This window comes from Marmota monax, unplaced genomic scaffold, assembly GCF_021218885.2.
Source record: "Marmota monax isolate L192 unplaced genomic scaffold, Marmota_monax_Labrador192_F-V1.1 WCK01_AAM20220418_F8-fsc00126, whole genome shotgun sequence".
In the NCBI taxonomy this organism is placed as follows: domain Eukaryota; kingdom Metazoa; phylum Chordata; class Mammalia; order Rodentia; family Sciuridae; genus Marmota; species Marmota monax.
The window spans coordinates 4098566-4220461 of NW_026695245.1; the positions used below are offsets into that span (position 1 = coordinate 4098566).

At 41.3% G+C, this 121896-nt stretch overlaps 1 protein-coding gene across 1 annotated transcript; it reads left to right on the top strand.

Moving 5' to 3' along the window:
* The first annotated feature begins 973 nt into the window (after window positions 1–973).
* On the top strand, window positions 974–121669 carry Tmem241 (transmembrane protein 241). Its single transcript, XM_046433747.2, has 15 exons — window positions 974–1123; window positions 5292–5338; window positions 10159–10236; window positions 28584–28665; window positions 41665–41742; window positions 46531–46556; window positions 50332–50383; window positions 51861–51909; window positions 53138–53183; window positions 54428–54463; window positions 58888–58922; window positions 67979–68048; window positions 72301–72394; window positions 111225–111289; window positions 119402–121669. The coding sequence occupies exons 1-15, from the start codon at window positions 1052–1054 to the stop codon at window positions 119460–119462; spliced, it is 891 nt and encodes a 296-aa protein (XP_046289703.1). The 5' UTR covers window positions 974–1051; the 3' UTR covers window positions 119463–121669.
* Window positions 121670–121896: the final 227 nt, after the last annotated feature.

The following is a 121896-nucleotide window of genomic DNA, read 5'->3' on the forward strand; positions in this document are numbered from 1 at the left end:
CAGAGAAAAATATTAACAGAGAGACAATCCTGATCCTGTCATGTGACTTCAAGGGGATAAGCCAAGTTCAGCCCTCTATCAGTGTTAGAGAGAGCAGGGAGGAATGGGGCATGCCTCAGAAAAACATAAAGGTTACCCAAGACTTGGCTCGACCTTTCCCAGCCACTGCTCCAATGTAAATTTGTGCTATGCCTTAAGAGTAAAGATTTCCCTGTTCATGAAATGTTTCTAAAAATCTGTTTTTACATTTGAAGAACATTAGCATTGCTTGCTATCCACCAAGTTCACCAACACGTTTTCTTGCATGTTTACTACTATAAGTCAGAACCTGGTTAAGTTAATCTTTGTCCTAGAATTACGAACTGTGCTTGAAATTTACTTTGGGAAATATTTCTTGTTTTAGAGAAATTTCAATATAATGGAATGACTTCTCATAAAGGAAAACAAAATTACGACTATTCTAGTTTTTTTTTTAATCAACTTTCCTTCTGGTTTTTATTTATTTTTTGGTCTTTTTTTGGAAATAGGGGTTGAACCCAGGGCTTTGGGAATGTGAGACAGACGTTTTGCCACTGAGCTACATCCCAACCCGGCCTTCCTGCTTTTAACATTTCTTGTTAGTCTTTCTTGTGCCATTTGCCAAGATAAACGGACTCGATGTCAAAAAATAAAAATTTGGGAAAATTCAGTAAAGCATAAATAGTTTTCTTAAAACGGTAATCAGGTGTTGGGAATTGTTGTAAACTGCCTTATTTTACTTTTCCCCACTCCCAAAGACTGTCATCAGACCTTTTCGTAGCTAGCGCGGCCAAGAAGGACTTTGGTTCCCCTCCCTTTCATTCACGTCGACGCCCCGCCCACCGCGACGCCGCCGGGACTCTGGCTGGCGCGGCCCCTTTAAGGAGGCAGGCGCCACGGGGCGGTCCCCGCGCTGATTGGCGGAGCTCAGAGCCACGTGGCCGTGCCGGGTGGAGTCTCCCTGGCACTGATTGGGGGCTCTGGAGGGCGGCTGGGCACTGCCTCTCCCCCCGAAAAGGGAGCGAGTTGACAGATGAGCTCGCGGGGGTCCCTAATCGGGCTCACCTTTTGTACCTGCTACCTGGCTTCTTACCTAATGAACAAGGTGAGGGGGCGGCGCGGGAGGCGTGATCGAACGTGGGATTTGAGCCGGATCCCCGTCCGTGGGAGGAGTGCAGCCTCCGGCTTGTCATCTTTTTGATGAAACCCAGTCTGTGTGGGATCCTCTTCTGGAAGTAGGATTTCTTGGGATCCCAGGGTCCTCCTGTTCTGAAACATCCGGATCTCCTGGGAAACAGGATTTTTTTGACTGTCCATTTCCCGGGAACTTAATTTTGGGTTGCAAGCACTACTTTTAAGCGAAAGAAAGCAATTACTTCAGTTCCCTCGGGGAAGGAAAAGTTGGAGAAGAAGTCAGACGCATCCTGTTTCCCACCCCAGAGGCGTTCTTTTCCCCAGAAACCCAGAGTTCGATAAGCCTTTTAAATGGAAGAGATTAATCCATCTCCCTCTAGCCCCTCTGATCCTCAGACCTATTTTTTTTTTTCTGTAGCCCAAAGCACTTCCAGTATATTCAAAGGATTTTTGTGGGATTTTTTTATATAAAACTTACGTTTAAAATAATATCATAAATCCGTTTGATGAGGCAGAGAAGCACTGTTATCTTGTTCTGGTTTTTGTTTGGGTAGGAGGGGAAAGCTAAGTTGGGTTTGGTACCATGCAGGGAAATGCTGGACCTATGGGCACGGCTAGGGCATCTGGCCTGGACTCTGGGTGGCCTGAGCCAAAGTGCCCATGAAGGTGAGGACCGCTGTGCCTTTTGTGGCATCTCTACTGCTCTCTCCCTGCATATCCCTTACTCCAATAGCTTTGCTTTCTGGAAAAGAACCATCAAAAAACATTTCCTTATGCTTTGTCTTTTAGCTGCCTTCAATATATTCAATATAGGATAACCCTAACCCCTTTCCCTCTCCAGCTGATTTTTAGTTATGGAGCTAAGCTTTTGAAGATTCATAATGGAGCTTGGCAGGAGGTGGATGTATATCCTGATTTTTCTCTTACCTGGTTTCTTTGTAAAGCTAAGTTTTGTTGTTGTTGTTGTTGTTTTGTTTGTTTTTAGTGGTTCTGGAGATAGAGCATGGCCTTGAGCATGTTAGACAAGTGCTCAATCAACTGAGCTATACCCCCATCCCCTACCATAAGTTGTTTTGGTTTTTTTTTTTTTTAATTGAGATGGGATAGAGTCCTCTGGAGAGGGTTATTGTGAGAATTATTGAAAATGATGTTTGTGCTGGGCATAATGGCACATGCTTGTAATCCTAGTGGCTTGGGAGGTCAAGGCAGGTGTATTGCAAGTTCAAAGCTAGCCTCAGCAACTTAGTAAGGTCTAAGCAACTTACTGAGATCCTGTTTCAAAAAGGCGGGGTTGGGGGTGGGGGAGTGGCTGGGGGGTGGCTCAGGATTAAACCCCTTTAGGTTCAATCCTCAGTACCAAGAATAAAAAAAAAATGATGTTTGTTTGTAAGGTGTTTGGTCTAGTGACCACCCTCATGATAAATGCTCCATAAGACAAGTGGAAGTTACTCTTGAGGAAAAGAAAGGGAGGAAGGAAAGACTATCTTTTGTTTATGGTGTGACACTGTAATTATTAGATTTTGACAGACTTATTTGATCCTCATGGGGCAAGTAGCTAAAGTTTTTTTTTTCTTTTCTTTTAGTAGTACCTCCTCAGGCATATGTGAATTTGTAGCCTCCCTGGTGGCATATGCCTATAATCCCAGAAACTGAGGCAGGTGGATTGCAAGTTCAAGGCCAGCCTCCTCAGCAACATAGCCAGACTCCTAGCAACTTAGTGAGACCCTGTCTCAAAATGAAAAATTAGGGGCCTGGGGTTGTGACTCAGTGGTAGAGTGCTTGCCTCACATGTGTGAGGCACTGGGTTCAATTCTTAGCACCACATATAAATAAATGAATAAAATAAAGGTCCATCAACAACTAAAATAAATAAATAAATAAATAAAAATAAAAAATTAGAAAGGGCTGGCAATGTGGCTCAGTGGTAAAAGTGCTTCTGAGTTCAATCCCTGTACACAAGAAAAAGGAATATGTGACCTTTTATTTGAACTCTTCTAATTTGTCTAGCTAACATGATGGATATATTGATAATATTTTACTTTAAAACAAAATGACCTTCTTTCTATTTCCCATAATTACCAGAAGGGGCAGAGTATGTCCTTCATGAAAGCCCACAGCTATAGCATTGATTGGGAGTAAGGGGATTATTTACCTTAGCATCCCCACTCCAAGCTCAGTGGACAAATAGTTTTTAGTTCATAGAAATTAATACCCCTGAATGTACATTTGCATTTGAGGTATTATTTTTTTACTTATTGGAGTACCATACCATTTAATAATATAAGGAAGACTGAATATACCTTCCATGTGCATAAGGTATTAGGTAAAATTAAACCAAGTCTCATGTCTCCATGAATAATAATCTGAGTAATAGAAATCATAGATTCCCAAGGGCCCTCAGAATTTATTTTTTATTTTAATTTTTGGTACTGGGGAGTGAATACAAGTACACTTAACCACTGAGCCACATTCCAGCCCTTTTTTCTTTTTTCTTTAGAGATAGGGACTAAGTTATTAGGGCCTTGCTAAGTTGCTGAGGCTGGCTTTGAACTCAAGATCCTCCTGCCTCAGCCTCCTGAGCTGCTGGGATTACAGGTGTGTACCACCATACCCAGCTGGCCCTCAAAATTTAAGAATGCTCTGGCTTGGGGATGTTGGAAAGTGTCAGAGATAAGAAGGAGAAATTAGGACAATAACAATAGAAGACAAGAAAGAAGGGAAGACAGGATTTTAAGAACGGCGGAGGAGGTGTGCTCTAGAGTGAATGGCCAGGGTTGACGTTGTTCAGAACGGAACTCTGGGAAGAAACTTTATGAATCTTAGAAGCCAGATTGGACTCCCTTCCTGCTACCCAGACTGAGTGGATTGGCTTGGACCAAGTGCTATGTCCTTGTCTATCCATGATTTCATTTTCTGCAGCGTCTGTTATCCACAAACACAGTCAGAAAACATTACTTGGAAAATCTCAGAAATAAATGGTTTATAAGTTTTAACTTTTATTACAGCATAACACTGTTATAATATTTCTATTTCATTATTAGTTATGATTGTTTATGGGTTTGGTGGCCTGGGCTGGCTGACCTTATGACATGTTCCTCTTCCGGTGGGAGGTCCCAGCAGTATCCTGGGCTCTGGAAGCCACCTGTCACAGCTATTGAGCCTTCAGCCTGAAGGCAAAGTCCACTTCTGTTTTTTCCCAGAACATCATTATAAGGAGTTGCTCTTCTGCCTAATGGCATTTTGCTCTGAGTGACATGAGGAATCACTGAAAGGAGACCTTTTTAGGACTAATATTGCATTAGTCGTAGATTTGTTTTAGCAAGGTGAGGCAAGGGCTTCAGCATTTTATTTTAGTTCTTTATTTTGCAATGCTGGGGCTCAAACCCAGGCAAGTGCACCACCTCTGAGGTATACCAGCCCTGGGCTTCAATATTTTAGATCTCCCCTAACTAAGCACACAATATTGAGTAAACATTTGATATCATAATGAAGGTCAAGGGTGTTACAGGACATGACCAGGTGCTCCCTTAAAGCTTCCCCTTTCTCCATTTTAGGAAAAAAAAAATCAGATCAAAGTAATATCAGGTCAAAGTAATATCGAATTATTGTAAATAACAAAGAATTGTAAAAGAAGACTACAACACAGACAGCCATAGTTGTGGCATTTAGGAGCTCAAAAAAGGGGAACTTGATGGGGACTGATCCCTGGGAAAAATATATATGCAAACTTGCCCAGTCCCAACTTACTCCATGTTTTTGATCATGTGAAGAATTAGTAGACGTTAAGTGGTTTTAGGCCTTTAGAAAATTCTTAATATGTTCATAATAGAAAAAAGAATAGAAAAAGATATCCAGATGGACAAAACAATTCTTCTATTCTTCCATCATAAACTACTATAAATCTAGTTAAAATACATAATAGAAAAACAAATAGACCTGAGTGGTTTTTAAAAAATTCATTCTCTTTAATATGACTTGGAAGACCATTTGTTTGCCCAGTATAGGATTTTTTTGGGAAATAAATGTCTTTTTGAAACTTGAGTGTACTTATATTTCTTCAGTAGGAATTTCTTTGATTATTTGCTCTATCACTTCTCTATCATTTAAAATGTTGATTAATCTGGTATTTGTTTTTTCAGTATGTCCTGTCTGTCCTGAAATTTACTTACCCTACATTATTCCAAGGGTGAGTATCTTTTTTGCTATTTATACACATTTATAAGAAAAGTTCAATCAACATCATTAAACGTTCTTTGAAGTAGTTTTAATGACTACCTAGGTTCATCATCAAGTAGACACATAGTAATTTACTTAGATACTTTATTAGTGGGCATTTAAATTGTGTCCCATTTGGGGTACCTAAAAATAACTTTGTCAGATTTTAAAAATTCAAATCTGCCAAATTTCCAACTATTTCTTGGGGCTAGATTTCTATGTAAGAAATTTGATTTCTGAAAGAACTCATGATCTTTCATGTTATTTTCATGTTATGAATTCTTTTAGTATTCTTTTTGAATATTGATTAATTATTTTCCAAAAATGCTTTACTAGTTTATCTTGCAACCAGGCCTGTGTAAATTTTATAATTTCTTAATTATTAATAAAGTTGGACAGTTTTATTTTGTTTACTATCTACATTTTTTTTCAGTGAATTGTCTACTTGTGTCTTTTTTTAACAGCCCCCTGTTTTGTTTTTTTTTTTTAAGAATGGGTTTTACAATTTTTAAAAAATATTTATTTTTTAGTTGTAATTGGACCCAATACCTTTATTTTATTTGTTTATTTTTATGTGGTGCTGAGGATTGAACCCAGGGCCTCACACGTGCTAGGCAAGTGCACCACCACTGAGCCACAACCCCAGCCCCTATTTGTGTCTTCTACTCACTTATTTTCACTGAGGTTTGTTAATTTAATGCATTTATTGTATTTTAAGGATGCTATCACTTGTCCATCATGTTTATTGGAAATATTTTTTTTTGCAATTTGTTCTGTCCTTTACTTATAAATTATTTAGATTACTTGAAAGTTTTATGTGTGCAAATATATTAATTATTTCTTTTGTGATTACTTCCATTGCTTTTGTGTTTATTCTTCCTTATCACAACATCATAGATATTCATCTATATTTCATTAAAGCTTTATCCAATTTTTAGTCATCATCAGTTTTTTAAAAATATTTTTATTAGTTGTTGATGGACCTTTATTTTATTTATTTATATGGTGCTGAGAATTGATCCCAGTGCCTCACCCATGCCAGGCAAGCGCTCTGCCACTGAGCTACAACCCCAGCCCCAGTTTTTTTTTTTAAATATATGGTACAATATGAGGAAATCATCCCTCCTCCAGTAGTAAATTATACTATCCTCATTTATTGTGTGATTCTTCTTTTTATCTTTGAGTTGTTAACATCATACAGAAAGTTGTTCTTCTAGGATCTCTTTTCAGGTACTTACTTTTCAATTTTTTATGGAAAGGACTAGTGCTGAATTATTTAAATTATTATTTAAATTATTATTACCACTTAACTACACAGTAGAGCAAGTCATCCTCATTCTGCCCTTTTAAAGATGTTCTTTGTATTATCACTAATATGTTGTTTCAGGTGAACTTTTGAATTCCTTTGTCAAATTCTTCCCTAATATTTTAAGAGCAAAGTTTTAAAATACTTGTGATTATGCATGTTTCAATCAAGAAAGCTGAGATACTGTTCTCTCTGAGTGAATAGGAAGCATTTCCTGCCCCTGATTGTCCTTTCTTGTCTCTCCTGGGAGGGAGAACTCAAGGACAATGTTTTCACCTAGATTGCTTTCCCCCCTGGTCTGACTGAGTGCACTTCCCTGACAGAATGTCAGCTCTGCAAATCTTGGGGTTGTGTTTTACCCCTTGTCTTTGGAGTATCCCTAGTTCTGGGACATGTTTGGTGCAGAGAAGGAGCATCATAGGGCAGCTTATTCTACAGATATTTCTTGGTGAATACTCTGTGCCAGGCACTGTCCTAAACACCTGAGGTAGATTAGTGAAGAAAACAAAGATCCCTGCCTTTGTGGAACTTCTCGTCTCTCCTTTCTGTTCCTTAAATTTACCTGCAGTGAATGGTACGTACCTTCTGTCTGGCTATCCAGCTCAGAAACCTGGGAGTTCATTTTCATTCCTTTGTTTCCTCTATCCTTAATATCTAGTTAATCACCAGGACCTCTTAAATAGCTTTAGAATCTGTCTACCTTCTTCATCCATATTGTCCCTTCCTAGGCCACTGTCATCTCTCAAATTGCTATAACATCTCCTAACTTGGTTCCTTGCCCCTAGCCTTTCTTCTCTCAAAAACATACTCTTCTCGTAAAGAGTTGGAACTTTCCAAAATATAAATATGACATTGACCTTCCCATGTTTAAAATCCTTCCTTGGGACCGAGCTTGAAGTCCTAACTCCTTGTGGCAGCCGACATGGCCCTTCAGGAGCAGCCCCTTCTCTCAAGCGTTTTCCCCTCCCCAATTGCTCAAATGCTAAGGTCCAGACCAGTTGAACTTCTCCCAGAAGCTTTGAAGGATCCATTATCTTTCTTCCCTTTGGGCTTTTGTCTCTTGTGGGTCTTCTGCTTTGAATGTGTGTCACGTTTTTGCTTAAACTTGCTGCTTCTTCTAGGAAGTCTTTCCTAGTTCACCAGACTAGATAAGTTGTCCTTGCTGGGATGGCTTGTGATACCTGGTCCTCTTCCTGTTAGGGTTTCACCACAGTTTTTTGTAATTATTGGTTAATTGCCTTCCTTCCTGCTAGCCTGACCTCAGGATGACATTCCAGAATCGACATTTTGAGTTGGGAAATTCTTTGCTGTGGGCTGCCCTGCACATTGTAGGTAGGATGTTTAGCAACATCACTGACTTCTACCTACTAAATGCTGGTAGCAAACCTACTCTCTCCCACCCCCAGCTGTGACAACTAAAAATGTATCTCCAGATACTGCCAGATGTCCTCTGAAGGAAGAAATCACCTGGTTAAGACCACTGCTTTATCCCAAACTCCTTCAGGGCATGACACATGTTCTGCTTGGCTGGGCCAGTGAAGCATCACAAAGGAGTTGTGTAGACTGGTTGTTGTCACTGAGCAGGGGTTCATCAGTACACAAGAAAAGGACAAGAGCATCATGGGCAAATGGACAGTCCTGCAGACTCCTAGATATCCTGAGGCTGCAGGCCATTCAGTATGATTGGAATGTGGCATCCCAGGGTCTTCAGACAGAGCTGATCCTGCAGGGAGTGGACACCAGTCCAGAGGATTTTTGTGTCACACATAAGTGATTTTGTCCTCCTGTAATCCCAGAGTGTGGAAGGATGAGGCAGGAGGATCGCAAGTTCAAAACCAGCCTCAGCAACTTAGCAAGGCTCTAAGCAACTTAGTGAGACCCTGTCTCTAAATAAAATATAAAAATATTTTTAAAGGGGGTGCTGGGTATGTGGCTCAGTGGTTAAGCATCCCTGGGTTCAATTGCTGGTACCAAGAAAACAATTTTTTTCCTCCAGCTAATTATCTCAACAAAATTAAGAGGAAATTAAACTATTTTTCCCACTTTAAGATGAGAGAACTGGGGCTGGGGTTGTGGGGTTGTGGTTGTGGTTAGGTGCCCCTCAGTTCAATACCCAGTACCAAAAAAATAGTGACTGTCATGTAGACCAACATAGCCACATCAATGTTTATAGCAGCTGAATTCATGATAGCAAAACTGTGGAACCAACCTAGATGCTCATCAATAGATAGATGGATAAAGAAACTGTGGTATATACACAATGGAATATTACTCAGCATTCAAAGAGAATAAAATTATGGCATCTGCAGGTAAATGGATGGAATTGGAGAATATTATGCTGAGCTTTAGTGGAATCATATCTTGAGGTGAGGTGTCTCAGGGCATTTATAACTAAAAACAGTTTAAAAATGTACAGATGAGGGGCTGAGGTTGTGGCTCAATGGTAGAGCGCTTGCCTTGCACTTGTGAAGCACTGGGTTTGATTCTCAGCACCACATAAAAATAAACAAAATGAAGGTATTGTGTCCATCTGCAACTAAATTAAAAAAAAATGTACAGTTGAACTACCTAAAATAAAAAAGTGACTTGAGTAAGACAGAACAGTTTTGCCTATAGAATTTTTCTCACTTACCATTTTGATGTTCTTTCTACAGTAAGAGAGAGAAGGGTGTTTTTAACCTGTGCTGTCCTATACCTTTGCTGTTGAGGGCAGTGTGTTTCATATGAGCTTCATGACCTCAAGCATGCCACGGCAGCAAAACTGGGCTGAGTCAACCATTTTTAAAATGACCCAAGAGTCACAATTAAATTTCAGTTTAGAATAAATGCTTTGGCTGCAAGCTAAAGAATGCATGGTAGAGAAGGCTTTGGAGGACAGCCCTGAGGACAAGGGGACCCAGTAGGGGACTAGTGCTATGGGCCACCTGTGAGATGGTGAGATCTGAATTGAAACAGAGGTGGGGAGCCAGCTGTGAGGCATCTCATGTGAACGCTGTCATGGGGACAAATAAAATCAATGGGATTTTGCCAAGTAGATGAGGGAGGTAAGGGCTGGGATGACATCCAGGTTGGCTGTGTAGGGACAGTAAGAGGATGATTGGGGTAGGGAGGGAAAGTCCAAGGTGATGTTTTAGGCATGGTCTAACTGGGAGTTTGTGGGATTTTTAGGGTGGCAGTATCTGGGTGAGAACTGGGATTTGGGAGTCATCTGTACTGAGGCAGTGGCAATGGGTGAGATAGTTCAGGAAAAATTTAGAATAAGAAGAGAAAAAGCATGCATGCAATACTTATGTACAGTTGCACCCAAGGGCATAGCAGAGATGGAGATCGAAAGGTCTGAGTGATGGAGAGTGGCTGGGAGAGTGGGAGAAGAGTTATAAGAGGAGTTGAATTGTGTCTCTCTGTGTCTGTCAACAGATCTGCCAGGGTTGGATTGTTCGAGGCCAGAGCCTGTATTAATTCACATCTGCACTTATCCTTTGCAGGTGGCAGACATTCATTGGTGGACTTCTGCTCCATGTGTCATGGAAACTGGGCTGGGTGGAGATCAACAGCAGTTTAAGGTATAATGTCCTCTCTGAACTTGATTCATGATTCATACACTGCTTACTTTAAGTATGATTTAATTTCTGATAATGTCATACCAGGAAACACAAATGTGTGTTTGAGTTGTTTGGTCTCTTAGTTCCCTTCTAACCTAACTCAGTGATTTTATAATCAGATAAAACTCAAATAGTGTTTTCCTGGTTACTAATGCCACCAGTATTGAAATTAATAGAGAATTGCAAGTTCTAATGCCATTTTAATTTGGTTTTGTTTTAGATTATAGGCTCACTTCAAGTAACTTATTATATCAGCACTTTTTTTAGTAATAAAAAAATTTTAGTTGTAGATGTACACAATACCTTTATTTTGTTTATTTAGTGCTATGGGCCACCTGTGAGATGGTGAGATCTGAATTGAAACAGAGGCAGGGAGCTAGCTGTGAGGCATCTCATATGAATGCTGTCATGGGGACAAATAAAATCAATAGGATTTTGCTAAGTAGATGAGGGAGGTTTTTTTTTTTTTTTTTAATGTAGTGCTGGAGGTCGAACCCAAGGCCTCACGTGTACTAGGCAAGTGCTCTACCAGCCCATGATAAATTTTTGCTGTGCAATTATTTCCTACTTTACAGAAAAGTTAGTATAGTCCAAATAACTACCATATCCATTAGTAATATTCCCTAATTGAATTATTTTGCTGTACTTTAATATTTTCTTGTGATGCATATATATGCACACACACGTCTGTATGCAAATATATTTATACAAATATATATACACATATATATTTCTGAACTATTTGAGAGTAAGTTACTGATTTGAAAGAAAGATGTGTCTCTTGTTTTTTTACTCAAATTCTTTAGTGTGTATGTTCTAAGAGTAAGGACAGCCACTTATATGACTAGAGTATAATTGTCAAAATCAGGATATTAACATTGGTGCAACACTCTTATCTATATACCATATTTTGTCAGTCTCAGTAATATCTTTTATAGTTTTCCTTGCCAAAACTCTGGTCCAGGGTCCAGTCCAGACTAGATATTACATTAGTTGTTATGATTCTATTAAAACAGACTTTAAAACACATTTAAAAGAAATCTCCAAGGCCATGACATTTTTCAGATATAAATATAATTTAGGGTATCTGGTCCTACCTTACCTAAATAAGTCCTCCTGATTCTTTGGGAATATCCTGCCTAACCTGAAATGGTGTACAAAATGAAAAAAATAAATCAAGTCAAGGTGTGTGTGTGTGTGTGTGTATTATTTATATATATATATATATATATATATATATATATATATATATATAATTTATATATATATTATATTATTTATATATTATATATATTATTTATATATATATGTTACATATATATTATATATATAATCTCCATCCCAACTGAATGATCAGGCCACGTCATTCATTTTTGTAGTCCAAATTATTCTGCTTTACTTCTCCATTAACCAGGTGAACTGCATACTTGCTAAGCTACCCTTTTGTTCGTCACTTTGAAGGTTTGAGAATATGTCAAGTGTAATAGTAATTATTTTGACTTCTCCTGAAGTCAAAGTAATTTGTTATTTTTGTTCTCTAGCTTTATAGTCTCTTGAGACTATAAAGCTAGAGAACAAAAAACTTAATTAAGAGGTTTAATGGAAGGGCTGGGGATATAGCTCATTTGGTAGAATGCTTGCCTCACGTGCACAAAGCCCTGGTTCAACCCCCAGCACCATACACACAAAAAAGTGGTTTAATGGAGAAGAAGCCCTGGGAAGATAGGTGTACATTAACTTACCTGACCCTATTAAATCATAGTCCATATTTTGAAAATATATATAAGATATAAATATATGTAAGTCATAATTTTGCATTTTCATAGTATGGCATCCTTAGCTTGTTGAAATAAAGATACTTTTGGGGTTTTGTATATTATATTATACACAAGACTTACTTAATAACTCTATGGTTATGGTGGATAGTTCAGTGAGAACTGGCCTTCACTTAAACAAATAGGAATCCTGAATTTGTAAGGTCTGTGATAGTTGTAAAATTTAGTTAAATAATGAAGCATACTGGTTCCAAAAAGTTTAATTTTTTCCTCCACAGGAGTAGAAGGTTGTACTACAATTAGGGAATTGGAGATCAAAATTTTAGACTGTGGGGGATGGTCACTGGTTTTAGTCCACATGGGTCTTCTAATTTCTGATTTGAGTGACTTACTTTTACTTTTAATAATAATATTTTTAAAATTACTCACATTTCCTGAAAAGTAATGATATTTTTCGTATTTAAATTTTTTTCACTTACTGTGTTAAATATACATAACATTCATTTATCATTTTTTTTTGGTACCAGGGATTGAATAGCAATAAAAGAGAATAAAATCATGGCATTTGCAGGTAAATGAATGGAGTTAGAGAAGATAAGTGAAGTTAGCCCATCCTCCAAAAGCAAATGCCAAATGTTTTCTCTGATATAGGAGACTGATTCATAGTGTACCCCATGGGAAGAATAGATGAATTCTAGATAAGGAAGAGAGGAGGGAGGGATAGGGAGGAGGCAGGGGGTTAGCAAGGATGGTGGAATGTGATGGACATCATTATCCAAAATACATGTATGAAGACATGAATTGGGTGTCAACCTACTTTATATACAAACATAGATATGAAAAATTGTGGTAAATATGTGTAATAAGAATTATAATGCAAAAAAACCAAAGTACATATATAAAGATATGAATTGGCTTGAACATACTTTATATACAAAGATATGAAAAATTGTGCTCTATCTGTGTAATAAGAATTGTAGTGCATTCCACTGTTGTGTATTTAAAAAAATAAAATCAGTTAAAAAAAAAGAAAGGGGTGTTATCAGATGGCCAGCAGAAAGAGATAGCAATAGGTTCCCTCATGGTGTCCATCTGGGTTCATGTTTGCAGTGGCCGCTGTTTCCTTCCGGGCTGGCTTTTCTGATTAGGTCATTGAGGAACTGGAGCCCCGCTTTACTGGGTAGCTGTGTACTTGTGCAGATATAGCAGAGGGTTGGTTCTACTAAAAATGGAAACCACAACAGAGTCCCGGAGGTCATTGTGGAGCAGGGATTATAGTGATGGGGCTGGAGGGTAGGTCCCAAATTGGTACTGAATAGCATATGCTACAGACAATGCAGTTAGACTGCCCTTATAAACTGGAGAACAGAGAGACCCAGATTCCCTCTTGAATGAGCCTCAAAACCTGACAACACATTTTTTTTGTAAGTATAGGGATTGCATTTTATGACATACATGAAGCTCAGTACCTGGCATCAAATAAATAGGGATGTGAAGATGAAATGAGAAACGGTCTGCAAGGACCTGACACTTATCACAGTGCTTAGCAAGCATCAAGTATTGTAAAATGGTTTTCATCAGTGTGTCTGTATCAGTTATCACTTCATATCAATCGCCCAAAGACTCAGTGATTTTATTAGTCTTTATTATTTTTACAGTGATTTTATCCCTGTAAACATTTTTATATATATATTATTATTATTATTATTATTATTATTATTTGTCTTTCCACATTTTTTATTGGTATATTATACAGGGATTGGATTTGTTGTTACATATTTGTACATACACATGATATAACAATATAAATGTTTGAGCTGAGGCTTAAATATGGCCCATGAGTCTACAGTTCAACTGTGGGCTGGGAGTTTTGATTCAGGATGGCTTTGGTTTCAATGGTTTGTCTCTGCCCTACCATATTTCTTATGTTGCCAAGAGGCCATGTCCAGCCATCTTCGCCGCACCAGGTACTGGTTCCTTAGAGGGATCTTATGGGGTTATTGTCTTCCCAGGATGTCTGCCTGGGGACCAGTTATAACCATCAGGTCTTGGATGATGCCCATGAACCTTCTGTCTTAGAACAGATAGCATTGCTTTACAACCACACACTTGCCATTATATGGAAGCTACTGCTATTGCCAAGCCATGGCAAAACACTGAAGTGATTTTTCCAGCTGATGATGAAGTCCTTTGCTGTAGGCTTCCTTTATTTCCAAAATGCAATCCTAAAAGAACCTTGTGACCTGTGTCATCTGACTGGACATCTGGTAGCACCTTGAGATCATGATGTTTTTGGATTCTTAAGTCATTGCTGAGGATGGCTCCAGGTGCGATTTCACTGCAGACTGCAGGCACCATCTTAGAGTTAATGTAAGTTGTCTACATGTTTAAATAAAAACACTTGAAATAATTTTTAACATACTTGACATTTTTTGTCCATCTCAAGTAAGCAAATTTTTTGGATTCTCTTGTGTTCTTTCTTTCCTTTTAAGTCCTGGGGACTGGATCCAGGGCTTTGTGCATGCAAGGCAAATGCTCTACTGCTGAACTGCATTACCGGCCATTTTATTTTTATTATTTTTTTTATTTTAGAGTTTCACTCAATTGCCCAATCTGGACTCAGACTTTAGATCCTGCTGCCTCAGCATCCCAAGAAGCTGGGACTTCACTATGGCTGGCTCAAGTTTTCTTTTAATTTGAAAAGTTCTAAGTTGAAAATAATATGCTACATTAACTTTTTTTAATTTTTTAGTTGTAGTTGAATACAATACCTTTGTTTTATTTATTTATTTTTATGTGGTGCTGAAGATCGAACTCAGGGCCTTGCACATGCTAGGCAAGTACTCTATTGCTGAGCCACAACCCCAGTCCCATATATTACCTTTTGATCAGAGATTTCTAAGATGAAATAGAATTCACCACCCATTTATTTTTCTATGCAGAATCCTTGTTGGAGAGCCACAACAAATATCCCTGCTACTCCAGAGGCTGAGGTAGGAGAGTTACAAGTTTGAGGCTTGCTTGAGCAATTTAGGCAGTCCCTGTCTCAAAATAAAAACAAAAGATCTTGGGGTGTAGTTCAGTGGTAGAGTACTTGCCTAGCATGTGTGAGGCTCTGGGTTCAATACCTAATACTATAAAATAACAGATATCTTTAATAAAACCTCCAAATTAACTCAGTACAATTTGTAAAGAAATGAGTAGTTAACCAATCAATTATGGTCCCCATGGTATTTTTCATTATTGATCATTTTTAAGTGAGATAGCCCACCTTTGTCAGAGCTGATAGTGGTTGGACCTCTCCAAGTATTTCTTGCTATGCTGGTATTTCTTTTTAAATGTCTCTTGTAGTTCTAAAAAGTTATCTTTGCTCACAAGAGGAAAGTTAGCATTCAAATTCATGTGTACTTTTCTCTGTTGTTTTCTCTCCAAAAAGAATTAAGTGTGTGTGTGTGTTATTTATATGTGTGCATATATATGTATAATATTTTGGGAGGATAATGAAACAAACTTTCACAAGTTCCTCAGAAAACTTACTGAGAGCCCCAGAGAGGACATACTGCTGAATGACATCGGGTGTTGGCATGGTGATTGTGGGAAGAGTTCATGAGCCCAAGGTGGGTGAAAGGATGGGGTTTTTGACTCTGGTGTATATTAGGGTCTGCAGGTTGAGCCTACAGAGCACAGTATTTTGAATTCCTGTTTTATCGTAGATCATCCCTCATGTAGCTGTTGCTCTGTTCATGAAGCCCCTCTTTGGTCTCTTCTTGAGGTCAAGGCAGCAGTATTCAACGTGAAACCCCCATTCCTGAGCTCATAGGCATTGCAGCATGCACGTAGCTTATATTTTCATTCATTCATTGACTGTCTACTGGCAAGTCTCTCTCCTATTTCTTTGGATAAGAGATTTTCATTGCTTATTATTAAGGGTCCTGGGAGACCTATGTTTTATTTTGAATTTTTTGTCAACTGCATTTCTTAGCACTGGCACCTCCTGTGTTCATTTACACTGCACTTGCAGTTCGTGTCCTGAGGCTCACTCAACACCACAGCTGACTTTGCCTTTCCAACAGGCATGAGGAGCATGAGGCGGCTTGGGAGGGGCAACCTTTCTCGTCAGTGGGGCCTGCAGGGTGGCAGATCTGGTGACTGCACCAGGGTCAAAGCCTAAACTTGAAGGGGGTTAGTGAAGCCTGGCAATGTGGGACCTGAGAGCTGGCTTCTTGAGGCTCTTGTTGAACTTCGGGGATTGTCGGGACTATGCTTTAGGTGACAAACTTTCCATTTCTGCATGAACTGGGGTTACATTTTGAGACTCTTGGGCCAGTGAATAAAACTGAAGTGGGAAGAAATGATGATTCCTCATATGTAGAGAGGTAAGAAGAGCCAGTTATGAAAGTGCCCTGAAAAAATGGAATTTTCTAGAAACTCAATGGTAACAATGCCCTTTGTGTCTAATCAGGGCCACTGCCTCATGTGTGAAACCTTGGGTACTGCAGGTAATAAGTTTCAGAGGTTGGGACTCCCATTGCTGTATTCCAAGTCAATTTGGCCAACAAGCTAGAGAGTAGATATAGAAGGCTTTGTAGGGAATGCTATCCCTGTTGCAACTACTCTGCTCTGCTATCATAGCACAAAAGCAGCAACAGAAAATCCCCGAATGTGTGGGTGTGGCTATTTTCAGAAGAGGGCGCATGCCTGTAATCTCAGCTACTTGGGAGGCTGAGGCAGGAGGATCACAAGTTAGAGGCCCTCATCCACAACTTAGAGTGAGACTGTGTCTCAAAATAAAAAAAAAAAAAAAAAATTAAAAAATTGGGCTGGGGTATAGCAAAAGAAATAAAGGTGGAAAGGAAGAAAGAAAGAGGCAGTGGGCAGGATTTGTCCTATAGTTGTTGTCCTATAGCCCATAGTTGTTGCTGACTCCTCCAACTTCTATTCTGAGGACAGTATCATCACAGGACTCTTTTTGAGGTCAAGTAAAATCAGGACTGGAATTTTGTCAAGGGCATGTTTGTGATTCTCTCTTGAGTCAGAGGGAAGAGTGAAGAGTAAAGGAGAAGGAACTAAGGAATAGGAAGAGAGAAAATGGGGTGCAAGACCCTCAGGAACATAGTCATCAGGCCCTACCTGATGGATCAAAATAATGAAATCTAGGGCTCTTCTGTAATTAGAAGTCCTCTTCAACTGTAAAGCAATTATTGACTTTAGAGTTGTAAGGTTAGTTTCTATTTTAGACAATGTCAGTAGTCAGTATATGAACTCTGGCACGTTGCTCTTATTTTCATATTTAAAAACTGTTCTTAGGTCCACTAGGTGTCAGTAGAACACAAAATTTTCAAGAATTCAGTAGGAGGAGCCCTTCCGGCACCCAGGCATAGAACACTGCAGGGTGTTTTCAGCTAGCAGATGTTCTCTCAATAATGCACGCTCTATTTGAAAAACAAGTGATTTAATTTAATTAGTCTTCCTCTCAATAACAACAGTTCTATAATTCGTGCCAACAGACTTTTGTTAACTTCATGTAAAATGCTTTATTCATCAGGGTTCTTAAGGAGGGTAGTGTGCATGCAAATGAAAAATAAACCCCTGATTCACAAGATGCATATTTGTGCCTGTAAATCAGTTAAGGAAAATTTCACATCACCACAATTTCCAAATCAGACCCCTTGGCAAACCATCCTTCAGCATGGTAGGATCTGCAAGCCATCCAGCTAGGAGCTGCTGGGAAGCCTCCCTCCCTACACACACACACAAATAAATGCACACACAGTCATGCACACACACATGTTCACTGGCTCAGCAGCTCCCCAGAGGCCCCCACACCACAGGGACCTGAAATTCTGCCTGGGCCACCTCAGGATCTAATTCCATCTTCCCTCCTTTGTGGGCAAACTGGGCAATGAAAGAAAGAACCAGCCCAGGAGGCCCAGCTGGCTCCCACTGATGAATTCGAGGTGGAGAAAGGGGCCCTAATATCTTCCTCATGTTCAGACCTTTGCCTCTTAGGATCAGATAGTTGGAGCTGTAAAGCAGGGCAGGTCAGTGGGACCTTCCTATAAGGTGATTCTGTGATCACTTATAAACTTCAGTGCATGTATCTTGAAATAGTAATCGCACTTTTGGGGGATTTATCCTGAATATCGGGAAAACATCATGAATCGAGAATAGAATATATTCAAAGATAATGGTACAGCATTAGAGTAGTAAGAAGATAGGATCAAATTAAATGTCCAGCAGTATGTGGGTATTCAGTTATTAATAAATTCAGGGTGACATTTTTGACATGGGAAGATTTTAAGTTAAGCAGGTTATAAAACACTATGGACAATAGGCTTCCTTTTTTTTTTTTTTTTGGTACTGGGGATTGAACTCAGGGGCATTCAACCACTGAGCCACATCCCCAGCCCTATTTTGTATTTTATTTAGAGACAGGGTCTCACTGAGTTGCTCAGCACCTACTTTTGCTGAGGCTGGCTTTGAACCCACAGTCCTCCTGCCTCAGCCTCCCAGGCCACTGGGATTACAGGCATGTGTCACTGCTCTAGGCTTAGGCTTCCATTTTTCTGAAATGTTTATATGTGCACTATTTGGAAGGACACTGTGTCAGTTTTTTATTGCTGTGACTAAAATTTCTGATATAAACAACTTGCAGGAGGAAGGATTTATTTTGGCTCACATTTTCAGTCCGTGGTAGCCTGGCTGCATTGCTCTGGGTCTGAGATAAGGCAGAACATCATGCAGAAGGGCGTGGCAGAGAAAAGCTGCTCAGCTCATGCAGACAGAAAGTATGTATGGGGGTAGGGCAGGGACAATGTAGAGTCCCCAGGGGTTTTCCCCAGTGCCCTTTTCCCACCAATCATACTCTACCTGCCTCCAGTTTCCACCACCTCCAGTAAGTCCATTCAACTATCAGTGGATTAATCCACTGATGAGGTCAGAGCCCTCATGATATGATCACTTCCCCTGTGCCCCACTTCTGGACATTGCTATAGACATCCAAGATCCAAACCATAAGAGACACAGCAAGGTATTAACAGTGGTTATCTGTAGGTAAGAGATTATAATTCAATATTTTTCTTGATTATCTGTTTTTTTCAACTTTTCTAGTATGGATAGTTACTACTTTTTTTTTCTTTTTTGTACCAGGGATTGAACCCAGGGGTGCTTAACCACCGAGCCACGTCCCAAGTTTTTCTTTATGTTTTATTTAGAGACAGGGTCTTGCTGAGTTGCTTAGGGCCTGGCTAAGTTGCTAAGGCTGCCCTTGATCACCATCCTCCTGCCTCAGCCTTCTGAGCCACCAGGATTACAGGTGTGCACCATCACACCCAGCAGGTACTAATTTTTAATAGGCAAAAGAGAGATTCAGTTATTATAGAAAACAAAATAACTCTCTACTCTATGATTCTAAGTTCATATCTATTGAGGGAAAAAAGTATGCTTGTTTTTTTTAATGCAGTTCATCTTTTTGTTGTCATGGTTATAGGTTACAACATGATTGCTAATAAGTGTTTATTGAATTTGAAATTATAGAATTCCCCATTAGGGCCATTTCAAAGAGACAGATGAAGGAGATAGAGATTTTTTGCAGTTATCTCTGCCCTTTAAAACTGAATAGCTAGCTAGGCACCACAGTGCATGCCTGTAATCCCAGTGGCTTGGGAGGCTGAGGCAGAAGGATCACAAGTTCAAGGGCATCCTGAGCAATTTAGTGAGGCCCTAAGCAACTTGGCGAGACCTTGTCTCTAAATAAAAATAAAACAAGGGGGAGAATGGGAGAAATGGAGGAACATTGATTGGGCAAAGGGGAGGGAGGGGAGGGAGGGTGCATGGGGGAGGAAAGATGGTGGAATGAGATGGACATCATTACCCTAGGTACATGTGTGACTGAACATATGGTGTGACACTACATCGTGTACAACCATAGAATTGTAAAGTTGTGCTGCAGTTGTGTACAATGAATCAAAATGCATTCTGCTGTCATATAAACCTAAATAAAATTTTAAAAATTTAATTAATTTTAAAAAAGGGCTGAGGATGTGGCACAGTGGGTAAGTGCCCCTAAGTATGACAGCATTAGCACTTCTGATCAGAGCAGAGTCTCTGAAGGTCTTGAAAACATCAGAGGAAGAATGCTAGTGATGATCAAGACTGGATTTTGTTGCTATTGTCTTTCCTTGTATTAATCTAGAGAAAGAAAGGAATTTTTATTACAAAAGGAATACATGGTGATTCTTTTTTTTTAATTTTAATTTTTTTATTTGTTTTAATTAGTTACAAATGACAGTACAATGATCTTGACATCATACATTTGAATCAGATGGGGTATAATTTCTCATTTTTCTGAGTGTACAGGTTGCAGAATCACATTGGTCATACAGTCACGTATATACCCACAATAATAATGTCTATTTTATTCTGCTTCTTTAGCAAATATGGATGCTTGCTGTATTCCAGACATTGTTCTAGGTGCTGGGGACATACAGTGCATAAACAGAATCCTTGATTCATAGAGCTGACATTCTAGCTGAAGGAGGCAGGCACCACACAGATGAAAATGTAACTGTACAATGTCTCTTTGCCATTCAGGACAGAGAAGAGTAAGGCTGGGCAAGGAAATGGGTGTTATGTGGATGCACCAGTGGGTGGCGGGAGGTTGTTATTTTACAGAAAGTGGATGAGAAGACTGATAAGGTGACATTTGAACAGAGATCTGAATTCATGCAAGTGGGCCATGCACTTGGTATCTGTGGTGAGAGGGTTCCTGAAGACACACCAGCAAGCCCTGAAGTGCCGGCATTTTTTATGACCAGCAGTTAGGCCAGAATACATTTTTAATTCCATTTGTAAATGAAAACATTATCTTGTGTGCCTTTGCCCATGTCCAAGATTGTTTTCCAAGAAGAAAGTCATAAAGTTAATTTTTTTTCCATCAGAATATAGGTACTTTTAAGGCTTTTGTTAAGTAGTACATATGTATCTTTCAGAGAGATACTAGTTTATATCTCACAGATGTACACAAGGGGTCAGTTTCATGACACATTATATTAGGCAGTACATTTTTTAAAAAATGCTCGTTTTGGGGCTGGGGATGTGGCTCAAGCGGTAGCACACTCACCTGGCATGCGTGCGGCCCGGGTTCGATCCTCAGCACCACATACAAACAAAGATGTTGTGTCCACCGATAACTAAAAAATAAATATTAAAATTCTCTCTCTCTCTCTCTCTCTCTCAAAAAAAAATGCTAGTTTCTTGGGGAAAATTTGCTATATCTTTAGTTTAAGCTAATCAAATGCTCTTTTATTATTAGGGGACTTGAATAATCTTTTTTATATGTATTAGTCATTTGTGTGTGTGTGTGTGTGTGTGTGAGTGAGTGAGAGAGAGAGAGAGAGAGAGAGAGAGAGAGAGAGAGCGAGAGAGAGCGCCCACACAAAAAAATTACTGCTTGGTCTACTGTTTTTCTTTGGGGAGTTGACTTTTGCGTCAATTCGTAAAGAGTCATTATACAGAAAAATACTAACCTTCAGTCTGTTTTTCTGTTATCAGTATTTTTTTCTTGATTTGTTAATTAGCTGTCAATCTACATTATGGTGTTTTTGGCCCTTACATTTTATGTGGGTAGATGGATCAGTCTTTAATGACTTCTGTCCTTGGAATAATGTGTTTAAAAAAAAAGTCAGAGGCGGGGCATTTATTGAGTGTTGCTTTGTTGACTGTGCTATGCACTGTCCCCAACACCATACATTCATTTTCTTGTCTAGTTTTCTCATTAGCCCCTTCTAAGCTTCATCATTCCTATTTTATATATGAAACAAGTGAGTTCTTGCAACCTAGCTTTAGAGTTGGGACCTGGATCCAGGTTTGCCTGTGATGACTGTTAAAAACTTTAGATCAAGTAAATTTAGCAGAGCTTATTTGAGCAACGAACAATTCATGAGCTGGACAACACTTAGAACAACCAGAAGAGATTCTGCATAGCCGACAGCAAGCTCTGAATGCAAAAGTAAAGAAACAACTTGATTGGCTATAGCAAGGCATCTGCCTTATTTCGGTGTAGTTCAGTGGGAGGTTCCTGCTGTTATAACCAATGGGCTGGTGGCTGCTTGTGATTGGCTGAGGTTTAATTTTTTTTTTTTAAACTTTTCAATCAGTTTCAATAAATGTCTCCAAGTTAAGAGGTTTGCTTACGTAAGAGCTCTGGGTACAGAGACAACCCCAGGCTATGGCCTCCTTCTTATTTGCTTTAAACTGCAAAGGCCACATTCTTTCCACTACATGCAACCCCCTGCACTGTACTTGTGCATCTTTTCTGTCCCCATGCTTAGATGACCTGCCTTCTGACAGAAGAAGGGACTCAGTCCAGGGACATGCTGAAACTTTGTCCATCTGTTAGAGCTAGCGGTTAAAGTCACTCAGCTAATTGCTGGAATGTTCTTGGGAGCAAGAAAATGAATCATACTTTCAAAAGATACTTTTCAAAATATTTACATAGCTTTGTGAATATTACAAGATTATACTCTCCTGCATGGGAGGCTGAGGCAGGAGAAACGCAAATTCAAGGCCAGTTTGAACGACTTAGTGAGACCCTATTTCAAAATAATAAAAAAGGCTGGGGATGTAGCTGAGTGGTTGGGCACTTGTCTAACATGCACAAGACCCTGGGCTTAATATCCGGTACCAAACAGAAAAAAGAAAGTTGTTTGGTGGATCTCCCTGGAGAATAGTACTCAGTTTTAGCAGAGCTAGCTAAGATGTTAAGTAATAGTTTCATTGCTTCCTGAAGAAAAAATTGTTTAAAAAAATATTTATGGGATGACAGAAGCACAAAGGAACACCAAACTGGTAGCTCTTGTCCTTAGCTCATCTCCACACTGGAGAAGCAGGGGAGACCCAGTTGTTATGAATTTTATCTGCACCAAGCCTGAGCCCTTAGAGTTGGGATAGTGCTTTAGCAGTCATGGAAACCCTTTAAGCCAGAGGTCCAAATTCTTATTCTTGAAACAACAACTGTCAGTAGTTCTTCAAATTATGTAAATACAGCTGTGGGCCAGCTCTCTCTTGTAGCAGATTTTGTCTCTACGCATAATACACCCACCTTCTGTCTCTTTTTTTGGTACCAGGGATTGAAATCAGGGGCACTCAACTACTGAGCCACAGTCCCCAGCCCTATTTTGTATTTTAGAGACAGGGTCTCACTGAATTGCTTAGTCTCGCTTTTGCTGAGGCTGGCTTTGAACTCGAGATCCTCCTGCCTCAGCCTCCAGAGCTGCTGGGATTACAGGCGGGCACCACCATGCCCAGCTCCTTTCTCTCTTACCATGGCTGCTACAGTCTGTTTATTGCCTGACTTTCCCACTTGCTTGTAAATTTCATAAAAATAAGGCCTTGGACTGTCTAAAGAGCTGTACCTTTAATGACTAGAATACTGGAATATACCATGTGCTTAATAAATAGTTAATGAATATCTTAGTCTGTTCGGGCTGCTATAAAAAAATACCATGGACTAAATGGCTTATAAACAACAGAAATTTATTACTCACAGTTCTAGAGACTGGGAAGTCTAAGATCAAGGTGGCGGCAGAGTTGGTATCTGGGGCTGACCCACTCCCTGGTTCATTGATGACGACTTCCCGCTGTGTCACCAGGTAGTGGGAGGGGCAAGGGAGCTAGCTTTATGAAGTCTCTTTTATAAGGGCACTAATCCTGTTCATCAGGGCCCTGCCCTTATGACCTAATCACTTTCTGGAGACCCCACCGTTTAATGACACCACTTCAGGGGTTAGGATTTCAACATATGGATTTGGAGGGGGTCAAGATATTCTTACACAGCAATGAAGAATAAGCTTGTGACAGAGCCTTTCCAAACCACAGGAAACTCTTACTGCTGTTACTAATGAACAAAAGGGAGAAACTATATTGAAGAAAATATATTTGAATTTTAGTCTCAAAATTGAAGACTAGGGACTATAGAAAACATCAACTCTAAGACAAATTTAATAGTATATTTTGGATTATTAGAGAACAAGGGAGGCTCCCCAGAACCTTATAGCAATTGTCTACTTTACATCTTTGTATCCCCAAAGTGAGATGATCATAATTTTCAAGACAACTCATGATTTCCCCCAGTCAAACCTGTTTTGTTTTCCCCTGTCTTAGCATACTACCCCAATGTCATTCCAGTTGATTCTCTATACTGTAGCCAGAGCAACCTTTTCAAAACTCAAGTCGAATCCTCTCCACCCCTGGGTTTATCCCTTCTTCTACTCAAGCTAAGCTTGTCTTCCTCTAATTTTTCTCGTTACAGGGCCTTTGCACATGCCATTTTTATGTCTAGAATGCTGGGTCCCCTGCGCTGCTCTAGCCCCCAACCCCTGTACCCAATTTAACTTTGGCTTTCATTTCAAACATCACTGGAAATGACTTTAAGAGGTCAGAATGTCATTAGCATAGTCTTTTAGTCTCTTTTGTAACAGTTATCAATGTAGTATTTTAGTTATTTTATATAAGCAAGACATACAGTTTCCATCCTTGGGAGGCTTACATTGTAGTTGGGAGCTGGGGGAGACATTAATAATATATGCAGAAGCTCCTTTATCTGACTATTGGATAGACAATTAGTGGGTTAATTAAAAGTCAAATACATCAGGAAATTATTTTTGATAGAACAATCTATTCATTTTGACTTAAAACATAAATATGCATGTATGGATTGCTAATTGGTATTCTCTCAGGTCTTTTGTTGTTTATACTATACCTAACTTATACTCTGTTGTTTTCATTTGGAATATATTCTTAAAAAGTTGAACAAGAGCCTGCGCGTGGCGCACGCCTGTGGCTTGGGAGTCTGAGGCAGGAGGATGGAGAGTGCAGAGCCAGCTTCAGCAAAAGCCAGGTGCTAAGCAACTCAGTGAGACCCTGACTCTAAATAAAATACAAAACAGGGCTGGGATGTGGCTCAGTGGTGAGTGCCCCTGAGTTCAATCCCCAGTACAAAAAAAAAAAAAAAAAAAAAAAAGTTGAGAACTTTGAAACCATACAAATATAGGATCTTTGATTTTTAGTTATTTTTTCCTTTTTTCCTACCCTCTCACACTTGCCTTACCCACACCTGTTCTGGCAGCCATTTTCCCAGACACACCCATATTTATTATTCTTAATGGCGGCTGTGGGGTTATGTTGGCGTGTGTTGGAATAAGGCAGCTTCACACTGGTGAGCACCCAGGAGGGCCAAGGAAGGGCCCCACAGCCAATGGCTTCTTCCACAGTTGTCCCCAGTGCTCCCATGAGTGCATGCTGCTTTGCCCTGTTGGCCATGAGTGAGGTGATTGTGGTCAACACAAGCCCCAGTGCCCTGTGCCTGGTCCCACATTTCCCAGAAGTTCTGTGTGTTTGTTCTGGTGGAAGTTATTTCCTTGTGTTTCAGGGCAGAGGGGTTAAACTACAAGATGTTCCCTAGTTGCTTTCTTTTCCTCACGTCCACAGCCCCTCAGATTCTCTGGTATCTCTTGGAGTATTTGACTCAGCAGGCGTTTTCTTTGTTTATTTTAAGGGGGACTGGAGTACAAATGTCAGGGGCTCTACTGACCTTACATTCCACAGTGCTGGGCGTGCTGCAGCCAGACCAGCTGCTGTTTCACGTGGTGCACCCCAGACTTCCTCATCAACACTCTGCTTGCACCATAGCCCGGGGCTCCTTCCAAGGACAGCAGGTCACAGGCCTCTGTCCCTTCTCCTGTGATCCATGCAAGCTTAATGTCAAGTGGGAAACCTTTTCCTAGAGGAGGAGCAATTAGCTGCTGTTACTCCTGGCCCCTTAGGGGGGAAGACTGCATCCTTCTTTCTCTGACCTCCTTTTAGTTGGGGGTGCCACACCTCTTATTGCATCAGGGATGGTGATAACAGAGAACATTCCTTGATTAATTAGCTGCTTTATCTGCTACTAAATTTCTGTTGTGTTTGCAGCTTATCTGTTTATATGTCTGTGTTTCTCCATAACCTATGAGCCTCCAGAAGGCAGTGTGTAAAAGGGGCTTTAGAGCCAGATGGACCTTGATTCAGATTCTGGCTTTGCCATTTACCAGCTGTTCTAACCATAGGCAAATACCTTTAAAGTTTTTGTGCCTCTGTTTCCTTCTGGGCACAATAGGGTAATAATACAGATGCACCTTCACTTACAACCCAGTTATATCCTTGATAACACCATGGTAAATCGGAAATACTGTAAAAAATGCACTGAATACATCTAACCAGCTCAACATTATAGTTTAGCCTCGTCTATCTTAAACGTGCCCAGAACACTTAACTTAGCCTCCAGTTGGGCAGAATCAGTGGAGACAAAACTTATTAATAATAAAGTGTTAAATATACATGTAATTTATTGAATACCACATTAAAAACAAAAACCAGAAAAGATGTATGAGCTTGCTGTTAGAAATACTGGGGTGCCACCGGGACTCAAAAATGTGCTTGGAGTAGCTCAGCCAGGCCAGCTTTACATCTGCAGAAGGGTGTGTGCCTCAAGCAAGCACGTTGCCACCCCCCCCCCCCCAGTCCGGTTTTTATCCCTAATGCTGCACTGCCTCTTGCTCTGATAGGAGGAGCTTGGGGTTATAATCTATGCAATTGGCTATTTTAAAAGTTGGGGCGGGCACAGGAGAGGGCGATAGTTAAAATGGTTACAACTGAATCTCCAAATGGCTAGGATTAGATCTCATATCCCAATTTAGATCTCATTTCCCAATTAAGACTCAACACTATATTCTGAAAATGGACCACTAGACTTTCTATTTCTCACAATGCTTTGACATCATCATAAATTGAAAGTTTTTAAGTCAGGGACCATCTGGAACAACTTCCTTATAGGAATTTTGTGCATATTTTTAAAAGATATAGCATAGAAGTGATTTATCACAGTGCCTGGTTTGTCACAAGCAGTCACTAAAGGTTGACTGTGAGGCTGCTGCTCATATTCAAGTCCCAGCACTGTGTTAGTTTCTGTAAGTATTGTTGAATGAATTGATGTAGTGAGTAAGGTCTGAAGTACTTGTTAGCCCCTGGAAGCATTGAAATGCTAGATCTAGATCTGGTCTTGGATGGGGTGCCTGCCCCTGCCCATAAAATGAAGCCCATCTCTGGAGCAGATACCCTTCCAGAAGAGCAGTTCACTGAGTTGGGGTTATTGTGGGATTATTGTGTTATACTATATGGTAATAGCATCACTTATTTTATTCATTGTTTATTCATTATTAATGAAGAAGATAGGGGAATGGGCCCCCAAAGAGGCTTCTCTAAATGAATAGGTTGTTCCTTGAAATTAACCTGTAGAAACATTCCAAATTTATCTGCAAACTCCTTGTCCTGGGGCAGCAGAAAAAGGGAGGTGGGACAGATATGAGTGAAGGCTACAGACTCAGGACTAACCAATTAGAATGTTTCAGGCTGGTCCAATAGCTGTAACACTTTCCCCATACCTGATCAGCATAGACATTGACCAATTAACCTTGGTACTTTTTCAATACCTGATAGCATAGATATTGACCAATAGCTTTGGTACTTTTCCAATACCCAATTAACACAGTATTGATTAGTGCCCTTACCTAGTAAATCCCTAGACTAGCACACTTAACTACAGTCCCTGTTGGGCTTTGTTTCACCCTGGGGAAGCTCTATTTTCTTCTCACTTTGATGAGTCCTACTCTTTTATACTCATGTGTCCTTGTCTGTGGTTTTTCATTCTTCCAGTTGACAAGACAACCTGGAGAGAAGTCACTGGAAGGCAGCGGGGGTCTGCTGTAATACTACAGCAGCAGAGGCTGAAAATGCGGTTTCTTTTGGGAACCTGAATTAGTGCATCAGACGCATTTCTAACAGATGGGGGAAGCAGTTTGCAACCTTAAGTGATATGCATTGTATGTAAAATGAGGATTTTGCTTTTCTTGAGGAGAACGAGATTCCACACTGTAATGAAAAAGCAGTTCCTGGTGTGTCCACAATTGAATCAAAGAAATGCGCCCTTCAGAAGTCCTTGAAGATTCCCTGAAACAGAATTCCGGCAATGCCAGGTTAAGGGTTGAAGTCAACATATGACCACCCTGCTGAAGTTCTAGAATTTATTTTTAAAAATTCATTATTTTTATTTTAGTAGTTCTTTTTGTTGTGAATCCATGGAACTGTTTGATATATCCTAGGTAAAGAGTCTTTTTATAATTTTACTGACCAAATTAAAATCACCAGCCTTGAAAAAAAAAAAATTAGATTTGTTTTCTTTCCTGGCCTGCAGCAAGCCCTCTCCCATTTCCAACTGTGGGGTCAATAGTGCTAGATAGCTGGCACAATGACAGGGCTGTAGAAAGGACATCTGCCTCTGTGGCTCTCACAATGAATGAAGACCACATCTCACTTAAGGAGTCCATCAGGGATATTCAGACAATCCCGGTGTTAGGTGCCTCTGACACCAACTGCCTTTGTTTTTTTTTTTTAAACATAAAGCAGCAAAGATATTATTGTGGTTTTTCCTCCTCTTTTCAGATCTGATGTTTTGACTTGGCTTCCTGCTTCAATTCTGTTTGTGGGGAAAATCTATGCTGGGTCCAGGGCTTTGTCCAGACTGGTAAGTATTAGAGATTGGGGTGGGGAGGGATGACCCCTCTCTCTCCCCTTCCTCTTTGCCTTTTAACATATTGCATGTGGCATCTGTCTCATCCATGGGTTGGAGGCAAAGCATCAGCTTTAGTAATGGTAAAGCTGGATTGGAGGACAAGTCTTGGGTCTGAGCCAACATGGGACATTACCCCTGCTTTCACCGAATTGAAAATAACCTGAAAATCAGAAAGGGCCAGCTTATCTTGCAAGGATGGAGCCATTCAAGGGAAAAGCAGAAGAGAAGCAACAGGCTTTGCTTCAGCAGCCTTCAGTGGAGGCCAGCTCTCCACTTGCTTAAGTCAGGCTGTCTACGGGGGCAGGAGGGTGGGGTGGGGGCTCAGTCTGCTCCCTACTTCTGAGGAACTCAAACCCTGCCTACTGGTAACATGGTGCAGAGGATGCTGGCCTCAGTCATGGACACAAATGCCTGGTGCAGAGTTGATACCCAGTACATGGGGATGTTAGTAAAATAAATGATCTGTTCTGTTTTCCCACCCTCTCCACCCAGTACTGAGCTCCCCAAATGTAGGAACTATGAAAACCAGAGCTGCTTCCAGATCCCTCAAAATATTTAGTTGTGATAAAGAGAAACCATCATTGATGGAAGGTGGCATAAAAATCAGGAGTGGCATTAATGTCTGCCCCCACCCCCAGGGCTGGGATTGGAATTCATGGCCTTGTGCTTGCCTGGCAAGTGCTCTGCCACTGAGCCATACCCCCAGTCTTCCTGCTCCCTTTTAATATCCTGCTATTTTTGTTTGTTTTGTGGTACTGAGGATTAAACTCAGGCTTGTTCTTCCAGTAAGCTGCACCCCCAACCCTTTTAAAAACATTTTTGATTCAGTCTCTACATTGCCCAGGTTGGCCTCAATCTTGCAATCCTCCTGCCTCAGCCTCTCAGGTGGTTGGGATTAAAGTCATATGCCACTCCTGGCTTGCCGTTTTTCTCAGAAAATGTCTGTGTTCTGACTTTCAGAAAAATGTGACTTTGCAAAAGAATTCTGTCTTTTTATATTGTTTGTTATATTAGTCCCTGAGATTTCAGATAGAACAGTAAAAACAAACAAGTAAACAAAATCCACTTAACTGCATAACAATGTTGTAAAATAGCAGTGGAGAATGTAATTTCTAAATTAAATCATCGTTTTTCTTTCCTGATTCATAAGCTTGAGAAGATGGAATGATACATACAGTGGGAGAAACTTCCTGGGTGGGCCTAAGAACTGACCTGCAGTGCATGTTGGTGCTCAGCCCAGAACATGCAGCTTGAGCTGGTTTTCTGTCTTGGTTCCATCAGGCCTGTGGGCTCCTATGAACCTGCTGCCTCACTTTACATCCTTTGTCCAGCAGAGGGCGCGTATCTTCTCCTACAACAGGATTTGGTGGGGGAAAAAAATTGTTGCTCAAAGGCTTTTACAACTTTTTCCTAGGCTCCAGATAATTATGGGTGCCAGAATTTTGAAGGTTGAATGAAAAACGCATTGTGCTCATAATACTTTCTGTTCGAAGAGTGCTTTTGTATGGGTTTCCAGAGTATTTCCTTTGTATCTTTTTCTGTGATTCTCATAATCACCAAACAATTGGTGGGTGAGGCAGATGCCAGTTAGCTGACACAGGAAGAGATGTTGGTGTGGAAAGTCTTGCTAACCTGCCTCTAGTCCCAGGTAGTGGCAGCTCTTCTGGATCCCCACCTTTTGTCGTTCCAGATTTGTGTCTTTAGGACCAATGCATAGGATTTTCCCTCTTCTGCACTAGGGATTGAACCCAGGGGTGCTTGCTCTACCACTGAATTATATCTCTGGCCCATTAATTTTTTTTTTTTAATTTTGAGACAAGGTCTTGCTAAGTTGCCCAGGCTGGCCTCGAACTTGCAGTCCTCCTGAGTAGCTGGGTTTACAGGTGTGTGCCACTGCACCCAGCTTGGATTTTTGAATGAGCCCAAGGTAAAAATAGTCATGCATAACTTAAGACCCTTTTGACTGCATGTGTTAGAAAGCTTACAAACTAGTCTAAACAAAAGGAAATTTACTGGTATAAATAAAAATTGTAGGGTAGAGACCTACCTGAAGTGTGCCTTGATTCAGGTTCAATGACAGCTTCTTTCAATGTTTTTCTGTTCTCTTCTCTGTCTTAGCCCCATTTCACAGCCAGGCCATCCTCTCTTAGGTGTTATCTCCAGGCTTACTTTCTTATAACTGAACTGGAGACAGTCTTACTAGTAGTTCCTGTATGAGTTCCAGGTTTCCCTTAGATTCAATCAGTCAGGGCCATTGCCTATCCCTAATCTTAAAACTAGTCGGGAGGATGGAATTACGTTGATTGGCTGGCCCTGGATCTTGCTTCCTGAAACAACTGCTGTGGATGGAGAGGTTGGGAACACTGATTTACTATCCCTGGCCATAGAGGGTCCCCACCTGGATCCCATAGACGAAGAAGAGGGTGTGGCAGATTCTCAATAGAGAAACCATAACAACAACCAAAAAAGGGACAGGGATATGAGGTGGGCTAAAGTCCATTGTAAATATCACTCTTGCGTAGCTTTAGGCAGATGGGGAGTCCTGTAACCTAGAACATTGTTTCTCGAAGTGTGATCCACAGGTGCACTGATCTTTGAGTTCCTTGTTACCTGTGAGAAGATCGCGCCAGGACATACATCAGCTTCAGCACTAAACATACTTGTTTCATTGAGTGTCTGTGGCTGCTGCTTTTTAACAGCAGAAGAAGGAAATAGTGCATTGATTTACATGTTGTGTGAGCTCCTTCTCTTCTCCTGTACCAGCAGTGGAGTGACTTTGACCTAAGAACAGCCTTCTTTAACCAGCAAAGAGAAGCCACTCAATTTAAACTCTTTGAACCAAGGGAAACAACCCAATTCCAAATATGCCCAATTAGAGTAAGAGGAAGATGGGTGGGAGACACTTACTATTGTTTTTTTAACAAAAGGACTCAATCCAGCATCTTTTCTTTGTTTTTACACAGTTGCTTCCTAGGGTGGGTAAACATGAGGCATTGGTACAGTTTGTGTTGGATAGAAAACAGACATCAATATGCTGCTGCCAAGCTGTCAGTTTAATGAATCCATAAGGAATTAGGGGGAAAATACTTAGTTAAAATCTGTGGGTGTGTTGTTATGCAAAACACTTTCAAGGTAGCTCTCCCATGAAGACTCCGTGATGTGGCAAGGCTGTGAAGTTCAGTTCTGATGTGCAGTGCCCAGGAGGAAGCCAGGCAACCTCTGCAAGGGCCCTGTGGAAAGAGTTCTTTGTGGATTTTTCTCCACCTCGAACTCACAAACAAATGATACGTAGAGTTAAATATTATTTTTGTGGTTATCCATTAAGAAAATATTTATTTGGGACCTACTGTGTGCTGGGGCTTAAAGACAAAGAAGACCTGGTTCCTGACTTTGAGGAACCGGAAGGGATGAGAGGCAATGAGAGATACATGGCTCCCCACAGGGGCAGCCACCATGAATACTCAGTGTCAAGCATGTGCTGGGTGCTTCCTGTGTTGCCAGTTTGGGTGTCATATGATGTTGAACTTACTCTCCCTTCGACACAGCTGATTCTGACCTGCCTGCCCATACACTGCATGACGTCACAGCGGTGATGGCTCTGATGGTATGAGTGCCAATCTTTGGACAGCATAACTTTGACGTTTCATTGTCACTCTCATTATAATTTTCTGCCTTAAGTCTTCTCCCCTACTCTGGGTTGCCTCAAAGCCTGTGCTGGAGAGTGTTTAGGACAGATGTACAAATTCCTACATGAGTGAGCCTGCTGGGGAGAGGCCATGGTGCTGGTGATTCACCTGCTGCTCAAACCATGTCATTCTCTTGCTTAGGGAAGGCCAGGGTCAGCAGTTGGAGAGACTGTGCAAATCTTGGTTAAGGCACCTTGACAAGGCTGGAATTGGTTTTCTTGCTGACCTCTTTGAACTTGATTTTTCCTAACTGCTTGTCATGGTTTGTCTCTTGCATGAGCTCAGCAGCCACTCAACACATTGTGGGTGGAGATGAGATGGAGGGAGGTGTTGATGAAGGACATGCATCAATAATTAAATCCATTTGGAGTGAATTACTCAGTTAAGCAAGATGGAACTTGTGAGTCTCCTCTGCCTTTGGTTCCAGTATCACATAAAGGGACTTGGATCCATAAATGAAAGAATCTAAGTGTTGATGTTTAAAGGAGAAGCTGTCCTCCTCTTACTGCTGAGTAGGGGTTGCTTTTCTTTTTTCATATTGTTTTCTCATCAAGGCTGTTGCAGTTCAGTCAATCTACAAGGATTACTTTGTTCAATCTACACTGATTACTTTTTAAAACATGGGCTTGGCAGCAATTCAGTAAACCCCTCCCAAGATTTTCATTATCTTCTTGCTACATCTAAAAGTGTTTCCCATAATCTTATAAAAGATTATGGACTCTGGGGAAAATATTTATGACATTGGATTTGACAGTAATCTCTTGGCTATGGTACCAAAGGCATAGGCAACAAAAGGAAAAAAATAGACTAACTGGACTTCATTAAAACTATAAACTTGGGTGCATGAAAGGATACTATCAACAAAGTAAAAAGGCCACCTAAAGAATGAGAGAAAATGTTTGCAAACTACTTCTCTGATAAAGAAACATTATAGAGACTATAAGGAGAACTCTTAAAAATCAACAGCAAAACCCAAACAATCTGTAATCCCAGTGGCTCTGGAGCCTGGGGCAGGAGGATTGTGAGTTCAAAGCCAGCCTCAGCAATGGCGAGGCACTAAGCAACTCAGTGAGACCCTATCTCTAAATAAAATACAAAATAGGGCTGGGGATGAGGCTTAGTGGTTGAGTGCCCCTGGAGTTCAACCCCTGGTACCAAAACAAACAAACAGAAAACATAACAAACCCAAACAACTTGATTAAAAAATCTACAAAGGACTTGAATAGACATTTCTCCAAAGATGATTGATTTATAAATGGTCATGGAGAGATGATCAACATCATTAATCATTAGGAAAATGCCAATCAAAACTATGAGATATTTGTGTGCATGTATGAATATGTAACAGTGAATCCCATCATTATGTACAATTAAAATGCACCAATAAAAATATTGAAATTAAATAAATTTTACAAGGAAACAAACAAAAACCTATGAGATACTACTTCATACTCATTATGGTGGTAAGTATAAAAAGAAACAGAAAATAACAGCCATCGACACCATTCATTTCTAAAACTCTTTTCATCTTGTAAAACTCCAAAACTCTGGACCATAAAGCACTAACCCCCGATTGACCCCTCTAGCCCTTGGTTAAGTATCACTTTATTTTCTGTCTCCATAAATGTAACTGCTCATATAACTGGAATTATTGTCTTTTGTTAGGATGTGGAGAAATTGGAATCCTTGGGCACTGCTGTCAGAGATGTAGTCATATAGCTGCATTGGAAAATGGTATGGTAGTGCCTGAAAATTTTTAAAATAGAATTATCATATGATTCATCAATTCCACTTTTGGATATATACCCAAAAGAATTGAAAGCTAGAATATGAAGAGATATTTGTGCATCCATGTTCATCTGTTATTCACAATCCAGAAGATAGAAGCAACTCAAGTGTCCACCAGTGTCTAAATAAACAAAATGTAGTAACACATACAATGATGTTATTCAGCCTTTAAAAGGAAGGAAATCCTGTCACATGCTTCAACATGGATGAACCTCGAGGACTTTACACTAAAGGAATAAGCCCGACACAAAAAGACAAACACTGAATAATCCCAATTTATAAGGAATACTTAGAGTAGTTACATTTATGGCGACAGAAAATAGAGTGATACTTAAACGGGCTGGAGAAGACAAGGGAGGGCGGGTGTTTAGTGTTTTATGGGTTCAGAGTTTGAGATTTACAAGATGAAAAGAGTTTTGGAAATGAAGGGTGTCCAACAATGTGAGTGTATTTAATGCCTCTGAACTCCACATTTAAAAATGGTTAAAGTGTTAAACTTTGTATTCTGCACATTTTACCACAATTTTAAAAAATAAAAATATTTAAAATCCCCAGAAGAACTTTTTTTGGGGGATTATATGAAAAGGAGCTGATAACGTGTTCTTATTGGTCTCACTAGCACTCTTTCGGGTGCTGTGGGATATGCATATTTAGTTTAACTGAATTCGGGTAGAAGTGCAAGAAAAATAGCAGTACATCGAAACCAGGCAAAGCTGCCTATCACTCCAGTGTAGGCTTTTGTGCCAACTGGAGGGTTGTTGCCTCCGGAGGCCTTTTCTTATACCCACGAATATCTCTTGGGATTTGAATTTTATCAAACTGGAGGAATTCCTGGTATATTCAGATGCCTATTTTTCATACAACAAGGTCCCTAATCTGTCAGCTACTTTATGTGATACATGAAGAAAGAACAGAAATGGTCTCTGAGCTTGTGCTGGAGGTACATTAGGGCAGAAGGCAGTCAGCTCCTCTTATGTAAATAAAATATTTATGTAAACAAATACTTAAATTATATCATGCAAATCAATTTATAAATGTTCATTTATTTGTACACCTGTGCATATTCAAATACTTCATAGCTTCCAGAAAGGATGTACGGTAGCTGTTGTAGTTTTGACATGAGGTGTCCTCCTAAAGCTCCTGTGTTAATGCAGTAATTAATATTCAGAAAAGTGAAATGATTAGATTATGAGAGCTGTAATATATAATTGGCAAATTAATCTCTTTCGTAGATTAGTAATTTGAAAGGACTACTGTGCCAGGTGGTAACTGTGGACTGGTGGGGTGTGGCTGGAGGAGGTGGGTCACTGAGGGCTTGCCCCTGGGAATTGTGTCTTGTCCCCCTGCACCCTTGTACCCTACTCCCAGCCGGTCCTTTTTGCCACAGTGCTCTGCTGGATCTCGGGCTGAGAGCAACGGAGTTGGCCGCCCATGGACTGAATGTCTGAAACCTTGAGCCCAAAATAAACTTTTCCTCTTTTAATTTGTTCTTGTTGGGTATTTTAGTCACAGTGATGAAAAGCTGGCTAACATAGTAGTTTATAAAAATACTTATAATGAAAACAAGATAAATATTTTCATGCAGAGGATTTTAGAAGAAATACAGATGAGACCTCAGAGACTTAATGCATATTTATGCCATATTATTTTATGACATAAATGCAACTGGGGTTTGAATCTAGCTCTCAACTTTCTGTAGCCAAATAAAAAGTCCCAGGACTCTTAGTGCTTATTAGAGCAGAGCCATTGCTGAAGAAAAGCAGTGCTATGCCTTGTTGTCAGGTCTGAAGGGAAGTTTCCCCAGGTCCTCATAGAGGATTGGCTGGGAGACTTCATGGGGCAATTCTCCCATACCGTCCTTATAATAAAACCCTCAATAACCTAGTGTCTAGGGTTCTTTGGAGACACATGACAGAAGAAAAAAATTGCTGGGGCTAAAAACCATGGCTCTCTAGTTATCTGGCTCCATACTAGTGTAGGCAGATAGCCTCAGACAATTCCTCAGGAACATTATTTCTTGCATACACAATTCTGATAAATATTGGACTGTCAACAGTTACTAGCATGACTTTAAGCAGGGGTCTAGAGTGCAGTTATTCCATATTCAATATTAAGGACATACCTACATATTTAAAAATCACCCAAGGAGAAGAAAATAGGATTGACATTTTTTTTGATTGTTTTTGCTTTCTTTCTTTGGTACTGAGTATTGAATACAGGGGCACCTTACCATTGAACTACATCCCCATCCTTTTTTATTTTTTATTTTCTTTTAATATTTTAATTTTGAGACAAGGTCTCACTAAATTGCTAAGGCTGTCCTTGAACTTACTATCCTTCTGCCTTGGCCTCCCAAGTTGCTACAGGCACCATACCTGGCTGGACTGGCATTCTATAGAAATTAAAAAACTAGCCCAGGTCTTGCTTGACTAAGGGTCATCCACATCCCTGCAGAGTGACCAAGGCCATTTCTGCAGATGAGGCCAGAGTTTCCCCTAGAACGCTGCTCTAGGTTAGTTCCAACACCTGAACAAATAATTAAGGCTTCAAAATTCCATCTGAGAAGCATGAGAATAATGAAATATTTCTAAGGAATAGTTACCACTTTCTTCTCATATCCGAAAAAAATTCATTAGCACATAGATGAAATGTTAAATTTTAAGCTAATGCACTCTAAAGAATAAATTAGTTGTTAATTGTGCCCCTAAGTAATTCAATGAATTGACCTGCAATATAGTCAAATATGGCCAATTACATTTTGGCAGACTTATGTCAAAAATGATGATTTGAGCTTGACAGTGGTTGATGTTGGGTCATTTTTTTTCCTGATGAAGGATGACTGTACCTTTTGTTGTTGAGGGCATTCCAAGATTCTTGATATTGTGGAAGCACATACTTATTTTTCCGTTCTCTTTAGCAGCAAGTAGACATTTAGGTTAGAAAGGGGAACCAGAATGGATGCCTCAGTTTTCTCATTTGTATGATGGGATGTTAATAGTAGCTAATTTGTGGAGTCACTATGCATTTTAAATATGTGAAAGCAGGTAGATCAGTGTCTAGTATGTTCTAAACATTCAATGTGTCTCACCTGCTACTACTGCTGTTATCATTTTTCAGGATTTTTGTTTGGTTTAACAGAAGTCCCTGCTGAAGTGAACTCTACAGAGATAATGGCAGGTATCCTAAAGAATCAGTTACTAAAGGGTCTTCTGAACTAATGTAACACACTTCAGACAAGGACCTATGCAATTAGAAGCCAAGAAAGCTTGGTGAAGTTGCCTGCTTTCTTTGATACTGTTGTTTTGCCTTTTCATTTTTTGATATGGGGTTCTTGGAATGTTGCCCAGGCTGGTCCCAAACGCCTGGGCTTAAGTGATCCTTCTGCATGCATAAGACTTTTTTGTTTTGGTGGGGTGGGGGTCGGGGGGAGGCGTTATCAGGGATTGAACTCAGGAGCACTCGACCACTGAGCCTCATCCCCAGCCCTATTTTGTATTTTATTTAGAGACAGGGTCTCACTAAGTTGCTTAGTGCCTCACTTTTCCTGAGGCTGGCTTTGAACTCACGATCCTTCTGCCTCAGGCTCCCAAGCCACTGGGATTACAGGTGTGCACCACCTTGCTTGGCCTGCATCAGCTTCATGAGTGGCTGGGACCACAGGTTTATGCCAGCATCCCTGGCTTAATACTGTTTTTGGTAGCCCCTTGTACAGGCAGAGAGTGTAACTGGTCAATTGTAGGCTATCTCTAATGCCTGCTAGCTTCTCAGTTGGAAAAATGGATTAAGAAATTCAGATTTAAAATTTAAACAGGAGTTGAAGGTATCCCTTTTAAAAATGGCATATATTTTACTTGATTCATCCATTTTATATTGTACCAGTTTTACTGGAATAAGCAGACTGCCAGGATTTGGAACACACCAATCAGATTGAACTTTAGACAGTTGGAGAGTTGGGAAGCTTTCACTAGGGACTTGACATAATTTAAGAGACATAACATAAAGGCTAGGAGCCTCGGCTTGCAATCAAGAGTCATAGCTCTCCCAGAACCAGTTGTGAGAATTTAAGCAAGAGGCCTAGTCTTTACACCTCAGTTTTCCTGTCTTTAAAAATCAGAGTAATAGCATCTACTAGTGGAGTTATTGGGAGGAGTTTTAAATAAGAGAATGCAAATAAATCATTGGCACCGTATGCTTAACACATTGTTGGCAGCTACTATTAGTGTGCTTTAAAATCAATTCTACACATAGGGATGGATCGTTTTCCAGAATCTGATCCGAGTAGAGCCTAGAAAAATTGAATAGTCTACAGTTCATAAAATTGAAAAAATTAAGCCTCTTTGAAGTCCAGAGTAGGTGTAGTGTTAGGGTCTCAGTTATAAATCTGATCTCAGTACTGATTTTTAAAAAATACCTTTTTTTAGTTGCAGATGGACACACTGTCTTTATCTTATTTATTTATTTTCATGTGGTATTGCGGCTTAAACCCAGTGCCTCACATGTGCTAGGCAAGCAGTCTACCACTGAGCCACAACTGCAGCCATTCATTACTGATTTTATAGCCAGGGAGTAAAAGCTATTTCAAATAAGGTCTTCACTTGATAAGCTTACTCACTTTCATGTGCCACATGATTAACCTAAGACTTTCTTTGCCATCTTCTCAAGAACTGGAATGCCTGGGGCCCACCTTGCCAAACATGGGCCTAATGGATAAAGCCACCTTTTAAAAAAAATACCCTTTAATAATTTTTTTCCCTTTTTTTGTGGGACTGGAATTGAACCCAGGGCCTTGCACATGCAAGAGGAATTATTAAAAGCACAAAAGATAAATGCAAAACAGAAAAGATTGAAATAAACTCTGATTTTGAAAAGAAAAAATCAAAATGAGTTGAGCTTTTTTAAAAAACAAATTAAGTTGAACATGGACACAATACCTTTGTTTTACTTATTTATTTTATGCAGTGCTGAGGATTGAACCCAGTGCCTCATGTGTGCAAGGCAAGCACTCTACCACTGGACCACAACCCCAGCCCCATGAGTTGAACTTTTAAAAATATATATTTTTTAGTTGTAGATGAACACAATACCTTTATTTTATTTATTTTTATGTGGTGCTGAGGATTGAACCCAGTGCCTCACACATGCTAGGTGAGTACTCTATCATGAGCAACAACCCCAGCCCTGAGTTGATCTTTTAATGAAAAATAAAGACATTTTTTTTAAAAGGCAAGAAAAAATGCAAATAAAGAATTAAAAAAGAAAAACAAATAATGCAAAGTAGAATAGAATACTGAAATAGAGCAGAAGCTAAATGATCATAAAAATTTTAAAAACAAGGTAAATATATATCCTCTCTAAAGATAAAGCAAGGAGGTGAGCTGCATAATCTTGAAGCAGATCCTCTGAGCTGAAACAATGGGATGAGCTGCCCATTAGTGATTACCATCTTCTGAACAGTGCTGAGCCCTGATCATGGTCCTTCTCCAAAGTGATTTCGTGATTTCGGTGGTTCCTTCTAGCATCCCCAGCTGTTATCCCCACATTACCAGGGAACTGCAGCCTGGATGCTTGCCTTTCTCCACAAGAGAAAGATGCCAAAACAGTGCTCTTATTCTTGGTGTTTTTCTGCCTTCCTTGAAACATCATTATGTCATCAGTAATGAAGACAATAACAGAACCCCTGCCCTTACTCCTTCCCCCTCACCTTGTCAAGATAACCTGTCAAGTTAGGAGAGTCTGTCATTCTTAGCGAATGTGCAATGGATCCTTGCATGTCCTAATAGCCCACTGTTATATTTTTTATATCTTTGCCTCCTTTTTTTTAAACTTTGTGCAGATTTGGTCCCATTTATCCATATATTTCCTCAGTTCCATATTCTAAGTATTTCCTTGATGTGGCCACTTTTCTCCAACTGCATTGCCACCACCGAGTTTAGACTACCATCTAGTCACTGTATCAGTTTCCTGTGGCTTCTGTAAAAAATTACCACATATTTGGGTGGCTAAAAACAACAGAATCATATGGCCATAAGTCCAAAATCAGTTTCACTGAGTTGAAATTAAGGCATTGGAGGATCATACTCCCTGCAGAGGCTCTAGGGCAGAAACTTCCTCAACTCCTCCAGCTCTGGTGTCCGTCAACATTCCTTGGCTTGTGGCCACATCACTTGAGTGGCTCTGGGTTCCAGTGCTTCTTGACTGTGTGTATCAGACTCTCCTTTCTTTATGTTAGGATACTTATGCCTGCATCTAGGGCCACCAGCTAATCCAGAACAATCTCCTGTTTACTTAAATTCACAAAGACCCCCTCCCCTCTTTTGCCATATAAAGTAACATTCCCAAGTTCCATGGATTAGGATATGAATATATTGGGGGTGGAGGCTCAGTCTATGGTATCCCTAGACTTTTGCAGCCATCTCTGTCTCCTTTCCCCGAGTTCCTTTAAATATGCAGATCAATTCATATCTGAGTCTACCTTAAAATTCTTCAGTGATTCTTGTGGCCCATGGATGCTCCTACTTCCTTGATGTGGCCTGTCATTGCTCTCTGCCTTTTCTCCTCCTGCTTTTCTTTTATTGTATGTTCCATTCATGCTCAATTTCCTCTAGTTCCATGGAGGAGCTGGGTTTGTTTCTCTGGGCCTCTGCTCTGTTCTCTCTGAGACCCTTGCCCGCCTCTGTGTGAGTCCAGTTCTCACTTGGACTTGGGTCTTCATCTCCTCAAGAAGACTTGCTGTCCCTGCCTGGGTCAGCTGTGCCTTTCTGTGTGTTCCTTTTGAGCTCTCACATACTTGGGACAGGATCCCTTGCAATGTCTACCTTGTTCATGTGATGTGTCCCCTGCACCTGGCACACGGGAGGTGCTTAATAACTGTTTCTTTCTTTCTTTCTTTTCTTTTCTTTTTTTTTTTTTTGGTACCAGGGATTGGACTCAGGGGCACTTGAACACTGAGCCACATCCATAGCCCTATTTCGTATTTTATTTAGAGACAGGGTCTCACTGAGTTGCTTAGTGCCTTGCTTTTTGCTGAGGCTGATTTTGAACTCTTGTTTTTTTAAATTTTGTTTTCTTAGTTGTTGATGGACCTTTATTTTATTGTATGTGGTGCTGAGAATCGAACCCAGTGCCTCATGCATGCTAGGCAGTTGCAGTACCGCTGAGCCACAGCCCCTGATTTTGAACTCTTGATCCTCCTGTCCCAGCCTCCTGAGCCCCTCTGGGATCACAGGTGTGCATCACTGCACCTGGCAATAACTGTTTCTTGATGAGAAAACCTACAGGAGGGGAGCCTTTCCAACCACCCTACCAAGAATAATGCCCCCCAAAGAGCGCCAATGTATGCAGAAGAGTTTGCTGGAGATATGCTCTATGGGAATGCCAGACATTCCCACAGATCTTTATTTTTAAACAAAAATCAAGAATCATGTAACTATGAGATCGGAGAAAATATTTTCATGCTTATTATTCTGTTTTCTTTCAGGCCGTTCCTGTGTTTCTCATTTTGCATAATGCAGCTGAAGTTATCATCTGTGGCTACCAGAAGTGTTTTTGGAAAGAGGTAAGTGATCATGCAGAACGTTAGTTTCACATCCCTAGCCTTAAATTTCTAAGAAACACTCTTCTTTTCAGCGCCCTCAATGAGTGTCCATTCCTGCCACCAATTTCCAGTCAAGATTGCCTGACAGTGGTCACTGATTGCAGGGAACCTGCTTTTAACATTGCTCAGTGGATCAGATGTTTGTGGGAATGTTTGTTAGTGTGAATGCAGCTCGACTCCAGACCAGGGCTGAACCAGAACCTCAGGAGACAAAGAGGAATTTGCCCAGGCCTGGTTGGTAGCAGTCCCACCCCTAGCTTGTCCAGGTACCACAAGAAAATGCCCGCAGGGCTTTACACAGAGCATTTGCTCAGCCAGGGAAGCTTTTCTTTCCAGTCCTAGCTGTATCTCATACTCGCCAGAGCAAGCCCTTCACCTTTGGGGTCTCCATCTGTAAAAAACAACAGCTACGCATGTGTAAGTGCCTCCCACAGTTTCTAGCACATCGTGGGTGCTCTGTTTGCCAGCTGTGATGATCAGTGTTATTATGGGTGGTTTAATTTGGTCCCATGGCTTGTTTTCCTCCGGGTCTCCCCAGGCATCTGTAATGCAAAGGGATCCAATGGAACGGATCTGCTTTTCCCATCATGCTTCTCAGGTGGGAATTCCAGTTCTGGCCATCTTCACCCAACTCAGAAACCTAGGGGTACCTTCCACTCCTTAGTCTCCTTTCCCCCCTACCTTCAGTCTGTTACTGAGTCTGTCTCTTCTTCTCCATTCCCACTGCCGCAGTCACCCTAGTTCAAGTCCTCTGTCTTTGGGTGGCCTAGCTGAAGGACTGAGGGATGAGAACTTGGTCCCCTGAGCACTTGTGGCAGTCAGGTAGGGCCTGTGTCCTTTCCTCTGCAGCTGTTCCAGCAAAGGTGGGAGCTACAGTCCACTTGGCACCTTTCCCAGCAACCTGAAGCAGCCCCTGAAACACTTCCATGGGGAACTCTCTAATTCAACTCAAACATTTTAACTGTTGAAGAAACATAAGCAGAGGAGTTATTTGCCTTTTTCTAGGTCACAGAAAATTGCATAGATCATTAGAACCATGTGTCTAGGACTAGAATTATATTCTTTTGTCTCCCATCTTTCTCTCTGATATTTTACTTACCACACCATCGTGCAGTTTCCCCATCTCACCAGTTCTGTGCTGTGCTTTTTTTTTTTTTGCTTTCATCAATCTAAAATCAGGAGACTCTTACAATCAATCATGTGGTGTAATTGTTTTCCTTCTGACATTTATAATCAGTGTTGTCTTAGGTTCAGTGAGATAAGGAAATATTTTCCCTGTGTCTCCAGGAGGCTTCCTTTGAGCCCTCCCAAGGTCAGGGATCATGGGACAGGTGTCTTTATAGAAGTGGTGCTAAGCTGAGCTATCACCGAGTAGGCACTGAGGATCAGGTTCACCATCGCCCTGATAGCTGCTCAGCTCTAGGAGGCTGACTCATGACACTCGGATTCCAAAAAGCCCAATTAGTCCTGAGAGTGGTACTTTTTTACGAATTTAGAAATGAAGATTTACCTGGTCTGGGGGTGGGATTGAGGTACCTCTTCAGGGTTTTGTTTCCTGATGGACAAGTCGAGTCCTGTAGATGAAGGTGAGTAGGACTTGGGGTTAGAGAGTCCCCTTGGGATATTGCCATTCAGCAGGAGACCCTCTTCTTCCCTGCAGGCCAGGGGCCAAGATTCTGTCTGAGAGAACCTGTCCTTGGAATTAATTAACTCCATTTCATTAGTAAGGCAAATCAACCTCATTTCTTGTCTGGGAAAATTAGAAAACAATTGTGTGGGTAACATTTTTTTTAGTTATTTTTTTAAAAAAAGCTTTTGTTTCTTGTATAAATACAAGATGGAATCAGCTATAGAAAAGCAGAAGAAAAAATTCTGGAAATCAACTGTTTCTGCTTCCCCAAGGAACCCGTGTATTTTTAGCAGACTTTTTTTTTCTATGTACATGTAGAGATGTATTTACACAAAGGGTAAAACCCACCCTGGTGTTTCCGTTTAACACTTTGTCAGGAATCCATATTCCTGTCAGCATTCCATGTTGGATGAAGCATACTTTTGGCCAGTCCCTCCTTGCAGACCCGCAGGTGGTTTCTGGCTACTCAGCATTAAAATATGCTTTGTGATGAAGATGGCTGGGATGTAGGCTTGGTGTGACTTACGTTCCTCACCCTGTGACTGGGAGCCCTGATGTATGTAGGATCCCATTTCATAAGGAACACATTGCTCCCCACCTCACAGACTGTCAAATGGTACGATGTTATTCTGTCCCTTATGTGTGTAGATTTGAATAGAATCCATTTTGGAAAGTCAAGTTGACCTCCTCATGACCTTGTTCCCAGATTATGAGAATAAACTCAATCTGGAACCTGTAGCTCATTTTCACGATCGACAATTTGTTCTTTGTGTAGGCACATATACGTGCACACACAATTTGACTGTAAGGTACTGTGTGGCTCATGGAATTCAGCATCTACCTTGCAGATACATTAGAATAATGCTTTTTGTTTGTTTCGCATTTATTAGGTATACACTAAATAGCAAACATTTTGCTAGGCCTAAAACTGGAGATGTGTAGGAGGTATTGATTATCCTTATAGAACTCAGCATTGAGCGGACATGTAATTGTGAGTTGTGATGCCCATACAGACTGGGATGAGGTGTGGGTGGACCAGGAGGTGACCACCAGCAAGTCCTCTGGGAGTGAGCAGGGAAGGCCTCCCCAGGGCTAGATTTGAGCCAAGACACACAAGATACATAGGGATTTTCTAGTTAGACAAGAAGAAAGGGTGCTCCAGGCTGGCACAGGAAGCAGCAAATGAAGGGTGGTGACTTAAGAGGACCAGCAGTTGTGTCCTGGCAAGCAGACTGGAAGAAAAAAGTCAGATTTTTGAAACCAGAACGCCTGGGTTCAAACCCCATGTCCTTGGATGACTTCCCTAACTTCTCCAGTGAGTCAGGTGCCCTTATCTAGAACAAATAACCCACAACTATTAATTATCTCATAATTAAATAAGTCAATGCATACAGAGCCCTTAGGAGTAGTGCTGGGCACAGAATAAGTTAGCTAACCCTGAGTGATGTTAGCCACTTATTGTTAATTTTGGCAGTGTGACTTTTGAGGAGTTGTGTTGGCCCATTCAGAAACTGAGCTATTGTTGGGACTCATTACTGGGTTATTTCTAAACAAAGGTAACATTAAGTCCTCAGGTGTTTTCAGAGCCCTGGGAGAAGAGAGCTAAGTAACGAATCCATTGCTTGTTTTCATTGTCTGGGCTCTTTTAATCTGAAGGAGTTTAAAATTTTAAAAAGAATCTGTCCCCTGTGGGAGGGGGAACTCTTTCAGGCTCTGGATGGATTTGTTGCCTTGCAACGGACACCCCACAATAGTTACTGGGCAAACATGTTTTTCATGAAAAAGTTGGGACTTCCCTTTAATCTCTGTCCTTCCTGACCTATTGTTCCACCAGACTGTGGAGATTTTGGTTACATTTGGCTCAGAATCTTTTAGAAATATGTTTTATCTGTAGTGGGGACAATTATGCAGGAACCGTGAGCCCTTCGGTGGTTATCCTCTCTGCATAAACGAAAGGCTAGATAAATGAAAGCTGTTCCCACCAGGGGGCAGAGTAGCCATGCCTGGCTCTGCTTCCTGTACTCAGATGCCAGACTGGATAAAAATCAGAGATTAAAAATCCCAAGGATGCAAGCCACTGCTTTGCACACAAATAGAATCTGTTTATTAAAATAACAAAAACTTGGTTATTTAGTAAAAATTGCACACTTAAGATAGCTTGGTAGCAAACCGCTTATGTTTCTCTTGTCAAAGCCTCACTTCTAAACAATATTTATACTTCACACTTTATCTGAACTAGTGTCGAAATTGTAATTTGTCCCCAACTCGCAAAACGATCCTTCTGAAATCTCCAGAATAAATCTGTCATCCTACCTGTCTGTTTCTTCTATAAAACACAAGAATCTGTGCTACTCCCTCCTTCGTCTGTTCAAAGAATACAGTGAAATTGATTAATTGGCAGGAGTTTATAAAGGTTGAGTCCAAATTAGAATTTATTCATTGTAGGAAATCCTAAATGAAAAGTTTCCATTCCTCAGTCTGCCATTTGTTCTCTCTCTCTCTTCACCTTTTTTTCTGTTTATTAATTTTCACGTTATCACAGGTCATTTTATAGGACTGCTCAGAGGCAGAGGTGGATAAATGAAAGAGTTATTTGAAGAGACAGACCTGTGGCTCAGGGTGCATACATGCACCTCTAGTCCCAGCTACCTGGGAGGCTGAGGCAGGAGGAACACTTGAGTCCAGGAGTTTGAGGCCAGGTTGGGCAACGTAGTGAGACCTCATCTCAAAAATAAGTAAATACAAATAAAGAGACAGACCTAGAAGAGAAGTTGGATTAGAGCTTAATTTATTTTCCTACATGGATATGGATGGCGTCGATCTCTCTCTCTCTTGTTTCCCTCTGCTTGGTATGGAAGATTCTTGAAGGTTGCCCTGACATCATTTTGCTTTTCACGGGTAAACATTCTAATGGTGAAAGTGCTTTGCCGAGGTGACTCAGCTCTGGAACTGAGTCATCCTTCATTTGGTCCAAGCAGAAAAAGCTTTAAAAAAGAGTGAAGTGTAGCAAGCTTGCAAAACCTCTAATAAATTCGCTCATAATTTATTTGCCTCTTAATTGAAATGTTTTTTGGGGGAATATTTTTGAAGACTAATTATGTGTCTTTACTTTCATACAGAAAACATCTCCTGTAAAGATCTGTAGGTAAGTTTTTAAAAAATCAAAACATCTCTTTAAAACATAAGATTGAACCTCATTTTAACTTGGTTGATAGACTTTTGAAGATTCTGAGAGCTGACAGAGGAATTTATTATAAACAGTTATATATCCCTATTTTATGTCTTATTTTAAAACATATTCTCTCCTCCTCTCTCTCTCTCTCTCTCTCTCTCTCCCCCAAATTTTATTCCTAAGGGGAAAACAAAACTAACTCGTGTTAGATTTCAGCTCTTGATGCCCCAAAACTTCGTAATAAGTTGTGCAATATTGGTGGAGAACTGAAAAACATGGAGATGACTTAAATTTTTAAGAAATAATGCAGTTTATTGAGGCTCTAAGATGTTCCACTGTGGGAAAAGCATTAGCCTGTGAGTCCCAGGATCTAAATTGCAGTCCTGGGTACAGCACAGTGATGGTGGGCAAGTTTCTTCCCCCTGTGAACCTTGGTTTCCTTGGCAGAGCATGATTGGACTCTCATACAGGTCTCTCCAAATCTGAATTCTCGTTCTAACTCCTTACCTTGTTCTCCCACCCCTTCCTCCTTCCTCTGCTGTAACTGAGATGCTCAGTCCCATGATAGAAAACCAACAGCGATGCTTTGATACACAGATTTAGGATTTTTGTTTCAGATTTTTCTGGGCTTCCATCCAGCCGCACCCCCCTCTTTTTTTTTTTTTTTTTTTTTTGCCTTTATTACAGGTTACAGCTGGAAAGGAAAATGTAAAACAAAATTTCAGGTCTCACCACTTGTTTAAAAGGAGATTCTCAAAGTGTTAAAGAGAGGCATCAAAGCCCCTAATATTGTGAGGTGGCCGGCACCCTGACAGGGTAGATTCCTGCTCAGGAGGTGTGAGCTGCCTGAGGAATAGAAAGTCTGAATTAATTAGTAAGAAATAGAGCCAGAGCCAAAAATTAGATGAAAGAAAAGTGGAGCGCCTGGTAGGTCTCCAGTCCTGATAGGAGCTGGAACTGAACAACTGAACGTGGATTCAGTTCTTTATTCAAGGGGGAGGGCTTCAAAGGCAAGGATAAGGTTTCAGGGGCAGGGGTCTTGCAGCAAATGGGTTGATTGTCATCTTGGCAAGCTACCCCCATCTCTGAGAGGCTGTGTGGCTTCAGCGGGTCACTCCATCTCCAGTGCAGTGCTAAACTTAAGACATAGCTAGGTACGAAGTTACATGAATTGGGCATTCTCAACAGCAGGGTTGCCACTGGGAGTTCCCGAGACCAGACCTTCCTGTCTAATGGCTTCCATGTTGTTTGGGTTCACACACAGTTCACAAATGCTCCCAGCACCCTAATACCTGATACATAATTGCTCAAGTACCATAGGAACCAGGCCCCCGTCTCACCCCCTGGGTATCCCCCCATCTCCTTCATCCTCAAGGGATTCTCTGCATGAGGGGATCTCTAAATGTGCATTCCCTGGGTGGGAAGGAGCCTATATTCCAGAAAGCCCTCTACTCCAATAGACACCAAACCTATTAGGATTCTTCTCTTCTCCCACCTAAAGCCTATTGCCTATTGCTGAGCAGCCTCAGCAGCCCCCTGACAATCTCTCTTCCACTCACCCCAATCTTTGCCTTGCATTCTTCTCTAGGTCACTTTTGTGTGTGCATTGAAAGCAGGGAGGCTGAAGGAGGAGGGTAGACTGGGTTGGAGAACCTTCTGGGCCTCATGCTGTTCTATATTCTCCTGTCTTGACCTTCCCAAGTCTTGGACCCAAGTCTGAGGGTTCCTCTGTGCCAGTCTCCTGCTCTGGTGCAGCCATCTGGTGTCATTACAGCAGTAAGCACTTGGAATTGGTTAGCATCAGTTTCCAGGACATTGAGATTGTTATTATCTGCTTGTTGAATGTTGTATAGGTATGATATAATATATTACGTGTACAAATGTCTATATCATGTAATATATATGTGTGTATAATCTATGATCTATAGAAAAATATAGATTAATCTATGTTCTATATTTAGATTATGTATTAATATGTGATCTATATAAAGAGCATAGAATTTTGTATGTATGGGATATGTGTCAGTATGAGATGCCAATGACAGAATCCCCTGAAAGTGAAAATTCTGTATCCAGTGCTTCTTTTCATGCCTTGATCCTCTGCTGTTTGTCTCCTGATGGAATAGGTCAGTAGTGAGGGCCTAACATTATATATGTTGTTGCGCTCATAAAATGAAAAGAGAAGAGAGACCAAGACTTAATTTGGGTTTTGGGCTTTCTGATGCCTTCTTTTAGGAGAACAGAATGATTGGGGAAAGCTACAGGCAAAGCCATTTTGTATATGAAAACCAGAAGACAGATGCTAAAAACCAATGATTACTGAGCCAGCTCCAAATGAACTTTGTGATGAATGAGGATAGTTTTCTGAAAATATCTGATTGGCAACATTATTTTTTGTGCAAGAATTTTTGAAAAACATTATATTGTGGAAATCTCTAAACCTATAAAAAAAAAAAAGTAGACAGTAATATAAGGAAGTCCATCTACCCATCTTCCAGCTTCAATAATTTTTAATTTATGGACCTACCCACTGCTTCACTTCAGTATGACTTTGAAGCACATCCTAGCACCATAGCATTTCATCTGTAAATATTTCAGTATGTAAAAGAGATTTTTCTATTTATATAAGAAATAAAGTGTAAACCTACAGAGAGGTTGCAAGAATATTACAATGAACGCCCATGCATTATTCACTTACATTCACCCAGTGATAACATTTTTCCATTCTCTCTCTCCCCCCTTCTCTATCCTCCCTTTTCTCCCACATATATAATGCATGTCTACACATACCTAACATTACCCAAAACACAGAAAGATATTCTTATTTTTCTGAACCATTTGAGTGTAAATTGCAGAGACCATGACCCTACTCCTAAATACTTCAAAGCATATCTCCTAAAAAAAGCAATCCTTTTTATATAACTGAAGGGCACTTACTAAATTTAGGAAATTGATATCTGATACAATACTGTTATCTAATATCTCAGCCCAAGTTCGTGTTTTTCCAGGATCCCAGTATTATCTTTTGTAGCAATTTCCCCTTCAAGAATGTCATGTCTCTCTTGTGTCCTTTAATCTAAGACAGTCCCTCAGCCTTTCATTGCCTTCACATTTTTGAAGCATATAGGCCTGTTGTGTTTGTGGACTGTAAGTTTGGTTTTGTCTCAGCCTTTTCTCCTAATTCAATTCAGCTTTCACCTGTTTGACAGAGCCTCAAGTGTGATGTTGTACCTTAGTGTGTCCTAACAGGAGGCACAGGGCATTGATCTATCCAGTTATTGGAGATTATTGAGTCTGAACATTAGATTAAAGTTGTGTACAAAGGATTTTAATAAGCTTTTTTTTTTTTTTTTTTTTGTTCATGGTGTTTCTGTCATGATGGTGATCTGGTTGCCTAACTAGACACCCATGTTTTCTGGGGATCTATAGTCAAAAACCTCCTTTTATTAGCTATTTGACAGACACACTGTTTCATGAGTGAGCCAGCTCTGGTTTTCATGTGTCCTGTAAGTGCCCGACTCTGGGCAATGGCTAGCTGAGCTGCAGAGAAGATGTCTGGCTGTCAGCAGAGAATGTAATTGAAAACCACACAGGAGTCAGGGTTCTCAAAGGATGAAGGGGGAACTGGGTTGGTCTCAGGCTCTTTGCCTCCTCCAAACTCCAAGGGATCTGGTCCAACCTCCACACTCTCTGGGAAGGGCTTTGATGTTGAAAGGTGAAGCTGCCTGTTTTATCTGCCTGTCCACAGCGCCCTCTTCCTCTTGGCAGCTGCAGGGTGCCTTCCCTTCAACGACTCCCAGGTAAGTCTAGGTAAACTCCTTTTGCCTTCAAAGAGTCTTTTACTCTCTGAAGTCTCGCATGTGTGCAGACTTTCCTAGTCCTTGCTTTTAGAATGAAGATAACCTGGCCTATGTGGAGGCATTCAGAAGCTCCCAGGCTGGGGCCTTTTGGCCCAGCAGCACCGTTTCCCCCAGGCCTTAGAGGTCTGGCCCTGGGTTGCATGCATTTCATTCTTGTGCAAGTCTGTGAACCTGCACTCCCATGCCTGGGTCGCCCCAGCCTCAGGCATTGAGGCAAAGTTGATTTTCCTGCTCATTGCCAGGGCCTCTGCTGGATGTGAGTTTTACTTGATCACCCTGTGCCAAATTGGAGATTTCCTTATGAGGCACTAAGGACCCATCGCATCCCCAGTAGCCATCTCCTTGCTAGGTTTTTCTTTCTTTTCTGCCTCCCTTTCTCCCCCAGCATTCTTAAGTGCCCCCCGCCCCATGCCACCCTAGTGTCAGGCTCTGAGACTTTATTGTGGCAGAAATCAGAGTCTATTCAGAGCAAAGGGGGAGGGAGATGGACAAGTGAGCAGTCAACTAATTATGACAAGGAGACCAGGACTCAGTCCAGAGAGGTAGGGAGGCTATGAAGTACCTAAGAAGACTCAGGGACTTGGAAAATGGGAACAGCTAACAATGATAGGATCCTGCTGTGTGCCGTCCCTGCACCAATTCTTTTTATGCCCTATTTTACTTAAAATTTCACAACAATTCTGTAGGACAGGGACTATTATTATCTCCATGAATAGCTAAAGAATAGTGAGACCCAAAAGGTCACCTGCTAATGAATAAGAGGGGATTTTAGAATGTAACCTAGATCGCTCTGGTGCTAGAGCCAGGCACTGCTTACTGAAATCTGAAAGAATGAGGAAAGTGCCAAAGGGGCCATGGGTATGCTGGGATTTGACTTTAATAAACACCTACTATGTGGTCACCCCATTCTAACTCCTGCCTTCCTGGGACTTCCATCTAGTGGAGGGTGGGCGGAGATGGAGACAGACTGAGAATAAGGAAACTGTAGAGTGTGTCAACTACATGAGGGCTGTGGAGAATAATAGAAAGGGAGAAAAAGAAAGAGTCTGCTTGGCTAGTAAGCAGAGAGCATTTGTTTTGGAAAATGCAAACCATCCTTGTTCTTTGAGGGTGGGGGGCTGTAGTCATGACTGGAGGGTTTGTGGGGGCTTGTCATTGAGGTCCTTGAGTGCCATGAGTTTGGATTTGCACATAGTGTGGTGGCAGTGTGGGTGAGGGGGGATGAAGGCCAAGCTGCATCAGGAAGTTGTTGTAGGCTACTGGGTGACATATGAGGGAGAATGGACCTAGACACTAAGAGTGCTGGTTTGAAACCTTGCCCTGCACTGTGCTTTGATGACTCAGGTTTCTGCCTGCTGTGCGGATGCTGTTTGTACTCAGAGCTATTTTTTTTTTCTTTCTTTATCCTGTATTACAGTTTGATCCAGATGGATATTTTTGGGCTGTAATTCACTTATTCTGTGTAGGTAAGTTTTAACTAAATGCTTACTTAAATATTTGAGGTATGTTTTTTTAATTGGTACATTATAATTTTACTTAAGAGTGGGATTCATTATGCCATATTTGTGTAAGCACATAATTTGATCATTATCATTCCCATTGCTTTCCTTTTCTCTCTTCCCCTAATTTTCTAGCTGTATTCACTGATAGTGACTCTGGACAATAGGAAAATTAAATCCAAGGTTAAGGGCTGGGGTTCTAGTTCAGTGGTAGAGCACTTGCCTAGGATGGGTAAGGCACTGGGTTTGATCTTCAGCACCACATAAAAACAAACAAATAAATAAAATAAAGGTTAAATTCCTTTAAAAAATCCAAGGTTAAAATTAAGTGGGCATTTTCTGGATTTGTTTTTCTATTTTGGAGTTTTCTTCAACCATTTCCCTTTCCAATATAGTTCCCTTTCCTCTCTTTCATGATAAACATTGGCTCAGATAGAATGTTGGTTGTTCTTTCTTTAAAAGGGCAGAAAGGTAGGAATCCAAAAGCATATTTTAAAAAAGCAAGCAAATAGTAATAATAATAATAATAATAATAATAATATCATCAAGTTGGTGTAATAAAAGAACCATCTGATTTTTTTTGTTGTTTTTTGTTTTGTTTTAGTACTGGGGATTGAAATCAGTCAGGAGCACTTAACCACTGAGACAGGATCTCAGGGCCTTGCTAAGTCACTGAGGCTGGCTTTGAACTTTCCGTCCTCCTGGCTCAGCCTGCCAAGCCACCAGATTTCAGGATTGCACCAGCACACCTGGCAGACCATCTGATTTTATTTCAAAGTCATATGTTTAGTGTTTCTTGTTTGTAATCTTAGGGGGAATAAACAGTGCCCTGGATTTATTAACACAGTTTAGAAATGTTCAGAAATCCCTCAGTGTTTCTCTTTCCCATGTGCATTGTGTGAAGGAAGTAAAACCTTCCTTTTAATTATGTATCTACCTGTGGATCATGACACTTTCCTTGCCTGGTGCTCCCTGTGGGCCACTTGAAGGACTGACTACATTATCACGGAGGACCATTGAATTCACATCCTTGAGTCCCTCCAATGTTCTTAGTCCTCTCTTGTCAGTGTGTGACCCTCATAGGGAAAAGGGGACCAGGAGCTGTGCTGTTAGGGTTCTTCTCTGCCTGGATTTTGTACTTTCTTGAAAGTGCAGGCAGCTCTTTAAGCAGAATGTCATGTGACTTCATTTCCAGGTGCTTATAAAATACTACGGAAGTTCCAGAAGCCTAGTGCATTAAGGTAAGCTCTGAATGTTTGGTGGGTTGTTTGGTTAAAGGAAAGAGATGAGATCTATTCAGCATGAGATTCTTCCATCTGGCCAGACTCTCTGCAAGTCTGGTTGCAGGAGGGCAGCAGAGAGCCCTCAAAGCTGCCTGTCCTCTTTCTGCCTGCTGCACCAGCCACTCTGGGCCAGGCCCGCTGCCATCTGAGAGGGATCAGCTTTCAGCTATGTGTGTAGAGACATGGATCACCTTTCCTTCATGGGCAGCCTTTTAGATAAGAATTTAATGAACTGTATATGATCAGCTGCTTTGGACCCCAGTCAACTAGGTTTTCTTTTTTCCCCAGTGCCTTCCAAACTTGACTCAGTTTATTCCTAGGAGTCTCCCTACTTCTGCTCTTGGATAAAATAAATCCCTCGTTGCAGCAAGCAATGGAGTCCCTTTGGTGAATGTGAATATAAAAAAAAAAAGATAAGAATTGTGGCCTCAGTTGAGGGGGACTAGCCACCTCCGGCTCTTGGGGCCTGAAGCCCTAAAAAGGAAAGGCCCAAAGGCGGTGGCCTGAGAAGGTCAGGGCCTCTGAAAACTCCCAAGCACCTTTCACTTCCCAAGCACCTTTTTTTTTTTTTTTTTTTTTTTGAATAAAGTGTTTTTGTAGCAAGAAGCCAGTAGAGTTGTCTTGATAGACAGGATGCCCTTTAAATTTGAATTTCATCTGAGCAGCAAACTTTTACAGTTTAAGTATGGCCCATGTGATATTTGGAGCATACACTAAAACATTGCTGTATCTGAGATTCAAATTTATTTAAATGCCCTTTACTTTTGTTAAAAATGGTAGCCCTAGAAGCCAGTCTAGTGCTCTGAGATAATTGATAGTCCTTTGAAAGTGGTCACATGCACACGGGAAGCCATCAGCCACACAGGTGAACATGTGTGTGTGTGTTATGGCACTTAACTAGGAACTGTTTTTAAAACAATAAACCGGCGGTGGGGAGGGAGGGAGGGATTATATGCAAATTTAAACATTTTAAAAATAATTCAGTTATACAAAATAAATTTTATAAAGTTATTTCAGGTTAAAAAAAAAACACCCTGGAATTAGTTTTGAATATTTTTTATTAAGAATAAAATTTATTAAGAATTTATAAAGTAGTAACATGTAGAAATAAAATTTATTAATAGTGGATAATGACTGTATTGTGTTTTTAAAAATTTCTTCTGTTGTTTCATATGTTTTATCTTTTCTCTCTCATTCCTTAGTGACATTGACCAGCAGTATTTAAACTATATATTCAGGTAAAATATAATTTGCATTTTTGAAGTACCAATGCATATTCTTCTAGAGCTAATGAATTTTATTTTCCAGTAATGTTTTGATTAGAGAGCAAATGGGGCTGCCAGGAAAGGAAGTTAAATAATTTGTGAGATGACCAGAGATGGGAAAACCAGATAGTTGTCTTGCCCTTAGACCAGGCCTCCGTCTAGCCCTGCACTTCAGAGGGCCGCATTCCTCCCCTTGGAGGCTAAGGGACATTTCATACAGACCCCACAATTTCACTTCTAGACTGTGCTCTACGATCCCCTACCCAAATGGCTCCAAGCTCCCTTCCAGGGCCTTCCAGGTCTGTCTTCCCAACTTGTTCCTATTAATGGATGTCCTAGAGAGGCTGTTACCAGAATGGGATGCAGAGGATGTCCTGTTCATGTACATATGCGGAGAATTCTTGGGGAGCAGGAAGGAACCTGGGGTGCAAAGAGAAGAGGGCACATTGGGAACCCAGAGCCAGAGGCCAGATCTCCCCATGCTGCCACCTGACACAAAGTTCCAAGCATTCTCAGAATTCTAAATTAAAAAAAAAATCTTTATTATTTAGTTGTAGTTGGACACAATACCTTTGTTTTATTTATTTATTTTTATGTGGTGCTGAGGATCGAACCCAGGGCCTCGCTGAGCCACAACCCCAGCCCCAGAATTCTAAATTTTAATCTAGATTCCAGGTTGTTTTCAAGGTGTATTTGTTCAGGTAGGATCAAATTTGAGGTTTAGTTTTTGACTTTTAAATTGGTATGTGGACTATTGTTTGTACCCTTGTCTGAGCCAGGCTAAGGATGGGGTCTCCCTGCTAAATAGTATAGCTGGGACTCATTCTTGGATCTCAGTAGCCTCAGTACTAGACGTCTGGCCTCCGAGTCTTGGGACCTGAAGGCCTAAAGAGGAAAGGCCTGAAAAGGTCAGGCCCTCTGAAAACCCCCAAGCACCTTTCACTTCCCAAGCACCTTTTGTTTTTTGAATAAAGCGTTTTGTAGCAAGAAGCCAGTAGAGTTTCCTTGATAGACAGGATGTGCTACCACACAGACCTGAGAAAGAAAATGAGGTTTGCTGCTGGAAACCCAATGTTGCCCAGTGTTGTGAATTTTAGTGAAGAGGGCCAAGGTTGGAGATGTGCCCCACCATTTGGTCATGCTGATTTCTGGAGGAAGTTACTCTACTTAAAACATTCAACTTGAGCTGTGTTCTCCATGTGCAGAGGATGCCCGTAAATATCCTAGTATTTATTAAAATGCCTGTGTGAATGTAAGACACACCCCACGCATTGCTGTGGGCCACCTTTGTGCCCAGCAGCAGTCAGTCACACTCTGCTCAGACCCACTAGCTCTTTCAAGAGATTTTTCTGAAAATACAGAAGGCTATTGTTATTTAAAATACTTCCAAAGACTAGGGGTGAAGTTCAATAGTACAGCACTTGCCTGGCATGCACAAGGCTCTGGATTTGAACCCAGCACTGCAAAACAAAACAAAACCAAGTTTCTAAGCCATTGTGCCATTATAGGCAATTCTTCTGTACAAAACATATAACCAGATCGCACAGCAAAGGAATAGACGTATAGAAAAATGAGCCTCTGTTGACCCTCAGTTCTTTCTTCTGACCTCTCCCCCTCCACCTGGAGTGAGGATATTTATTGCCTGTGATCTTGGTACTCCCAGCTTCCTGGCTGAGGCTGTGGCATACCCTGCTTAAGCCGTGACTGGTTCCAGATTTTTTCTGGTACAAGTGATAAAGATGTATGAATCAGAATAAGTACCACTATTCAATTTCCCCTTGGCACTGGGTGCTGAGGGTATTGGTGTCCAGAAATCTGCAATCTGCTCAGATTTATGGTTTGTCCTTGTTGGGGCCAGCCTGGAGTGTTGCATGCCAGGGTGAAAAAATTGGTTTGAACTCTAGATATTTTGAGAAACGCAAACCGTTGGATGGTTCTCTGCCTTTGGCAGACACTCCTACTTCACTGAGGATGTATTTGCTCCCTGACCCTGACTTCTTGATGTTTCTAATACAGAGAATAAGGAACCACGTAAGGGGAAAGAATGAAGGAAAAGGCGAATGGGAAAGCTGTCCACAGGCTGAGCATAAATAAATTGTTAAAATTGAATATCACTTTGCTCTGCCTTTTGAGGAACTTAGACAGTATGTAAGGAATGAATGTTATAGAATGACCTTGTAGTACCAGTTCTTTTTTAACACGAGGCAGATACTGATCTGTCTATTAAATAGAAAATTACCATAATGCTGCTCATTTATTCTCCATCTCCTTATTTTCCAGATGCAATTTTGTGTATGTGTGTCAAAGGGAAATAGGTATTCTCTCTGGGGTATGAGTTAGAGAAACAGAAAAAAAGTATTGGAATTTAGCATATGTAGATTATGGTTTCTTCATGTTCTCTCATTTTATTTCCTATGAGTATAGGGATGTTTCAGTTTCGTTTACCTGTTTCTTCTTAGATATTAGAACAGTGCCTGACATATATTAGACACTCAATAAATATTTATTGATTGAGTGAATTTTAAAAAGGCCTGCTATTTGGCCTTTTATGTTAGTATAATTTCCTCTTTAGAATTTACATGTAACTTATGATCTTAGAACTATTGGGGGCTTCAATTTATATTTTTCTTCAAATGTATTCCTACCACAGATAACCTAGAGGTAATTAACTGCATTATAACACATATTGAGCCCTGCTGTATGCATGACACTATATCCATGTAGGTACTTGGGATTGAGAGATGAATAAAATATAGTTCTCACCCCCAAAGAGGTCACAGCATAGGAATTAGGAGTGGGTTAGCATTGTATTTGCAAATTTCCAGACAGGAGTTAGAAGACCAACTCTTTCCCTTAATTATTTCTACCCCCTAATATTTTGGAGTGACCCTTATGATGGGAATTGGGGAACCATGGCAGGCCCTGAGAGATATTTTGGGATGGAAAGAGGTGCTTCATATCCTGCAATAGGAGGAATTTCTTCTGCTCCTGAAGTTATAAACAAAAGAGGATCCAGGGAGTTCAAATAATGGCATATGAAGAGATTACAAGTTTTCCAAAAAATGACAAGATGTCAAGTGAAGACTTACAGAGCCCATGTGAAGGACTAATCATTCCTCAGTCTCCAGTCTTGTGTAGTATGTGTACTTTTCAGAGCTACAAGTAAGCCCTGTCTTACAAACCGACAACTTCTATAGGATCCCCATAATGGGCTCTTCTCCATTGTCCTCCCAAGCATCCTCTCCTGCTCCTTTGCCAGCTATACTGCTACTGCTCAAGGGGACACGAGAAATGGGCTTTCAAGGCAGAGCTCAGGAGAAACAGAAATGGTGCAGGGAGATAGCCCTAGGAGCAGGGCAGGGCTGACAGTCTAACAGTGGTTTCTGCTCACGGCCACCTTCCTTAGGACTACCTACAACGTCACCACTCGCTGGAGATTGCCTATTGTGATCCTCGGTTCCAGTGCATTTTAGAACTGCCTGGGCCATCATGGAGAAAACTTGTCTGGACCCTGCCCTGGGAGATTTTGATATAAACCAGGATGCTGGACTAGTCTGATGTGCAGCCAGGGTTGAGCCAGAGCAGGCCATTCCACACATTTAAAAAAATTCCTTCCCATAGTTAGATGTCAAGTTTTATTCCTAACCTCTAACTAGATCGACTGTCTGGATGGCATGGAGTTTTTGTAGAGGAGGCTGAAGAAGGGAGGATTCAGTCCACTGCAGTGGGCATTGGACAGCATGCAGGCACCATAGAGGGGTGCAGGGATACAGAAGTTTCCAGAGGGGAAGAATGGGGTGCCACGGTCCAATGTGGCTCACATCAAAGAACATTCCTCCATCTCCTTTCCAGACCCCCTCCCTGCCCCTTCTGTGGACATCTATTAAACTTCAGTCCAGGTAGTTTTCAGCTGTGGTTGGATGGATCAATTTGTGGGCAGGTTGGAAATTTAATTACCTTAAACACACTTCACTTTATGGAAAAAGGATAGTCAGTTCACATAGCTCAGTGGCTAGCTTTTAGATTGCAACCTGTTTGTAATGTGGAGTGCCCTTGGTTTAGCTCTTAAATACTCTGGGTAAATTAAATGTGATCATAGTTATGGTCAGCCAGGACTGAGAAAAGTGACATCATTGGTCCTCAGGTGGGACAGGAGACCTTCAGCCTGTCCCGGGAAGATTCAGCCTTCTTGCCAAAACATTTTAAGAGATTCTCACTCTCTGAGTTGGGCTTAGGCAGAATGAGACCACTCACTATAGAAAATTTGCTTTCAGGCCAGTTGAACTATTTCCAAGTAAAATGGATGGAAATGTATGGTTTTGTATCTCCCCCCCCCTTTTTTTTTCTTTTTTGTGCTGGAGAAACTTTCTTGACTACTTTGCTGTGTCTTTTTTCAGTGTGGCGTTTCTGGCATCTGCAGCTCACCCCACAGGTAAGCTGTCTGGGGTGTTTGTGGGTTGTTTTACATTGACCCTGTTTAACCCAGTGTTCTGAGCTTGGTTGTTATCTCTGAAGACATCCCAAAAGAGAATATGGTTACCTTCCAGTATGTCACCCTGAGAGTTAAAAAATGGTCCACCTACTTGAATTTGCTCTTAATAACCCAACACAGTGCTCCTGGGGATATAGCTCAGTGGTAGAGCACTTGCCTAGCAAGTATGAGACTCTGGGTTCATTCCCAGCACCACAAAAATTAAAGTTAAAAAAAAAAAAGACCCACTGTGACTTTATTGCCCAGGAATTTTTTCTTATCTCTGATGCATTTTATTGTCTGTGTTTTCATCTAGTGTGGTCTCAGATATATAGCTGAGTCTGTTTATTACCTGCCAAGTAATCTAGTGCTTGTTTTGCCCTCTTCTAAAGTCCCTTACCCAAGCATCCAGAATTGCTGTTTTGGTGCTAAAAGGATTTGGTGAAAATACACTCTCTCTTTGAAATGTGCACTTGTCAAATACACTCCATTTCTAGCTGACCTCATTTTGTAAAGTTTTTATCATACATCATCATCTAATTTTCTGAATACTGGAGTAAAGAAGTCAATTTTAAAAGCTTATTTTCACCCTGTTGCGGCCTCAATTACTCTGTAGTTGCTTTTCAGATTGAGGAATGAATTACCTGGATTCCTGAATTACAATGCTCTATTCCAACGTGGGTTGGGTTTGGTTTGTTTGTTTGTTTTACTTTGAAAGGCTTTGGAGTCATATTAGTCTATTTTCTGTGGTTAAAAACACAGTACCATAGATGGGATAAATTATAAAGAAAATAGGTTGCTTTGGGTTCCCGCACTGACTCATGGTTACAAGGCCCCATCTGATGACAACCTTCTTGCTGACAGAGTCCTGAGATGGCATAGGGCATCATATGTTGAGATGACACCAATGGAGAATGGTACACATGTGTCATTTCTCTTCTTATGAACACCAGCATTCAATCATGAAGGCCCCACCTTGATGACCTTATCTAATCCTGTTTCCCAAAAGCACACATCTAGACATCATAGTTGGATTAAATTTCCACCCTCACTCTCTTTCTCTCTCTCTCTCTCTTTTTTAAGTACTAGGGATTAAATCCAGCTCCTCCTGTGAGCTATGCAAGTACTTTATTACTGAGCTAATTCTCCAGCCTCCTCTTTTATAATTTTATTATGAGACAGGGTCTTACTAATTTGCTATTGCCATGACCTTGCAATCCTCCTGTCTCAGCCTCCCCAGGTAACTGGGATTCCAGGTTTCCAGGTGTGCACCACCACACCAGCAGTTTCCACCCTCCTAAGACCTCACAATGAGAGTTTGACTTCAAAGTGAGTTTTGGAAAGGACAAACCATATTCCAACCACAACAGAGGTTGTAAAAAAGTAGTGTCTATGTGTGATATGAATGAAAATATACATCTTACTGGTCATGCTCTTTATAGCATGGTAGAGTGTTGGAAAGAGCATTGACTTAGAATTGGAACATCTTAGGCTCCCTCATGAGTGACATGAAGACTTTTTTCCCCCTTTTTTTGTAAGCAATAACAACAACAAAAAAAGAAACTAATATTTTTTGACTACTGACATGCCTGAAGCACTACCTAAGTCCTGGAGTCTCCGTTTTCTCATGTCTAAAATGAGAAAGGCGGGCTGGATTCTTTCTAAAGCCTTCCCAGCTCTCACCCTGTGCTTAGTGACAGCATTGTGTGGCAGTGACAGCTTCCATTGGTGTTTTTAGCTGCTTTTAACTGATTGAGCTAGTTTCCTCCATAGTGACCTGGAGTAAGGCTATTGGATTATAAATGCTGTGTCTGAGCCCACTCTCCTAAGGATCATTCAGATCACTTTCTCTTAATGCATTACTCTCTCCATTCCCACTCACTTTTGTTTGCTCTTTCCCACAGCCTGGGGGCATCTCAGACTCTGAGGTTTGCTCTTGAGTGTCCTCCCCACTGTCATCTTGAAAGCCTATCCTTTGTACAATAATAAATCCTATGAAGCCATGCTGAACCCTAAGCAGTTTCTATCTACCCGTACAGCCGGTTATCTGCCTTCAAATCCTGCCTCTCATCATAGCGTCAGTCACCTGGCAGATGTTTTAGGATTCTCTCTCTTTGAAATGTGCACTTGTCAAAAACCTTTGGAAAGTTATATTTACTGATTCTCCTGATTTACAGGTTCATTTACTTCCTGAATTATTTGTAGGGGATGTGGGTAAATAATTTTTTACCTAAAGAGATCATTTTGCCCTTCAACTAAGAGATTATGCTGTTCCTCTGTCAACTCATGATTAGCAGAGCTGGAAGGAAGCTTAGCAGTTATCACAGGTGCTTCCAGATTTTACAAGTGAGGAATATGCAGCTCAGAGGAGTTAAGTGATATGACCAAGATGATGCAGAGCAGGTGCTTAGCAGAGGGAAAAGCACTTTTAGGTCTCCTGAACCTGCTGCCAGGTTTTTCTTTTTGATTACTGCCTTTTTCACTGATTCTATACTTTATTATAAAGTGTCTCAAGCAAGTGAATACTTTTGTAGGACATTCCTGGTTTCTTTCTAGAACTTCTCTTGATGTGGGAAGCATTTTCTCCACCAATTTCCAAGCATGGTGGTTGTTGGTAATAGTTTATCTGAAAAGTCCAACTTTTCACCTTGAGTTATTATTAAATTTTTAGGCCCATATAAGAATATCTTCATGCATTGTTACTCTTTGGGAACACAAAGTGGTCAGCCACCTAATATTGTTGAATAGTTTAGACAGAAGAATAATTTAAAATTGGCATCAATCTCTTTTATGAGGGGATACAATGTTCTGGAATTAGATAATGGTGATGCTTGCATGTTTTAGCTAGATTTTTTGCTGCTGTGACCAAAACAGTTGGCAAGAACAGTTTTAAAGGGGGAAAAGTTTAAATGGAGCTCACAGTTTCAGAGGTCTCAGTCCATAGCCGGCCAGCTCCATACCTTTGGGCCTGAGGTGAGTCAGAACATCATGGCGGAAGAGTGTGGCAGAGGAAATCAGCTCAGGACCTGGCAATCAGGAAGCAGAGAGAACTTTACTCACCAGGAACAAAGTTTAAATCCCAAAGCCATGCCCCCAGTGACCCACCTTCTCCAGCCACACCCTACCTGCCTACAATTTCCACCCATTTAATCCTTATCAGTGAATTAATGCACTGATAAAGTTAGGCTCTCATAACCCAATTATTTTACCTCTGAACATTCTTGTACCATCTCACATATGAGACAACAGTTTGGGGGAACACCACATATGGAAACCATAACATTACATAGTTCTGTGAATATATTATAAACCACAGAAAAGTACACTTTATTTGTTTATTTTGGTACCAGGGATTGAACCCAGAGGTGCACAACCACTGAGCAACATCCCCAGCCCTTTCTATTTTTTATTTTGAGACAGAGTCTTACTAAGTTGCTTAGGGCCTCTCTAAGTTGCTGAGGCTGGCTTTGAACTCATCATCCTCCTGCCTCAGGCTCCTGAGTTACTGGGTGGCATGTGCCACCACGCCCATCAAAATATATACTTTAAAGGGTTAAGTTTTATAGTATGTGAATTATATCTCAATAAAAAATATGTAGAGAAAAATAAATGTCTCTGATTTGAGAACCTGTTTGGAACTTAATTATGCTAGAAGAGGATCCTTAGAAGGATTAATTTTCCTTCAATCATATTTTTAGGGGCTGTGGAAGTAGCTCAGTGGTAGAACACTTACCTAGCTTGTGTGAGGCCCTGGATTTGGTTCCCAGCACTGAAAAAAAAATACACATATACACACAATGTTATACATATTTAAGTATATAAATACTTCTACATAAAAATATGTAAATGATACTTGCCCCCCATTCCTTCTCCTTCAGGCTTCTAACTCCTTGCATGGTAAATGTTGAGGACTGATCTGCAGTAAGCAGCACAAGTGAGTCATGGAACCTGTGGGCTTCCTCAGAGAGAGCCTTGGCACACTTCTCTTGAAGGAGTCCTTTCTGCAAGTTTGGTTTACTGTGACTTCATGCTAGCTGAGGCAGATCATTGAAGAGGCTGGTCATTGAAGAAGCTGGATTTAGAAATTTGAGCTTATGAGAAGGATTTTGCTGGGTCAGTGATAGTGGCTGTGCCTCTTATGCCAATTAGTAGCAGAGACCTTGGCTTCTGGTGCAGTAAGTAGCTGAGGTTCCCGAGCAAAAGCATATCCTAATGCTATAGGACTCAGGAATCCTACAAGCCTCAGTGGCCATCATAACAGGGCTTCTGCAAAGGCCTAGGGAAGGTGAAAGGACACTCACAGGGTCCACACAAAGTCCAAAGACCAAGCCACACACCAAAATCTCATGCAAGAGATTTATTGTCAGTAGCATGAGGCAAACCAATAAGGCTGTCCCTTCAAAGAGAACAGCAGATGTCATGGCACTCAACAGAGCAGCTTTATAGCCCGCAAAGAGGAATTTCCTAAGCTGCTTAGGAGTTGTGTCATAAGCTGGGATGGCGTTGAACGATCGTTGATCGTTCAGCAGGTACACTTCTTACGGGAAGTTAAGCAGCATTGCCTCAGAATTGAAACTTCGGAGCCTCTAGATAAAATGGCTCCTGACCAAAAATGGTGAATCTGATGCCAATATTGATTTGATGCCAATAGAAGGTCAGTGTGGGATGAGGTACAAATTGATGACAGCCTTCCGGAAGAAGCTGGATACTTCCAAGTATACCAGTACCAAGTTCAATATTCAATCCTTGAGAACTCCAGGGAAACACTTCAAAGCTATGTAGTCTTCTGTGTGTGTTAGGTAATATAAAGGCATGTTCTTTTTATAAAGGTGCTCTGTGTGTGATCACTGAGGTCACCTTTATTGCCTTCTTAGAACTTTTACAAATTGTGTGTCAAGGTGCCTTAAAGGTATATCTACTTTTCCTTTCACTTCTTATCAGGGGAGTGCCATTGATTGCAAACCTTGGTAGCTGTGGGGTCTGTTCTTGAGTGCTTGCATGGATGAGGACCATTGAGTGGTAAAACAATCTTGTCTGGAGTACTGAAGCTTCTTTTGAAATCTAAATGAAAAGAACCTGTCCAGGTCTTGAGCACCATTAGTCTTTAGAAATTCTCAGGGCTGCCTTAGTCAGCATGGTCTATATAAACAGTGTCCTGCTCTCTGATATCATGCAATACGTAACCTATGCAGCTGTCAGCAGCAGCCCATGGCTTCCAAAAGTTCTCAGAAAGGCCCCCAGGGAGAAGTCATGCTTAAGTTGGGTCCCACTATGGTATCCCCTCCAAAACTCATGTGGAAAAAAAAAAGTACCCAGGAATAATGAAGTGCTTGTCTTTATTTGTTTGTCAGAGTAGATAACCAAAGCAGATAGATATTAAAGTAGAAATTTGGTGTGTGAGAAGACAGAAGCTCAGGATCTAGAAGACTCCTTGGGAGTCCATTACCCTGAACTCTTTGATAGCTCCTAGTAGCATTTTTTCATGGTAATATGCAGCTGATTATAAAGTTTTGGCAGACAGAACAGCTAAGCAGGATTAGTAGGTCTTGTATGTATTTTATTATTATTATTATTTTGCATTACAATTCTTAATACACTTTTATACCACAATTTATCATATCTCTGGTTGTATATAAGGTATGTTGACACCAAATTCACATCTTCATACATCTTGTATGTATTTTTAACTTTGTAAAAAAGTACCAGTGTTCCAAACTATTTGTACCATTTGTCACTCTCACCCAGTGGTGAGAGTGTGAGAGTTCCAGTAGCTGCACATTCTCACCAACACTTCGTGTGGTCAGTCTTATTTAAGCTCTTCTAGTGAGCCGTGGTCTCTGCATAGGGCTTTAGACTAAGCTTCTCTCCTCCCTGACTGATAAGTGAGTGGAAAGACGAACTTCCTTGTAGATGAATCTTTGGGGTATGTGGGATCAGGTAGACAGTTCTCCATGCCCTGGACTCTGAGCTTGCTTCTGGGTGGGCAGAATCCATCACTTCTTCTAGCCTCACTATTCTTGTAGAGGCCAAAAGGCTCTCAGAATCTTGCTCAAGAAGAATCCCTCCTTTCCTCTTAGACTGTTTTAACCAGTAGTAGAGAGATTCTTCCTAAGCTTAAAAACTTACACTTCATATTTGTATGGAGGCCCCTCTGCTGTGGTATTTGAGAGAGAATTTCAAGGAACCAGAGGAACAAGGAGACCACAGGCCTCTGACCTAGCCATCGGGGTGCTGCTGCCTCTGTGTGAGATAAAGCAAAAAGCAGGAATCGCTCCTGGGAACCGACCTCCCATTCTTCTGCCAGTTCTGATGACTGAAATGTGGTGAGAGGAAATTCTCTCCATGTTCAAATCTCAGTCTCGAGCATGGCAAGACTGGGCCACACCTCCCACCATGGCAGTTTTGTGCTCTGTGATCTTCAGAGAAGTGGCATTCAGTCCCCCACTCAGATCAGCAGAGTTTGCAGTGGAGCACAATGGTGATGGGTCAACTCAGACTGGATGGCGTCACCTCATGTTGCTGCCACAAAGCATGTTGACAGCTCTCTGGCTTTGTGCTCATGCCATTCAGCTCTATGTGAGGCGGTGCAGTGTTGGCTTGAGAAGGTTATTGCACGTGCTCTTAGGCTTCTGGGTTGAGCTCTGGTGGACTTGGACCTGGCCAGCAGCATGCTGCAACCCCTTGAGGGGTATTGATGGCAGAGTCACTAATCTTTGCTGTTTAGGGTTTCTGTTTACAAGTGCCTCAGGGCAGGGATGTGGCTCAGTAGAAGAGCACTTCCCTGGCAGGCACAAGGCCTTGGGTTCAATTCCCAGTACCACAAAAAAGAAAAAAAAAAAGTGCTACTTGAGTAAAAGAAAAAGGAGCATCAAAGGAGAAGCATCTGGAGTCAACTGGAAATTGAGGACCATATAGCCAACTGCAAACACATTCTCACCTGGGAAAACAAGCAATCCTCAGACCTTACAGTTGTCCTGTGTTCAGTAGGGCCTGCTTGTGTCAGGTGAGGGGCGACACAGTGGCTGCAGAGATGAGTAGGATGTCTGCTCTCAAAGATTTCCTAGCTCTAGGAGGTGGGACATGAGTGACTTCAAATAAGTCCAGTGTGCAAAATATATGAAGGTGTTAGAAATGGCTCAGCAGTAAGGGCAGACTATTTTATTATTTTTTTCTCTCTCAATTTTTGGGATCCATTTTCAGGATCTGGGTGAGGGTTACTATCTGACAATTCCCTGAGAACTGTGATTTATTCCTTGTTTTTCTCCCTCCCAGTCTCCCATTCCTCCCATTCCTCTGCCTTTCAGACCCCTTTAAAGTCTGGGCCGGGTTGTAAAAATTGCCAACACGCCCGTATGTCCTGTTTGCCCTTCTGGAGTGCTTCCGAAAAAGACTGGGTGCCAAAAGGAGGCATAACCTAAGGGGTCTCAAGGTCCTGGACGTAATTGCTCACCCTCTCTGTCATTCCTCATTATCATACTGACTGCGATATACTTCCTCTCACACTGAGAGGGAAATTGGGAAAGAGCCAGGAACCAACAGCTGCTGAAGGGACAGAACCAATTCTCCATGGACATCCCTTCCGCATGCCTGAGCAGGGGCTTTGGCCACTCTTGAGGTCCCAGTCCCCAGGGTTACTTTGGCTGTTACTTCAGCGGGGAAAGGGACCTCACAATACAGCCATGCCCTTCACGGACTGGAGATATGATCTGATGGTGTCATTTCCAAGTTCCTGGTTAGACAGCACAGGTATTCAGTGGCATGATGGCCCAAAGAGAACAAGATCTCCTCACCTCCTATCAGTCTTCATGAAAAAACCCCAAGAAACCCTTTAAGTTAAACATATGTATGTGCATGAACAAATGAAGATAATAGTCCACTATTAAAAAAAATCTTTCAGAGAAATAGAATCCAGAACTTTCTTCCCAATAGATGGTTGAATCATCAGAGATCATTTAGATCTTTGAGGAAGTGTAGAAGCCCATGTGTCTTTGGTTCTGAAATTCTTGATTAGCAGGTCTAGTGGTGGAGGAAACACAGCCTGCATGTTCCACTGCTATTCGATGTTCCATGAATATTTAGAAAAATCAGCCCTTTCATTCCAGTCCACCCAGAACTGAGATCCAGACCAAGGGCCAGGGGTCTGGAGGGCCAGGCTCCTGCAGACTCAAAAAAAAAAGAAAAAATCCAGATTTGGAAGGATTAAGCTATCCACTGTGGAAATGCTTAATTCCTTTTCTCAGGACATTTTTGGAAGGCTTTCTGCTTTTTTAATCTCCTGACTTCTTGTTTGTGACTAAGTTCAAATTCCAGAGAGGGAAGCCGCCAGTATGTGTGATTATTTCCTCTTGCACCAAGTGGAACTAAAAGAATGAACTTACTTCACAAGAAATAAATGTACCCTTTGGACCTTAAACTGAAATGAGTTGCACAGTCAGTCTGGCCCCGGTGCTGCTGGTGCAGTAATTAAATACGAAAATGCAAAAAGATGTCAGGAGAATGCATTCACAATCTTTTTTTAGACATAAAACAGAAAAATTGAAAAGAATCTTAAGAGACTTTCCCCTACCACACCCTCCCTTGTGCAGGGATGGCTGCCTGGTGAAGAGAAAAGATTTTAGAGTTTGAATTAATTGGGGTGCACATTCTGGCTCCACAGTTCAAGAAGTATGTAGTCTTAGACTCTCCCTTCACTTCTCTGCACACCAGTTAAAATGGGGACCATAGAATCCCATTGAGTTGTTACAAGGATGGAAAGAGATAAAGACAGAAAGCTTTTAGTGTGGGCCCGTGTGTGAAGATGCTCTTGCTACGACATCATCGTTGTTGTTGTTATTATTATCTTATTAGAAAGCAGAGCCAGTAACAGAGTCCCTAGGAATGCCATAGTGAGGCTGCTCAATGTGCAGGGGCTGCTGTGCCCAAGACCTTTGCCTTGTGTTTCCTGGGGCAGCTGGAAGAGGGGCATAAGGGCATGAGGACTGTGGGGGCCATTGTTTCACTATTGCTGTGGTCCTCAGGTGACCTGTTCAGCGTCCTGGACTTCCCGTTCCTGTATTTCTACAGATTCCATGGCAGCTGCTGTGCCAGGTAATGTTGAACTTACAAATGTGTATGCTTTCTGTGCAATCAGCTGTGACTTTGTGAAGTTCAGGGTCACTGCCAGTCATAGGAATAAGTGGCAGAAGCCAGTGGTGGTGGGTGCAGTGGGAAGCAACCTGCTTGTCCCCTGCAGGTTGTTCCTGGCACCCAAAGATACTCAGGGCTGGCCATGTCCAACAAGGACCCCTGACCTGCAGATGTCGCTCAACCATGGTGGTGGTTTTCAAATGTGCTAAAGAGTGGGGCTTTCCCCACTCTTTTCCCCTCATAAGCAAATCTCATAGAGGACTTTAAAAAAAAAAATATATATATATATATATATACACACATATAAATTACATATTATATAATAATGTATATAAATTTCCAAGTATGTAAATATATATTTTTCTTTTTGAAAAGTGTGGTGGTACCCACCTATAATCCCAGCAACAAGGGAGGCTGAGGCAGGAGGATCTCAAGTTCAAGGCCAACCTGGGAAAGTTAGACCCTGTGTCAAAATAATAAATAGAAAGGGCTGGGAATGTAGCTTAGTGGTAGAGCACCACTGGGTTCAATCCCCAGCACCAAAAAAAAAAAAAAAAAGTTTGCAATTTTTATCTTACATATCAATATATATAATATATATATTTTAATATATTTTGTGGTTTTGGGAATCAGATCCAGGGGCAATCTACCACTGAGGTACATCCCTAGTCCTTTTTAAAAATTATTTTTTATCTTTAGTTATTTATTTATTTTTCAGTTTTTTGATTACTCAGATTTGAACTCAGGGGCACTTGACCACTGAGCCACATCTCCAGCCCTATTTTGTATTTTATTTAGAGACAGGATCTCACTGAGTTGCTTAGCACCTCCCTGTTGCTGAGGCTGGCTTTGAACTAGCCATCCTCCTGCCTCAGCCTCCCACACCACTGGGATTACAGGTGTGTGCCACTGCTCCCAGGTTATTTTTTATTTTTAGATAGGATCTTACCAAGTTGCCCAGGCACTCCTCAAATTTGCAATATTTCTGTCTCGGCTTCCTGAGTCACTGGGATTATGAGTGTGTACCACCACTCCCAGCCAGAACTTTAATATATTAAACTGATATAACTGATTCAGTTCAAGGGAAAATTTGGTTCCAGAAGCCTACCCGCTTAGCTTCCACTTGGGCCTCCCTTTTACTCCCAAAGGCAGACCCTAGAAACCGCCATTGAATCCTGAAACTTTTAGAAACAAATTATAGAAATCAGTGACTAGATGTCTAGACAACAAGGTGATCATTAGTATTTGACCTTGGCAAGGAGTTGGGGATATAGGTGAATCAGATGGATTTGTCCAGACACACAGAAGTGCATTCCCACCTTTTCTGGTGGCAATCCTGAGAAGGGGAAGACTTCTGTGGGAGGTCTCAAAGCTTGTATTCTGGTACAGTGGGAAGAGCGAACTTGGGCTGAGCCCCAGGACTGCTACTTACTAACTTTGGGCAAGTTACATCAACTCTTCTAAGTCTTAGTTTTCTCATCTGTAAAAATGGGAAAATAATACCAATATAGGGCTTTTCGTATATATCAGATCAAATATATATAAAGTCCTAAGCCTGACCCAATAAATGGTGGCCATTATTATTAACTGTTCAAGTCACCTACAAGTAAGATGTTAACAAACTATGAACAATTGCTATGTAAAAGCCAGACCTCCATTCCCACACATAAAATGGTACCTTGTGAAGCAGTGAGTCTTTACATAGAGGTAAAAAATGGATATGTGGATAGATACTATTTTTTTTAGTTGTAGATGGACCCAATACCTTTATTTATTGATTATTTGTGGTGCTGAGGATCGAACCCAGTGCCTCACATGTGCAAGGCAAGCACTCTACCACTGAGCCCCAGCCCCAGCCCCGATACTATTTCTGATGGGGTTTGCCCTGCTCCTCAAGCATATTAGGGTAAAGGAAAAGAAAGAATCAGTGTTAAAATTTGTCTCTACAATTGAGCCTCAGAATGATTTTTATCACCATAGAAAAGTTCCAGGGAGCTCTGTAACAGAATGCATCTTGCCAGTTCCTGTCAATTTGATTTGGCCTGTTCACTTGTCTGTTAGCTGGGATTCCTATGTCATAGAGCAGCCGGGCCTGTGGATTGGCTTCTCTTTGAGTGTGACTATTTGGCAGCCTGGGCAAGTGGCAGGGAAGGGGAGGTCCACAGTTGTTTATTATTTGGAACAGAGCAGTATGTTCCCAGCTCATTGGTGTGTCTTTGTGGAGTAACAGTCTTGCTTTACTTCTGCTCCTTTAATCTGCAGCTTTCTCATAACCCAACAAATAGTGCACTTCAGGTGTTTTTATTTTAAAGATTTGGAAATCTTTGAATGGATTTAACTGTTATATTTTGCCTCCTAGCTTGGTGTCTTTTTTTTAGTTTTATTTTTTAGTTGTTGATAGACCTTTATTTATATGTGGTGCTGAGAATCGAACCCAGTACCTCACACATACCAGGCAAGTACACTATTGCTGAGCCCCAGCCCCAGCCCCACTGGCATCTTTTTTAAGAATGGGTCCAGTTTCCCCATGTCATTTCAGTGGCTTCTCCTTGTCTGTATCTCGGACCGAGAATTTCACCTTCAGGAGGTCCTGCCTGGGGTGAGGGTGGAAGTCACCAAGAGGAGCTACGGAGCACAGCTCCTCGCTGTCCACTTCCATCTTCATGATCTTGGGCACCTGGAAGCTCTCACTCTGTCTGGCTGGTCAAGAACACATCTCCTTGGTGAGGTTTGAAGAGCCATGGAGACCTGAATTCCAATTGTACTTGTGCCTCAATTTCCTTGTTAATAAAATGAGACTTTGGGGAAAGTAACCTTTCTGATCTAAAGTCTCTGGTCCATAAGATTGAATGAGGACTGCTATGCTTATTCCTTATGCCTCAGCAGAACCCAGGCAAGAAAAAGGGGGATTTGGTCAAGATCATGAGGGTCAATGAATACAGCTAAGAATAGAAGTCCAGGCTGCTTGATCTAATTGGGTAAGTCTTACCCACAGTGCCTCCTTGCCTTTTGGGTGTGAGGCTTGATAACTTAATCCACAGCTGTCCAGTCTCCCATGACTGCAGATGCAAATCTGAATAGACTTTGCAGGTGATCAGGGCCAAAGCCACAGAAATATACAGGGGAAACCTAATGCCTGTCCCTGGTGCTGCTCCAAGAATGTGGCTATGAAACTAGTCTAATCTAATGAAGTGAAAGTACACAATTCTGTGAAATTTGGTCCTAGGTGTATTTGATTCAGTTGAGCCTGCTTCCAGACACCTGATTGGTGTGAGGGTTAAAGCCACATACCAGTGTCTATAATAAAAGTCAGAGGGAAATATGGCACTCCAGACTCCTGAAAAAATGAAATATAGCTCTCTAGCTTGGGGTACAACTAAAATCATATCACGTAGTTATGAATTTTCAATTAAATTAAAAGCGACACTCAAGCTACCACTTGAACACATATGCAAGAAGTCAGTCTCTGTCTCTTGCAGTCTCTCTGCCTCATCTCTTCCCCAGTTGTCCTACCTCCACTTGCGAGGAGGAGTTGAGAGCTTTGGTCCTGACCACACAGTGACACTTTTGAATATGGTTCCAGCATAGGACCTGCTGCACGGGTCCTGCGGTGACAATACCCTTGCTGGTCTAGACCTCCGAATGCTGCTCCACCGTCAGGCTCCTGTGGGTGAGGCTCTCTCAGTTCACACACAGGTGTTGGGCATCATTCCAGAGCATAGCTTCTAGGAAGATCTGCCTGGCTTGGGGACTTCTGGCTTTGCCACATGTGTTACTAGAACCAGCCTTCAGATTCTTACCTTGAGCCCAGGGCCCAGTCCAGACCCTTTCTAACATCTGGAGAGTTTCCCTTTGACAGTTTGTTTTCTTGAAAGAAATTGAGGTTCTATCTTGGCAAGTACTGTGTTCCAGAAATAATACAGGGAGGAGCAGTGGTATTGTCTGCTACATTTTTTTTTCTTTTATGATTTAGCCAGAGACCTCCCAAATTTCTGTACCTCTCCCTACCTCTGATGACATGTTCTCATCATAGCCTCTTTGAAAAATAGAGCTTCATGGACTTCGATTTTTTTCTATCTTTATCCAAAAATCACCAGGAAACACAGATGTGACAGAGGTAATGCAATAATTAGGAATTGGCCACTAAAATGGAGTTGGCTAATGGCTCAAGGAAGACAGTATCACTAACAAAAGAATATTTTTCTCCTTCCAGTGGATTTTTAGGTTTCTTTCTCATGTTCACTACAGTGAAACTAAAGAGCCTTCTGGCCCCAGGACAGTGTGCAGCCTGGATTTTCTTTGCTCAGGTAAGAGGGAAGGGGGAGGGGTGGGAAAGTCTGTCCCAAGAGGCTATGTAGCCAGTCTTCTCAGAGCCTGGGGAATGTAAGTTTGATCTTCAGGAAAGCGTTGCTAGTCACCTTCCCTGAGCCTGGTACTTATTCAGATAACAGTTTCTGAGGCCTTTTGCCTATTTTATCAGCATGACATATTAAATTTTATCACACTTGTGGAAGGTGACCATGCGTAGGCCCTTCATTTCCCAGAGCTTTAATTTGCCCATAAGAAAATGAGAGGTTTCATCAACACTAAAACTCTAGTGTTTTGTCCAACATCTAAGAAACTGGGGTCCAGAGATATGGGGCAGTTCATTTTCCTTCCCAGGGCTGTGAGGGTGTCCAGAGCTCAAGTCACTTACCTAAGAGCCCTCAGGCCATCTGTGGAGACAGTGGAAGGAAAATCAACAAATGGCTGGGTCTGAAAGCTTCAATGAAGCCTTCCAAAAAAAGACTGTTAGGAGAAGGGTCTTTGTGTATCTGATTGACCATGGCTGAAGCATAAGGGAAAGAAGTGAGTAAACTGTGAAGGAACAAGAGCAGAAAACCAGCTGTGGGAGGCACCATCTTAACCGAAGTGCTTTGAGACTAATGTCTTTCCACAGGCCTATTTCATTTCCCTCATGTATGTGAAGGAGTCAAGGATAGGGCCTTAGGTGCTGCTTCTGAGGAGTGAGATTTTCTAATTAATTTAATCAAATGAAATAATTATCAAAACTTGTGCCTTTGGTCATATGTATTTGGGGGAAAAGGTTTTTAACTTTTTCACAGGGAGGAAAAGCAAACATTTCTTTCTCTCTCTCTCTCTCTTTCTTCTCTCTCTCTCTCTCTCTCTCTCTCTCTCTCTCTATATATATATATATATATATATATATATATATATATTACCAATGGACCTTTATTTTATTTATTTATTTGCAGTGCTGAGAATCGAACCCAGTGCCTCACACATGCCTGGCAAGCACTCTACCACTGAGCCACAACCCCAACCCCAACCCTACATTTTTCTTTGAAAATAAAATTTCATAGTGATATTTCCACCTACATGGTCTATATTTTGATAGCATTAATGATTTAATTCCAGAAGAATGTAGAGTGCTTGAGATATTGTTTTCTGGCATGAGAGAGTGAGGAGGTTGACAAAACCTTCCCCCCAAAGCAAATGGGAAGATGGAAGAAAGACTATCAAAAACATCCATTTTCATGCTCTAGAACTAAAGGCAGTTAGTAATAACAGACTCAGAAGCATTTGTTCAAGGAAATTACTAAGCTTGGGGTAGGAACAAAATTGATTTGTGGTGTTCTTCACCATCTTGATCCCATTCCCCTCCTCCCCTCCAGCACTGTTAGGTGATGGTTCAACCAGGTAGGGTAAACTGAAAGCTAACAGGCTTGCTGCTGCTTCCAGAAGGGGCTCACTCTTTTTGGAGGATTGTCAGTTCAAGTGGCCAACTTGGTGGTAAATGAGCAGAAGAGGCCAATACTTCCAAGGGGTTGAGTTTATAGTCCTCTTTGAAGCAAGGTCTTTCTGGTGACTTAATAAGTAGTTCTGGGAGGTGAGAGAGCCATCAGGGGCTTCATGGCTTTCTGTATATCCCAGATTGAACTTATTCTGTGTGCATGATCAGGAAAGATGGAGCAGGTCCAAGACACCCACGTATACCTGGCCAGTGGAGCCCATGAGCACACACACAGGGTTTGTGGGAAGCCAGCAGAAGGTAAAAGCCAAGGTGGACGTGAAAATAGCCTGAGGTTTGCACGTGCTCCCCAGCCCACACACAGAATCAGAAGCAGAGGGAAGCGTTCTGGCTCAAGACAGAATACTAAGCTATGCACACATGGGGATAACCCTTGGAAATCAGACTTAGAAACAAAAACTTAGAAAAATAAATTTAGTAGAGGCATCAGCAACTGTCCCTTATGTGGGAGACAAATATCACAGACTTAGTTTAGGAAAATTATTAAATAAGAAAAACAATAGCAACAACTCCTGTGGGAAAAAAAATCAGAATTCAGAGTACTAATTAAATTGCCCAGAATTCAACAAAACATTTAGACATTATGTGGGAAAAGAGCACCCATAGGAACTAGCTCTGAGCATCTGTCCTCTGATGGAGGATTTAGCTGAAAAACACTGTAAAACACCTATTTAAATATGTTCAGAAATTGGGAGGCAGCCATGTTTAAAGAGTCAAAGGAAACACTCAACGAACACAGAATTTCAATAAAAGAGATTTTTTTTTTTTTAAAAAGATACAAATGGAAATTCTGGATTTGAAAAGTATAACTGAAATAAAAATTCTCTATATGGACTCAACAACAGATATGAGATGGAAAAAGAAAGAATAAGTGAACTGGAGGGTAGAACAAAAGAAATTATTCGACCTAAAGAATAAAGATTTTTTTTAATTGAAAAAAAAAGTGAACAGAGCCTTAGAGACCTGTGAGACATCAAGTGTATCTATCCATATATATATAATAACAATCCCAGAAGAAGAGGAGATGGAATAGATGAAACATTTAAAGAAATAATTGCTGAAATACCCCATCTGATGAAAAATGTTAATTTACCTATCTAAAAAGCTTATCATAAGAACAATCAAAAAGAGAAACTTACCTAGACAAATTGTAATCTAGCTGCTAAAAGATGAAATAATCTTATCAGCAGCTAGAGAAAATGATTTAACATTTAAGAAAACAATACAATTAATAGCTGACTTCTCATCAGAAACAATGGAGGACATTTGTATTTCTTCTTTTGAGAAGTATCTGTTTAAATCTTTTGCCCTTTTATTGATTGGCTTATTATTTATTTTGGTTTTAAGTTTTTTTGTTCTTTATATATAATGGATATTGATTCTCTGTTGGAAGAGGAGACAGCAAAGATTTTTTTCCTATTCTGGAGGTGCTCTCTTCATATCCTTATTTCCTTAGCTATGCAGAAGCTTTCTAATTTGATGCCACCCACTTATTGATTAAAATGGGAGGATCTTATGAAAATAAAAGGAGACTTATAGAATGGAGGAAGGGGATTAAGAGGGAGGGAGGAGGGAAAGACATGGGGAAGTACCGTGGAGTGAAATCTACCAGACTATGCTGTGCCTCTATACTAATATAACATAATAAATCATATGTGTGTGTATAAAATTATGATATACTAATTTAATTAGTAATAACAATAATAGCAAGGAGATGAGTAGAGCAAGTGGATTTGTGGAGAAGGGGAGGAAAAGGAATGGTACTGGGGAATGATATTGATCAAATTATGTGCATGTAGGAATATGGCATAATGAATCCCACTATTATGTATAATTACAATGCACCAGTAAAAATAGGAAGACAGAAGAAAGTAGGATGACACATTCAGCATGCTACAAGAAAAGCCTATCAACTTTGATCAGAAAAACTGAGCTTCAAATATGAAAGAGAAATAAAGACTTCCAAATAAAGACAGATTTATTGCTAGCAGCCATCAATAATTACATTAAATATGAATGGACTAAATATCCCACTAAAAAACCAGATTGGATTAAAAACTATATTCTATCTACAAGAAACATACCTTAGATTCAGAGACACAAATAGACTGAAAGTGAGGATGTGGAGAAACTAGAACCCTCATAAATTGCTGGTTCATATGTATGCAACCACTTTGGAAAAGTTTGGTATTTTTTAAAAATGTCAAACTTAAATGGACTTACAATGCATCAGTTCTAAAGAATTCAATTAAAATAAATGAAAATATTTGTCTACCAGAAGCCTTATACATGGGTGTTTATAGCAGCGTTATTCATAACAGCCCAAAACTGGAAACAATCTAAGTGTGACTTTATTGGCTAATAGATAATAAGATACGCACGTGCACACACACACACACACACAAATATCAGTCAACAATAAGAAATTAGCTACTAATACATTGGTATGACATGGATGAATCTCAGAAACATTAAGTGAAAGAAACTAGTCACAAAGTAATGCATATAGTATTGTGCCATTTTATGGGAAATGTTCAGAAAAGGCAAACCTTTGGAGACAGGATGTATCCGCATGGTTTTTTGGAACAGAAACTGATTGCAAAATATGCTTGAAGGAGTTGATTTGGGTAATGGAAATATTCTATGACTGGAGTATAATGATGATTGCACAATCATTTAAATTAATTTATTAAGTTTGCTCATTAAAAATCATTGCATTTTATAATTACAGCAATTTCATCCCTGGAAATTGTAAAGTAGCAATACACAAGCAATCTGCTTGTATCTTGTCCTTTATGATTTGGTAGGACATTTTTTCTTTATGTGGCTTTGTCTAGTTGATCATTAGTGTCATAAATCTTCTTTTTATTTGTTTTAATTTTTCCCTAAACTCTACGGGAGGTTTAGAATCTCTTTCTCAAGAGTTACTTCAGAAGAGGGATGATTTCTAATGGGTTGCTGTGGTTTAAGGCTAATCCTTCTTAAGTATGGAAGATTGAATTAGATGAGCCATTAAAGTCTCTTTCAGCCTCAGTACATGGAGCAATCTCTCTCTTTCTCTCCCCTCCCCTTTTTTATTTTCTATTGACAATAAGTTCTGTGATCCTCAGTGTCAAAATATGCATATGTTATTTGGACCACCTACACATCCACATGTACTGACATTTGAAATATGACACGATTACACTTAGTAATACAGCATTTCCTCATGATGTCAAATGACTCCACTGGTGTCAGCATATTCAGAAAGTGACTCAGAAGGATGTTCCATTGGTGCCAGAGGAGAATTTGGATCCTGCTAGAGACTCATGATACATGGGCAGGAAGGTCATTAGGGGCTCAGGGTGCCTTTTTCCTTGCTCCAAAAAGGATCCGTTCTTGACCATTTTCCAAGGAGTTGTCACAAGAGCTTCATCACTTCTAAATTCTCAGGAAAGCCATTCATTTCTCTTTCTGGTTCTTACTTTTCTCAGCATATTTTTCTGGCTTGAGAATACTTAGCATAGAGAAAAAAATTCCTTCAAAGACATTTAATACTCCTATCATAATTATCATTTTCTCTATGGAAATTCAATACACATTTTAAGAAACTAAAAATATCAGAATATTTAGCAACTTTTTTTTTTAAATCTCTCCCCTTCATTTTGGTAAATTCAGGCATGTGAAATATAATTATATCAGTAGAATGCTGGGATCCCCTCTCACTTATAAAGTAAAAGATTAATGCAAGAAGAAAGTAAAAACAATTTAAGACAAAAGTGTTGAAACTTATAAAAGTACAAGGAAGGTGTGGTAAGAATTTTCATTTTTTCCTAGTGCATTTCTCTAGCAGATTTCAGTCCTCCCATGAGAATTCTTTCTAGATTGAGTGGTGCCTTGTCTCATCCTTGTTAACTTCAAATCAGCTTCAGTTCTTAATATCACTGGAAAGAGGCAACAGAGGCCAGAATGAGTTTGTGTTGAGGACAAGCCAGGGAAGTGAAGCATCCCCCGATAGCAGTACCAACTCTCCAGGATCCTGAGCATCCACTACTTGCTACCTCCTCTTTTATTGTGGGCAGGTGGGTACCAGGGATTGAGCTCAGAGGCACCCAACCACTGAGCCACATCTCCAACCCTTTTTTGTATTTTATTTAGAGATAAGGTCTCACAGAGTTGCGTAGAGCTTTGCTGTTGCTGAGGCTGACTTTGGACTCACGATCCTCTTGTCACAGCCTCCTGAGCCACTGGGATTACAAGCATGCACCACCATGCCCAGCTACTTGCTACCCCTTTTAAAACTCTCTCCATAAGAAGACTTTTTTCCTTATTTCCTTAACTAATGCCATAATTGCCGTCACCATTTTCTGTCCTGAAGGTAATTATAGACCAGAAATCCATGTCTGTTTTTTTTATGTCCTTGGGGAAATAATTTTTCTTTAGCTTGCCTAGGATTGGTCTCTTAGTTTGGTTTTATTTGTGTTTTGACTGTTAGAGTTTCTTCTTTCACGTACACAGGGCCAGGACTAGGGTGACCCTCACTCTCTTGGTTATGCAGTGCTGGTCAGTACCTGTGAGGGAACAAGTACCTCCTTAAATGTTATAACTTGGTGCCTTGTGTGCCTCCTCCTAGTCCTTTCCCTAAAACTGTGTCATAATTTGTTACTAGTCAGAAACAGGTTGCATTTCCGTGGAATTTAAGATACACTGGATTCTTAGTTTGGGGATTATTAGAAGGGTCTTATATCAAGGTATATGGGTGCTCTTTGGCCTCTTTTGGGGACATGATTGTACCAGTCAACATTTTTTAGGGAAATCTTTGGAGTATCTGATAGCAGTCAGGAGGGAGAAATGAATTGTTATGTGGGGTGATGGCATAAAGCCTCTTAGTATTCAGAGGAGAAAGTCAGAATCACAAGGGGTAAGACTGTTACATCATCATGCCAAGCTAGGTGGCAGGAAAGTGGCTGACACTGGCCCCTGCAGGTCAAGTTGCATGGGAAAGGTGGAAGAATAGAATGAGGGCCTTTCACAACCAGCAGCAGGGCCCCCTAAGCAAGATGAACAGCTGGGGAATCACGATAAATTAATATGACCACCGGAGAAGAGAGTAGAGGCGTGAGGGAAAATCAGGCCCAGAATTCGCATGACAAGAAACCTGAAAAGCTATCCCATAGAGACCACTGTGGGCCTCTGAATGAGCTGATTACTGGTAAATAATATTTGAGCAGGTTAATATGGAAATAGTGCTTAAATTGATCAGAACTGAGCTTTAGGCATTTAAGAGGGAGGTAAATCAAAGCATTAATGTCAAGAATAAAGATGAAAAACCAAACTTGACTGACAATTGAAAGGAAAATTGATTTTAATAATTTATCATATAATTGTTATGTGATATGATTAAAGAATTAGATAATGAAGACTTGGATCATTTCAGAACAGGTGGGTAATGACAGTTGGACATTGAGGATGGGGGACGATCACCAGCAGCTTGAAGGTTTATAATTGGAGTCCTAGGAGATCCACGGCATGACGAGATAAACCAGGGTGGTGGTGGACAAGTCTGTGGTGTGTAGAGCTGATGAAATGTATTCTAGACAGGTGTGTACAGGGACAAGATGTCTAAATTAAGCTGTTTGGAGTAGGAAACCTGGGGTGAAATAGTGATGAGAAACTCAAAATCATGTGTCCATTTTGGCTTTGCCTACAGAAATCGGGAAAATTAATCAATAAAGGAGCTCAGTGGGAGAGAGGGAGGCCGGGGGCTAAGGCTGGGAGATACTTATACACCAGTGACCAGTAACGAGCAGGAGAGAGCAGTAACAGCCGACACTTAGAAGGGAAACAAGGAAACTTCAGTTCATGCTGGAGAATGAGGGGAAATTGGAAGAAGTGGTTTCAATAGTCCCTAGAAGGACTGAGGCTGGACTAGCTTTAGAGAAAACAGAAGCCTGTTTCCTGAGCTCTGGTAGAAGGGCTCAGGTAGACGGGAGAGAGGCATACATTAAGGGCCTTGTCTTTTCCATGAGCTGCGTGGTAGAGGGACTGTGATTTCAGCAGTGGAGGAAAGGAAAGAGTACTCAGTGTCTTGACTTGAACCACAATTCACTGAACTTCTCTGCTACGGTCTGCATGTCTGTGTCCCCCCTGTGATTTATAGGTTGAAGTCCTGTCAGGCTGAGGCTCAGACTCTGGGAAACACATTTGGAATCCCAGCAAGAGAGAGAAGATGCGAGGCACAGTTGGGACAGTAGCCATGCTGTACCAGGAGACAGCAGCAGCCCTCGGCCCCCTGAGTCCTTCCCTAGGCCTTTTTTATGTGCAGGACAGACAAAGAAGGCGCAGTGCCAGCAGGTTACATAAGTGGGCACATGCTCACAAGCAGATGTTTATGACCTTGAGTACATATGCTGAATCAGAGTGTCCGTGACCTCAACTACATACGAAAAGCATAGCCTGCTGGAATCTTGGCCAGGGAGCCTAACTACAGCCATCTTGGACCTGCCCCTCAAGTCCTCATCCCCAGGGTGATGACATTAGAAGGAGGGACTTTGAGGGGATGACTGTCATGAAGGCAGGGCCCTCATGAGTGAGATTAATATCCTTATAAAAGAAGTACCAGAGAGCTGCCTTGTTCCTTCTTCTGTCATGCAAGGACACAGTCGAGAGGGCACAGTCTATGAGAAAGCATCCTTTGGAACTATGAGAAATACAATTCTTTCTTTCTTTTGAGAAATATATTTCTTTCTATTGTTTATAAGCTACCACTATAGTCTCTGGTATTTTGTCATAGCAGCCCAAATGGACTAAGACATCCTTTAATCCTCAGTTGTTTCATTTTTAAAGCAGAGTCTGGACTGAAGGTATTTGAAGGCAGTTAAGAAATGTAAGGATTCTAATGAGCTATGACAATACTGACAATCTGATATTTAAGACTAAATGTCAAAGTTGTTCACATCCATTAGAGTATCGCATAGTGATCTGCTAGGAACCATAGCATTAATGACCAGTGCCTATTTAATAAAGCACTTTCCAGATTTAAAAATGATTTAGTAGAACTGATCAAAATACAGTGGGAAACCATTCAGCAACCTGACCTTCCATCTCTGTCACTAAATTCCACCCTCTCTTGTAGAAGATTGTGATGTCGTATGACAAAGATTTATTGGAATAGTGATGCCACCTGCAGATGCCCTTCAATAGATGAATGGATAAATAAAATGTGGCATATATACACAATGGAGTATTACTCCACAATAAAAGAGAATGAAATTATGGTGTTTGCAGGTAAATGGATGGAGTTAGAGAATATTATGCTAAACCAAGAAAGCCAATCCCCAAAAACCAAAGGCTGAATATTTTCTCTGGTAAGTGGATGCTAATCCATAATGGGAGGGGGATGGGATGAGTAGAGGAACTTTGGATGGGGCAAAGGGGAGGGGGGAGGAGACATGGGGGTAGGAAAGCTGGTGAAATGAGACGGACATCATTACCCTATGTACTACATATGATTGCATGAATTGTGTGACCCTACTTTGGTACAACCAGAGAAATAAAAAATTATGCTCCATTTGTGTATAATGAATTGAAGGGCATTCTGCTGTCATGTATAACTGACTAGAACAAATAAATAAATTTTAAAAATTGATAAAGGGAAATGCTAATCATCCTGATTGAATCAGGACACACTGTATACATGTGTTGAAATATCATACTGCACCTCATTAATATGTGCAGCTAATGCATGTTAATAAAAAATTAAAACCCACAATTATCTGACCAAAAAAAAAGATTTATTGGAATCTTTGTCCCCCTTTTTATTTGGCTTGGACAGTCAAATTTCACACTTATGGAATGGGATCTCCCTGCCCATTGCCCTGTAGAATGGAATGCTGTTCACGTGATCCAGATGAAAGATGGTCAAAGCCTTCACAGACTCAATTCCATGTGAATGTGTTGATTTTTGCTAGAACCTGGACTCCTAATTGGTTCAAAGCAGATTATATGAAATAATTAAGTAAAAATATTTGGGAGTGGCAAGTGTTCTGCAAACAGCATTACGTAGAGTCCCAGAGACCTAATTTTGACCTATATTAGAATTCTAGATCTGCCACTTTCTAGGTGTATGAATCATTTTTCTCTTAAGCAAACAAGTATAATAATAATGTCTACCTTATTAGGAGGATTAAATAATATATTGAAAGCCCTGGATTAGTGAGAGCCCGTAGTTGGCAGGTCCTCCGTGGCGCTATCAAACCACTAGTTTAATTCTTTCACAAAATTAACCAGTGACTTCCTGGATCTGAATTTACCATTTATATTCACAAGTCCAGGCAATAAATTTAGTTATGGACTGCCTTCTCTAGACACGGCTCCAAATTCAGCATGCATGAGAACAAGATCTCTCACAATGTATTGAATTAGACATTGTTTAACAAAAGAAGCAATTGATCCACCATTCACAATGTTTTTAAACCTATATAAAGAGTCATTGATTCAGAACAGTTGCCTGCATGTGAAAATGTATGTTTGGTGGTTTCCATGGAGATCACACTGGCTGTTCTGTGATCACTGCTAGCCTTAATTATACACTGGCATCGCCTGGGAGCCTTCAAAGCTGTCTCCATAACAACATCTCCTTGTGGAGTAACATGACCGCCATCCTGGACTATCCTAAGAAGTTTCTCTTAGGAGTCAAAAGGTTCCATGGTAAATTTCAGCCTGCTTGATTTATCCCCATGAAGAACTCTTAAAAGCATAAAAAGTTTTCTGAGTTTCAACTGCTAATCTCACATGCTGTCTTGGCAAGTCTCAGGAGCCTGACTGAAGATAACAGCAACATCCAGTGTCTTCTCAGTGACATGTTGACATGTCTCTTGACCTGTTGCCAAGATACTGAACTAGGGAGTCTTGACTAGACAAAATTAAACCTGTTTTAAATACTAATGAACTTGTAAAAGCATTATCAATAGATACTACTAGTGTTCATTTGAGGTTGGGAATTTTCAAATGTATCCAAGATCATTGGTAAAACTTCTGCCATTTCTGGTGGAATTAAAAAAAAAAAAAGAACCGAGTTTTGAATAAATTGATCTGTAGGAAAGCTCTCGGGCTTAACATTGAATCCTATTTTGAGCTTCTGAGGAGGTAACCAGTAGACAGACACTTTAGGTTCTCCAATCAGAGTTCCAAGGTTCATTTCCTGGTGCACTCATACCTGTGTGCACATACACAAGAACAGACTGAGAAAGAAACCCTAGAAGTACAGTCACCATGCCTGTCGTATTTTGCTTTCACTTTGCTGAACAGAGATGGTTCTCTTCCTTTTTGTAACAGCGTTGTTACTACTGTTATTTCTTATATTACTGCCATCTTATTCCCATACTTGCTGTCGCTCTGTCTCTTGGATGGGGAGCCTGCTGCTGTCTTTCTTCACTTCTAGGGTGGTCAAAGGACATCACAAGCCAGGTGGCTTCTCCCCCTTAGTTCACTATTGATGGTTCTCCTTAGCTTCTCCGCTTCTTCAGCTTTCTCACCCCTTCTCACCACGCCTCAAAGCTCATTTGAGCCAGGCAGGGTGGCGCATACCTGTAATCCCAGCGACTCAGAAGCCGGAGACAGGATGATCGCAAATTCAAAGCCAGCTTCAGCAACTTAGTGAGGCCCTAGGCAACTTAGCGAGACCCTGTCTCAAAATAAAAAATAAAAAGGGCTGAGGATGTGGCTCAGTGGTAATGCACCCCTGGGTTCAATCCCCAGTACCAAAGGAAAAAAAAAGAAAAGCTCATGTGAATGTAAAGTTTATAGTTCAGTATATTCCCTTTCTTCTGAAATGATCCAATGAAAATAAATTGTGCAACCAAATGAAGCTGTGTTGTAATGTAACTTTTTATGTTGAAAGAGTGTTCTGGAAAAAAAATCTAATTATGGCCGTTTCCTAATTAAATCATTTTTCTTTTTCACCATCTAAGCGGCTGTAGCAATGAGAATAATTTTTCATGGAAAATTAAAATGTAGAGGCAGCAGCATAATTTCCTTTGCAGTCTCTCACTCTGCAATAATAACAGTATGTCGATGTCTTTCCATGACATCACTGATGAGGCGGCAGGAACACGGAGGGGCAAGTTAGGGAGCCGCTGTCAGCATTGAGCCAAGTGGAGGCAGTTATCTGGGAATTATTTGTTTATGAACAGGATTTTCCCAGAGGACACATGGGAGGGGAAATACAGTTTTGAATTCAAGGAAAAAATTTTAAATTCCATTTCCTATTGTCAAAATAATTCATAGAGAAATGAACCACATTAAGGAGTGCTTTGCTATTTTGGATAAGGTGGTTGTTTTTCTTGTTTCTAGTTATGTAGTCTCATAATTTTTTTCTGGGATATTTTTAGTGCCATTGATCATCACTATGTTCTGTGTTGCAAAAATATGATAACAATTCTGGGTTTCACAACTTTTGACCTGAATAACTTTGGTTTTTATTTACTGAGGATATTCACTTAATTTCTGTAAATTTCCCGACTGGAAAGGTTTTTATGAGTGCTGTTAGTATCCCAGATAGTCTTAAATAACTAAAATTAAAGTGATTTCTTCAGCACAAAGGACAGGTAATTGGAGAAGCCTTTCAAACTTTCCCTAGAGGAGGAACTGATGTGTATAGTTGTTCATTATTGGATAGCACTAAATAAATGAGTGTTGACTGAGTGCTTAAATAAACTGATTTTAATCAGCACACCATTGATGCATGTGCTACCCTCACACCAGAAACAGAGAAAGATGGAATTCTGCAAGTATCCATGTGAAGTAACTTCTTGTGATCTACATACAGCGGGTCCCCAAGTTAATGATGACTCAACTTACAGTTTTTTTAACTTTATAGTGATGCAAAAGCAAAATGTGTGTAGTGGAAAACAGATTTTGGAATTTTGAATTTTGATTATTTCCTGGGCCAGTGGTATGTGCTGTGATCCTGTCTTGTGATCCTGGGTAGTGACAGTGAGCCGGTTTCCAGTTAACCCGTGGTCACGAGAGGAAGCCACTGATGCTCTGTGTGGCTAAGTTCTGCTGCTTGGTAGGTTTGGGATATTTGATGCCTAATGTAACAGTATTTTCAGCTTACATTGGGCTTATGTGGTAGGGAGTTGTCCTTCTATAAGATGAGGAGCATCTGTATTCCATTCTTTATATGTGCAATTTATTTTGGTTGGGTTCACTTTTCCTGGTAAAAACCCGTTATTTGTATCCTTAGGAAAAACTCCTCAAGGCAAAACAAAACAGGTTAATTAGCAAAAAGTGCTTCAGGCTCTGCTTATGCCTAAACCAGAGGGCAGACCTCCAGCAGAACCCAGGGCCCATGTCAGGAGAGAATGAGTGACAGTCCTCTAAGCTAATGAGATGGGGTTGCGGGTCAGCTCAGTGGTAGAACATTTACTTAGCATTTGTGAGGCTCTAGGTTTGAGCCTTAGCACTGGAAAACAACAACCTAATAAGATGAAACTGTCCTTGGGAAGTCTGAGCAAGCAGACTTTTGTTATGGGAAAGCTAAGTTTTGACATTTGAATGACAGAAAGGAATGACATGTGGATTTGAAAGACTTTGGGTACATATTGGTGCAATTTTGTGAAAATGGCTATCCTGTGACATTGTGCCTTAGAGACTATCTTTGTGGCCTGGAATCCTCTGTTCTTCTGCACACTCATTTTTTTTGTTTTACCTCTGTAAGTGGAATTTGTTTAAACTATAAATAATCATTCACTTATTTTTTTTCCTGTTTAAATTTTCTTTCCTCTCTTTAAAAAAAAAAAAAAGTAGTCCAAACTGGCGTTTTCCTCTTCTCAATTCTACATTGGCATTTTGCACTAACCTGGTTATCCTTTGGGTTAAGGTTTGTTCCCCAACCCCTAGTCATATTTAAGTAGCCAGTGTCTGACTTTAAGGCCAGATAGTTAAGTCTAAGCAGGTGCTGCTCATTTATGACTCCAGGAGAGCCCTTCCGCCAATCAAGTATGTGGCATGAAAAGTTTTAAGTCAACAACTCTTTGCCTTGTACCATGTAAACGCAACTAGCTGTTAGACTGAGCTTGCCATTGTATTTGATTGTGCACTTTGGTGTGGGGTGGGGACGATGAGCAGGAAGATTATGTGAGGATCAAAGTCTCCTTGGCTGCACTTCCACATCTGTCTCCTTGTTGTATGACCTCTGGAGATGCAAGGGTGCTACAGTAGAGCAGGCCCATGGTTTCATCTCTGCTTAAGAAGAATCCTAATGTTCCTTTCCTGTCTCACCTCAGGCCATTTTTCCCTGTTGGGGGCTTTGTGGGTTGTCTGCATAATTGTCCAGGCATGCAGTTATGTTTGGCCTAGAATATAGTAGGTGATTGGCCGAGATTTGATAAATAGAATGCCCATCCCTTCCCCTTACCTCTGTGTCAGAAGAAGAAAAGGAAGAGTGAGAATCAGGCCAGTTAGCAAAATCACAGTAGTCAGGTGACTCTACCTCCCATCAAAACCACGTGCCATATCAGCTTGTGAGCCCTAGGAAGGCCATGTATATATTATTCAGAATTACATCCCTGACACCTAGGAGCCCCCCAGACCTCCAGAAATATTACCTTAGAAATCTTACTGCAGCCAGGTGCAGTGGTGTACTCCTGTAATCCCAGAGACTCAGGAGGCTGAGGCAGGAGGATCTCAAGTTTAAAGACAGCCTCAGAAACTTAGCAAGGCCTTAAGCAACTTGGCAAGATCTGTCTCAATAAAATATAAAAAAGGGATTGGGGGGGGGGCTGGGGATGTGGCTCAAGCAGTAGCACGCTTGCCTGGCATGCGTGCGACCCGATCCTCAGCAACACATACAAAGATGTTGTGTCCGCCGAAAACTAAAAAATAAATATTTAAAAAATTCTCTCTCTCTCTCTCAAAAAAAAAAAAAAATGCTGGGGCTGGGGCCCAGTCGTGAGGGCCCCTGGGTTCAATCCCCAGTAGAAAAGAAAAGAAGAGAAAAGAAAATATATTGCATCAATATTGGCTCTGCTATTTCAAATTGCCAAACATTTGCTGCCATTTGTCTGTGCCATCCAGAGTGCTTTACTTCTCTCTGTGCATGCATAAGACATTAGGATTTGAGAAGAAAGGATTAGGCAGTTACTAAATTTTCATTCTTTGTGGGTTTTGTCCTTTGCTGACAACTAGAACGTTCGAGAAAGCAGCAAAGGAGATCCACTCCCTAAAGAAGGGAGAGCACAGAGCACCCAGCCTAGTTTGCCAGTAACAATACATGCTTCTTTGACTGGGGTGTTCCCTGCCATGGCATCTGAATTAAACTGCTATACATTAAACTGCTGAACCCCCTGGAGCTTATCTGTCGTGATAATTTGAATCCTGAATCTTCAATAAGTTGCTTATTATCATTTGCCTCAAGTTATGGTTGGGCTGGTGACTGTTTACTCTTAAGAATTAAAACAGTGTGGTTTCAATACTCACACTTTTTAGCCAGGCACAATGGTGCATGCCTGTAATCCCAGCCACTTGGGAGACTGAGACAGGAAGATGGCAAGTTGAGGCCAGCCTTAACAACTTAGGGAGACCCTGTCTCATCTTGGAGATGCAGCTCAGAGGCACAATGTCCCTGAGTTCAATCCCCAGGACTGCAAAATAAATAAATAACATTCATACTTCTCACAAGGTTTCTCTTTGCCCTGAATATTTATTTTTCAAGTAGTTTTATGGGAAGATGTTGTATCAGCAAATTTATCTCAACAGGTGTGTAGAGTAACCTGTCGCATTCCAGGGGAGGAAGATGTGACAGTAGAGAGCAGGACAAATAGCCCAGCGCTTTAGAGGCAGAAAGAATTGGATAAAAATCCCACTCTGCAGCAGGGTGACCTTGGAAAGGTGATGTCACTTGTCTGTGCATTGTACAATTTTTCTCACCTGTACAATGGAAATATTTGTGTACACTTCACAGGTGTTCCAAGAATTGTATGAAATAATGTGCATTAAAAAGTTAAGGCTTGCTGTTATTATAACTTGAGGAGAGTGAGAGTCCCTTTGTAGATGGAATAACGTCAGACATACTATTTGCATTTGGGGTTCAGCTACAGTTTGAGAGGGGCCAGTGTATGTCAGGTAGAAAGTCTTCACTATCGTGTTCTACATTGCCATCCTAGTATCAAGAGAGACTTAAAATTACCAGATTCAAATGGCCCCAGAGGTTTTAAAATACCTTTTTTTTTTTTTTCAAGTAACTCAGGGCACTTGATTTGTCTTTTTATCTAATGCTTTGGAAGCACTACACAGGTGTTTATTTTTAAAAAGAAAAGAAAAAAGAACTACCAACTCTAAAGATTGTTGGATGAATTATCAGTAGGGAATTGCAGCTTTCAGTGTGTATGAAATCAGTGACAAGAGAGTGGGGAATTAAGACAGTGGTATTAAATCTGATGTGGAACTGCACAGCCACCCAAATGGTTGCAGTGAAAAAGACTGACAGTTTCAAATGCTATTGAGGACATGGAATGACATTTCTGGTTTAGAAAACTAAACAACAGCTACATTATAACCCAGCGGCCCCACCCCTGGCGAGATGAAAACAGACGTCCATGACAAGACATCTCGAGCGTCGTGGAATTAGATAATAATAGTGATCACACAACTCTGAGTTTCCTAAAAACTATTGAATTGTGCCCTTCAACAGGGAGAATTTTATTATGTGTTCAGTACATTTCACTGAAGTAAAGGCTTTTTTTAAAAAATTTAAGATATGTTCAAGAATATCCATAGAAGTCTTATTCATCCTAGCCTAAAACCACAGGAAATAGCTCACACATCAGGGAAGGAGAAATAGATTGTCATCTATCCATATGACAAAGTTCTGCAGTGCGATGACAAAGAGCACACAGCCACATAGGTGATTCAGAAGAGGTTGTCATGATTGGGAAGGAGAATCAGGGGTCTGGAGAGATATTCGGAGGTTCAGTATCTCCATCCACTTGGTAGTGATGTGGGTGTTTACTATTGCAAATGTCCAACCAGGTGTATGCTTGAGATCTGGGCACGTCACAATACTTATGTGATACCCAAATCTGACATGGCAGCATCCTCAGAAAGCATGACCTAACATGCTGACCTACCTCCCCAAAATCAGCTGCTGGGAAGGCAAACAGGTGTTGGATCCAGCAGCTTCCCAAGAAGATCCCTCCCTGTGTGTCTTGCTTTGACATTGTCCTTGATCTGGGGTGGTACTTGCTGGGGAAAGTAAGACCTTGTAGGCTGGCACCTTGCTTTTCTGAGCAGTAGCCACCACAACTCTTGAATATCATGACTGGGGACAGTTTCTAACAAATATTCGGCTCAGTGCCAAGGTAAAGAAGGTGAGCTCAGACATCCCAGGAGTGTTGCTGAAGTGGATATTGTTTTGCTTACATTCCACAGGTGTGGACTGTGCCCTGTCAGGTGTGCTGTTTCTTCCCAGACTTCAACTAATTAAGGAAGATGGCACACCTGCCCTTCTCTCATGCCATGTGGCTTAATTAAAGAACACTGTTGTTCCAGGGCTGTGCTTCATTTGCCAGGGCTAGGAGCCTCCTTGACGGTCGCCCTAAGGCTTGTGCTGTTGACCCCTCTTCCAGGCTCCCCTCGGCTTTATGGCTTTGGAGCTGGGGTTGGACATGTTTTGAACATACTTTCCAAGTTGATGACTCCCTGAGTCCTGGCTTGCTGGGCTGTGGGTGCGTGCTAGCATGTGTTGTGGGTACTATGTTATTGAGAAGAGGTGACCTGTGGGAGTGGGGGAAGGGATCAGTCTCCTGAGGGCCTGGTGTGTGACCAGCCCACACAGGCTGACAACTAACTGATGTTCCACAGCTGGGGTGCTTCCTTGAGCAGTTGAGTCATGCTGTAGAAAGGAAGTGAAGGCTCCTTAGCTTTCATCTTATGTTCCAAAACAGAAATTCCAGACTTTTCTATCTCATACTATGGGCAAAATGAAAAGGGGCTTTTACTGCACAGACAGCAACTTGTGAACTCACCAGTTGATAGATTCAGCTCCAACACTTATTGAATACCTGATAAAATCAAAATTGGAAGAGTGCTCACAGCTGACATTGTGTGCTCACTTTGTGCTAATTAGTGTGCCAGTGCTTTGACACACATTAAATTCTCATCACGATCTTTTGTGGTTCAAATGATGTGCTTCTCCCTCTATCCCTCCCTTAGGGATGAGGAAACAAAGATGTTACAGAACTTGCCTAAGCTAGAATAAGGGAAGTCGAACTTGAACCCAGGTCTGGGACTTGAAGCCTATGGTGGTAATATTCCATAGTGTGATATTTAAGAGATTGATGCTAAATGACTGTGCACAGTCTCTGGGAAGGCTCTGCACTCTTCTGTGCTTTGTTGCTGTTGTAGTTTTTCTCACGGGTAATTGTGCCATATAGAAAATACCTCCAGGAAGCCAAGATCTGATGGAGACTAAGGGGAAGCAGATGAACTTAAGACAAAGAGGTTGTTATGGGAGCCAGAAACTCAACCTGCATCTCCGGGCAGTGCAGAGCCACACTGTCAGGGTGTTTTAAGAACTCCTTGGCCCAACCCTCAGAAGAGTGGAATACCAGTCTGTGCCCAGATGTGAACTGGGTGCAGGAATGCCAATCACATGGTTCCTTGTTTAGGTTTTGATTTACTAGTAAGTGTTTAACTATAAGGTGTGCTAACCATCACTGAAGCAAATAACGTTATTCCTAACTTACAACTTAATTTTGATCCATGACACATCTAGAAAATGCCTTAGAAATGATTTGGTCCTCTTTATTACAAAAGAATTCAAAATGTTTATTATAGAAAATTTAGAAAGTCAATGAAAAGAAGAAAAAGCTTTAAGTGATTTACCGCAACAAACATTTTGGAGTATTTTCTGTTTACACATATAACTGGGTTTGTCTCTTTTTACAGAAATAAGGCCATTCTTTACCTGCTCACTTTTCCCCCCCGTTTTCCAGTGCTGGATGGAATCCAGGGCCTTGCACATGCTAGGCAGGTGCCGTACCACTGAGTTATACCCCCACCTACCTTTTGGTTTTTTGTAACAGTATTGGGACTGTTGTCCCTGTCTTGGGTAGGTGAGGAAGTGGAGGCCTAGGGAGGGGAATGACTTGTTCACAACATGCCAGGCCTGACCTGGGAGAGGCAGCCCCATACAGCTGTCCAGTCTGAAATTTCTTCCCATATTGAGGCCTAAGTAGGCAACTGTTGGCCATCAGGCTTCTCAGTGGCTGTGAGCATTTGGCACAGCATCTGACATGCCAAAGCTCTTTGATGGAGGAATGAAATGAAAGAAAGAAACTGACTTCAGTGGCTGAGGCCTCTTTCCCACCATCTGTCTGCATGCTGAGGCTGCCTCGCAGTTTGCTTTAGTAGCCTCCTTCTCCCCGCCAGCCCCACACTTCCAGATCCTCATGCCATTGTTGACTTTGTGGGGACCTCAGCAACCTCCATTGTTGAGTTGGCAGGAAATGCTGTGTCTTCCCTCTCACAACTGTAGGAAGACAACACGCACATCCTAGCAGTTAAAATCCCCGCTGGGGGTGTGTTCCTCCAATTTTGTAAATATGGCACAAAGTCTCAGAGAGCCTTGGCAGGTGGCAAGGGAAGCAGTTGAGCACACAATGATTTGAAACATGGCTGATGGGGAGTTCTTGGCCAAGATACTGAGCCAATCACAGAGTTAATCCATTGCACTTTTTTTTTTTTATAGTTTTCTCTCTGCTAAGCATCTTAGTGACCGTCTATTCTTACAAACATAGACACCGTTGAACCAATACATTAGTCCCTGCTTATGTAGGAGGATATGTTCCAAGACAGTGGTGTCTGAAATCACTAATAATACCAAGCCCTATGTTATTTCCTATACTGAATACCTATGATAAAGTTTAATTTATAAATTAGACATAATAAGATTAGCAACAATATTAATAAGATAAAACAATTATAGTAATGTACTGTGATAAAATTTCTGGCATCACTGTATGTACATTTTGGGACCATAATTAAGTAAAATAAAGGTAACTTGAACATAAGCTCTGAGATACTGTGACAGTAGATCTGATAACTAATAAAACAGCTGCTAAATAATAGAGGGGTAGCATATACAATGTGGATACACTGGACAAAGGAATGATTCATATACCAGGTGGGAGGGCACAAGATTTCATAGTGCTAGTCAGAAGAGTATACAATTTAAAACTTATGAATTGCTTACTTCTGGAATTTTCTATTTAATATTTTTAAATTGTAGTTGCCTATGAGTAGCTGAAACCATGGAAATTGAAACCATGGATAAGGTTGCTCTATACTTCACTTTGGAGCTTCTCCTTTAAACATGTTTCCACAAATTAAAATGACATATGTGCAGGGTCATTAGGCAGCATTATTATAGTAACAAAAGACTGAATGAAAAGAATTCCAGTGTTTATTAATGAGGGACTAGGGTCCATCTGGCCAATGGAATACTGTAAAAAAGAAAAAATTGAGAATACTCTATTTACTGCCAGAGATCAATCTTCAAAATATATTAAGTGAAAAATGCAGAATTAAGTCCTATATGTAATTTGACAACTTTTGTATAAAAATTAAAAACCCAGAGTCTGTATTCATATTTACTTACATGTACTTAAAAAACTTTAATACATAAGAAACTTGATATGTGTCAGAAGTGAGAACTGTGAGGACAGAGCCTAGGAGGAGAGGAAGACATTTCATTGTGTATTTTTTTTAACAGATTTTGGTTCCAGAATCTTGATTTATTACCTATCTAAAAACAAAATCAGAAAAATGAAATGAGTCTCACTATGCTCCCCTGGTGCTATTAAAATAGTTTTGCTTTCATTTCTACATAGCTAAAACCCGGGTACAATGATTTTGAACTAGAAAGAGTTGACCCATTTCTAGAAACCAGTATTCATAAGAAAGATGACGGAAGCAGCAATGAGGTGGGCCTCATTAGATGAGAGAGAACAGTGTCCCAGATATAGTGATTCCCCTGAGTTAAAGGAATATGGCCTCTAAGACCACTGGGAAAGATGACTGCTCCCTGCAGATGGCTGTGTTTGGAGCAAGCTGTGTGCCAATGTAAAGTTTTCTATATTTATAACTTTCATGAAGCAGTGTACATTATAAATCGAAGGGAAACAAGGCAATGCATTTCTTTACTCTGAGTTATTAAGTTAGGCCTTATTGTGGCAGTCATTAAGTCAAAGGCTCTGTCCAAAACCTGGTTATGAGCATGCTGTGCATGTGAGTTCTTCAGTGATTGGACCACACAGCCTATCTTGGGATCACACAGAACAAGGACGAGATGCTTATTCCTGAGCTCATGCTCAATGACCAAGTGAAACATAGCAGGGCCATCTAAGTGTATTGCTAGAACCCCAGCATTTTGGAGGTGGCATCACAATAAGACCTTCAGCAAATTTTTCTGAATAAGTGAATCGACCGAGTTCCTCTGGGGAACTGTAGGGGAACTCTGAAATCCATACTTGTTGCCTTCAAAAGATTTGCATGCACCTGGGTCTACAGGCTTTAGCAGTTCTTAAATGAAAATTAGCCACAGATGGGCATCTCCCATCCTGATGGAGAAGGACACTGAGTAGGCTCATGGCTGCACTCAGAGCTGGAAAGAGCCCACGTCAGGAGCCTGAGTTCCTTTCATGGGACCCAGCAAAAGGCGACAATGTAAAGTTTTCTATATATTTATACCTTTCATGAAGCAGTGTACGTTATAAATCGAAGGGGAACAAGACAATGCATTTCTTTTCTCTGGGTTATTAAATTAACTCAATGATTGCCACAATAAAGACTGCCTTTATTGTGGCAGTCATTAAGTTAAAGGCTCTCTGCTTTCTTTGGAACAAGGCATGAATGTCTGTAACGTTTTCATATTAAACTTAGGAGACACACTAACATTGTGACTCCTCCCAAGCACTGGTTAGCCTGAATCTTAGGGACATTGATGTGTGGCCGGTCATGTACCTCCTTTGCCTCGCTGTCAGAAAGTGAGCAGTTGCACCCACGAGCCCCCCGCCCCACCACAGATGTACATGTCTGTCCCATGGATTGTGGGTTGTAGCCTCATCTCTGCCTCCTGTGTTTCCCCCTTTCCTTCATGTTTCTTATCTCTTTCCAATCAAAATTTTCTGTCCGTATCCATCTGTATTTTTAAGCTTCTTGAAAATTCTCACCAGTCGTGGGATGAATAAAATCCCTTCAAAGAAAGAACAAAACCGAGTCCTTGAGGAATACTTTGTAGATGGTTCCTTATTTTATAGAGGAGGAACCTGAAATCCCTAGAGGTGGATCAGCCTACCTGAGCTTACAGCAAGCTTGCAACCCAGTGAGGGGCACCTGGACCCAGAGCTGAAGACTCGCTGCTCTCCTAGGTGGGGCACAAGGACAAATGCAAAAAAGACTGGGAAGCTGCCTGCAGTCCATTTCAAGGATAAAACTACAGCCCGATCCTCCTGGCCCAGTTACCTGCCTTCTTTGAATAAATATGATTCTCTGTAGGATTTTAAAAAAATACCTTCCTAGTAGAAAGGGGCTTCTAGCTATTAACTTTTTTACTCTGTTCAGTTTTCCTTTGACTTTAGCGGTGGCTCTACCCGCTCTGAACTTGGCATTTCAGTTAACACCTAGTGGCTTAGAACTTGCTGAGTCTGTTCATGCTATTCCTTCAATGGAGAATGCCCTTCCCACCTTCTCACATGGAAATTCTTATATGTCCTTGGCTCTTAGTATGGGTATGTGGGGCTCATTTCTATGACATTGAGAATATGCCATATCTAAACTTTACCATTTGACATTCATTTCCAGTGTTGGCTAATCTGCATGGGGGTGCGTGAGGGGGGGCCTGGTCTTCCTTGTTGCCTCTCTTTGGCCTGGTGTGGTGCTCAGTGAGTGTGATTTGGCCTCAGCTTCAACTCAGCAGAAGCTCAAAAAGGTGTTTTCATTTTTCACTTCTGATTCAGTGGAGGCATCTTCTGAATCATTGAGTCTTTTTTTTTTTTTCTTTTTAACTTTCATTTTTTTAAACTCTCCAAAAGAGCAAGGAAGAATGTCTTAGTCACCTTGACTACCATATCAAAATACCATAGACTGGGTGGCTTTAACAACAGAAATTTATTTTTTGACAGTTCCAGAGGCTGGAATGTTCAAGACCAGCAGGGTGGGTATCTTGAGAAGGCTGTCTCCTTGAGTCTGTCTTTTCACCAAGTGCTTACGTGACCTCATCTTTGTGCGTACGAGTGGGGAGGGAGACAAGCGCATACCGTCCAAGAGTGCATGCTCTAATCTATTTTTTAAAAAATGTCTTGGCATTGGGGGTTGAACCCGGGGCTTGGTACATGCTAACCACATGCTCTACCACTAAATTACACCCCCCAACCCTGTCCTGATAAAGGCACTAATACCATCATGATGGTGCCACACTACTAATTACTGCCCCCTAATGGTCTCACCTCCAAAAACCATCACAATGGGATTTAGATCCTCAACATAAGAACTTAGGAGGACACATTTTAGTCCATGTCATATGGGTTCACAAATGACATACTGACATTTTGCAGTAAGAGCTGAGAATTGTATGGTCAGAACTGTCAGGTCTTTTTGGTTTGTGTCAGTCCCTCTAGTAGAATTCGGCCGGTGACTGAGTCTTGTGCAAGCCTTGTATGTTTCCAGGGAGTTCTCACTGTTGTCCTTTAGACCCCAGTTTGGAGCCAGGGTTCAGCCTTTCATATCATGCAGAGGGCTCACTTCTTCCAGCTGATGCTCCTTGAGGAATTGCTTGGCTAAAGAAAGGTGGCCAGTCAGTCACAAGCTGTGAAGGGGTTTTACCAGATGGACATCATGTTTCCTATCTTTGAACATTGCAAGGAGATATTGGACACCAAGGTCTTGAGGTATATCTTTTGGCACATCAATAATTTTACCTCTGTTATGGCAAAGTAGAACAATAACCTGAATGGAAATTAATGTTATATCAAAAGAAGATGAAAAAAAAATCTCCATGGCCTTGGGTAAGTATAATTATGGTGCTTATAGATAAAGCTTGTTTGAGTTTAAATTTACCTTATTTCTTTTTTTTTTTTTTTAAATTTTTTATTGTGGGTTGTTCAAAACATTACAAATTTCTTGACATATCATATTCCACACTTTGATTCAAGTGGGTTATGAACTCCCACCTTCACCCCATACACAGATTGCAGATTCACATCAGTTACACATCCATTGATTTACAAATTGCCATACTAGTGTCTGTTGTGCTCCGCTGCCTTTCCCATCATCCACCCTCCCCCCTCCCCACCTCTCCCCCCCCCCCCCTCTCTCTCTACCCCCTCCACTGTATAACCCTGAGGGTCTCCTTCCATTACCGTGCAATTTCCCTTCTCTCTCCCTTTCCCTCCCACCTCTCATCCCTGTTAAATGTTAATCTTCTTCTCCTGTTCTTCGTCCCTACTCTGTTCTTAGTTACTTTCCTTATATCAAAGAAGACATTTGGCATTTGTTTTTTAGGGATTGGCTAGCTTCACTTAGCATAATCTGCTCTAATGCCATCCATTTCCCTGTAAATTCTATGATTTTGTCATTTTTTAATGCAGAGTAATACTCCATTGTGTATAAATGCCACATTTTTTTATCCATTCGTCTATTGAAGGGCATCTAGGTTGGTTCCACAGTCTTGCTATTGTGAACTGTGCTGCTATGAACATCGATGTAGCAGTGTCCCTGTAGCATGCTCTTTTTAGGTCTTTAGGGAATAGACCAAGAAGGGGAATAGCTGGGTCAAATGGTGGCTCCATTCCCAGCTTTCCAAGAAATCTCCATACTGCTTTCCAAATTGGCTGCACCAATCTGCAGTCCCACCAGCAATGTACAAGTGTACCCTTTTCCCCACATCCTCGCCAGCACTTGTTGTTGTTTGACTTCCTAATGGCTGCCAGTCTTACTGGAGTGAGATGGTATCTTAGGGTGGTTTTGATTTGCATTTCTCTGACAGCTAGAGATGTTGAGCATTTTTTCATGTACTTGTTGATTGACTGTGTGTCCTCCTCTGAGAAGTGTCTGTTCAGGTCCTTGGCCCATTTGTTGATTGGGTTGTTTGTTCTCTTATTGTCTAATTTTTTGAGTTCTTTGTATACTCTGGATATTAGGGCTCTATCTGAAGTGTGAGGAGTAAAGATTTGTTCCCAGGATGTAGGCTCCCTATTTACCTCTCTTATTGTTTCTTTTGCTGAGAAAAAACTTTTTAGTTTGAGTAAGTCCCATTCGTTGATTCTAGTTATTAACTTTTGTGCTATAGCAAGAAGTGTGAATCAGGCGGTATAGCGATACCAGACTTCAAACTATACTACAGAGCAATAGTAACAAAAACAGCATGGTACTGGTACCAAAACAGGCGGGTGGACCAATGGTACAGAATAGAGGACACAGAAACCAATCCACAAAACTACAACTATCTTATATTTGATAAAGGGGCTAAAAGCATGCAATGGAGGAAGGATAGCATCTTCAACAAATGGTGCTGGGAAAACTGGAAATCCATATGCAACAAAATGAAACTGAATCCCTTTCTCTCGCCATGCACAAAAGTGAATTCAAAATGGATCAAGGAGCTTGATATCAAATCAGAGATGCGCCGTCTGATAGAAGAAAAAGTTGGCTACGATCTACATTCGGTGGGGTCGGGCTCCAAATTCCTCAATAGGACACCCATAGCACAAAAATTTACCTTATTTCTAAAAGTAGTCTGCAAAGATTATATTTATACTTTGATTGAATCAAAGTAACTAGAAAATAAAAATAGCTTAGCCACATGCGCTTCCTTGCCAGCAACACAGGGTAACCCTGAACTTGGAAGTCTGATAGAACTTTTTAATTAGCAGGACAGAAGTTTCAAGAGTAACTGGCAGAAATCCATCTTTCTGCAAATAAGTCTGATAGTAGGTGTGAACATTGACTGAGGAAAGTGAAACCAAGAAAGTGAAAAGTACTAGAATGAAGAATTATTCTAAGATTTCACACCAGGCTGTTGCTGAATGGAATTTTGGGGAAATAGAATAGTCTCAAATTCTCTATTTATCTTGTACAACTGGATGTTCTAAATGTATCTGTAAAGGTTGGAATATAGCATGAACAAGGCCCTGAGTTCAATCCCCAGTACCACAAAAAGTTATGGATGTACACACATACATACATGGGTTCACAAATGACACACTGACATTTTGCAGTAAGAGCTAAGAATTGTATGGTCAGAACTATCAGGACTTTTTGGTTTGTGGATACATACATATATGTATGTATGTGTATATGTATATATATATGTGTGTGTGTGTATATATATATATATATATATATATAATTTAACTTATACTTAGTAAAGAATAAACAATAGTTAGTTAACTTGTAGTCCCCCTCTATTTGAAAAAAATTACAGTAGTAAAATAATTAGCCTAATCAGGTATCTTAGAATGAGCTGAAGCCAAGCACCCAAAAAAGAGAGGGAAGAAGCTCTCCAAAGGTACCACGAAACACCATTTCAACAGACTCATTAATATGCCAAGAAATGTGGGTACCAAAAGGAAATGCTGGACACTCAACTCAGAGGAGCTCTCTGAAGGTCTGCCTGTGTTATAGAGTTCAGGGTTCAGGTGTTGCTCAGTGGTAGAGCACTTGCCTAGTATGTGCTGGGTATGATCCTTAGCACTGGGGAAAACCCAAAATTTCAGGGTTTTGATGCTTGAATTCTACTACCCACTCCTCCTCCCTTCTTGGAATGTAGACCAAGAGAACATATGGACAAGGAGTAGTCGGCAAGTGGCAAACAAAGTTGGGTTGAAAATAACACCAACTCAGCCATGGCTGAGAGACATCAAGCTTTCTGCTCCCTGCAACCCACAGAGGCAGAGAGTCAAGAGAGTATTATTGCATGGATTTGAGAGAAAAGAGACCACATGGAGTGTGGGTTCCCACCTTTACAACTCTGGAATCCCACTAACTAGTATAATGATCTTGGCAAATGTACACAGTCAGATGAACAGTTCTTCACCTCGGAGTGAAGTTGAAAGAGAACGAAAGGATGAAAGTGGAGGCAGACGGGTTCCTTCCCCCTTGGGCAGAAATGGAACCAAGAGAAAAAGGAACTGAATATGCCTCTTGCCTCCAAACTGCCCTGGTCGTCACCATCGGTCACACATGTCTGAAGAGAAAGAAAGGCCTATTGCCCCAAGCTGGTGTATACAAAATTCCACACTGTGATTTTTTTTAAAGTTAATTAAAATGGTAATGATGAATAGATGTCAGTAATCAGAAAGAGATTCAGAACAAACTACACAAATCCTCCCCTCCTTGCCGCACCCTGGCATTCAGTAGCTCCAGGAAAATAGCAGTTGGTCAGGCCTGGCTTGAAAAATCAGTGGCTCAGATCTCTCTGGGTCTGTTTTCATTTGTACATAATAAAGGGACACCTTCCACTTAAGGGTGTCATACCTTGCTTGCAACAACAGAAATGACTGGGGAAAAACAGATAAATTGCAAAAACTGAATTTTTAAGAAAATGGCAGAATGCAATAAGAGTGAAATTAAGTAGATTTCCAGAGTGAAAAGAAGCCCACCTAACTATACTGAGTCTTCACGCAGGTGGGGGTGGGGAAGGAGGGAGAATATTTGCTCTTTCTGGCTGTGAACTAAGGATGTGGCTTTGTCCAAGAGGAAGAGATATTCTCAGGGAAAGAGAAACCAGCAGAATTTTTAGCACTCATATGGAACTGGCTTGATGGTTTGGAAACTGGGGGAACTCCAGTTTTCTCTTGAGGTGGTTGCTGAGTTCTGGGGCAGTGGAGAGATTGCAGGTTGACTCAGAAAGGCAAACAGAAAACTCTTGGGGTGTGTAGGAGACAAAGTCCTGCTAGAAGGAAGGGCCTGAGACAAATGTGTGTCATCTGATAAAGACAGTTTCCAGATTTTGAACCTGCCTGGGATGGAAGGCTAAATAGCTAAGGTCAAAACCTTTGAATGGTGTTGGGGTTGGGGCTCAGCGTAGAGTGCTCGCCTTGCACGTGCAAGGCCCTGGCTTTGATCCTCAGTACCACATAAAAATAAATAAAATAAAGGTATTGTGTTCAACTACAACTAAAAAATAAATACTAAAAAAAAAAAAAAGCCTTTGAATGGCAGAACTTTCATGAATGAGGAGACAGAGATCCACCAAGCTTTTAAACATAACTTTGGGAAGATCACACCTGAGAGTCTAGATAAAGTAAAAGTGGACTAAGTTACTAAAGCTGCAACCCATATCTGAGTCTCTTAGTCCCTGAGTGCATTGAGGCCATCTCCTATTCGAGGAAAAACTTGCTAGTAGAAGGTGTCATCTAGTCTCCATAGTTGTTTTACACACAGTGTCCAGCACACAATTAAAGATATAGACATGTGAAAAATAGACAGGAAAATGTGTCTGAAAATCAAATGGGAGAAATCATAGAAACAAACCCACAAATGAGCCACACATTGGAATTAGCAATAACTTTACAAAGACTGGATATTGTGTTAAAGAGGAAAATATGGACAGAATGTGGAGAGAATTTCAATGCAAAATTGGAATCTGTAATAAAGAAGTAATAGAGCTGAAAAATACATCTGAAATTAATAGATGGGTTAGATCTAAGAGCAGTTCTAGATACAATGTAGCAGGATTAGTGAACTCAAGGTCAATAGCAATACTCAGAGTGAAGCACAGAGGAAAAAAAATAATGGAAAGCATAGAACAATGTACAAGAGACATGGGGTAAATACTTAAAAGAGACACACACACACACACACACACACACACACACACACACACTTACATATACATATATATATTTAAACACTTCCATTTTGTATACCTTTATTTTTATGTGGTGCTGAGGATTGAACCCAGTGCCTCACACATGCTAGGCAAGTGCTCTACTGCTGAGCTACAACCTCAGCCCCTAATATATGTTTAATTGGAGTTCCAGAAGAACAGTAGGAAGAGGTTGAGCAGAAGCAATATTTGAAGGGATAATAACTGAGAATTTTCCAAAAGTATTGCAACACATCAACCCACAGCTTCAAGAAGCTCGCCAAATCCCAAACATAGTATAAAAAAAACAAAATAAAAAAGCCCCCCAAACCATAATTAAGCATATCCTAGTCAAACTGCTGAAAATGAGATATAAAGAGAAAATCTTAAAATCAAGTAGAGAAAAAAGAAATTATTTAAAATTGAGGAAGCAACCATAAGCATTGGAAGGCTGACTTTTTAACTAAACTATGAGCACCAATATGCAAAGAAATGACATCTTTAAAGTGCTAACAAAATAAGGGGAGACATTGGATCATCTCCCTACTCCATTCCTGTTTCTGCTTTAAAGAACTTGTTACCAACCTCTTCAAAATTACCATGAAAATATTTGGAGAATTAGTATGGAAGATTTTTCTAGACTCTTTTGCTTGTTTGATCTCCTTATTCTCAGATTTCTATTGAGTCACAAAACCTCAGATTTAAGTCATTATAAATCAAATGCAGTCATGCATATTTTGGATTGATCATGTTCTAGAATAGAATATAGATGTTACAAGAGAATAACTTTTCTATAAAATGGAAAACCTAACTATGATGAATGCATAATGTTCATTAAGATGTTGGATGAAGTGATTTAGAGTTCTTTGTTACTTAAAATGTGACCATGACACCAAAAAGCATAACAAAAACTAGTTCAAGGGTCTAGGAATATTGCTTAGTTGGTGGAGTGGTAGCCTAGCATGCACAAGGCCCTGGGTTCAATCCCCAGCACCACACACACACACACACACACACACACACAAAGTAGAAGTAGTTCAATTGAACTTCATTAAAATTAAGAACTTTTGAACTGTAAAGGATAAGCTCAAACAAATCATATATCTGATGTAAGACTTGTATCTAGAATTTGTAAAAAATTCTTATACCTCAATAATAAAAGATAACCCAATTTTTTGAGGGACAAAGGATCTAGACAGTTCTTTGAAGAAGATGAATAAGTCCATGAAAAGATGGCCAACAAGTCCATGAAAAAGTACTCAATATTACTAGTCATCGGGGAAATGCAAGGCAAAACCACATGAGATATCACTTTATTATGATGACCAAAAAAAAAAAAAAAAAGGTAATAACAAGAATGGGAAGAAATTGAAACCTGCATACACTGCTGGTGGGAAATGTAAAATGGTGTAGTTAATGACAGTCACAGTGATGATGCAGGTAGTGATGATGGGGTCTTGTTTGACCGTGTTCTGGCTTATTTCATCAATGTTATAAAGTGGTCCTGTGATTTTTGACAATTTTATGGATATTTTTACTCCAACTAGTGATCTATCAACAACTGGGAGATTCAACCTTGTGTTTATTACAAGGAGAGCGTCTAAAAACCATCCATACCAGGGTCTCTAACAAATCTCTATTTGATTGACATGCAACAGAATATTAGTGAGTTATTTGTATTTTAACTTCTCACAAAAGTCTGGATATGGAGTCAAAGTTGAGAACCACTGAGCCACACTGACATCTCCAGGGCTTAGCAAAGCTGCCCTGGCGGGTCAACATAGAGGTGGGAAGGAGGCTTGGCACAGGACTCAGGAGAACTTGGTTTTAGTCCCAACTCTCCCCTTGTAACTATGTACTCTGAGCAAGATATTTACCCTTGTGAGCTTTGATGTTTTCATCTGTGAAAATGGGTTAAGCACCCTCCTGTGCAGTGATGTCGTGGGGATCTCATGAGATCACACATGTGGCACTGTGAAGGCTGATGTCTGGAATATTTTATGTCCTCATTCTGGTTATTTTCTTCCATGACCTAGATACTCACATTACATTTAAAAAAATTTTTTTCTCTCCTATTTCTTCTCCCATAAAATGTTGGAGTTTGGTAAAAGTCACCTAAGATTTTTCCAGGATTAAAATTGATCTTGCCTTCACATAAGCCTAATCTCTTTTGTCCCTCTTCTGTGTTCTCAGTTCCATTGTGCTTACAATAAATGTTTTCCTGATGTCTGACAAAACTAATGGTTCCTATGTTTTAAATGAGGCGATACCAAAGACTATTAATAGCCATGTCTGGAGGTTAGTGTGAGATGTTGCTCATTAATAATTATACTGATCCTGGTAATAAATCACCAGTTGGGTAATAAGAGTTAATTGAATATTTGAATAATGCCAAATAGAGTTCTCAGCCTTAGCTGCGGTTTCTATCTCATGGATATGGACTAGTTCCTTGATACTAGAAGTAAAAGCCGGGTCTCCGATTATAAACTTTACATTAGATTTCCTCAGTTACCTAAAAGGAAGGCTGGATTAGTAGCATTCATATGTGAGTTTTCTACCTGGACTCCAAGACTGTCCACACAAACTTCCAGCTCTGTGGTCTATGAGAGAGCAAGTTCACTGTTCATGAAGATGTGGCCGGGCGTTCACATAGCAGGCTGAGAAAATAGGTCTTGGTGCCATGTTGCTGGAATTGAAGGTCTAGAACAGCACCTGCTATCGCGTGGGCATTGGTCCAATGCAGTGGCTGTTAGTAGGTCTGGGTTAGACTCTGAGCTTCTGCAGCCCTCCAAACTCCCTGTTGATAATGGTGCAGCTTGTCTGGACCACACTTTGCATGACAGATAGATGATATCTATTGTTCTGTCCACCAGCACTTTCCATACCTTCTTCGGGGGAAATGTTCCTTCCTGTGCTCCAGCCTTGAAGTTGAAGAATGATCTTCTGTATTCTTAGATGACTCTGCCTCTCTAGTCATAGTTAGCCAACTGCCCCTGGACCTAGTGAGAACATTCACTGGCTTGTTTGGACTTGGAACCAGAGAGATCCAGTCTCAGATCCTTTCTGTGGAGCTCTTTCTAGTCCTGTGGAGGTCATTGATCAATGGGGAAGGGCAGAGAGAGTGTCCCTGTGGTTGTCAAGTTCTCAGGGCCAGTTGTCCTTCAGATGTGAAAAGAGATTTAAACAACAAACAATACTGTGATCGTAGAGGTTATATTACCACTAGATCACCACCGATGTCTAGTGCAGTTGTACAAAATCTAACAGGTGCACATCACACCAGGTCTCTGTTGTTAGCCCCTGGACATTCAAAGCTGAAAAGCACAACCTGATTCAAGAGACCATACATTTCAGTGGAGTTTGTCATGTGAAGTAGGGAGGTGGGGTGTGCCCGATCCATTCATGTGTGTAAATGGAGTTCAGGTCAGGAAAAGTTTTCTAGGAATGGACTTTGGAGCTGTGAGTAGGAATCGTGTGGACGGGCCTGTGAAATTATTCCAGGCAGGGAGAACTCTCTGAGTGAAGGCAAGATGACACTATGAAGCTGTGTTTGAAAAAAATGACAGCCAGCTTAACAGGGAGGTGCGTGACTTAACTGATTCTGAAGGAACGGACAATGGATGGTCTTACGTGTGTCATATGTACTTAAGAGTCATATGTACTTAAAAAAATACTAAAAAATAATCCTGCCTCTAATTCTCCCACAGATGCCTCACTATCTGGCAGGTTCCCACTAACACTCTCTCCTCCTCCCCCTTATTTCCCTTAAACAGAAAATTTGTCTCAGGATCGAAATGAATGTTTAAAAAACAAATCTGATCCACTTTAAATACCAAAATCTGTTTAAATAACACAGAGGTTATGACATCCGTTGACAAAGCCAGGAAGTTCAAAGCCCTGCAGTCGGCACGTGGCGTTGAGTTCTGCTGTGGTTGGCATTGCTCGGTGTGGGGCAGGTTCTGGTGTTTGTTTTTCAGGTCTGAGTGTGTGAAGGACACAGGCCTCAGACGATTCGACTCTTCTTTAGGAAAAATCTGCATGTTTTAAAATGCTTTTTAAAAGCAAGAACAATAATTGGCAATAATGGTTATTTCTTAATGTCTTTTGAATGGTGAGTTCCAAGAGTAACTTGAAGTCTTTTTTAGGGGCAGACTTTAGTCATTTTAAAGGCTTTTTTTTTGTCTTGTTTTGTTTTAAATATTTATGCTTTTATTGACATTTTTGGAGGACAAAGTTAAATTTGTGTCTAGTGTGTTGGGCAATATCATTTCATTGAAGGTGGTGGGAGATTTCAAAGGGGTTCGAGCCCTTCATGGATTCCCAGGGTAAGCTCGTTGCAGTAGGGTCTGTAACATCTAGGACCTGATTGTCAGCTTGGAAATGTTGGAAGCTTGGTTTTGTGCCATCATCATGGAGTGAGATTCACTGGGATTGATGTCTGTTGTTTGGATGAAGGGTTAATTGGTACAATGGGACACCAATCATCATTGATCAGTCCTTCTGGAAGACCAGTTCTATGACTCTGGTGTAAGTCAAGGCTGTAGTCAAGAGGCCAAGGACTGGCCAGAGCCAGGCAGGCTGGAAAGCTCCCTTCCCAGATTGGAGACCAGAATGAAGTGTGGAATGCTAAGAGGGAACCTGGTATAACTCTGGAGTCAGGATAAAAGCAGGGTCCCATCCTGTGGATTGGGTGGCCCTGGGTGATTGGGGTGCAGTGAGAGAGTATGGAATGGTTGAGGGCTCCTTCTGTGGTTCCAACCTTAGTGCTCCTCCCTAAAGGGTCCTGTTTGAGACCTTGTACTCTAATCAGATGATATTCAGTGCTATGGTTTGATTGTCCCCTCCAAACTCATGTTGAAATTTAATTTGCCATTGTAACAGTATTAACAGGTGGCAACCTTTAAGAGATGATTAAATCACAAGAGTTCTGCCATGAATGAATTAAAGCTGTTGTCTTGGAATAGTTTCCTGATTAAAAACAGTTGAGAGGCTGGGGTTGTGGCTCAGTGGTAGAGCACTCACCTCATATATATATATATATATATATATATATATATATATATATATATATATAAATAAGTGAAATAAAGATATTGTGTCCAACTACAACTAAAAAATAAAAAAAAATAAAAAACAGCTGAGCTCAGCCCAGTTTCCTCTCTCTGTCTTGCACATGCTCTGTTGCCCTTCTGTGAGTTGTGACACACCATAAAGGCCCTATCCAGAAGCCACTGCCATGCTCTTAGACCACCCAGCCTCCAGAACCTTAGCAAATGGATCTCTGTTCTTTATTAATTGCCTCATCGATGATGTTCTATTATAGCAGAAAATGAACTGAGACATTCAGGAAGCCCCCAAGACAAACAAATGTCAAAACCCCTACATTCCTGCAACTAGTGTTTGGCAAATACTGGTGGAAGGGGCAGTGAAGCTCTTGGGATCTAGACAGAGAAATGAAGGCTGGGATCAGTTCTGTGCTTACATGTTCTTGGTACTGCTCTGTGGTCCATTTGGCATTTGGTGACCTTGCCTTCAAGGAGCTGGAAATTAGGAATTAAAGTTATGCTCTTCACACAACACACACACACACACACACACACACACTCCTTTCTAAGCTCCCAAGGTATTCCAGTACCCCAAGGTATTTCCAATAGGAAAAAGTAGACTCTTCCTACTTGACCCCTCTGTTTAAAGTTTTTTTTTTCCTCCAAAATGAGAAGAAATTTTGTTTCTGGGTTGAAATGAAATGCTTCTACATATGTTTCAGAGCAAATTATAAGTTTTCAAGCTCTTGAAGAACCTCTCCCTCAGAGCTGACCCTCCTAACAAGCAAAAGTACTGTGCCTGTTTCTTGTGTGGGTGACTGAGAGATCAGCAGTGGCTCTCAGTCTTTCCTTCCTTAGTAGATGCCGACTGAGCTCCAGGCTGGGATGGTTTAATGTCTTTGACCTCAGGTTCACAGACTGGAGAGGGGAGATTGACTTGTAAATACATCAGTGACAAAGAGACAAAACAGTAGGCAGTTTGTGAGGCTCTCGCCCAGGTAGGGAGAACAAATGCTGGGGGGAGAACAGGTCAAGCAACAGGGCACTTGGGAAAGGTTCCTGGTGGACCCATTTTTTGTTACTATAACAAAATACCTGAGGCAAGTAAAGAAAAAAACATTTATTTAGCTCATAGTTTTGGAGGTTCAAGGGCATTGCACTGGCATCAGTAGTTCTAGTGCTGAACTTCTTGCTGGCAGAGTCCCAAGGTGGCACGAGGCCTCAGATGGTAACAGATGGGGGACATGCATGTTTATGTCTGGTCTCTCTCCCTCTTTGTATAGAGCCATCAGGATTATAGTCAAGGGTTCCCACCTTAATGACCTTATCTGCTCCTAACTACTTCCCAAAGGCCCCACCTCTAAACACTGTGGCTGGACTTAGTTTCCACCCTCTTGCTGCTATTGACATGAGACTTTTGGGGTTAAATTCCCACCTGAGCTCAGGGGACAAACCATAGCAATTCTGAAGAGTCCTTATTTCAGAGGAGCCTAGAGAGGAGCCTTGAGATTTAGTCGGGCAAAGTTGGGGGAGTGGGTAAAAATTAAAAATTCAGTCAGAGAGAAGGATGTAGATTCTGTGTGTGTGTGTTAAAATAAACATAGGTTTTACCATCTTCACCATTTTTAAATGGACAGTTCATCAGCATTATATTGTTGTGCATCTATTACCCATGTCCATAAATTTGTTTTTTTCCCAAACTTTAACTTTGTCTTTGTGAGTTTCTCTGAGTTGGATGACTAAGTACCTCATATAAGTGGAAGCAGTTTTTGTCTTTCTGTGACTGGCTTATTTCACTCAGCACAGTGTCTTCAGGGTTCATCCATTTGGTAACGTTTCAGAATCTCCTCTCTCTCTCTGGCTGAATCATATCCTGTCAGATGTCTGTACCACATTCTGTCTGTCCAGCCCTCAGTGGACACTTGGGTTGTTGCATCTGATTGTTGTACATAATGCTGTTATGAACACAGATGTGCAAATAACCATTTGAGTTTCTACTTTCAGTGGGTTCTTCCCTTTTAAGCAGTGTGGGGCTTGTGTGAGCCCTTGCTTGTGCTCCTGGCTATGAGAAAAGGTTAACCTAGGGGTCAAGGCCTTTGTTCTACCCCTTGCTGTTGCAAACCAGAAGGGTTCCTGGAGCAAGTCACCATCTCTGGGCCACAGTATCCTACTTATGAACTAAGGCTGTCCCTTCCACCTCTCAGGTTCTGCCCCTTGGTGACTTTGTGTGAAACATTCTGCACCTAGGCTTGGACCACTCAGCTTCTCCTGGCTTCTCTTTCCTCCCTGGTGGAATGAGAAATGGAGTGGACCATTGATGTGACCACATTTAACAAGGGCACTGTAGGTTAGGCCAATGAAAGCTCATGGTGCACAGAAATCTGCCATTTTGCTGAGCCATGAATTTGAACCTCACACGCGGTGAGGCTGATGTGGGAGCAATTCTCTCAGTGGGTAAGCCAGGATGCCCAGCTGCCCCATGTCAACCTTGCTCAGAGGCATGGCTGCCTGCTGCATGCCCTTTCTTAAGAATTGGCTTTTGTGAATTGGTAAGACTACAGCAACTCTGTGCAAAAGAGAGAAGAAGAAACAGAAAGAAAATGCCCCTAAAAGGAGAGCTGACTGTCAGGGCTGGTGGGGAAAGGAGAGCCAAGTGGAGCAGCCTAAGCAACTGACAGTTCTTCCTGAAAGAGTGGCACGCCCCACTGCCTGGTGGCTCTGCCAGGCAAACAACTTCACTGTACATTTGTGACAGAAATAAGACACACCTATTTCTAAGATTTTCATTGAGCATCTCAGCCAGCAGCAAACTCACTCATTGAAAGAGAAAAATGTCCAAGAAGTTTTAGAACATGGCTCAGGAGAAAGGCGGGAGGCTACACAAACATTTCCAGGAAGGAGCAGATGGTGCAGGCACCAGCGTGGTTTACCAAAACCAATCTTGTTTGCAAGTCAGGACTGGTTTGAAAATTTGAAGATGTGTTTTTGTTGGCAAATGGTGCAGTTAATAGGAAGAAGCAGGCCAGCGGCCTGTGTCACGGCTGCCGGGAATCCTCCTAGGCTGAAGGAGCTCCTGTGGGACAGAGACACCAGCCCCAAGCTGTGGGTGTGGCAGAGCAAGGGAGGTGTCCCTCTTCCCAGGCTGAAAGAGGCAAAAAGGAGAAAACTGGAAAAAGGAGAGAAACTGATCAAAAAAGGGCCTCATGTAGCTGATAAAAATGGACAAAGGAATGACAATAGTGGTGAAGAAATAGAAGTGTCCAGGGGGCCCTTCACAGACGTAGAGAAGCGTTCCCTTATACCACATTGCCACCACACTGACATCCAGCAGTAGGCTGCGCTCTTCCCCTCAGTGCCAAGAAGTGCATCTCAATTAGCACCATTCCAGGAAATGTCCAAGAGGTTGCAATAGGAAAGAGGGATTAACAAGGTAGTTAATTTGGGTCAAGACCAAGGAAGGAAAAACAAGAGAGAAAAAAACGACAATAAAAATAAGAATAAAAAGGAACATAATGAAAGCAGGCACACACACTATAAAATCATGTCTCCAAATGGCTAAATGCTAATCTATTGGGAAACTAGATGAGATACATTTTTGGAAACCGTATACATGGAAAACTTTTAAGACGCAATAAAAGACTTGACTGGGCTCTTAAAGGCTACCACAACTAGAATCTCCAGGTCCAGGGGCCTTGGAATCAGGGTCAACTTTCATGTTCAAGAATGCTTTATCCTTTATAGGAAAACAGTGAAGCAGGTGGACTCACTCTTGTGCTTTAGTGTAGCCTTGTTTTTAAAACCAGATGACCACATTGCAAGGTAACACAGTGTTAGCCCTGCCTCACTTATGACCATAGATGCAGATGTCCTAAGTGAAATGTTGTATTTTTAAAAAGAAGAAGAAGGAGGAATGAGGGACAGCTGTCATTCATCGTGTCCTTTAAGGGGGGAAAAACCCCACCACTCACTTCCCACTTTGAGAAATCTTTCCTTTTGTCCCACTTTGCAGTTGTCCCTCTGATCTGGTTTCTACTTTCTTTTTTTCTTTTTTCTGGGTACCAGGGATTGAACTCAGGGGCACTCGACCACTGAGCCACATCCCCAGCTCTATTTTGTATTTTATTTAGAGACAGGGTCTCACTGAGTTGCTTAGGGCCTTGCTAAGTTGCTGAGGCTGGCTTTGAACTTGCAATTCTGCTGTCTCAGCCTCCTGAGCCACTGAGATTACAGGCATGCACTACTGCACCCAGCTGGTTTCTACTTTCTTGTCCATGAAAATGGTACATAGATCTTTTCTGGTGGTCCAGGGTTTTGCTCCAAAGCAATTAGGGGAGCAAACAAAGTTTGCCAAAAACTCAGAATGTGAGGCCAACAGGTAAACCAGAAAGTTCAAAATGTCATAAAGTTTACATACGGAAGGGTTTGCGTTTCTATTTCCAAACTTCTTTCTAAGATGGTAAATGAAAGATGTTAAGTGGGTAAGGAGAGGGTTCATCAGACCTGCTCCCTCCTTTTGGCCATCTGCTTCCTGCCTTGTTCCCATCCATGAGGCCTAAAGAGGCCTCTAGGGCAGCATATAAAGTCTCATGGGGGATGGGTAGTTGACATTTCCTAGGGTCTCCAGCATGAATGACCCTCATTCCAACACGGCCTGCTTCCCACCTCCTCTTACAGCAAGAAAGCAGGTCCTCAGGATCACCTTCTTCATGGGACCTGTTTTGACCTGCAGAATACAGAATTCTGGAGGCAAGAAACAGCTTGTCTTAAGCAGTTGTTCCGAGTGTGGACAAGGTTGGATCATTGGTTCACACACAATCTCTGTGCCGGTTGCTCAGAAGCACCTCTGGAGTCTGGGTCCTACAACTGCCATTCCTAAGAGACTTTTCTGGAATTTATAGCTCTGAGAGATATGGGGATACCTCTTCTCTCTCTTTTGGCTTCTGATACTTGCAGATAATTAATGATTTAACTGCTCTCTTCCCTGGGAAGCTCCTGGTATCTTAGAATGCATAATGGGCCGGAAAGATGGAACTAGGGTGCTATGGACAAGGCAGATTGACAGATACATGTGTGTTCGGGGACAGGGTAGTGAGCAGCCTTAACTTGGAGATGAATTCCATATGTGAGGCAAGATGGAAATGAATATAATTAATATCCTCCTTTCCTGAGATAAGAAACGTTGGCTGTGTGCCTCTTTTTTTTTTTTTTACTTCCAAATCAGACTAGGATTTAGCATTTTCCAAACGCTTTGCTCAGAGGCCACACTAAATGCTTGGGATTAGGAGGTGTGTGGGGGAAAAGGACACAAAATGGAAAGACATGGCTCATGTCAAGGGGTGTGAAATAATATGATGTAAGCTTGTGAGAAATTATTCTGGGGGTTCCCAGAGTCCTGCTGCTCTGGTGATCTTTTGTTGCAATTCTTTCTGCAGGTGGTCACAGCTGGACTATCAGTATTACTGTTTGATGTGACCCTGACCAGTCCAATTGTGGGATGGTAAGTCTTATGCAATGAAAGGAAATGCAAATTTGTTGTTTCACTTTCAACAGGATACTAATTTTTGCTCAAATGTGGAAGAAAGAGTATGTATTGGGTGTATGTGTCCATCCTAATGTAAGTCTTGTATTAGTAAAAGCTTTTTTGTTAAAGAAGACTCTTACTGATATATAAATTGACAATCAGAAGAGTGAATATATCACTCTCATATATGACTCAGGACCACATCTGGTTGGTGGGAGCTGGTGCTGGTACCTAGGTGTACCCATGGCATCCTGGTTTCTCTCAGGGCTTCTTGAATGATGCTTTGGGTGCTATCGAAGCCACTGAAACAACAGTGTTATTTTTAAATATCAGTAGGAGATTCCTGTGGGAGAAGTGTGAGGGGCAGGACTGGTGGCCCTGTGGAATACCATGATGGGTAAGTCTAAGAGATGAACTTGAATCTCATGTGGCCTTGGCCTGGGAGGGCTTATTCAATAAATAGATATTTACCCATGCCTAATATGTGCCAGGAACTGTTCTTTAAAGTAAGAAATTGCTGCCTCTGTGGTGTCCATAGGTGCTCATTCCCCTGCCCAAGGCAAGGCCATATCTAAACCATCCCACATTAACAGAAATGAGTATTTTGGTTCACAGCACTAAGAAAAGTGATTCCAGACTTCTCTCAGGAGCCACTAATGGGGGGCATTTTCTGCCCCAAGAAGAAAAATGAAAGGAAAAGAATAATTAGGAAATACTCCTGTACCTTCCTCCTCCTCCTCCACCTCCTCCTATTCTCCCCTCCTCTTCCTTTTAATAACAACTAAATATTTATTGAGCAAATACTATGCTCTCAACATTTTACCTTACTATTATTTCACGTTTACAACAATCCTTCAAATTTTCCATATTAAAAAGATGAAGAAACTGAAATAAAGGATACTGTAGCCATAAGATGATTAGACCAGGATTCAAACCCAGAGCTCTGTGTGTCCAAAGCCCCATAACCTTCTAGAACTGATTTAAGAAGCACCACAGACCTGCCTTCAGAATAGACAGTGTACCAGGTAGAATCTCATAAGGGAGGGATGAGGGAAGTTGGCTTAGATGTTCCTCTTCCCACCCAAGTGGTGGTGTTACTGTAACAAATACCAGAATCAATCAGCTAACAAGGAGAAAAGGTTTATTTTGGCTCATGGGTTTTGAGGTTTCAGTTCACAGTTGCTTGGGCCCATTGCTTTGGGGCCTATAAAGACACAGGACATCATGGTGGGGAGCATATGTTGGTGGGAGATGCTCACCTCATGGCAACTGGGAAGCAAAGAGAGAAAGAGGAAGGGACTGGAGCCCACAATCCCATTCAAGGACACATCCCTGATGACCTCACTTCCTCCCACTAGGCCCCCTCTCCTACAGGTCCCATCACCTCCCAATAGCACCACAGGCAGCCAGGACTTCAGCATGTGGGCCCATGGGATCACTCATCCAAACCATAGCAGTGATATGAGATATATAGATAATTTAACAGCAAAACAGAGGGATCATAATTGAAGCCAAGACAGTTCTGATTCTTGCTTAGGGGCTGAATCAGGAAACAAACAACAACAACAAAATGTCCAGGGTAGCATTTTTAGGACAAAAGTCTCATCATCTTTTATTTTAATTTGAATATGATAGCTATGATTCCATCAGTCAATGTATTTATTGTGTGACTGCTGTCTGCAACTTATATGGAAGCCATTAAAAAGCATAAAACATCATCCATCCCTCAAGGGGCATTCAATGAAAAGGAAAATCAAAAGCTTAATTCATGGGATGGTAGAATAACAGCTGTTTGAATGCCCAGTGAGCATGCAGACTGAAGGAGGGAGAGAAGACAGGAGTACTTGGAAGAAAGGCCTGAACTAGCTTGATACTGAACCTCATGCAGAAGAGAGAGGCTTATGTAGACCAAGGGATAGGAGAGGACTTAGCCCCTCTCACCCGGGAAAAAAAGGGCGGGAGGTGCCAATGGTGAGACTCAGTAGTTTAAGCTGGGGCTGTGGGTCAGCCACTAATCCATGCTCCCTCTTTCTTCTTCTGCACTTAACTTGGAAAGAAATGACATTAAATGGTGGGCTGGTTGATGTCCCAAACCCAACATCCAAGGGAGAAAACATTTGCCTCCTGGGACATTCTTAAATCTCCAAATTTCTGTATCCTTAACCTTCATGGTATTAGTCGTGGTGGTATTTTGTTTTGATTTTTGGTAATGGAGATTGAACCCACGGGCCTTAACCACTGAACTACATCCCAAGCCCCCCCCCCCCTTTTTTTTATTTTTTTATTTTGAGACAGGGTCTCTCTAAGTTGCCCAGGCTATCCTTGAACTTATGATCGCCCTGCCTCAGCCTCCTGAGTTGCTGGGATTATAGGCATGCACCATAGTACCAGGCTTAGTCTAAATTCTTGATTTTCTTACACATAATACTTCAATCAATCATATTTTGTAAAGAATTTCAGAATGAACCAGAAAAACACAGGTGTTGAACTGAGCGTGAGAAACAAGAGTTAGACAGTTCACCAGCGACCAGGAAATGCTAAGTCGGGATATTAAAGAGGCTCTAGTCTGCAAGAGGCTGTGTCTCTAGACTGTTTCACATCCTGTGAACTTGAGGGTATGCCCCAAACAAAATGGAAAGAAATGCTGTGTGTATCCAAATCAAGGAAGCAGCATGTGTGATTATTGCAAAAAGAACCTTGACTTTGGAATTTCCTGATTTTTTTTTTTTAAACTCTTGAGGGTAAGAATGGTGTGTTTTCAGCCTCAAAGAATTTTCCTACCACAAAGTGAACCACCAGAAGGGGCGTGTCAGACTGTAATTCACATTTCTGCCATGCACAGAGCTAGTTGTATTGTGTCTGCACTGGGCGTGTTCAGGTGTGGTTAAGTGACCATCTCTCAGGTCCTTGGAGGGGTGGGCTGATCATTGTGGTGTGGGAGTTTAGACCCATCAGAAGTCACACAAGGCAGGGGTGACAGGCCAATTTTTTTTTTTTAAACCTACTGCATTTGCCTATACAGTTATAGTTTCTTGTGTTTTGCTTTTCAAATTTTGACTTAGTCATCGACATTTAGAAATTGGGTGATTTTCTTTTACCAGTCCAGCCTTCCAGATTCTTTTGAAAATGTGGAACAGCTGTTAGTTAATGTGGGCCTGCTCTTGCTCACAGGAGCATTGCTGGAGTAGACAGAGCTGCCCTTGCATGTGGCCAGGTGCTCTCCAGTTCTGCACAGCCTTCACCACCCCTGGGGGCCAAGGACCTGCTCCAGCTGACATCCTGTATCCAGTCATTTGGATGTTCATTCATGCCACACAACTGCAGGGCTGGGCTCTGAGGCTACAGAGGTAAACTTAATCCCTGACTCTGGCAAGGGTCCCACAATGTCATTATCCACTTTCTTGGGTGGATAGCAGCTTAGTTGCACAAAATAGGCCCTCTAAAGTCGAGTTTCTCACTCTGTAGACCACTGGTATTTGAGACTAGATGATTCTTTGTTGTGGGGACGCTGTCCTGTGCCTTGTAGGATGTCTAGCAGTGAAGCTGAACCCCAACCCACTAAATGCTAATAATACCCCCTCAGTCGTAATGGAAAATGTCTAGACATTGTGACATGCTCCCTGGGGAAGTAAAATCACCCCCCTTGGAAATCGTTGATCTCAAGATTCATGGAAATGAGTGGGGAAAATGCCATTTGAAATTTCAGCAAATTGCAAAATTTGCTCATCTCTTAATTAGAGATTTGGATCAGCTCAGGGGTCAAGTCCTTAGTAGCACCTCTTGCCCACTCTGGGTCTGGGTCTGGCTCTGGCTCTGGAAGCACTGGTGGTGTTGAATGACAGCTAGGTGTGCACACTTGTCCTGCCCATAAGGCTGCAAGCAACTGTAGCAGAGAAGGGCTGGTTTTCATGTACCTTTATATCTCTAGTCTAGCACCAAGTACATGCTGAATGAACACATATTGTATCCAAGAACAGTTTCCAACCTAAGTAACCCATGTGGGTCAATTTTCAGTCTTTAATTAAAAGCAACTGTTCTTATCCAGCCATTTATCATGTTTTTAATTATAAAAACAATCTAGTTCAAGCTCAGTAATTTAAATATCGAGATTATACTTAATCATTTGGTTTTTAATTAACAGTTTTATGGCATATATCAATACTGATTTCCTCTATTCTAAACTTTCAGCAAAAGAGGTTCTCACATACAAGAGGGAAATGTTCTGACGTGGGAGCAGAATCCCTGTGAAGTAGAATTAGTTGTGGAGACTCTTCTCTAAACCCCCTTTTCTAGACCAGGAAAGTCACCCTTGTCTTTGGAATGGTTTAGGTACAAGGCAAGAATGGAAATGCCCAGTGTTTATTCTAAGGATTCCACAATCAACTTTTCTCCTTTTTCCCCACTCCTCCTCCCATTATTCATTGAACCTGCGTGCCAGTCATGAAGATTGCTCAAATTCCATCCTAAAGCAAACCTCACCAACACTAAGCATCTTTTAAAAATAATCTTAAATCATCTTAGAGTCAAGATATCCCATCCCTTTGATTTCAGGGGACCTCTTTTTCATAGGAAGAATGAGTTTAGGGGCAAGAAGGGCTTCCCCAACACATACCAAAATGCCATTAGGATCATGGTGTCTGACATTTATTAATTTTCCATTTGAATTAGAATTTGAGGGCTGGGGTTGTAGCTCAGTGGTAGAGAGCTTGCCTGGCACATGTGAGGCACTGGGTTTGATCCCCAGCACCACATAAAACTAAATAAACAAAATAAAGGTACATAAAAAAACAATTTAAAACCTTCTCTTTAAAAATGCTAAGTAGAGCTTTCTCAATCATTTTTGTTCATTACCTAATCTCAAGTTTTCTCTAATTTATCAGATTATAAACTGTCACTCACTGAGTCCTGGAGGGAATGGGACATTAGTCAGATACATTTTAGTAAGGAAGAGAGAAAAAGCAAAGCAGTTTGGAATACAAATGGGATTTGGGAGAACCAGTATAATTCAATCATTTGCTGAATAAATATTTATTGGGTACCACATTAGGTGCTGGGCCTGCAGCCAAGCAAACGATACGGTCTCCATCCAATCTGTTGGGTTCAATAGGAATCAACTGAATTACCACAGTATAGACGTAAAATTGAGATGAGGCCCTTGGTACTCCATAGGAGAAGAGAGAAGGGCTGGGGAGGGGCTGAAATAGCCCCCTGAAAGAGCAGCTCATGGTGGCTATTCCTGGCCACATGTCAGATGTTTATGCCTTAGCTACATGAAGTGTGTTCATTTCAGGAATGACGAGGATTATAAAATTTGCAAACAGTTCAGTCAAGCTCTGACTTAAATAGTTGTAATGCTGTTAAGAATCCAGGACCCCGTGTCCACTTCTCCTGCCGTTTAGAAAGCAACATCAAAGCTGGCCTCCGTGGCTCGCTTCACAGTGACCGAAGCGAGGTTGTTTTCATTTTTGCACTTGCTAAGCTCCTTGGGTGTTTTGTAAAGTAACTCTGCCAAAGGGTTGAAATGGGGTTGTTACACTCCAGCATTGTTCTCGGGCTGTAGGAGGACAGGTGGCAGAGGGCCAGCCTGCCCCGGTCTTCTCCCTGGTGATTAGGAGGATTAGTGGGAAGTGTATAAAACACTGAGCCTCCAGTTACATGTGCAGAAATAAAAGCCATCCAAACCCATGCAGGCTGCACACAGCCTTCGCATCTGATTGCAGGGACTCTCTACTTGCCTGGGGACTTGAGAGGCTGCAGGCCATCCTAAGGGGCTACTGAGGAGAAACAGAAGATCTGCTTCAAAGGAAAAGCCTGGTCTTTGGAAGGAAAGCCTGCGTGGGCTGAGAACAGCTTCCACTTTTTCCAAAGAGAAAAGACCACAAAGCTCCCCGCCCCAGTTTCTGGGGTCCTGAACTAGACAAGGGACAAGCAGGGCCCCAATTTCACATGTGGGTTGTGTTTCAAAATAGGGTCTTTTGGAACTCGGACCACAGTTTCTCCCAGAAGTAACCTATAAATGATGTCTGTAGATGAGTGAAGTCCTCAGAGGAGTATTTGATTCATAACATAGATACTGATTCCAGGCACACAATCGTGAGTTCAATGGAATTGATGGATTCTCAGTATTTATAATATGATTTCAGTAGCAAGAAGTAATTATATTCCCACTTGGAGCTTAAGATAACTCAGTGCTCATCTCCCCTGCCCCCCCATCTCCATTGTCCCTCTGTTGTTCCAGTGGGCAGCACCCTTGAACCCCTGCCTCAGTGACTGGCTCCTTAACCCGCATGCACTCTGCCCTTGTTGAGAGAGGGGGCCCTGGTAGCTTGGGGGATCTTCCCAATCTCCAGGGTGACGAAGGAATATATTTATTATCTCTTGGTTCAGAAAGTAGGACTTAGACTCACAGGTGAGGTTATAAGATGCAGCTGTGTTCAAGTGTGAGGCGGAGTCATGTCTCAATCAGTCCCCAGAGCCAACTCAGTGCCTCCCTAGAGACACTCTTGTTCGGTGGGTGTCAGAGCTCCTCGCCAGTGTGACAGGCTGGCTTACACAATGGGACATGTCCATCACTAGACATCTTCAGGTTGGGTGGCCGGCCTGCTGTGAGATCCACGGAAAGGGATTGCTGTTCTGGGAACAGAATTGATTAGGAAAATTCTCTTATTATTATAATTTATTGATTGTCCATGGTTGCCAAGCACAGCGGTGATTGCTTTAGGCATATTATTTCTAAGCCTCACAGAAGCTTTTAGAAATGGTCAGCCTCTGTGGTCCAGATGGAAAAACTGAGGCTTAATAAGACGACATAGATAATAAATACCTGAGCCAAAACTTGAACTCAAGTCAGCCTGACCCTAAGTTGACTGTGTTTACATTCTCACCCATAGTCAACTCACTCTTGCATTAGAAGTGCAAAATTGTGCAAGTTACCTTGATATCAGAGTCACCCACATAGGTGACATTTTTTACTGGAAATGTACTGTGAGCAGCCTGCATGTGTTTCTGATATATTCAGCGTCCCAAACATGTTAGAAATATGAAGGTGTTGGGCTGGGGTTGTGGCTCAGCGATGGAGCGCTCGCCTTGCATGTGCGAGACCCTGGGTTCGATCCTCAGCACCACATTAAAATAAATAAGTGAAATAAAGGTATTGTGTCCAACTACAACTCAAATATAAATATTAAAAAAGAACTATGAAGGTGTTGTCATCAGAGTGTGTGTGTATGTGTGTGTGTGTGTGTGTATGTGAGGTGTGTGTGAGTGTGTTGTGTATGAGCACACAAGAGGACTGGTATGTGGATAGAGATGAAGGGAAGAAAAGCACCTCTTTGAAAGGGTGGTTGGCTCCTCTGTAGAGTCTTTCCCCCTCAGGGACCGACTATCATAATCCCTTGGTGATGGCCCCGCCCAGTGCCCAGAATGACAGGGGATTCAGACAGACACCAGATTGTCTACTGAGAAGTTTAAAATAGAAAATGGAGAGACCTTTGGAAGTATTAAATTTTAGGCATGTTAAAATATTCAACTGTTTTTTTTTTCCCTCACTGTCTTTCATCCTCACACTACTTCATTTTCAAATCACTGACCATATTTCTTTCTGGTGGAAAATTCATGATTCCCCATTTGTATGTTCACCTCTCAATGTTCTGTTAGTCTAAATGATAATGCAAAGATTCACAGTGTATCCCCTTACTGATGATCAGACTATGGACCCCTGCATCATTTCATAGCCATCCGCCCTCTTTAGCAGAAAGCCCCTGAGGGCTCTGTGGGAAGCCTTTCTATCTAGTGTGCTTCCTCCAGGGAGCCTGAGCCGCTCAGGAGGAGCAGAACACACCATTGCCTTCCCCAGGGAAGGTGTTAAAGCTAGTCTTCCAGCCCCCTCACCTCCCTCACTGTATCGGAGGTTTGCCCCTGAGCGGCAGATAGGTCCTGGACTCCAGCTAGAAGCAAGGCAGTCTGGGCTGGTATGAGAATTGCACTCACAGACCGAAGGAGGTGTCCCCTGTCCTGTTCTACGTGGGTGCCAGGCAGCTTGGGTGATCTGCAAGGAGTGAGAAGCTAACCTCATGCTGTTGTTTGCAGCCTCCTGCTTGGTGGACTTGGAGAGGCCTTGCTTGTTTTCTCAGAGCGGAAAGGTTCCTGATAAAGATGGGCAGGAAAAGAAGACTCACGGTTTACCAGCTGGAAATCACAGAGCCCTGACCTCGTTGCATCCTGTTGAGAGGGTCAGAACGAAGAACACAAGGACAGTGACACCACACCAGGGCTCCAGGTGGGCAGAGCTTGTGCCCTGCCCAAGCTGAATGTTTGGGTGGTGGAAAATGCAAAGGCCCCACCACTTCTCATTGCCTCAACGAGAACTATCTAGAGCCCGCCAGGCTGCATCAGAGAAACGGTCTTTGTTATGTCTTCCCATTTTGAGACTCTCTCTTGACTGTGCTGTACCCAGTTCTGCAGAAACAGGAGGAACAGGATTTCACCATGATGGCTCCTCTCACCTTGGCTGACCTGCAGCTTTCAGTTTGAGGTCATGGGCCCACGGTTATTTTGTGGTATTTTTTTTTTTTTTTGTATGTGTGTGTGTGTATGTTGTTTTGTGTTTTTACACTTTGGAAATGTCCATTCCTTGTGCTGGAGCCCACACCCACCCAGGTAGAAGTGCAGAGAGACGTGCTCCCTCCTAAGAGCCTCCACTGGGGGCAGGGCAAACATGTGGGTTATCTGGGGTCGGGCCAAGTAGGAAGCCAAAAGGACACTTTAAATCTAGAATGAGTGATGACCTTTTGTGGTTGATGTTTCTATTTATTTCCTGCTTCTAAATTGCTCTTGATGCTTGTAAACTCGTCAGGATGTGTGTTGTGTTGACTTCTGCATACTCTTTTTTGCCCAATGTTGGGTTAAGCTGGTAACTAGGTGACTAGCCAAGGGAAGGGGGTTTAAGTACTGGTGGATGCCTTTCCTGGTAGGTGAAACAAACGAACAATATAGAACATCCGTTTACATGTGCACACTGTTTCAAGTCATCGAATACTGAAGTATGTTTTTCAGACCAGATTAAAGATTGTATTAAAAATATACCTTGTGTCTAGAAAAGAAACAAATTTACATGAAATGATCACTTGATTCTGAAGCCACTAAGAAGGTTTAAAAAAATAACGAAGTTTTTTTTTTTTTTAAATAATAAGTTTTCAAAATAATTTACTGCTCTGTCAGAGGATTTGGGTCATTTTTAGATGACCAGGGAGTATTATTCAGCAGGAGGGCAGGCCTGTGGTGTTGGATACCCACATCATTGATGGAGAACCCAGCCCTTTTCAAAACACCAGGGAGCTGTGTCTTGTTCAAGCTTGGCCCTGTGAAGAATGAAGTCAACTCCATCAGTGGCCATTATTTCTGCATGTTTTCTCCAACTTGTTGGAAAAAGAAAAAGATAATGAAACAAATAGGAATGGATTTGTGTATTTGGAACTTGAGTACCTTAGAATCCGTTCCTTGTCTTTTCCTTGTCTTTGCTTCTCATTTCAGGTTAAAATGTTCAGAATGACCTTTTCGTATATTGGTTTGCAGTTTGCTTTTGTTCTTTATCTGGGATGTCAAACTTTCTATAGACTGAGACTCGAATAGGAAATCTGGCTGTAGAATTTTCTTTATTCTTTGGCTCCCACAAGACTCTATACCACTGAGACCAGCTCTTTTCTCCTTGTAGAAAGTGGCGTCTATCCAAATGTCATCTTATGTCTGTCTTTTCAAGTGCCATTTAAGCAAATGGGGATTCTTCAGGCAAGAAAGAACCACACAGTTAGCAAGTCCAGTCCCATTTCTAGGAGAACGGACCACACATTTTTTTTTTCTGAAAAGTTTTAGACTCTTTTTGTTTTAAGGATCTCTAGCAAGAATGTTTTTGGCTTTGTACTTTTTAAATTTATTTACTATATTTCAGAGTCATATTGTTTTTAAAACCTCAGGTATTTTCTTTGTCACCAGCAAGAGGCAGAGGACAAGGTGTTTTCTTCAGTATGTCCTCCTGTCTCCTCCAGTTTCCTTCTGTTTTTCCTTCTGTTTCCCCGTGGCTGGGCTTTTTTCTTCAAGCTGTAAGTACTATCTTTCACACCCAAGTCCACATCTCAAATCTGAATGCAGGGTGAGCCCAGTGGTCTGTGAGACTAGGGCCTTCCCAGATCACTAGAGTCCCCCCAGCTCACATCTGCCATGGTTCTCTGGGCCTAGGGACCCCACACATCCTCATGTCCTGTTTGGCCCCTGAATCTCTTGGTCCTTGATGGCCCCAAATCAAAGCTGGAGGGTTTTGTTTTATTTATTTGTTGTTTTAAATAAAGAATATGTTTTCTATGTGGTTGTCTATTATTACTAATCAATCTGCTGAGGAGATTTAAAAAATTAAACCATTTATTTTCTTGGTAATTTTCCTTTCTTTTTCTTCTCTTCCTCTCTGGCAGGGGGTTATTGCAGAAAACGTTATTGGTATCCCTGGGGGAGGGAAGTATCGTAAACACAAGCCCAGGCTCCTCCTTCTACCACACTTGAGCCTCCTCTCTCCCAGGGGGGAAAGGCACACC

What these genes read in the sequence shown, in the direction of transcription:
- Tmem241 (XM_046433747.2), top strand. Translation starts at nt 1,052, where the DNA reads ATGAGCTCGCGGGGGTCCCTAATCGGGCTCACCTTTTGTACCTGCTAC. An exon ending in AATTCACTTATTCTGTGTAG is followed by an intron (nt 51,910 to 53,137) that starts GTAAGTTTTAAC and finishes CTTCATTTCCAG; the next exon opens with GTGCTTATAAAATACTACGG. An exon ending in CAGAAGCCTAGTGCATTAAG is followed by an intron (nt 53,184 to 54,427) that starts GTAAGCTCTGAA and finishes CTCATTCCTTAG; the next exon opens with TGACATTGACCAGCAGTATT.